Here is a 144179-nt window from a genome sequence, read left to right on the forward strand (position 1 = left end):
TATAATAAAACATAATTAAACAGACCAGACCTATATATCAAGATCTATAGCAAAACAGTACTTATCATCCCATACCTGGAACAGGCAGAGTACTTATCATCCTATCCCTGGAACAGGCAGAGTACTTATCATCCCATACCTGGAACAGGCAGAGTACTTATCATCCTATCCCTGGAACAGGCAGAGTACTTATCATCCCATACCTGGAACAGACACAGTACTTTATCCGAGGCTCACCAAAATAACCCCCAAAGAGCCTCATTTTATACTGTTGTCGTTCACTGAAAATGACTGTGTTTGGATGAGTGACACCGACGTGAGACGACGTATAAATTAAGCTTTATACTCTGGTCCTTTTTATAGATTCTAATTTGGTTCCGCAGCGCTGGTGATTTATGTCCAGCATTTGAGAGGATATGGGGCGGGGGGAGGGGAGGGGGGGGGGTATGCGTCACATCATGCAGTCTCTCTTTACAGAGATGACAAGTCTCAGGAAAAGGCATTTCTTGAACACATAAGGGGGACAAAAGCAGAACTGTAAATATTAAATATTTAAACAGAAAAAAAAGGAAGGTGTTTGTTTGAGCATGCATAAGTTGGAGATGATGCAGACAAAACCCCCCTGTGTCACTATATTCGCCCGTCTAGTTGAGGGCATACGGCAGAGATGTCACTCAGTACATGGACACACATGCTGCTGCTGGCCCGGCTGGTACTTTCAACCATAATGGAGGGGCCGAGGAGGGAGACCTTACCTACACCAGCCTATAGCCAAGAACGATAAGCCTCAGTAATGGCATTGCAGTGAAAATATATACCAATCTGGCTATATATGCATGTTTCAAATATGTAGAGCTTATTATTAATTATGTTCAAGAATCTAAGTCAGTGACACCGGCCGGGGGGCTAGCTGTGTTGTTCACTATTAAGTCTCACGTAAAGCAAAGGTACTATGTTTACCCTGCAGGGTAACTGGACTAAGCTCAAGAACTTGTTTACAGCCAGGCCCTGCTCAGAGAACATTTCATGGTAGGGGTTAATTGCCTTGCTCAAGGGCACTTCAGCGGTGGTCATTTAAACGTGCCGGTCCGGGGATACGAACTATAGCGACCTTCCGATAACAAGACCGTGCTCCGCAAACCGTTCGGCCACCGCTGCCTCGCACGTCTTTGAGAATGACTGGAGGCTAGCCATTGATTGAACTATAGGTAAATTTAGTGAGGAGACATCAGGCTCCATTTTCGTCACCGCTAAACCCCTTATGCCTAAAATTCTTTGCCTTTTTTTATTTTTGTTGCTATTTTGCTAAACATTATTGAACAGTTAAAACGGCCAGTCTACAAGCTCACAACGTGTCAATGTAGATTGGCTAGTTTAACTATTCAAAAATGTTTTTCAAAATAGTAATAAAAAAGAAAAAGGCAAAGAAGTTTAGGGATAAGGGTTTTAGCGGTGACGAAAATGGAGCCCATCATCTGACTTCACCCTGTAGTGAAGTCAGAAATGAGAAACGGTGAGAAATGAGTGTTTAGCCCATTTTGGTGTCAGCATTATGTTATGCTTTAGCTATTTAAAAATAGCAGATCTACAAGCTCATAGCGCGCCACCGAGTGGCGCGCTACGAGCTTGTAGGTCTGCTATTTTTGAAAAATCGAAGAACGACTGACAGAAACATACCTTTTTCAGAAAACGGTCAGGATGTAGTAGAACATTTTTAGAATCTGATCTCAGGTCAGAATGGAAAACTGTCAGGATGTAGAAGACATTTTTAGAATCTGATCTCAGGTTAGAGTGTTTCTATGCCCATCATGTACGTTATACAGACTATATTTCTTTAAACATAAGCTTACAGTACAGTACAGTATAGGTGCACTTGCCAGCAGCTGCCTGGATGATGAATGACGTTGTATAGAGTGTAGTTGGTGGGTTTGCAGCTTTTTCCAAATGCATTCAGCCTTCTTTTTTTGGGAGTGGGTGTTAATTAAATGGCACTTTCGCTGCGATGCGTTGAGAGCTTGTAGATCAGCTATTTTCAGGGCGTAACCCAGGACTCTATAGCTAGTGGAGATGCGGCGTACGACATGGGTTTCTTTCACCTTTATTTTATATTTTTTTATGGAGGGACAGACAGTATAAGTAGGCTGACAAGAAATGGGGGTAGAAGACATGCAGTAAAGGCCGTCGGGAGTCGAACCCGCGGCACACTGCCAGGCGGGATTACCAGCCAAGGTGCCTGGACCACCGAGCCTCTAAACAGATTTGTTCAAAGCAAAATACTGCGTTCAAGTTCAGAAGACTTCGGGGGGGAAAAAGCAATTCTCCTGAATGCTGCCTTTCGGTATAATGGCATTGGAAAGCAGTGGCATTTTGCATTTCTTTCACCATATTATAGTACTGTACATGCTGCATTTGTGGTGTGGAAAGGGCAGTTGTTGTTTTTTTTATATTTTGTATAGAGGGACAGACAGTAGGCTGACAGGGAATGGGGGAGAGGGATAGGGGGGGGGGGGTGACATGCAGTAAAGGCCGTCGGGAGTCGAACCCGCGGCACACTGCCAGACTGGATTACCAGCCACGGTGCCTGGACCGCTGAGCCACGGCCCAGGCCAAGGGCAGTTGTTTTACAGACGGGTAAAAAGGGCAGGGGGGACTGAAGCCCCTCTTTGACGTCTATATGTGTGTGCACGTCCCTGTCGGGCGGTGTGCCGCGGGTTCGAATCCCGATCCCGACGGTCTTTACTGTCACCCCCCATTTCCTGTCAGACTACTGTCTGTAGCTCTATAACGATACATTTAACATTTAACAATACAATCCTGTGTTAATGTATCCATTTGTTTTAGTAATTATATATATATTACTTTTATTATTGCACTGACTTGTGCTCTGAACTGACCTGGACACTTGAACTCTCTGCACTTTATATTTATTTATACACTATTCATTGCATGTTGTTTTTGCACTTGTCTTGTCCTGTTTTGCACTTTGTCCTAATGTTGTAACTGCACTGCATTGACTGTGAGCCATGTTATGGTCAGTATCCTCCTTCCATGGGGAAATACCCAGACACATACATCCAGACACGATGCTTACTCATCATCTATCAGACGTTATAGACCAGTTTTATTTTTACTACCACCTCATTTATTTTTTCTTTCCTTCCCTTTTTCTTCAATCAAAATAAATTCAGACACGTCGTCAATCACGTCAATGTACTGTATGTCTAGTATACTTTTGTAACGATGCATGATTTCAGGCAGGACATTTGAAGCTGCAAATGTTTTTGCTGTTTCCAACATGCAATCAGAACATATTATTTGACCTATACAAGACTGACATGAGCATTTTATGGACTTTATCATGCCATGAGCTACTGGGCCTTTCACGTGCATGAGCACACACACACAACTCACACACACGTACACGCGCACACAGTCACACACACACACACACACACACACACACACACACACACACACACACACACACACACACACGTCTACAGTCAATGGAATCAGTTCAATCACTCACTGTTCCAATGAAATGCCGTCCAATGTTATCCGCCTTAACATAAAAAACATAACTCATGTGGTATAATATGTCCACGGTGTGTCCAGATGAATACATTGCTTTTACAAGAGCACTGTAGAGCCTTTATGTAAATCTCCATTTTGACCGGAGATCAGATTCTAAAAAATGTCTTCTACATCCTGACAGTTTTCTGAAAAAGTGGACGACACCATAAAGCATTGCACTTGTTTACAAGAGGGGTCCACCATGTTCAATTCATCATTATGATGTATGGTCGGTAGTCGGTACCATACATACGTACATGAGAACAGCAGTGACTACACAGAAATGTGTCGTCTGGGGATGAAATAATTGGCATGACGATTCAATTGGGGAGAAAAAGGGGGTAAGAAATATTTAGCTAAATCTCAAATTAGAAAGAAAGTAATGTATTTAGTGTAGAGCAAAAAAGAAGGGGGGGGGGGTCGCCAGAGCCCTGGGGGGGGGGGAGGGGGCGCAGTTCAACTGTAGGGTTTAAGTGGTTAGATTTTGAAAACAGCACATGTGTTGTTGCTCGATTGCTGCTCGGTTTTTCCGCGAGCAAATGATTCTCACTATCGGCACAGAGGTCACTCCTCCTCATATGCATATGATATGATGTCTTAATCCATTTTGGGGTGGGAAGAACCCCTTTTGGTGTTGGCATTATGTTATGCTTTAGCTACGGAAAAATAGCAGATCTACAATCTCATAGCGTGCCACAGAGCTTGTAGATCTGCTATTTCTCAAATCTTTGCTTCCAGGGAGTCCCTGCATGAACAACATATTTTCAGATGGGGGTTGGCGGCCAATTACAGATAATTCCTGGGGGTCCTTGACATGAAAAAGGTTGAGCACCACTGATGACATATATATAGGGTTTTCAGAAAACTGTCATGATTTAGACTTTTAAATTTCAATGTCAGGCCTAAATGGGTTAAGTCAGAAGCAGACAATGTTGTGATTGTGATGATTCCATAGCCAAATCCATTCCTCCACTACACACACACACACACGCACGCACGCACGCACACACACGCAGGCACCAACGCACCTCCTCTATGTTCTGGGAGCTCTGGCGTCATCCCTGTCAGGTGACCCAGTGTTCCCATAAGCTCACATGACTTTGATTTATCCCTGCAAAATATAGCACATCCTCAGGAATATCACCGAGTGGTCACAAGTCACAACACAAGGTACACAATGACGGGGGTGAGATCACACATTTGTGCACATGATAACGATATGCTAACTGTTGGATCATGCTAACACAACAGTGTGAAATGTACTGTATGGTGGCTGCGCTGTGTTGACATTGTAGACTTATGATATTATTATTATCCTGGAGACCTGGAACCAATTTGTTATCACACAGTGAGGCTATAGGCGGCCTATAGGCCATCACTGTGTGTGTGTGTGTGTGTGTGTGTGTGTGTGTGTGTGTGTGTGTGTGTGTGTTACAGTCAGCATTCGATCTGAGAGTGCATAGACGTTCATGTGTGGTCTTGAAAGAATACATTTCATTAAATAGCTTAAACTATAACTCCACAAGTCACGTCATATTATAGAGGGCAGGCCACATGTTTATTCCGTGGTTTGCTGAAAGAAAAACAGAAAAACAATTGTTTCCTGCATAATGCATAATAATAGTTGCTATTTTAGAATTTCCCACATTGCATATACTGTACTTTAGCTCCCTCTATCGTTGACATAACATATCGTGCAGAGCGCCACAGCTCTGTCAACTGGGCTCACCGCTGAGTCTGCACGTCTGCACGTAGCTTTGCTTTGCGACACGAAAATGACGAAATAATGTTACTTTTAGCTACTCTGTGACGTGTGTGTTTAGCTACTACGTGTTTTCTAAACTAAAGCAATAAACTAGCAATAATATAACAGGCTGTTCTTCTCGAGAATACGACAAGGGCAACACAGGCGGGTGGATTTGATTTATCTACTATTTCCATTATCATCATGAAATGAATCCTTGTTTCTTTATTCACAGCCTCGCTGTCCTCACATGAATATGAGATTAGCCTATTTACCGTAAAATTAGATCTGTTTACCGGTACTTGTTTTTGCGCACAACAATAACACTTGTTCGTCTGCTGCTCCATAATCTGCTCTGCCTTTTTTTTCCGGGAAAAAAAAACCTTCCAGCTCGAAACGTGACACCCGCGGCCGTCCGTCTCCATGGAAACAAAAACAACGGCACTTTCCAAATATGGTCACGGAAGTGAAACGACGTCTTGACGTACGGGTTCTGCACGCTTCTTTGTGTTGTGTTGCGGAATCAGGTTCCCTTGACCGTGAGAATATTGGAAAAAAAACGACTATAAATAAATGATTAACTTCGTGTTCCCATTTCGTCCCACTCAATGAAACATGATGAAATCCTTTATCTTTATAGGTTAGCCTATAATGCTGCCTGTATACAGACATTAATGACATGTTTAGATGCCTCAGTGCAGTCGTTGCCAAACCTTTTCATGTCAAGGACCCCCAAATTGACACTGATGGGCCCGCGGACCCCCATTTGAAAACAATAATATGCCTGCAGGGACCCCCCATAAGAGAAGATTATTTTACGGCTCTAGCATGTGATTCTCAACCGGTTTAATTTCAAGGACCCCCAGTTTTACATGCATTATAGGCTACGGACCCCCCATTTAATGACATCTCTATCTCTGAGACCCCCAATTTATATTGTAAAATCCTTGTTATAATTTAACTCACCAAATGGAACCAAATGGACGCATCAGGGTCCATTATATTCCATTTGTACACTTTCAGAGTTGCAGACCCATGGTCCATTTGGTTCCAAACTATCATTTAGCTGGGGACCCCCTGGAACCTGTGTTGTTTTCGTCGACTAAAACTAAGACGAAAAATGTTCGTCGACTACCTTTTTCCACTGACAAAAACTAAATGGAAACTAAATAAAAACTATCTATGTTGAGTGATGACTAAAACTAAGACTAAATATACTGACAATTTCGTCAACAAATAAAAACTAGACTAAACTGTTAGGAAGGGACTAGTGGACAAGAGATCCAATATAAGTCATTTTACACTTGGTTGCATGCTGAAAATAGCAGATCTACAAGCTCACAACGCGTCGCAGTGCGACGCTTTGTTAGCTTGTAGATCGGCTATTTTCAGCAAGTGTAGAAACAGTCATTACGATGGCATCAAGCCATCAAGGCCCGCCAAAATACATTTTAGTCGACTAAATCACCTGTAGATTTAGTTGACTAAAATCTTATGATATTTAGTCGACTAAAACTAGACTAACCATAAAATATTCCGGGTGACTAAAATGTGACTAAAACTAAATGAAAACTATTCAAAAGACTAAAACTAAAATAGAAATTTGATGCCAAAAACAACACTGCCTGGAAGTCCCTCAAGGACCCCTGGGAACACCAGTTTGGGAACCACTGCCTTAATAACAAATCCACTTCCAATAATAACAACATCACAAGGTTATAACAGTTTTCTTTTCTTTTTTTTATTATATTATTATTTCTAGTGTTATACTTTTTTTTCTCCATTTCATCAATGAACCATAATTTTATAAGTATAAAAAAATAAACTATGTCATAAAATACCTCTTGATAAAATACATGAGATGATTGTAAATAAACGTGAAGTCATATAGTGGTCACCGTACAGTGAGATATGGTACAGTATAGTATTGTTAGCTACACATCAGCAAACCTGTTATTTTCACTTGTTACAACACAACTTATTAACAGTTCACATATTAAAGCACAGCTTAGTTTCACATTACATCTAGGGTCGAAGAATACTAAGATTACAGCCTCTTTGATCAATATAAGGGTTCATAATTGCATGCATTTTTATACCAGCACAAAATCTCATTCATTCCAGAGAATGAACCAGCTGCTGCTTTTGCACCACACACACTGTAAAAACCCCTTTATAGTGTTATAGTTTTACCAATTAAAGCCCTATTTTTATACCTTCATAACATTTTCAAAGATATAGTCTATGTATACAATCTCACGTTATGTTGCATGGCGGTGTGGTTGTGAGCTTGTATAGGTCGGTCGGGCTGTGTTTTTCTATTCTGAAAATGTAGTGAAAGAACTATAAAAAGCACTCAAGGTTTTTGCAGTGTGTAGGTGTGGAAGAATTCAACTCTTGCAACGGTCGGTCGCCGTCAGAAAACATGTCATAACCCTTGATGTTAAACTTTTACACAACATCAAAACACTACAAAACATTATTGGGGGAGAGAGAGAGAGAGACCATATATAGCTTGTTGGCTGGTTCACTTTTGTCCAATTCAATCAAATTGCATAACCGCTTCACATGGCACCTTTCACAAGGCCAGAAGTGTCGGAGAATTAAGACTATCTTTCATGATGTCTGGAGGACTGAGGCCCGGCCCCTTGAGGAGGCCCTCGCAGCAGCCCTCCTCGGCCATGGAGTCATCATCCACCTCGGAGTGGTTGAAGGAGAACACGGTGCGGTAGCCGCTGCACGCGGGGCTGGAAGACATCATGACCGGCGACGGCGAGCTCAGGGACTCCAGGTCGTTGGCCACCGACTTGTACAGCGTCTCCCAGTCCGACAGGCAGAAGGGCCCGCCCAGGAGGTCGATGTCGGGGACCGCCGCCGCCGCGTCGGGGCTCACCGCCATCTCCAGGCTGGGGACCAGGTCGTCCAGGTCGTCTCCCCTCAGGTCCGCCAGGGTCTCCTCTTCTGCGCCGCTGCTCGAGCACAGGAGGATGTTGGAGTTCCCCAGAATGGCTGCCGGGGGGATGATGCACGGTGGAACGACAGTGTCCACGTCTGCGGGGGCCATTATTATCGTGGCAGCGTTGCTGCTCTCGGGTGATCTGCTGCTCTCCAACATGGAGAGGAGCTGTGGGGAGGCGGGGGGGTCCTGTAGCATTGCACTAACATCGTCTTCTTCCTCGTCGCCTTCCTCTTGGTTAGCTAATTTGCAGGCCGGCGTGTGGGCAGCGAGGATCTGCTCAAGTCTCTCTTTCTCCTTCAGGAGCTCGTCTATCTCACTCTGCAAGGCTTCTCTTTCCTCTTCCAGCTCGTCTGTTTCCTGCAAGTGACAAAACGAGAGGAGACATGATGATGAGGAGATGGAATGCTGCTTCATGTGGATGTCAATGGCATCGTGTTGAGGGTTTGAATCCCGATCCTGACGACCTTTGCTGCTGCCATGTCACTCCCCATCTCTCTCTCCTCATTGCCTGCTGTCGGTCTACAATAATATATACTATACATAAACACACACTTGCATTATGATACTGTCTGCATGTCAGACATATAGAACACACTCCTTTCACACACACGAACCCACTGGCTATTACTCTGTCCCCATGGCTGCTCCATAGCCCTCCAATCATCTTTAAATAATCTTGACAGCCATGTTGCTCTTGTAAATAATGCGGAGGATGTTGTTCAACGACTTTATGTTTTCCATAAAACATATATTGTACTTACAGCTTGTAAGGTGTCTGTGAGCTCCCTGCGTCTGTTACGACACTTTGCTGCAGCAATTTTGTTTCTCTCCCTTCGGATCCTCCTCTTTTCGTCATCCACCTTGCAGGGAGGCTGAAAAACAATGACCGAAAAAATAATATAACAAACCTATTTTTTTTGGGAATGCGCATTCTCCTGCATCTGCATTGGACTCTATATAGAAGACAAATTCACAAACATGCGAGAGAATAATAATCGACCCTCATTCTGTTGATCGCCGCAGCATCATGCTGAAAATCCCAAATAAAATAAATAATTAAAATCTTATCATCTAATCATCGCCCCAAATCGTTCAGTGCAGTATGTGTGCAAGAAATGCTGCACTGTCTGGCACCGCCACAGTCTATACCTCGCCTGCAGTTAAATTAACGTGCTTTTTCTTTTGGTATATATTCGCCCTCCATTAAAAAGATAAAATATGCTATAGCATTTAACAAACGGCCATGCACCCTCTCCCATCCCATCTCTGCAGCCAGAGCCATTATTATTATTACCTGCTCTTTCTGTGCTTTCCGGCTGGCGGACTGTGCCTTGTTATTTGCTGCTGCTGCCGGGGATGTTTTCACTGTGCTGTGTGCTTTAGGCTCTGCGTGGCCGAAGAGGAGGAGGGAGGAGCAGGAGGAGGAGGAGGAGGAGGAGGAGGGGGAGACAGATGTTAGGAGGACTGTCGGTTGCACCAGCCACTTCAGATCCGGGGAGGTGGAAATTGCAGTCACAGTGGGAACAAAGGAGTCTGGCGGTGGTGGGGTGCTCGTCTCGGGATCCTGCGAAACGGAACCACACAACGTTCACGCGTGGAGTCAGGAGGACATTATATAGGATCTATATATATATATATATATATATATATATATACACGTCCCTGATCAACGGGTTCTGCCTCCAGACAGAGTCCAGACTCCATGCAGTAACCATTAGTGTTTTGTACGAAAAATCAATCGGAGGGAAAAAAAGATGAGAAGAAGAAAATGAAGGGGGGGGGGGGGGGGGCATACTTTGAATGAAAATAGCTTTTCTAACATTCATCATCTTCGTCGTCGTCATCATCACCATCACCACCAACATCATCATCACCGCCACCACACATTAGCCTATCATAATCGGCGTCCTAAAAGGTCATTGTGTCACCATGCATCTAAAAACATGTTTTAAACATGATTGCTAATATTAGAGTGACAATCAAGCCCATATCGCATATGGATGGTGGTATATATATATATATATATATATATATATAGCCTGCCTATATACAATTATTTATATAATTATACGTCCAATTGGGCAAATATATCTATAGCCTGCAGGCAGGCATATTAAAATAGGCAGGGGATTATTATAGACGTGTTAATATTGAAATTAAGATTCGTTGTTATAAATAAATTGAGCATGTCGTTTTTCTTTCATATATAAAGAAAAAAAATAGGAGCTTTTTTCTTTTACCTTGGTGGTGGTGCTGGTGCTGGTGCTGTCCATTGATGATGCGCTACAAAGCGACTCTGGAGGAGAGAGCTGGCTGCTCGCAGGGGTGTCCCCGTCACCGTCAGGCGATGCCGGGCTACAGCTGGATGACGAGTCATAATCGGGGCTGGAGTCCGGATGCATGTTTTTTTCTTTAAAAAGAAAAAATCCGCAGCAAGCTATATATGCTATAAAAACGTGTGTATGTGCTATATATAGATTCGTTTTTTGTTGCAATGAAACAACGCGGCAATACCTACTTTATTTCGCCCACTGCCAGCTATGGCTCATAAATGGAAACTGGACAGATAGTGGAAGAGGCCCGCCTTTTATAGTGAGATGGACTTTTATGAATGAAATCTGTGTGGTTGAGACCGAACCATTTGAGGAAAAATGACAGGGTGGGCGAGGGGCTGACAGAACAACAAGCCACATGCATGTTTTCCACTTTTAGCGAGAAACACGGCTGAACAATAAGGATTTTTATCGACTTTTATTACATTTAGAAAAGATATGCTTCGTTTTAATGTGATTAAATGTAGGCCTAATAAAGAATTGACCGAACCACCATGTAAAAAAATAAAAATAAGATAGACCCACCTGCATGAATGAACAGAACAACGTCACATATACAGCAGTGTACCTCATTGTGTAGGCTAGATTACGTCCCCTTTCTGTCAACATTGTTAAATTATATAATGATAATTTATAGGATATAAATACTTTACGCTTAATGAACAAGAATTTCCTTTAGTTGTAACAAGGAAATTCTAGATCTTATAATATTAATATATAACCTAATTCCTTATTTCCTTTAGGCATAAAAATAAACAAGGGGGGCTAACAATAGTTAGCTATAGCTTATGTCCTGCAGCATGGACTCCTTTATACCCGGGGCCACTCCTAATCAACGTAAATTAATTCCAGGTTATTATTTGTCTGCGCTACCCTTAGACAAGTATTACATGAAGGCGCTAAACCCAACCACAGCTCAAGAAACAGTTTGGTGATATAATAAAAGCATAATATTATGGTTTATTTATTGTCTATGTATCTCATAGACAGAGTCATATTATATATAGCCTAGGCTACTTATTTATAGGCTACTATTACAATGCCAGCATCCACCGCATCCACCTGTCTGTGCATATGAAGGGAGCTCCATCCAAGTAACAGGACTTGTCACTGTAGTAAAGGAGCCAATCACAAAGTAGTCTATAGCCGGACCATATATGGCATTTCCGGTTAACACGGTTGGGCACAATCTGCAGCGCACAGTTCAGAGTCAGACAGAGGCGGCACATCATAGGCGGGCTAGTGCACATGATGCGGCCCACCGCTCAACCCCAAGTTAACTTATGTAGGCACGTGTGCTACAAATGCATGCTTTCGTGCTTGATTTGATGGACACATATAGCCTTTTAGGATTGATTGATTGATTGATTGAATACTTAATTGGCAGAAATGTAATCAGTATAGCGGTCCTGTTTTCAGGTCCTGGGTATTCAATTGAACAAAAAAAATCATCATAAAAAAAAAGATAACAAAAATATGTACAGGTTGGGGAACACTGCACTGCATGCAGCTATATGGCTATACAGTAAAATCCACAGTGTTAACAATATATCAATTTATCAACCACCTGATATATCACACGTGTTATACATTCTGTATTGCACTTTACACATGAATGATATAATGTTAGTTTAAACTGGACACCAGTTGCTGCCCCAATATTCTACCAGGGGTCAAGTCAAGTGGTTAAAGTTAATTCCCACCATGTCACCTTCTCTAATTGGCAATTTACGGCAAATTAGTTAGGCTATATTTAGCGCCCATGCATGCATAGATGATGACCTCACAAATCCTCTCAAGTGAATGTGATGGAACGTGACTGAAGGGGGCTCTCTGTCTCTGTCTCTAGTGTCTCTCTCTCTCTCTCTCTCTCTCGACAGAGGGGCAGCGCTTATAGTTGCCACTGCTTCCCGGCAGTCACACCCCCCCCCCCCCCCCTACAGCCCCTGAATGCACTTACTGGAACATCATTAGGGTGGTCGTTTATTCAGACGCGCTGCACGCTCAAAGGAAAGGGAGTTCAAGGGTGACTGGGGGAGTCATAATTACAGGGGGGACCCCCACCCCCTCTCTTCTTCAGCGGCCTGCCCTGGCCCCTCAATGAGTGTTTTCACTGCAACAAGTCGAGCGTGAATCTGGGAAAACCTTTGGTGTTTTATTTTTAGACTCTGTGACATCATTGTTTAAACTAAAGCCTGTATAGGTTTTTATGGCATGCAGGGTCAGGTCAAAAGTTAAACACATCTCAGCCTGCCATTCAGCAGTGGTGTTAAATAAAGTTATAGTATAGCCTACATTTAATCAAGTATATAGGCTAATCTTGCTGTAGGTCCACTCTATAGGCCTATTAATAAAACGTTGATGTATTTGTAACCTATACTTTACTGGAGTATTTCTACATTACAGTTGCATTTGCTTTTAGGCCTACTACATCTCAGAGGCAAATATTGCACTATACAATTATTTGAAAACTTTAGTAACAAGTTACTCATATAGTGGATTTAGATTATTATTACAAAACATATAGGCCTATACATTACCCACTTCAACCCTATACAATGTGAAACTATATTTTCAAAAGGTAGCCTATACATTTGAAAAATTGTCTTGTGAAATGGGACATTCTGCATGTCCCACTTGTGGTGTTTTTTTGAATAGGCTAGCTGGCTGCTACTTTCGACTTTTTGGTATAGGCCTATAAGTATATACTATACATTTTGATTACCAATAAATAGCCAATACTTCTTTCTACTCAAGCTATTTCTACATTGCAGTAGGCATACACGTTTACATAAGTAAAATATATAGCCTACTTTTTCCACTATTGCTATTCGGCATCATCAAAGCACACATTTTTGCAGAACAATTAACTCAAAAGTCAAAACATTTTCAATTTGCATTAAGTCTAAATGTTAGCTATAGCATTTCTCCTGCTTCTGCCTGCCCTGCAGTGAATGAACAGAACAGAACAGAACAGAACACGGTGAACACCGCAGCCTGGCTCTGGCTGGCTGTTGTATGGAGTCACCGCAGAGTCTTGGCGTCGTTCCATCTCTCCGCAGAAAACACACAGCGTGCTGTGAGAGAGAGAGAGAGGCAGCGTCACTGACGCGAAGGGGTGGGGCGTTGCCTTGACAACGAGGAATGTTCAACAAAACATTGAACGTGGTGCATGGTTAGGAAAAGGAATCCCCTCCCGTCTCCATGTTCTCTTTCAGATCGCTGAGGTGGCACATTTATTGCAGAACTCCCTCTATATATATTATTATTATTGTTTATTGTTGTGATTATGATTATTATTATTAACTTTAAGCCTTCACAAAACGTTTTAGCAACACATGTATATGGAACTGAAGCCTCACAGAAAACAAACAGCCAGTTTCAAGTTTCCTTTCACTCTTTCAGAGTGATCTATTCAATTCAATTTGACTGATTTGACTTAATTGATTTATACATATCCAATTAATCCATTAGGCTTAGCATATAACTGTTAATAACATTAACAAATTCAATAATGAATATTGACTATATGATTTTAAATGAATTCTTTAATTAGCTGTCAAAAATAAACTGTGATCCAGTATTCCAAATCTTTAGCATTGCTTTTATTGCATGTCCTTTTCCTGTTTTAGTTGCTCCTTTGTTTTTACTATTACTTAGTTAGTAGTATAGTTAGTTAGTTGCGAACGCAGTGAGCACTGATTAGACCTAGCAGATCATGTCTGTCTGTGTGTGTCTGTCTGTCTGTGTGTGTGTGTGTGTGTGTGTGTGTGTGTGTGTCTGTCCCGCTATACGTCCAAATATGGAGTGTGTTGCATCAGCAATCACTCAGCTCCATATATGGGCACAAAAGGGGTCAGGTCCACATATACAGTAACAGCGGGACAGACACACAGACAGACAGACAGACAGACAGACAGACATGATCTGCATGGTCTCAGCTGCGTTCGCTTCCCGTGTTTGCGCGTCTTACTGGTAGTTAACTAACTAACTAACTAACTAAGTAGTTAACTAACTAACTATTACTAATACTATTACTGTGTATAGTTGATGCTTTCTTGTTTCTTTCTGAGAAGCACTTTGAACTACACTTGTTGTCTGAATTGTGCTAAATAATGATAATGATTGATTGATTGATTGATTGATTGATAGATAGATATTCATCTTTAATGAATAAAAGCCGTAGAAGGACCTATACAACTATAGGCTATGTATTTATATCTGCAGTGCACAGTGGTTGGAGGTGGTCTGGTCTCCCTCTGGGGAGTTCTGGGTCCATGCAGGGACTGAGAAGTACATGTGTCCTCGGCTCTCACATGGGAATAACCCCAGTTCTATATCGGGCAGAACATACATAAATACAGATTACAGCTTTATAACTCAATTGCCTCTCAATGATTAGGCCTATATATAGCCTGTAGTTTCCATAGTAAAGTCAAGTCTAATATAAACATAGTCTTGGGGAAGACCTGCATAAGCCTATATAGGTCTACCTCTAGAGCTGCAAGCAAACAATTATGGAAAGCTACACTCGACTAACCAGTTTGCTGAAGCCTACATTTTTACGACACACCTCTAGAATGCACACAAGAGTACAGACGCTGCCCGAGGACAAAGTACACACCGCACGTCGACGAGACACGGATCCTGTTGCGACATGCAGGCTCTCCTCCTCCGGAGTCCTGTGTGTGATTGTGTACAATCTATCTATGCAGCATAAACATTCACATGCAAATAAACTGCTGCCATGGGGTATTATGCACGTATAGACTATACGCCAAATCAAACAACAACGTATACGTAACGTTTCATGTCCGTTTCAGGGAGGAAATACATTCTAGTATATGAAACAGTCTTATAGAAGTGTATATTCGTACATTTCTAAATGTTTTGATGAGTTGAAAATGGTGGGCCCTAGATTGTAAACAAGTGTAAATGTGTAATGCTTTTATGGTGTCCTCCACTCACAGTTAACAGTTTTTGTATTGAGTTGTACTTGGAATGTACTGTAATTCTGCAAACTGTTAATAAATACTTCAATCAATCAATCAAAGTCAAAACTATTATATTTAAATAGTGACAGCCAGTACTAGGACAAAATAGGACAGGGACTTTGGATTCTTGAAGTAATGTTATAAACTCGCTGACTAAACAGTTAATTTAGCCTTTGATTGATTGATTTATTAACAGTTTGCAGAATTACAGTACATTTCAAGTACAACTCAATACAAAAACTGTTAACAGTGATAAAGCATATCACAGCAATAAGCATCATAAAGTATTACACATGTTTACAATAGGGCCCACCGTTTTCAATTCATCAAAACATTTAGAGACGTATACGAATATACACAACTATATAGTCAAAAGCAAATCATCGTAGGAGGTAAAAAGGGAAAAGAAACATACAGTTATACAGCCTTTAGACCTATGTGTGTTGCCATTATCATTTCATATATATTCTCAGCACACTGCAGAGCCTATAGACCTAAGGTTTTTTTTTTTTCTTCATTTCTTCAACTCAGACACCAAAATAAGGCAAGTCTGCACAGACAAAATGACCCTTTGTTCTTATTTACTGTATGCCGTGTCCCTTAAGTTGTTTATTTATTATTCCCAACAAAGTACTCACAACAGCTTCTATGTTTGTTGTCTTACATCATGTCGCTATAGCCTGCCGGCCAATCCTCGGACGGTGCATACATTTCCCGTCAACGCCACCCCTTCTTACAGGATGCACCATATATGGTAAATGACGGAGAGGATTCCCCTCTGTTTCTGGAAGGTTCCCCCTGCTGTGGGCGGGTCTCCGCACAGACTTCCAAATGTCACTTTCGAAATACAAACAGTGGTAAATTCCAAATATAATAAAATAACGATAATACATCTCAATGACATAAAATAAACGAGACAATTCTTGATTTGGTGCATTTATTTCTATTTTTAAATGTTTTTCGCCGTGTGATTTCTCGACTGCACCAGCGCAAGGCCACGCCCCCTTTTGTCTACGTCACTATCCGGCCCCATTCGACAGACTATAAAGGCTGGCGGAGCTGTCAGACTCAACATTGAAACTTTCACCAACTCTAGAGAGGATAACAACAATAAGGACTTTCATAACGAGCTCAGCACTCGGGAATCAACTCACAAAACAGGGATTTCCCCCGACAGCTGATATAGCTTAAACCATCTTCGGTTTGTTTTGGGATTTACTTTTTTTTTGTTGTTGTTACGATCGAGTTTGATCGCTTCCGCAAACATGATGTTCACCGCTTTCAACACCACGGACTGCGACTCGTCCCGCTGTAGCACCGCTTCCCCGGCCGGTGAAACCCTGGGATACTATCCGTCTCCGGCTGGATCTTACTCCGACCTCGGGTCTCCCCAGTCTCAGGTAAGCTTTCAATACTCCAAATGTAAATGCTTGACACTTTCGTCAGAATAGAACATTCTGAATCAGAATGGGCTTATATAGGGCCATAGTTGTCAGTCTTACATATTATTGCTTAAACGCTTAACTACCGGTAGTATAAACTCTATGCAACTATCAAAAACATCTATTGAATATGCAGCTGCAGCTTTTATAGTTGCTCTGCACCTGAGCAGGGAAATCTTCATTTACGTCATGGCTTGCATCAGCAGGGATATTTATAAATGATGATATTCTTTTTATAGACTGCTATATATGTCTCATTAACATAGTATCATAGGCATAGCATGTCATAGCAGTGCTATAAGCCTTTTAAAGCCTATACCTATATGTGTAGGTTAGGTTATGTGCTCAGTGTACTGATGATTCTCCCTTTCATTCCTTGCAGGATTTCACTGACCTCACATCATCCAGTGCCTCCTTCGTTCCCACGGTCTCAACCATCTCCACCAGTGCAGATCTCCAGTGGATGGTTCAGCCTTTCTCCTCGGTCACCCCTTCCAACAGAGTTCACCCATACAGTACCTCCAGCAGCCCCCAGCCCCCAGCTTACTCCAGCACAGCAATGAAGTCCACCGCATCCCGGGCTTACAACAAGAAGGGCAGATCTGACCAGGTAATTATCATTATTAATTAATGACTTACATTTCACTGTAAAATCCTCAGTGTTCATTACATTCTGAGTCAGTGCACCACATTTGTACACAGTTACAAATTATACAGGATTTTACTTGGCATTGATTTTTTGCATAACAAGTAGAGTCCTCTGCATGGTTAATATGCATTAGTTATTACATAAATGCATACATTAAAGACAGCTGGAACCTGGAGACTTAATTTCCTCCTTTTTCGTGCACAGGTTTCAACTGAGGAGGAAGAGAAGAGAAAAGTCCGCAGAGAGAGAAACAAGCAAGCTGCCGCAAAATGCCGCAACAGGAGGAGAGAGCTTACAGACACACTGCAAGCTGTAAGTATTTTACACATTTATTAGGCTATGTAACTAAAATAACACATCATTCATCCATCGTAAGACTTCACGTGTCCAAACAGCAAAATTAATGTCCTCTTTTTCTCTCTGTCTTGGCAGGAAACCGATGATCTGGAGGATGAGAAGGCCAACATTCAGAGCGACATCGCTAACCTCCTGAAGGAGAAAGAGCGACTGGAGTTCATCCTGGCGGCCCACAGGCCCATCTGCAAGATCCCCTCGGACTTGGACGTCTGCACTTTCCCGACCATGTCGATGTCGGTCTCCCCTGCCCACTCCCACAGCTCCCACAGCTCCACCGAGGAGGAGGTCTCCATGCAGACCCAGACCTCCCCCGTCTCAATGGAGTCGTGCACAGCAGCAGCCAGCACGGCCCACCACCGCCACCACCAGTCGGTCTTCACCTCCACCTCCAACTCCATCTTCTCCAGCATCCCCATCCTCTCCTCCGCCACCACCAGGTCGCTCAGGTTGAGCGACCTGGACACCGCCGTCCTCGAGGAGTCCCTGGAGCTGCTGAGCAAGGTGGAGATGGAGGACGCGGCGCGCTCGGTGCCGGATGTGGACCTCTCCAGCAGCCTGTACGCCAGCCAGGACTGGGAGCCCCTCTACACCTCGCCCGCCACCACCACCGCCTGCACCACCAGCGACTTTGAGTCCCTGTGCACGCCCGTGGTGACCTGCACGCCGAGTGGCACCACGTCCTACACGTCGTCCTTCGCCTTCACCTACCCCGAGGCCGACGCGTTGTTCCTGCCCACCTGCGGCCTCATGGCCCACAGGACGGGAAGCGGCGGCAATGACCAGTCCTCCTCCTCCGACTCCCTCAGCTCGCCGACCCTGCTGGCCCTCTGAAGAAGGACTCTTATATCCACAAGACCACAAACCAATATAGTTCTTCAGAATATTTTAAAAAAAAAAGCACGTTCACACTTCAAGTATGAGAGGTTGAAGAAGTGCAGATCATTAGGGCTTATATGGATTGGTACTTTGTATACTACCAGCCAAGGAAGCAAAATGTTTATTTAATTGAATATTCTTCATGCCTATTTTCAACTATGTAGCAAGTCAGTGCATGTTTAACTAATACCACCTAATAGTTTTTTATGTTCACAAATAGATTTATTTAATATTTGATTTCATGGTGCTAGATGACAAAGCTGTTGTATTGTTGAGCAATATTTACACTACTAGCCTATATATATTTCTTTCTGGTTGATGGTATGTGATGAGAGTATTGTATACAATGTGATTTAAACGTGATGTGCTACTATATCTATCCATGGTCTGAGTGGTCTCTGTTATGGTATATGAAGTTTTCTGTGAAAACTGTATTTATTTTTGTTAAATTTATTTTTTTACATAAAGAATAACGAGGAAAACATTGAATGTTGTTTCCAAAAACCTGTAAATAAAAACATAGTAATGTTTAAATTCAATTATTTGCCTTTCACAATCTCTTTCTTCCCTCCCTCACTACTCCACACATTCTTACACACTTGTCTGCCTGCCTCCTCTCCTCTCCGTGCTCAGTCTCGCATGCACAGATTGATATCACAACTAAGCAGGCAGAATTAGCAGTTGGAACGCATTCAATAGAGTAATTAAAATAATGCCTAAAATTATACTCTCCCTCTTGGTCTACATTTTCCTCGCACCTCCATTGGCTATATTTATTGTTCCGTCTGTTGCCAAGGTTATTTACGTCAGTGCAGGCGTCGTACGTCAATGCGTTCTTTTCCATTTGCAGAGTGTAGAGAAGGAAGGAGTACTTTGCAACGTTAGCGCGATTACGTTTGACTTCCGTGCCCAAATTTAGATTGTCGCTACCTACATCTCGTTTGTTTCTGCTACTACCGGGTTGCTGGCTGCTCTCTCTCTCTGGTATTTTACATTACTGCTTTTCTGTTCATGATCTGGGGCAACTGCATGGCGTCTTTCACGGGCAAACATAAATCTATGCACGGTTGGAGCTTTCAATTTATTTTTAATCTCGTAAAACTACATTCAACAGTAAAGCTCGCTCTGAATGTTAAAACAATGCGCTCGGTTTACAATAAACACACACCTGCAAAACAATATGGTTTAAATTAGGCTACTGATGATGATCGATTTCGGGTAGGCCTACTGAGTAGTGACAGACGTACAGTCCACTATACATTTGAAAATGTAGTCCTAGATATACTCCTATATAGGCTACTGTAAATTATATGTAGGCTTATTTAAATAGTAGAGTAGTCTATACAATAATGCTACTTACAATATGGCACTTGAACGTCAATAAGTCAATTGAGGGCCTATACTGGCATTTTACAATGTAGGTCTACTGTATATTATTGGATACTAACTGATATACAAATAGCCTATGCGATATTACACACACACACACACACACACACACACACACACAACTAATCAATCAATCTGTTACTGATGCTGTCGCCATAGACATGTCATAAGATTAATATTGTATCCTTTGGGCATGAAAGTAACAGCATGGATTTTCTGACAATTACCTTGCTTTGTGAATCTACCTGTTTTGTTAATAAAATCCCTTCCCTATAACTCCCTATAACCTCTCAATAACTCTTCACAGGAAATACGCGTGAAGTATTAGGGCAGGACTGCAGGACGGATATCTGTCATCGCAATGTCCTCATTCTGGTTTCAACACCCATTTACACAACACTTCAAAACAATCAATCACGTTCACATTGTTGCAGCAATCAAATGGGTGTATAATCGTCCACACAGTCCATCCTAAAAATATATTAATGATTAATAATATATAGCCTTGTAAACTGGATCTCTTTTTTTTCTTCCTGGATTAGATCTCTAAACATTTGAACTCTGATACTCTCCTCCTAATCCAATCAACATGTGTTAGACAGAAAACAAACATATATATATATATATCTGCTATAGTTTTTTATAACCAATCATAGTTGCTGGATTTTGAGTACTTGACGACGTTGACGAAAGCCTCTGTGTTTTCCCTTTCCCCCCCCCCCCCTTCAACAACACTTCTATGTGCAATCATGCAGCGTCTAATATACTCTATTAATACCTCTTATAGCCAGCCCCTGGGAAATGGGGAGTGGGGGGGGGGGGGTGGGCTAGCAGAAATAGCAGGTGCCCATTGCTTCTTTTAACATCAGCATCAACAGCAGTAAAATTAGAACACTGTGACGCCAACCTGCGTGCGTCGGTGCTGCAACCCAGGGGAAGCAGGCAGGCAGGCAGGCAGCGTATGCTGGAGAAAAGGAGAGGAGGAGGAGGAAAACAGGAGCGGAGAGAGAGGGGAGGGAGGGGGAGAAAGGCAAGGGAAGGGGTATATGCAACTATGCAAGGAATAGAGGGGCACAGCGATGTTATAGGGAAGGGAAGGGGTATTATTATGCAAGCAATAGAGGGGCACAGCGATGTTATAGGGTGGGAGTTTGCAAGATAAAGAGAAGCCGCCCTGAACACGTCTCATTTATGAGAACCCAGAGACTGGATCTATTTTGAATGCAGTGGTGACGAAAGCCTGCCGTGTTATTACGACAGCAAGCGCTCAGTTTGGATCGGCTTCGTATTCATATAAAAAAACCCATCTTCTGACACCACTTAGCTCGCAAGAGAGAGAGAGAGAGAGAGAGAGAATGTGAATGCTTTAGAAATCCATAAATATCTCCCTGTCTCGCCATTGTGCACGTGTCTGTCAAAGTGATACTATACAGTACTGTAAGTCAGTTTCTGTACGAAAACAGCAAGTATATAATATGCATTTACTGACATGCATATAACAAATTATATTGATTCATGTTTGCAGATTTTTTACACCCAAATATTAATTTAAATTAATTAATTCTAATTCTTGTCTATTCACATAGCCTACTCAAGAAACATGGCATACGGTATATTCATATACCACCTCAGGTGTTGTGCCATCAGAATATTTCATATATAAATAAGGCAGATCCAGTCCAATCACTTCCAATTTAGACGGTGGACAGGGTCCTGAAATTCACTCTGACAAAAATGTGCTTGTCAGTCTCTGCTCTCCTCAGTCAGGAAGTGTTTAATACATTCAGTAATCTTTGACACACCTATTGACGTAAGCATTTAAAAGTGCGTAGAGAGGTTGTAAACCTTTATCACCGTTGAGGTTGCTGCCTGTCCAAGGTGATATAGTGCACGCCGTTCCATTGGGATTGGCCTGCCAATTGTCTCACCACCCCTATGAAATATAACGGTCATAATAGTGCCTTGAAGGAGGGGGGCGTTAGTCTGCATCCCGTTAGACCGAGCAGTAGGCGATGACGTGTCACCTGTGGCTTCCGCGTGCGATTAGGGGCTCTATGTGTTAGGGACGGGTTAGAGTTTGGGGATAGGGTTAGTATGGGGGTCTAGGATTAGGGTTAGGGTTATGGTTAGGGAATAGGGTTAGTATGGGAGTCTATGGTTATAGGGTTAGGGTTAGTATGGGGGTCTAGGATTAGGGTTAGGGGGATAGGGTAAGCACGGGGCTCTATGGTTGGAATATTGGGTTAGCCAGATTTATGAGTGTCAGGTTATTGCAGGGACGTGCACACATAGACATCAAAGGGGGGCTTCATTCAGCCTCTGCCCTTTTACCCGGGCTGTAAAACAACTGCCCTTTCCAGACCACGAATGAATGCAGCATTTATACGATGGTGGAAGAAATGCAAATGCCACTCCTTTCCATGCCATGCCGGATAAGGCAGCGTTCAGGAGAAAGAACTTGGAGCGCAGCATCTTGAGTTGAACAAATGTTGGACTAATGCTAAATGCATAAATAAATAAAAGTTGCCAGCACAGTATCAGTTGGAGGAGTGTATAAGGAAGGGGAAGAATATTTCTTTGATTTGAAAACAGAGACCATTTCATGAACATTAAATATGGCATGATCTTGAAAGAAAAGAACAACATCAACAATGCATTAGTGTGGGTGTCGGGTGACATACTATTCTTAGAGGTGATTTGAAGCAATGAGAAACAATACAATACGAGAGGGATTTCTCTGTGTGGTTTAATGGCCACTTGGCAGCAGCAGGCAGGCATCCTCTTCTTGTCTCCTGGGATCTGAGCAATGTTTCCCTGAAAACCGCCTGGACAGCAGAGCACTGTCACATGTTGGTGGGTAAATCCCTTCACTGCTGACAGGAAAATATATAGCTTTGGGCTTTAAAATATGCACTGTATATCCTCACTAACAGACATTGTAACGCAAAACATTGTAATCTAGATTTACACCACACATTGTTGTGTAATTTAATATTGCATTGGGTTCTGCATTTATGGGATTGGGATTATAATACTGTAACTGAGTCAAATTCTAGTGTTTGGGAATGGCAAAAAATATTTAGCTCATAATAAATATGTACATATATTATACTGCATATTGATGCTTATCAGCCCAAGCCATATATAGGCAAGGGTTGATGTAAGTGCAATGATAACTTTCCTGAACCCATCTCAAAATGTACGGTGTCAATGTACGTCCCCGTAATGAACAAACTCTAGTATATAGAATCAGAATCATTGTACTGTATATGAAAATGAGAAGGAAAAAAAACATTGAGATATGGTACACAAACTCTCCTAAAGGGTTTTTTCCATCAATCATCACAGCTGCATGTTGTACTGAAACAAAGTAGCCTACTGTAGAAATGACCTGGCCGCAACTTCCCGCAAGTACTTTGTATACGAATTCCGATATTATTAAGTTAACCCAGAAAAAAGATCATGAGTTTGGCCTTGTTTGTCTAGGAGTAGGAGTAGGAGTAGGAGTAGGACCTGCTCATTTGTTGTGTCTGTAGCAAGAGAGCATGAGAAAGCTCAAGGTGGCGTATAATGTTAGTATGAGGCTGCTGCTAGGAGCTCCAGGAAGCTCCAGTGCGAGCCATAGCCTATGTTTGTAAGTGTCGGGGTTCCAACTTGCCCTGAAGTTTTAATAAAGTTGATGTATACATTTATGTGCAGAGTCAGATAATGACATAATTACTGCTGTGACTAACCCTGTATACAGATTCTCTTCCAAATTGTGGAAGCACAGAGCAATCTTCGTTCCTATACTCTCACCTATGTATGGTCATGAAGTGTGTGAGTTTTCTTCGACAGGTGGCTGGCATCTCCCTTAGAGATAGGGTGAGAGCGTATTAAAGGATTTTAAAGAAGCTACACTTTTTGATGTCTGTTGGAAGGGCATCGTTATTTTACATGGCCAAAAAAAAACACATCAAACACAACTTTCCAAGCTTTTTGTGAGCTCAGGCTGTACTATTTGTACCTTTCCAAATTCCAAATAAAGTGCACTGAAACAGCACTGCGTGTGATAATGAATGATAATGAATTTATTTATATAGCACATTTCTAGACAAAGTCACAAAGTGCTTTACATCGCAGAGCAAAAGAAAACAACAAAAGATCAATCCATGCAATTAGAAGGCATAAAAATACAAAGCATACATGATTAATAATCCACAAATGACAATTTAAGAAAGGCTTTGACATAAAGGTGGGTTTACAGCAGTGGTTCCCAAAGTGGGGTACGTCTGGGGACCCCCAGGGGTACCTGAGGGAGTTCCAGGGGGTCCCCAGCTAAATGATAGTTTGGAACCAAATGGACCCTTATGGGTCTGTAACTCTGAGAGTGTACACATTTGTACACTCTGAGAGTTAGATTAGCATTGATTTTACAATATAATGTGGGGTCCCAGAGATAGAAATGTCATTAAATGGGGATCCGTAGCCTAATGCATGTCAAACTGGGGGTCCTTGAAATTAAACGGGTTGAGAATCACAGCTGCTAGAGACTTAACATCTTCTCTCATGGGGGTCCTTGGCATATATGTTTTTCAAATTGGGGTCTGCGGGCTATTTCGTGTCAATGTAGGGGTCCTTGACATGAAAACGTTTGGGAACCACTGGTTTACAGGAGAGATTTAAACGTGGATGCTGATTTTGCACATCTTGTGTAATGCATCCTCCGTGCCAGCGTTGGTGCTAGACTAAAGTGACCACACACACAGCAGTCTCCCTCCGGAGGTAGGACTGTTGCTTTGCTGGCTAGCCCGGGTTGGCTGCTTCCTTGCTCGGTTGGTTGGTTGGTTGGGGAAGGCAGCAGCTAGCAGCAGCAGCAGCCATGGCTCGACTCGCCGCACTACTGCTGTTACCGGTTCTCATCGAATCGGTGTTCTCCATCTCCTTCTTTCTGCCGGTCAACTCGAGGAAGTGCTTACGGGAAGAGATCCACAAGGACGTGCTGGTCACGGGGGAGTACGAGATCAGCGAGCAGTCCAACACCAAGACCAACCTGAAGGTGAGCAACCACAGGAAAAAAAAGCCAAAGCTCAGGTAGCCTCTCTCTCTCTCTATGCCCCGCCGTACGACCGGGCGGCGCGCGCCGGGAAATAGCAGATCTACAAGCTCACAACGCGTCGAGACCGAGGCGCGTTGTGAGCTTGTAGATCTGCTATTTCCCGGCCGCCGTACGAGGAAGCACAAACCCGGGGCTGCTTTACTGAGAGAGAGAGAGAGAAGGCCCCGCAGCTAGGGGGAAATGATAGCTCCAGGTCTCAATGTGGTGTCTCTCTGTTTACAAAGTATTGGTTTTTTTGGGGGAGGTAACGGTGGAAAGTCAAACAACGCATTGATTTCAAGGATTTGTGACTTAATTCGGCCTTAAATCTCGAGCCCCGCCGGGCATAAAACAATGAAGCACTTGACAGCTGTTGTTGTCCTGTTAGCCTGCATGCTAAGCTAACTAGGAAACTGAACCGGTGGGCCCATGATGATGAATGGCATCTTCCCTGCCGGCTAGTGTAGCATCTGCTGCTACGCGGAGGTTGATTTCTCAGATATTTTAGATTATTTTATATATATATATATATATACACACACATTAGTAACATTGACACACGTGCTTTATCTGTGCGTGTGTGATGTTTCCAACACAGACCATCCTATTCAAGGCACTATAGTCCATGCTGATCCCTCCTAGATGTTGTTACACGTCAGTCTTAACAAGTGCAGTCAGAAGTTAGCACAATTAGCACATTAGCATGAGCCACCACTGATGAATCGATGCCTGGTGCTCGTGCCCATCACCCTATAATAAAGATATTAAGTCCACGTTGCATTAATTTTGTGCGTTACTTTTTGATGAATTGAACAAGGTGGACCCTATTGTACACAAGTGTAGTAAATGCTTTTATGGAGTCGTCCACTCACTGTTAACAGTTTTTTTTGTATTGAGTAAGTTGTGCTTGAAATCTACTGTTAATGTTAATACATACTTCAATCAAGCAAGCATTTGAATAGTGCAATGCACGTCAGTACTTGTGTATCATTCTGTTTCACTTTTTATTTTATTTATTTATTTTTTACTACTTTATTAACGGCTAGGCTACAGTTCAATTAATCCAAGGTCTGCTAAGAGGATTTAGAAACGTAAGAAAGTCTATGGCTTGATTACATTGGGGGTCCTTCATGTTCAATTCATAGGAGAAGGCATGGTCAGTAGCAGATGTTTCTAGAGCTGATGATACACACAGGGTGGTTGTTCTCATTTATGTGTCTGGAAATCAGCTCACTGTAGCCTACATGCTTGATTCAACAAATAAATTAACCTGAACCTGAAACTGATTTAATCCATTTCGACCTGAGGACGATTCTACAAATGTCTTCTAAATCCTGACAGTTTTCTGAAAAACCCTCTGTTTCTATGTCAGTGGTTCTCAAATTATTTCATGTCAAGGACCCCAGAAACGTTATGATATTGGCTGCCGACCCCCCCCCCCCATCTGAAAATGCTGTTCCAGGGACTCCCCAGAAGCAAAGTTTTGAATTTAAAAGTTTGCTCTGAAAGAATATATATTCAAAGATTTGCACCGGTTAAAACACCAAAAGGGGTTCCCGCTCAGAAAGGGGTTCCCGCCCAGCCTAATGATGTTTAGAATACACGTTTTAATATGATGCCCCTTGACATTATCGTCGATGTCCTCTACGTTACAGATCACAGATTCCTCGAGCCACACGCTTTACTCAAAGGAAGATGCAACAAAAGGGAAGTTTGCGTTCACCACAGAGGACTACGACATGTTCGAGGTGTGCTTTGAGAGCAAATCGCCTATGGGTAAGTAGTTTAACCCATTCTGACCTGAGATCAGATTCTAAAAATGTCTTCTACATCCTGACAGTTTTCTGAAAAAGCTATGTTTCTAGCTAAGCTGTCAGTGGTTCTTTGATTTTTCAAAAATAGCAGACCTACAAGCTCGTAGATCTGCTATTTTTCAATAGCTAAAGCATAACATAATGTTAACGCCAAAAGGGGTTCCCGCCCAAAATGTGGTAAGTAGTACACTGCCTGAATCAGGAAGCTCGTGTCAAGAAAACTGTCAATTCTTTGTTTTGAGTCACTATTTAAAAACGTATCCTCATCATGCACCATTATGCGCCTATCTGTGAGTATCAAAAGGTGAGCAGGCTTGTTGTCACATGCTGTCCACAGTGTCCAGACACAATCCAGACAGTTTTAACTCCATTTAAAAAAGATGGTTGCAAAATGCACTGACGCATTTTGCAACTTTTTTTCTCCTCTTTATCTTCTCATCTTATCTTATCGTGAAGTGATGATAATTTAAGTGGGACGAATTTGAGGTGTACATAATATTATGTTCTATAAATCTCGGTTTCTGTTACATTGCCTCTCATAACGGTGAGTGAATGTGTTTATTGTCGACCAGGAACCGGGAGGGTCCCCGACCAGCTGGTCAACCTGGACATGAAGCATGGTGTGGAGGCCAAAAACTATGAAGAAGTGAGTAGAAGGGAGACCATTTACGACTTTCCCATTACCTCTGTTGAGTGTTTGCTTTAATTTGTGCATTATTAGGTGTCTGAGAGAGTAGGCGGAACAAGGTAATACCAGGGAGGGAGGTAGAGGGCACGATCAGGCACCCCACCCGAACCCTCCCATCTACCCCCCCCTCCCCAAAACTTCCCCGAAGCCCCTGCAAGCCGCTTTTCCGGTTACGTCATCCCAAAGGCGTCGTCCTCGTCGCTCTGTCCGAGGGAAACAAACCTCTTATGTCTTAAAAGTGATTAAAAAAAACCCATTGATTTAAACATGTAAAACAAAAGGCGCGTTTAGCGGGTTTAGCAGGGAAAGACAATTGGGGAAAGAAAGACGGGTTTGGCGTGTTCCACAAATTCAGCACCATGTAGGCTACAGTGGACCCACTTCAACTAATGAACAGTCATAGGGCCATTCATACTCCTATTTTAGAGACGAATTAAAGTCGGTTCGGCTCTGTAGAGCCTACAATGTGACGTCATTTGAGGTTCGGGTGGGGGGTGGGCGGGGGCGGGGTTGTGGGTACCATCCTAAAGTCGGCTCTTCGGTGCTACTGAAAATTTCTTGAGGAGGCTAAATCATTTCGGCACTACAGCGGCCGAAACAGCGGTAAACTAGGAGTATGAATCGGCCCTTAGCAGGCAGTGATAGTACTCTACTGTAACCTACCTGTTTTTGTTGGGCCAGCTGTTGTGTTGATGATGATTTTAACAGTGTGAGACTTACACAATTAACTACTACTCACCTAATTAATGCAGCCACCACAGAGGTTCTGTGTCTTAACGTTCTTCCAGTGTGTAATAGTTGAGGTCAAAGATTCATGGTTTTCATATTGTAAATATATGAATTTTGGTGTTTAATCCACCACCACTTCTTGTTTACTAATCTTTAGACTACAGCCGGCGGTTGGCTACAACTGAAACGGACTTGTCAGCACTATTTCTTAACTTACAGGATGTAGAATCAGGGGTGCCCACACTTTTTTGACTTTAGAGCTACTTTCACAATGACTAGCTCAACATGATCTACTCACCCAAAAAAGTATTATCCCATTTCTGAAAGCAGCACTGGCTGCTTATACATACTATAAGACAAACACACTTGGAATGGGAAATAGAGAGAGGAAAATGGAATTCGTAGTTATTTGTATATGTCTTTGTATTTGTATTGCATTTGTATTGTGTGTTTGAGCTGAAAGGCTCTTTTAATCAATCAGTCACCTTAATTCAAGTAGTTTTTTTAATGATCTATATTTTGGGGCATGTCTACCTGCAAAGCCTTTGTGATCTACTGGTAGATCGTGATCTACCTTCTGGGCATGCACCCCTGATGTAGATAGACATTTGTAGAACCCTGTAGATCTGCTAGTGTCTCGTACGACGGGGCATAATGAATGCGTCGTAGAGGCTACCACCTGAGCTTGCCTTGCAAAGTGCGACCAAGTAAAGGTCTGTGTCGTGACTGTGCAACGCTGTGTGATCGTGATCATCTGACAGGCTCCTGGACCCCTGGAGTCACTGGCTGGGGAGCAGCCAGAGGAACTGCCCAGCACGTTTAACAACATAGAGAGATGTGCATCTGTGTAACGTTACTGTTTATTTACTGACATCAAACTTAAAAGGAGAGAGAGAACACACTTTCCCCCCTCTCTCTCTCTCTCTCTCTCTCTCGGGGTCCAAATGGCTACTTCCACATGTCCTCTAATCAAGTTCTTGTAAACATTTGACGACTACTTTGACATGAGGGCAAGGTGGGGCCTTTGTGTTATTTGTCCTCTGAATACTTGGAAAAAAGGAAAAGGCCGCACAGCTTGTAGTCGCGATGCTAGAAACTTGCTTCTTGCATCGTGACTACGAGCTGTGCAGCCTCTTTTCCCTTTTTTTTTAAAGTTTTTATCTCCTGCGGTCAGCACCTCCCCACTACTGGTCTTAGCTTCTACCTCTTTGTTTGTTCTCCTCTGAATACTAACATGGTTATCGTAGGAGTCGGATCACCTGGCTCACTGTGGTCCTCTGAATACTAACATGGTTCTCAAACATTTTCATGTCAAAGACCCCCATGTAGATATGTAATCGGCCGATCGGAAAATATGTTGTTCCAGGGACCTTCCAGAAGCAAAGATCTGAGTTAAAAATGTTCGTTCTGAAAGAATATACCGTATTCAAAGGTTTGCGCCACATTTTCACGATTTTTCAAAAATAGCAGACCTACAAGCTCGTAGCGTGGCACTTGGTGCCGCGCTATGAGCTTGTAGATCTGCTATTTGTCAATAGCTAAAGTACAGCATAATGCTTAAAACACAAAATGGGGTTCCCGCCCAGAATGGGGTAAATTAATAATTGCCTAAAATAAAAACATATTGTATTGTATGTGTATTTGAGGTGACTGAGCACCTTTCTAGATTTGCAGGAGTGCAGCAGGCAGGTACCAAGAAGGTAGCTTGCATCCGTTTTCATAAAGTATAATTTAATTATTAGAATGTTGTAGAGAAAAATCGCAACCGTCTGAATTACCCCTCGCTGTGTTACCCTTGGTGGCCTTGACATGGTTCTTGTTCACCGTGTTTACAGCAAAATACTTTACATTTACTTTACAACACATAGTCATAGTCATAGTAGATCACATGGGCATGCCAGGCGCTTGCCCACATCGTGGAATTTGTAGGAACAAAAAGGACAGGGGTCGGCAAACCCAAGATATTGAAAGAGCCATTTTCGACCAAAAATAAATTCAAAATCAAGCTTTATTGTCTCCCGGGTTGCAACGAAACGATAGCAGCAGTGGTGGAGATCCACTTTTTAAAAGGTTGTTTGCTCTCTTCTACTTTCTTCAGCAGTTCTGCAACGGCACTCTCTCATTCCCAGCCGGGTGGTCAGTTTGCAAACTTAGCATGCTTTCCCTGGAAATGTCTTTCAATGTCACTTTATTCGTTGTTTGATATAGCTTCTCACTGCAGATTAAACATACAGGCAGTCAATCTGCATTGGCTGTGAAGATAAAAGCCTCTGTCCACAAACTGTTAAATCCTCTGTAGATCGGCTATTTTCAGCATGCAACCAAGCGTAAAATTACTTATAGAGTGGATCTGTTGTCCAATAGTCCCTTCCTAACATTTTAGTCTAGTTTTTATTTGTCGACGGAATTGTCAGTATATTTAGTCTTAGTTTTAGTCATCGTAGCTTAGTTTTAATTTAGTTTCCATTTGTTTTTGTCAGTGAAAATAGGTGGTCGACGAACATTTTTCGTCTTAGTTTTAGTCGACGAAAACAACACTGTCTCACACCCACCGGTTTGTTTATAATAGACACCTGGCTGGCACGGCGCCAAGTGTGTCGCATCATGCTATGACGCAAATTTTAGTTGACATTATGTGTTGAAACTAAATTCTTAACACATTTCTACAAAATTGGAAGACTTAAGAGTGTTTGTCACGTTTGGCCTCCTACAGAAACCATAAATGTGACCCCTGAACTAGGAGAACAGCCTAAACGCACAGAGGGGAAGTTTCTATACGTCTTATTGAGCGATTCGATTTATCCATAGAGATGGATGCATTTTGAGAAATAATTTAAATAAAGCAGAGTAGGCAACCTTTAGGTCTGTATATGGTAGATGTGGTGATACTGCATTTCTTATTGAGTCCTCCTGACGTTTATAGATAGACACAGCATTTAGGCCTGACGTCGAAATAAAATAAAAAAGTCTCCTGAAGAAATATATATTCAAGGATTTGTGCCGCATTTTCACGATTAAAAAAAAAATAGCAGTTCTAGCAGATGCGTGCTCGCATCCGCCTCGCTGACGGCAGACTGCTGGGCGAGCGCTGGCGCTTTTGGCATGGTGGGGGTCAGATCAACATGGAATGAATTCTGTACTGGCCATATATGGAGCATGTCTTGAGTGTACAGGGTTTGATGATGAGGTCAGATCAACATATGGATGTCAGAACAGGTCAGCTCCATGATACAGTATATGGAGATCTAAGGGTGGTAGCGGCCAGTGGGGACATTCTCTTGAGTGTACAGGGTACAGGGCCGGGCCTGTTTGAGAACTCTAGGTTCTGACATACAGTGTATCCATATATGGATATCTAAGGGTCAGATGTAGAGTTGCTGGCCAATATAGATGACATCAGCCTACAGATGACACACTGAGCATATTCATATACTTTACCGTTGTTTGAATAGAGGAGACATTGGTCGTATTTTGGCAACCCATGAATTATATTCCCAAATACTAGAGATTATGCTTTTCTTGGACACAGTTGGTCCAACTTGGTGTGGCACTGATTTCACTGAGCAGTATCAGTATTGGTAGTAGCAGTTTCTCGGTAGTAGCAGTAGTAGAGTTTACTTCATTTATCTATGCATTGTGATATGAAATTGAATATGTAGTTTTTTGTACACCTGTAACTCAAATAATGGTTTGATAAGACTATTATTAACCCATTCTGAACGGCATCATGCTTTAGCTATTGAAAAATAGCAGATCTACAAGCTCATAGCGCGCCACCGAGTGGCGCGCTACGAGCTTGTAGGTCTGCTATTTTTTGAAAAATCGAAGAACGACTGACATTTTTAGAATCTGATCTCAGGTCAGAATGGGTTAATCAGACCAGTGTGTCCCCAGTGGAAACCTCGTATGAATCTGATCTCAGGTCAGAATGGGTTAAAGTCTCTCAATAACAGGTCTGCTCATAATGTGCTTATATCAAAATAGAAGCTAGTTTAGTTTTTCCATCTACCCAGTATTTACAAGTTGTGCTGAAAGCACAAGGATATCATTAAGTAACCAGTATTATATCCAGTATTTAAGTTATTTACTTTTCTCATAACCTTTTCTCTTGTCCTGTACTGTACCAGTAATGAAACCGTTGCAGATCTGTTATGTTATGGTATTCTAAATTTGAATTGGAGAAAATAATGACTAGATCACTCAAATCCCAACAAAAATGAAAGCCTGTAAAGATATTCAAGTGTGTTTCTGCATTATGTGATTTTTAAACGGTTTCCTACCGTCTGTCAATGTTATTTACAGTATTACAGTTGTAATACTGAAAGCATAGATGCTAGTATTGTTATCGATACATATTCAGTGCTCAAGGTTACAGAGTTCATTTCGAGAACATACTTCTTATGACTACTTGAAACGTTAAATGAGTCTACTGAGAGAATACATTTATACACATAAATGTATACAGTAAAATGTGTTGAGTGTTAATTAATCCATTTATAACTCCGAGCATGTACAAATGTAGCCATTCCGTACGTACACTCTTGAGTCAAATGATCACTGGGGGATTTTACTGTGTAGAAAAAAAAGGAAAAAAAGCTATCAGCTGAGAATCCCCCTCCACCCACCCACGCACCTGCACGCACGTATTGCACGCACACTGCAGTGCACAAAGAATGCTCCGCCGTGCTGCTGTGTATCTGTCTGTGTGGGCAGAGAGACTTCGGCGGACAATTGAGCGGTGGGCATGACTCGCCTGTCTATTGGTGGCAAATAAATACGTCTGTGAATGAGCGTCTTCGTACGTCGTGTCGGCATATACGCAATCGTGCTGTACGACGTAGCAGGATATGAGAGAAAACCACTTCCAGCCACCCGGAGGTGTCTGTCCTATTTTGAGCCTGCGTAGATAGATGGCCAATCTACAGTCAGCCTGTAGATGGCCAATCTATCCATCTGTATATTAGCCAATGCTATACAGGTGCTCTGCATAATAGGTGGGTCATTGTTACTATTTGAACAGAACTATTAATTTTACCAAGACAAACACAAACTACTGTTTATTGATTCTGGCCGTGTTTGTTGGGCCTCATGCAAGGAGGATGTGATATTATTATGTGTGATATAATGAAGGTGAATTATCTGGTGTAGATCAGTTAAAAAAAAAAGTTGATATAGCATCAAGCTTGTTCATGTGTAATGCTGCTGCCCAGTGCAAGAGAGACACCTACTGGACAAAGAGAGTCATGGCAGCCAACAAGGGAGTTTCCTTGTTGCGATGTTTCCTTGCAATGTTCCCTCAAATGACATTCTATAGAACAGGGAGGAGGATACATTAGAAGTGATACAAATAGCTAAAAGGAGGTACATTAAAAGTGTGACAAACACTTATACATTATAATTACCACACAATTACCGGTATGTGCTTTTATAGGGATGCACAAACTTGACTTGAATTTTCAACGGCTCTTTATTAGATTTATTATCTTTAGCAGCCGACACTGCTACAAATTAGGAATTAAGATTCATGGAGTTGTTTTTGTTTGTTTTGTGTCTGTACAGATTGTTTTGTATGTTTGTGTCTGTACAGATTGTTTTGTATGTTTGTGTCTGTACAGATTGTTTTGTATGTTTGTGTCTGTACAGATTGTTTTGTATGTTTGTGTCTGTACAGATTGTTTTGTATGTTTGTGTCTGTACAGATTGTTTTGTATGTTTGTGTCTGTACAGATTGTTTTGTATGTTTGTGTCTGTACAGATTGCTAAGGTGTTTGTTTTGTGTCCGTACAGATTGTTTTGTATGTTTGTGTCTGTACAGATTGTTTTGTATGTTTGTGTCTGTACAGATTGCCAAGGTGTGTGTTTTGTGTCTGTACAGATTGCCAAGGTGGAAAAGCTGAAGCCTCTGGAGGTGGAGCTGAGGCGGTTGGAGGACCTATCGGAGTCCATCGTCAATGACTTTGCTTACATGAAGAAGAGGGAAGAAGAGATGCGAGATACCAATGGTATGAAAACAATACAATACAATACAATACAATACAATGAGCGAACGTTTTTAACTCAAATCTTTGCTTCTGAGGGGTTCCTGGAACAACATATTTTCAGATGGGGGGTTGGCGGCCAAATACATGGGTTCCTTTGACATGAAAAACTTTGAAAACCACTGAGATAGATTTTCAGAAAACTTTTCAGAAGATGTTTTTCCTCAGGTCTAAATAGGGTTAATCTGCTGCCTGTAATAAGGCTCTAATAAGGTTTAACCCATTTTTGGGTGGGAACCCCTTTTGGTGTTAGCATTATGCTATGCTATTAGCTATTGAAAAATCGACATGCATGTAGAAACACGGCTTTTTCAGAAAACTGTCAGGATGTAGAAGACCTTTTTAGAATCTGATCTCAGGTCAGAATGGGTTAATAACTTTCTATTCTACTCCCCATCCCAGAGTCCACCAACACGCGTGTGCTGTACTTCAGCATCTTCTCCATGTGTTGTCTCATCGGCCTGGCCACCTGGCAGGTCTTCTATCTGCGGCGCTTCTTCAAGGCGAAGAAGCTGATCGAGTAAAGCGGGGCCACAGGCCTCCTACCTCAGGGGCAAAGAATGCTGCCTGCCAAGTCAGTCAAAACACATCCCCAAACATCCACCCTCCTTGGACTAGCTTCAGCAGAAAACAACAGCAAAAAAGCAGGGCTTTGAGGGACTCAGACTCTAGTTTTCAGGGCTGTGCGAGAGAGAGAGAGAGAGAGAGAGAGAGAAAAGAAAAAAAAGAGTATGAAGGTTGTCTTCTGGAACATGATAACACCTGCTTATTTAGTAGACTGAAACATGAAAAGCGCTGTAGAAAGAAATACGAATACATGAGGAACTGTTGAGGCATGGGGGGGGGGGGGGGGGGGACACTAACCTGATGCTGCCAGATCCCAGAAGCTTGCTACACAAATTTGTTTCACAGCTTATTGGGATCTGGGATCGCGGAAGCAAATTCGATGACGGGGCTGTTCCTTTTTTTTCAAGATACTTGGTAGATGATTGGATGGGACCGTCTGTCTATCACCGTGTGGGCGTGCAAACACAACCAATCATATTGACGTGTCTATATAGCTTCACATCCGGTTTCGCACATAATCCCGCCCTTAGCTCACGCTGATTGGTTCGGTACGGAACGGATTGGTGTTAGTTGAACTCCCTGAGAGATCCCAGATCCCAATAAGCTGTGAAACAAATTTGTGTAGCAAGCTTCTTGGATCTGGCAGCGTCGGGTTAGGAAAACACATCTTAGCTGCAGAAGTGTGATGTGTCTGTTTGTTTTTTACCCCCATGTTACCTCAAGTTTCTGTCTGCACTGTTTTGACCTGTTGCGTCTTACTGAATAAGAACCTGTTGCTTCCATCAATTGAACGGTTACGTGCGTTTGATTTTTTTGAGCTCGGTTTGAATGGACGTGCCATGAGAGAATGTATATTGCCCTTCTATTGTTGTACAAAATCTTCGCCAGGCCAAGCAAACTAGATCCGTGGTGCCCTTTTTATCAAGTGAAGGCTTATTTTGAATAGCGAGGTGGATTGTTACGTTGAAGAGGATATTGGCTCCCACTGACTTTTTGTTATTGTCACCTAATTTGCATTCTGTTCGCTAAATTTGACAGTGTCCTTAGTTTTGTTTTCATATTGTAAATGCTACGTATTTGCTTTTCACAGGTATTGGCGGGTTTGTAAGTTATCAGAGATATCCTCTTAGTTTAAAAAAAAAAAAAGTAGGTCAATTCTATTGCAACTAACTATTGCACGGTCAGATTTTATTTTCAAAGATGAAAATAAATAAGTGTCTGAAACACATTTTTGCAACACCAATATTAACAAAAAACCTCAAATATTTGGCTAAAAAAAATAAAATGCTCCCTATTTTAGGGAGGGAAAAATAACTCGCTGCACCATCTGTAGCTAGCGGTTATTTCCAAATATACAGTTCAGTTTTATAAGACTTCGTTCAGGCTGTTAAATTAATATAATTTTTCCCTTGCCAGGTTGGAATAATCTGTGGCTTTTAAGGGATGTGTAAAGTATGCTAATGTTTGGTACAATGTGCTCTGTTAAGTAGAGCACTTTACTGCATACATTGATTGACGGGTGATGCTTTATCACTTGGTCCTGGTTATCAATTCTAAATTACCGTATTTGCCGATCCATCCAGTGTTGGTTTGTTTCTTTTTTTTTTATTTTTATTAATTATAAGGCTTGGGTATTGGCGAGCATAATGGGTGGTTGCACATATTGCAGATTGTTTTTCACAGGGTTTAATTAAGTCATCATCTGTCATGGGTACATTTTTAACAGTGGACATGCGCGTCGTGCGCAAATCAATGATTTTTATGTTGATTGATACATTTTGTAAAGGTTTATGTTGGGGCTTTTATTCAATAAAATATTGGATGGATTTACATTGGCGATGTTGTCAAATATTTTCCTCTGTCCCGAACTTGGAGCCACTACTAATGCTGAAAGTTCTGGTATTGTGTAAGACATTTTTTTTTTTTTTTTTTAACTTGTTCAATAAATGGTATGTTTTCACTGCATTGGGATGGCTGTATCGTATAGGCTTGAAATGGCTAGTGATTGTGACGTCATCGGGTTTATTTGAGGAAGGTAAGAACAATTTGGAAAGAAAGATTGCTGTGTCTGAACTCTGAAAATTGATTTGTCACCTTGAAATTGAAGTAAGTTTTTAAGTTGCTTTGAATTGCACCCGTTTTGATTTGAAAAGTGCACAGCACATTGCAGTGCACTGTAGTACTCCAACCAGACCAGTGGCCTTGTGGTCGTTAGAGTGTCCTCCCTGAAACTGGGAGGTCGGGGGTTCGAGTCATACCAAAGACTGTAAAAATGGGACCCAATGCCTCCCTGCTTGGCACTCAGCATCAATGGGTTCACATAAAAAGGTGGCTATAAAGTTTTCAACTTCTCAAACAGTGCTGTGTGCACTGTAGTATATCAGGAATTTAAATTAACTTTACTTGGTAGAACTGGTTCTCCCATTTAATTAAACCCAGAACGCGGCCAGGGGGCAACAGCCCCGGTTTCCGGCGATCCACCCGCGCACGAAACGGTCAAGAAATTACAGTTACCGCATGGGGTTAACTGTACCTCTACTGTACCACACAGCCAGAGACACACATAGCTGTCTATAGGAGTGGTTTGCACCACTCAAAAAGAAAATGTAGGAGCACCAATATGTAAGCAATGTTATTTTATTAAAACAATATAACGCCAGGCAGGTCCTGCCTGTCTTCCATTCACCTCTTCCCTGAGACATCTCCAGAAGACATACACTGATTCCAATCACATATTCAGCTGTGTTTCTTTTCTTGTTCTATTTGGATATTAGTTTATTTTCTAAGTTCTAAAATAATTGCAATGTAAATAGAACAATGGTGTGCATATTTTCAACACATACTAGAGATGATTATTTGAGGACTGCATTAACATTTACATTACAAGTTTATTCTAAACATGAAACACAATTCATGTACTGTAGTCAGATAGTTGCACACTGAAAAAAATAAAGTCCAATTTGTCCACATCATGTCTTTTCAGAACTTCTATAGAGCGTCGCAGTCCCTCCCCCTTTCAGAACGAGTAGCCCAGGAAATGAATCGCAATGCATTTTCGCCCATAGGCTTTTCTTAAAGTATTTATTTAAAGACGGTTACGCCGCGGACAAAGCCAACTCGGATCGTGTAAGTATAAAGAGCACACTAATGTTGATCACCATTTTGGTCACCAGACATATCCACCCAACCCCAACTAAAAGGTTTAAAGCAAGTTGCATTACAAGAAGCATCTCATTGCTTGCTTGCTTTTTTTAAATCATAATTTATTTTGAGGGTTTTCTCTTTTCTGACCTAGACACAAGGACAAACACAACAGACTTACATACAAGAACAGTGTACATATAAAATACCAACAACAATGTATATAAAAACAATGAAAACAAAGAAAATAATAATAATTTTCATTGCTTTTCTCATCTCATTGCCTCGCTTGGACGTCGTGGTGAATAAGGAAGGCCTGGAGAGACGGCCGTGTAAGCTGGGAGAAGAGGGCAACAGAAAGTGCAAAATCTTTGTTGAATTGTATGAGAATGAGCGACCGAGTCGACGCATCTCAATAGAGGGCCGAACATCACATCATCAGTGTCTGGTGAGGTGAGAACATCGTCAGTGTCTTGGGCTGGGGAGGTGAGGTGAGAACATCATCAGTGTCTTGGGCTGGGGAGGTGAGGTGAGAACATCGTCAGTGTCTTGGGCTGGGGAGGTGAGGTGAGAACATCGTCAGTGTCTTGGGCTGGTGAGGTGAGAACATCGTCAGTGTCTTGGGCTGAGCGAGGGCGAGGGCTTCTCCGATCCCATCAAAAGACTCGTATGACGTCTCTATGGTCCAGTAACTCCAGTTCATTTTCTCATCTCCTTGTCCAAAAGGTCTTTGGCCTCGTTGATCTTGGCCGCAAGGTACGGAGATCCACCTGCGTACACAAATAAAAAGGGTGAGAGACAGCGACTGTTTATGTTGAGATACTTTCAAGCAGTTTATAGTTCTCAAGGACTGTTTTTGAGGGAGGTAGATTCACTGGCAAAGTGAATGTAACTATTCCATGGAAAACAAGAGTGAAAAATGAAATGACAGATATTCAACTTAATCATAATCTGATAGTATTCATTTGCTAGAGTGTTTGTTCAGTAACGGGGGCGTCCTCGTCTCTCCAGCTCTTTAGTAACAGAAAACGTTTTTTTTTCAGGTGGGTTGCCAATTTCAGCCAATCAGGATAGAGTACCCATTTATCAGCTTCACTTTTATCGTTTATCCTGTGCGAATCTCCTCTCCCGATTGGATAAAATTGGTATCTCAACCTGAAAATAAATTGTCTATTTAAAGAGCTGGGGAGACAATCATATGACTTATAGGTGGTTTAGGACCATTAGTTTACCTTTATCTGGGTGGTTCAGGACCATGATCCTTCGATGAGCATCTCGTACCTTGGCCTTAGTACTGACTGGACTGGACACAAAACAACACAACACAAAACAGAATCAATTACAGCCAATTACAGCCAATGAGAAAATAAAGAAGAAAATACAGACAGGTTTGTAAGTGAACCTGAGCTGGCAATCATGCATAAACGGTTCCAAGTTGAAAGTGAACCTGAGCTGGTAATAATTCATAAACAAAAATAATCTTTAGACGGAGATGCAGATCAGAAGTTCAGAGCATTCAGCAGCTGCATTTTACAATCTGGAACAAGGCTATGCACAGTTGCAGTGAAGGACCACAGGAGCCATCTAGTGGATCCAACACAATACTACACCTGGCCTGACTTTGGCCAAATATATTATGTATCCTTTTACACAAACATATAATTAACATTCATTGAACCTTACCTGATGCCAAGGACCAGGCTGGCTTCTCTTTTGGTCATCTTTTGTTCAAAGCCACCTTTGTAATATGACGAGAAAGCCTAGGTAGAGAACAGCATTTATTTTAATATATACTAAAAAGGTATACATTCAAGTAACAGTTTTATTTTATTAGGAAGTCAATTAAACAGCTAATTGACATTTTAGCAAGACCTCTGACCTCCATGGTTTTTCAGTCTTGCCTGATGAAACCAAGAGAATTCAGGGGGGCAGGTTTCACTAAAGGCCATCGTGTTATCAGAAGTAAGTAAGGACTCGGTGATGAGAAATGGTTATTTGCTAGAATAAAATCTTGACATAATATGACTTTTGCCTGGTTTAGATCTGGTTGTGCACTGGTGTCACGTACCAAAATCATTCTCATCTCATCTCATCTCATTTTGTGTGTCCGTGGGAAAAAATAAATAAAAAATGTCCACCACAAGCCAACATGGCGATGAAACCCTGTCCAATACTCACTGATGAGGGCATCTTCCTGACGGTCTCAGAGAACACCTGTCCAAGCGGCTTCCACAGCTGGAATGCATAGCGGCCTAAACATCACACGACAACAGACACCGTTACTACAATGATACATAATCCTACTATAAATGCGCCACGTCTCTGTGTGTGTGTGTGTGTGTGTAATGCACGTAACTCGAGAAGCGTTTGACCGAAGAAGAAAAAAACTAGAAGACAATATAAAACTGATCATGACAAACGCACACTGCACAGCTGCTTCCATTAATGGACGGTCATCAAGCTCCTTGGAGGTTGTGGCTATGTGTAGCATCATATACCCTTATCTGTGTTGCCTAATTATATTGTAATTGTTTTGTGATTTATTTGATGCCTTGAAATACATTCGGAGTCTGTTAAGGAAATGTGTAATTGTATAGTTAGTCTATCTCATGGGTTGTGGGTTTTACCTTGTTTGAGTAGATGGTCCAATTACTAATCATTGTGGGTGGGTCTCACCTGGTATATAAGGGAGGCTGGACAGAGTTTTGCTCAGTTGGCTTGAGAAAGCAACGACACAACACCAAGGGAGAGCTTCAGGGAAGGCATATAGCCTGTTTTCAGTGTCTTTAGTTCTTGGTTTGTCTTGTCTTTGTTAGTTATCAAGTGTTTATTTCTTACTTTTGGTTTTTGAAAGTGCATTGTGGCCAGTATCATTTTTGCAGTACCGGTATTTTGGTTTTGCCTCAGACCCGGGCTGTGACAATCCGTTCATCAGTTTTGGAGGTAAATAAATACAACAAAAGATGTACATTCTTGGACTGCGTATATTCTTGGAGCCTTGGCCGCTCGGCAACTCTTACAGTGGGTTCTTATTAAACAAACACTACAACAGATACAAACTAAAGAGGATAATCCAAGCTTTCCGTACAGCTTCAGTGCTGGTGAGTTTAACATTGTTTTAATACGATCAGACTTTTCTGTTTGGATGATTGGGCTGTCAATGGTTGGACTATTGCAACTCTAGATGCCAGATAGCAAAAATAGCATCTAAAGCCCAAACCACACCAAAGAGTCGGGTTTTAATTAAGGTAAACCACACCAATTGTGGCTATGGAATTATGGAACAAGAATCTTCAGATTAAACAGGGTTTTTTTATGAGTTATTTATTTCTAATGTAACCTTTAAGAAAGTACAACTATTCTATACTATTAGTCATGTCTGCAACTAAACCATACGTCAGGTCAGGTTAGGTAACAGTAGCTCTAGAATGTCTCTGATGTTACATACATTGCCAAGTATTTCACATACAGAGCCATAGATCGATTGCCTCCGCTCCTGGTTTGCAATGAAACAGCGCTCCGTTTGTACTCCATTAAATAGTTCCAAAGACTTGGGAGTCAGATATGGTCCTCTACTTTCATATCCACGTGAATGTTCTGGCACAAAACGTGTATTTAGTCAAATATCTCCACTTTTTCCCCCCCGGAATGACAGCTGGGACTTCATTCATCAAAACTTCTTCTGAATCATCGCAACAAACGTCATCAGGGAAACACAAAAGTTTGGGGCACACAATTGGCAGGTGGTGTGATTAGTTACCCAGCACCTATCGCAACGCACCTGCCGATTGTGTGACCCACACAATTGCGTTACCCTGGTCAATAAGGTGAAGTTTTGATAAAGTCCAGCTGTCAGCCCCTTTGCCCGGAGAGAAAGCCGTCCGGGTGCAGTTCGTGGAAAAAGGGGAGATATTTGACCTAACAAACATTTTATGCCAGAACGTTCACATGGATATGAAAGCAGAGGACCATAATCTGACTCCCAAGTCTTTGGAATTATTTATTGAGCAAGTACACACGGAGCGCCGACCATATTTATGCCACCGCTAACGGCTGGAAGTCTATGGATTGCGATCTATGGCTGTGTATTCAGTATGATCACAGACATTCTGGGCTAAGGCAACGGCAACATTTTCTGTCTTTTCGTGAATCTTACCTGCAAAGCCTGCAGCTGCTACTCCCAGTCCCACTGCTATTAGGGTTTGACCCTGCACCACAAACACAAAAAACACCACATAGTTATTAGTTAACCCATTCTGACCTGAGATCAGATTCATACGAGGTTTCCACTGGACACACACTGGTCTGATTAACCCATTCTGACCTGAGATCAGATTCTAAAAAATGTCTTCTACGTCCTGACAGTTTTCCATTCTGACCTGAGATCAGATTCTAAAAATGTTTTCTATGTCAGTCGATTATATTGGGCAGTGTAATGCCCGATATAATCTACAGTGATTGTTTTTGGATACATGAGGATTAGCATATAATTGAACCCTTTTCCTTTATAAAGTATTCAAATTACTTCAGATTTGCGACCGATTGTTTGAATACTTTATTAACAGTTTTTTTTTTTTTTAATAATACAGTAAAGGATTTAACACAAATAGCCCTAAAGGGCTTGTTTCCATTGTGGTCCTATGTATTAAATTACCGGTAATCAAGACATCTAAGACATACAATAATATTATACAATACATCATCAACACTAGTAGCAATACATGTTTTACAGTAAGTGTAACTGGTCATTTCTGGTGACCAGTTACAACCATAGTTATAATAAGGTTATATATACACTGAATGGGCTGACATTAAGACAACCATGTCTGAATGAGTTACATTTATGATTGATTTCCCCCTTGATTGATGAATTGAAAATGGAGGACCCTGCTGATCACACGTGTCTTAGTGTATTGACCTGTACTTTCTTTGAAATATAATAATACCCACTGTTAATAAAATGTTCAATCAATCAATCAATCAAACCCTTTGCTCTTGTAGCCTATAATTTATACATGTCTAGTGATTCTGAAACCAATCAATTTGTTTGTAACCTTACCCAACTCTAAATGACCTTCCCTAGTAATGAATAAGGTTTGTTGTCGATAGTACCATCATGCTATTGTCAACAGCATGGCTAAAGGGGGAGGATTGTCTGGTGGTCTTCTTCTAGCCTATAGGCCTAAATTGTATTTAAAAAAGATTGGATGTATGTATGGACTCACCAGTCTTCTATCTATATCTGTGTCACTCCTGACGTTAGTCTTGGACGTGTTGTACTCTGCGTAGCGTAACGATTCTCCTCCATCCATGCTGGAACTGTTCGCCATGCTACTAGTACCTTCCTTCACCCTTCACCGCTGTCACGCTCACTCCTCAAGTATAGAAGTACGTCCCCCCCCGGAACCATTTTACATTCCATCGTCCGGGGGGACGGGGACGTGGATGATTGGTCAATGGTTGTTACGGACCGGTTGCCTGACAACCAAACTGGCCAATTACAGCACCACCAATAAGAGTATCTAATAATTACAGGTGCAATGTGGTTTTGAACCAGCAGAGGTCAGTCCAGTCACTCAGTAAGAATCAACAAAACAAACGCCACAATGATTATTATATATTAAATATAGCTCAAAGCTCTGCTCTGGTTACTTATAACAGTGGTGTTCAACTAGAACTTAATCCAGGATGCTTCGACTTCTGCCTTGAGCAGACCTCTATTGTATATTATCCGTTTATGCTTGCTTTGTCAGGATGACTGAGCCAATAAGATCTATCCATATATATGGGTTCTACCACATTGAAATATTTTGATTGAAATATTTATTAACAGTTTGTAGAATTACAGTACATTTCAAGCAGAAACTCAATACAAAGACTGTTAGCTGTGAGTGGACGACCCAATTAAGCATTACACTTGTTTACAACAGGGTCCACATTGTTCAATTCATCAAAACATTTAGAGACATACAAATAGACACTTCTATGTAGTTAAAAAACAGAACAGGAATTCATCATATAGGAAGCAAAAAGGGAAAAGATACATATACAGTGAGGGGAAAGGGGGGGGGGGGGCGGTGGGGAGGGATTCAGATTTTACAGAGGCCAGTTTCGAATTGCAGCCATCCGTATAGTGCCCTTTGAGAGCGGTTTTGAAGGAGTCAAGGGATTCACATGTCTTAATGACTGTTGGTAGGGCGTTCCACAATTTGGTGGCATAGGAGCGAAAATAATTTAGTCTCTTGTTTGTGCCGAATCTGGGTTGTACATGGTTTGTTGCACTCCCTCTGGTGTTGTGGGTGTGGACTTCGTTTACATTAAGGAAGTATTTAGACAGGTACATGGGTATCTTGGTGGTGTATCGAATCTTGTGGACCAGACCCATTGCAAGATGCTGTACTCTGTCGTCGACCCTAAGCCATCCCAGCCTGTCAAAGTGGGCAGGGGTGAGGGGGGTGAGGCCAAGAAGGAGCCTGACCAGTTTGTTTTGGGAGGTCTGGAGCCTTGTTTTAAGGGCCTTTGAGGTGCTGTGGTACCAAGAGGTGGATGCATGCATAGTCAAAGAAACCTTGTACGAGGGCTCCTGTTAAGGTCTTCAAGGTGTTTTTGTTGAACAGTGAGGAGATCCTGTAAAGGAATCTTGTTCTTTGATTGACTTTTTTGATTACGTTGGTGGCCATTTTATCACCGGAAAGATCTGATATCAGCACTGTCAGGATTGTCTAGCTCTGTTCCATAGCTCTAATGCAATGCAACGCATTAGAGCTATGGGTCAGAGCTATAGGGATTGTCTAGCCCAAGATTTAGACTCTCGTAGAGTTTTTTTCGATTCTGACTGGGATTGTCTAGCTCTGGTCAGTGGTCAGTAAGGCTATGGACCAGAGGCAGAGCTAGGGATTGTCATACTGTCATATCATTGTCATATAACCCAACGTGCTAGTCTGATATGTCATATACGCAGCCCGACGTCCTAGTCAAATATCCCCATATATGGAGAGTTTTGGAGACTAAGGGCTGGATTTTGAAGGTGCGTTTTACCATGTGGTAATACATAAATTGGCCTCGCTCTGCGCACAATCGTATTATGAAAGCCTTATCGTCCCGTGTTGAACGCACACACATATGGAATACGACGTTGCTGAATATTTTAGCATTGTGGGAGTGTCCATATGTTAATTATTTTCGCTTTGCGCAATTTGCTATTAAGCCCCTTGACCTGCGCATAACGATTAGACGTGGGTCTAGGCACCTCATAAACGCAAAAAGAAAATATAAAGCACTGTTTGATTTTACACTTGAGCGGCTCTGGGACGCTGCTGTAGTGTTGCCAAGTCTGTTTATTATAAGCGGCTTCTTTTTCTGTAAAGTTGCTTGTAAATATTGGTAGTTGTGGTTGCTTTTCTTGTTTCTAAAGGTTTCTCCTAATGTTGTTTAAACCAGTGATCCTCACACAGCACATTCCCATGTCAAGGATCCCCAGATGAATGCATTTGCCCAACTAAGGACGGCTAATACAAAAATGTAATTAAAATTTTACTTTTGAAAATAGCAGATCTACCAGCTCACAATGAATCACATTCATTCATTAAAACTATGAACTCTGACTGCAGGCGGATATATAATGATCATTATAACAATGTGCAAGAAAATATTTAAAAAGATGGAATATTTGTGGACAATCAAAATATGTTTTTTATTTTAATGTGGTGTCATTAAAATTAATCTGGATATAGCAGACTCACTATCTAGAAAATAAAAACATGGCACTTCATTTAAAATAGGTTACAGACCCCTGTTATATGCGCTTATTTTGGGATTATTTTTATAGACCTATTTACTTGTTTCTCTGAGACATGGCAACAACGTCTTTTCATTGCGTCTTTTTATTAAAATGTTGAGATTAGAAACGGCCATAATTCTTTCATTTCTCAACCTTAAAAAAAACAAAAACATATCCATAATCCTTGGGAAGTTTGCTTTCATACGCTGTATCACACTCGAGTCAAGTCTTCTTCAATAAAATGCTACGAGCGAAGACCATACCATCACGGGACCATACCGCATCACGGGCATACGCACCAGGCATTCAACTCATTACTCATTTCAAATATAATATAATTATAATTTAAATTAAAATATAATTTTACTGGTGTTTCTCAATAGAAACAACTTATTTTGAGGCATAAAGGTGACAGCATGCAGTGCAATAGGAATAATTAACCCAAATGTGACAAAGTCATATGTCATGTCTTCTATGGTGCCAGCCTGAAGAAATGTAATAATAACGGTCCCCAAAGTGCGCATTCCGTATGTGACATCAGCTGACTGGTAAAGAAAATAGTACGGACATGTTGATTGGGTAACTCTCAAACACGCCTTAAACACTCCCATGACTAATTCAAGGCCGTTTTGCGCACTCCACGGGGTGTCGAAAGCGCTTCTTAACATGCTTAAAATTGCAATATGACATACCTCACGCCCCCAGCTCATATTACTGTAATAGGTAAAACGCACCTTCAAAATCTAGCCCTAAATATCCAATGACCAACTCTCCCAGATCCTGATATGAATAGAAGTCTTCGTTACAATGATGACGAAACATACTACTCAGGGCAACTGGGTGTAGTAATATTACAGTAGTAGTAGAGGGGGGGGGGACTGGTCCCCTGTGGGTGGGCCGCGAACCGTTTGTTGGCAACTTAATTGGGCCGCCGGCCAAACCACGGGGAAAAGCAAAGGAATAAAAAAGCCTCAAATGGCGCAGGCACTTGGACCATGCGGCCGATCAGCGGCCGCCGCTGACTCGCTGACGCTGTCAGTGTTGTGCGTGTGAGCGGCGAGCACCACGCCACAGTAAATCAATGACGAGAAGAGAGAGAGAGAGAGTCAGAGACGAGTAATCAAATGCCGAATCCGAAACGTAAGGGTTAGGGGGGTGCTGAAAATCAGAGGGCGAAGAAGGCAAAGAAATTAATGCAGGACGCCAACTCCTGTTTGAAAATAAATGACATGTTTAAGTTTAATGCTGCTGCTGGAAGCAGGGCTGCTTCTCCTCCAACTCCTGTTGTCCAACTTGTCCCGAAAAATGTACCCCCTCCCCCGGTGTCGGTGTGTGCAATAAACACAGACAAAGTCGTCGACAACAACAACAACAACAACATACAGTACTGACGACCATTGTTGTGCAGTAGTTGAACAGGTAAGCAACTATAAGCATAAAGGCATCATGCAGTTCACAGTCAGTGGTGGAAAGTAACTAAGTTCCTGTAACAAAATGGCATTTAAAAAAAATATATACTTTTACTTAATCTGAGAGAGCCTCGATCTAGTTCCATTGCAGATTTTGATTAGTAATCTTAATGTAGGCCTATGTAACTATGTACTGGTATTAAAAATGTACATTTCACATTATGTGCCACTTTCACATGTACTTTTACTTTATAAGTACTCTATATTTTGATGGCAACACTTTTTTGTACTTTGACTCTAGTTATAGAATTTCTGCACTGTGGTATTGCTACTTTTAGTAAAAGGCAAGCAAATAAAAACATTAAACATGGCAGCCAGCCCAGGGAGGTTGCATGTTATTTTGTCAGCATTGTGTTTTTGCTATAAGCTCACATTGGTCAGTTTGTCTGTCTGCTAGTGGACCTGGGACTACAATGGAAACATTGTAGTTTTAGTCAACCTAAGTTTACTTTGTGCTGTGTACATTTCTGCCTTATAAAGTAATCAAAGTGTGGAGATTTCAGTGTATTTCTATGGGGGAACTTGGATAGGATTCAGGAAGTTGTTTATGTTATGCCAGTGTTGGTTAAAGCCGTGTAATGTCTCGGCTCGGGCAGGCTCATCAATGGGGTGATCAGCCATTCACTAGACAATGTTTGGGCGGCAGTGGGTCAGCGGTAGAGTGACCGGATGTTCCCGGTTCGATCCCTGTGGGCTCCAGCAGAGTTAGTGTCAAAGTGTCCGTGAGCAAGACTCTGAACCTTCAATTGCCCCTGGTGTGTGTGTGTGTGTGTGTGTGTGTGTGTAAAGCATGTTTTTGTTCACACAAACCCGGAAAGCTGGGCAGCAGATAATAACCTCCTCTCCGTACTGGTGTTGCTGGACCTTAGTGCTGCATTCGACACTATTGACCACCACATTCTGCTACAGAGACTGGAACATCTGGTTGGCATCAGGGGTGCCGCACTGAAATGGTTCGAGTCCTATCTGTCTGATCGTTTTCAGTTTGTAGAGGTCAATAATGGCTCCTCTACACGTGAAAAGGTCAAATACGGAGTCCCACAAGGCTCTGTGCTTGGACCAATACTCTTCTCTTTATATATGCTCCCTCTGGGCAACATCATCAGGGAACACTCCATAGATTTTCATTGTTACGCAGACGACACTCAACTATATCTATCGATGAAACCGAACGAAACGGACCAACTAGTCAAACTTCAAGCATGTCTTAAAGACATAAAGAGTTGGATGGCAGGTAATTACCTACTCCTCAACTCTAACAAAACGGAAGTTATCGTGATCGGCCCTAAGCCCCTGAGAGACAAGTTGGTCGATGGGAACTTTTCTCTAGATGGCATTACTTTGGCCTCCAAGGCCACTGTGAGGAATCTGGGGGTTACCTTTGATCAAGACTTGTCTTTCAAATCTCATATCAAACAAATCTCAAAGAATGCTTTCTTTCACCTGCGAAATATTGCAAAGGTCAGGCACATCCTGTCCAAAAATGACGCAGAAAAACTTGTCCACGCCTTCGTCACCTCAAGGCTGGACTACTGCAATTCGCTATTATCAGGCTGCCCAGGCAAGTCTCTGAAAAGCCTACAGTTAGTTCAAAATGCTGCGGCGCGTGTGTTGACAGGTACCAGAAGAAGAGACCATATCACTCCTTCACTGGCCTCCCTACACTGGCTCCCGGTCAAATACAGAATAGAGTTCAAAGTTCTTCTTCTCACTTACAAAGCCCTCAATGGTCAGGCACCACAATATCTCAAGGATCTCATTGATCCCTACAAACCAAATAGAACAGCAGTGCGTTTGCAATATGCAAACATGCTTACTGTTCCAAAAATATCAAAAGTTACAATAGGAGGCAGGGCGTTTAGGTCCCAGGCACCGCAGCTGTGGAACCTTCTCCCGGCTTCGGTCCGTGGGGCTGACACGCTCTGCACATTCAAGACAAGGTTGAAAACCTTTCTCTACGACAAAGCCTATGGCCAGACTTGTCTCCGGGTCTAGCTGGATACCATGGTCGTACATTGTTGTGTGGGTTTGTCTCCCAGCAGTACTTGTAATATACACTATATAGGCTCCAGTAAGGCCTGCCACTAATCCAGCATCCGGGGAATCTCTCCCCGGAGTCTCTTTTCGTCCTCCCCGTCGCAGTTCTGTGGACCTCTAATATTAACCCCCAACTGACTGCCGAGTGTGACCGTGGATCAGGCCTCTTCATGGAGCCCACCAGAAGTGTGACCTGGACCCGGCCTCACAGAGCTCGACCTGGACCAGATGTGGACCAGACCCCTCCACGGAGCCCACCTGCCTATTCTCTGTCTTTTCTCTCTGTCTATCTCTCTCTCTCTCCCTCTACCCCCCCCCCCCCCCCGACACGGTCGAGGCAGATGGCCGCCCACCCTAGAGTCGGGTTCTGCCTGACGTTTCTTCCTAAAGGGGAGTTTTTCGTTACCATTGTCGCAATGTTGCTTGCTCTGGGTGGATCTTTGTTGGTTGTAAAGTGTCTTGAGACAACTTGTTGTGATTTGTCACTATAATAAAATTGAATTGAATTGAAAATTGAATAGGAGGCGCTAACGCCCCTCAAAAAGCTGATCTTCAAGCTCGCAGCGTGTCGCATTGCGATGCACTCTGATCTTGTAGATCTGCTATTTCCAAATAGAGCTCTCTCTCTCTCTCTCTTGCTCCCTCCTCCTTAACCCCCCCACTCACCTCCCCTCCCTCTCTTTCTCTCTCTCTCTCTCGCTCTCGCTCTCTCTCTCTCTCTCTCTCTCTCTCTCTCTCTCTCTCTCTCTCTCATATGAATGTCCACCCCTGGCTTACATGTGTTCTGGTTACAAAGCAAAGGGGGAGTGGTGAAGGGTCTCCTTCACCATCCCCCCACACCCCGCCCCTCTCCTTCATACGTTTAACAGTAGGCAGTAAGTCTGATCCAGACCAGGACTTCACACTCTGATCCAGACCAGGACTTCACACTCTGATCCAGACCAGGACTTCACACTCTGATCCAGACCAGGACTTCACACTCTGATCCAGACCAGGACTTCACACTCTGATCCAGACCAGGACACTGAGGACAGGACATGGACGTTCTCCTCAATCTGCTGCTGCTGCTGTGCCTCTGTTGTTCTGCTCTCGCTGACGCCGAGGAGGTAAAGAATCAACAGACACCAACTGGACCACTGCGGGTCCATTTGGTTCCATGGTCAGAGTCATTTGGAGGAGAGAGAGAGAGAGAGATTGAGATATTTACTTTCAACAATGAGACAGAAGACTTTCTGTCTGCCTGGGGGGAGGGGGTGCACCGTGTGTGTGTGTGTGTGTGTGTGTGTGTGTGTGTGTGTGTGTGTGTGGGGTCTGCACTTTGCTCCAGATGGCTCGATCATGTGTGCGTGCGTTTGTTTCACAAATGCAGAATGTTGGGTTAAATTATTGTAGACAGGATTGTTCTTATTTTCGAGAGGCGCTAGCCCCTCCTATGCCCAGCTTTGTGTGGCTGACGCACACACACACGCGCGCGCACGCACGCGCGCACACACACGTGACGCACACGCGGAGTGCATCCAGCCGTCGGCCTGGTGGAGACAACGAGCTGTCTATCAACTGTGAAGTGGCTGCAACGTTCTACAATCTACAGGTTACTGTAATAGATTAGACTAGAGTGTTGTTTGGGTGCCACCTTGTGGCTTTAACAAGCAATTCAATTCAATTCAAAGGGCTTTATTGGCATGAGAAAACATATACTTTTACATTGCCAAAGCAGAAAGAACAATACAACAATACAGCAATACAATCAAAACAAAAATTATGTACTTTGAAGGTCAGAATCTTCAATAGATCAACTTCTGTGTACCAAGATCACTGGATGCAGGTATAGTGCAGGAATATACACAATGATTAGTCTTTAGGGTGGTTGTGTTCCATTTGATATCCTTCTCCTATCACAGCAACTCACAAATCTTGCTGCTGTGTTTGCACATTGTTGTACTTCGCCCAGCAGATATGGGAGTTTTTTGTCATTGGTCATGTTTTCAAAATCTCTGTGTGTGGTTGTAGCCTACAGTGAAACAGCTTGGAAATATTCACAGAGGTACAGACAGAGAACGCTCTATTATTGTTTTAATGTTGAAGGGATAGTTTTTTCTAACTTAAGGTGTATGAAATACTTGCCATTAATATAGTGGTTGCAACTGTATTAATTGTAGCCCAAACATTATAGACTCTCGTTTTTTTCCGATTCTGACAAATCTCTGGCGAATTTCTGGGACGATCTACGAGAGTCTAAGAGATTTACCCCCAAATATGGTCGTGCGAGCAACGTTTGTGCCTCAAAATCACTCTTACCTTGTACAAATGCAAAATCTAAGATGCTTTTTCGTTTGCCCCATTTGTCCGGTGTGTGTGTGCGTCAAACAATTACACACCGTAGGACCGTTCACTGTGTGTGAACGTACGGTGGGGATTTTGTAGGAATAAAGTTCAGTACTTTATACAACACTATTTCATTTGATAATGTGATGGCATAGTTTTTCACAGTTTGTATTATTTGTGTTCCAGAAGCCCAACTGCGACGCCCTGACCCAGGAGTATGCCCAGCTGTTGAATGAGTTTACGCAACTAAAAGATGAGAAGCGCAACCTGATGCAGGAGAACACCAACCTGATGCAGGAGAACACCAACCTGACGCAGGAGAACACCAACCTGACGCAGGAGAACACCCGACTGACGGCCCATATTGACATCCTGATGAGGGAGAGGACGCCGACACCACCACCAGGTGAGACATTTAGAATAAATATTCAATATTGTGTATTATTACTATTTCTATTTTAACATGTGCTGTAGAAAACACCATTGATGTAATAAAGTCATAATTGTACCCTCCACTACATCTCTGAATACTATTATTATTACAACTATGTGTTAGAATTGATTATCAGTACAGTGATCAGTAAATCCATCAGTAAATCTCCTGTTTGATGTTTTTAGTCAAGTCGTGTCCCGGTGGATGGAAGACGTTTGGAGACGGATGTTACTACAGATCTACTGAAACGAGATCATGGCAGGAAGGTAGAGATTACTGTCAGAGTCAAGGAGCTGATCTGGTGGTCATCAACAGTCCAGCAGAACAGGTTTGTGTGTGTGTGTGTGTGTGTGTGTGTGTGTGTGTGTGTGTGTGTGTGTGTGTGTGTGTGTGTGTGTGTGTGTGTGTGTGTGTGTGTGTGTGTGTGTGTGTGTGTGTGTGTGTGTGTGTGTGTGTGTGTGTGTGTGTGTGTGTGTGTGTGTGTGTGTGTGTGTGTGTGTGTGTGTGTGTGTGTCCACATAGTTGCATGTGATCTACTTCCATGATTAAACTGAAGAAGTGAATGTATTGGATCAAATTAATGATGATTCAATCATGTACAAATGATCAGGAATTCATCGGACGTGGTGGAACTGGGGGTTCTTGGTGGTACTCATGGATTGGTCTGAAAAGGAGCGGAAGCAGATCGTCCTGGACGTGGACGTGGGTGGATGGAACACCACTGACAACAACGTGAGACATTTTACATGTTTTTATATTGTAATTATATCAAAGTCACTGTAAGTAGTTCAATACAGTGTGTTTATTGTGCAGGTACCGGTACTGTATGTGAGTGACTGAGTGGATGTGGGTCAATACAGTGTGTTTATTGTGCAGGTACCGGTACTGTATGTGAGTGACTGAGTGGATGTGGGTCAATACATTGTGTTTATTGTGCAGGTACCGGTACTGTATGTGAGTGACTGAGTGGATGTGGGTCAATACAGTGTGTTTATTGTGCAGGTACCGGTACTGTATGTGAGTGACTGAGTGGATGTGGGTCAATACATTGTGTTTATTGTGCAGGTGGTACTGGTACAGCAATGGATATCCTCATAACGATGAAGACAGGAACTGTGCATTCTACCGTCACCCTGCTGACTCTGGAGCATGGCGTAATGACCCATGTTCACATCGACGGTTCGCACTCTGTGAAAAATGAGCGTGTTTTCAGTCCATTGATGAAACTGCAGCTCAGCGTTCCGCTGCCAGCGGTGGAAGAAGTACTCACATTTTATACTCAGTAAGTAAAAGAATACCACATTGTAAGAAAATATACTCCAAAAGGTAAAGTCCTGGATTCATTCATTGTAGTCAGTGGTGGAAAGTAACAAAGTACATTTACTTGAGTGTCTCCAATTTGCAGTACTCGTACTTCTACTCCACATCTCGGAGCCAAAATGTGTACTTTTACTCAACTACAAGCAGTGGTGGAAAGTAAGTACATGTACTCAAATACTGTACTTAAGTACACAGTTGAGGAATGTTTGCTTTACTGGAGTATTTACCTTCGTCAGTACTTTTACTTCTACTCCACTACATCTCAGAGGCAGATATTGTACTTTTACTCCACTATGATTATTGTAAAACTGTAGTTACATTTTATTGTACAGAAGTAGAAACTGTTCCATAACCACTTTAACACAAAGCACCAACTATGATGCTTTATAGCATGTTATTCATTTAGATTAGCACCAACTATGATGCTTTATAGCATGTTATTCATTTAGATTTCACAACCCTGTAGTGACCCTATATTCTGGGGACCAACATTCTGCCAAACATAGTAGATCTACAAGCTCACAGCGCGTCCACGACACCATGCACTGTGAGCTTGTAGATCAGCTATTTTCACAGTGAAGAGGGACGTGCGCTAGTGCAGAGGTTCTCAAAGTGGGGTCCGGGGACCCCTAGGGCTCATTGAGGGGGTTCCCGTGGGTCGCCAGAAATGACTGCATTGTAATGATTAATTGATAACTTACTGTAAGCAATCTTTTTAATCACCTTGTACTGTATACTGAGCAGTGGAAGCATTTAATAAAACGTTAATTGGCAACAGTATCGTTCCAGTCTATCAATTAACAATTCTGCTGACCTGTGGGAAAATAATGTATGTGTACCAGATGATAACCTGATCATATTCTGATAATACTGATATTAGGCAGTAAGGATTAAAACATGTTTAAATGCAGACTAAAGCCTGTCCTCTAAAGTCTGGATTTTCGGTGGTGAGGTTTCCTGTTTCCTGTTTGCTGCACCCAAGGGATGCTCTGTTGCTGCTGCTGCTGCAAAGTTTTAAAGATATTTCTCCTGTTTTTAAAGATTTTTAGTCAATATATATTTGGGGCAGCTGAAAAGGTTGCTGATAAACCTGTGCCAAAGAAACAACTCCGATCCCATCAACCTGGGTCGGAGAGTGTGAGTGAGTCGGTTGGTGTCATGGAGGTGGATGCATCAGTGTTTGAATCAATCAATGCCAGACTGAGCAAGTTGGATATGCTGGACGCATTACAACATGACCTCCGTGAGCTGAGAACCAGCTTGGAGTTCAGTCAAAAGCAGATTGAGGACCTGAGAAAGGCAAATACCTTCCTTAAAGGTGTGGTAGAAAAGGTACAACAATCTGTAACCTCTAACACCGTGGATAACAAGAGAATGAAAGAGACATTATTGGATATGCAGTGCAGATCGATGAGAGATAATCTGATATTCGCCGGCATCGCAGAGGATAATGCCGCTGCCAACCCTGAAGAATCTGTAAGACCTGTGGATGGAAAAGCACGTCCAATAATAGCTTGTTTTGAGCATTACAAACAGAAAGAATTGGTGAAGAGCCGAGGTAATAAACTGAAAGGGAGCTCTCTTTGGCTAAATGAACACTTTCCAGCAGAGATCAATAACAGAAGGAAAATACTGCGACCAATAATGAGAGAATACTGGGCCCTGGATCATAAAGTGGCATTGTCAGTCGATAGGCTGTATATAAATGGACTCTACAGGGACTCAACGGTGACCCCCTGGCTCTTTTAGGAGAGGCCTATGGGTGCCACTGGTCTTAGACAGGGCCAATATAGCCATGTATTCTGACGACACTACTTTGTATATGTCTGCCACTAATGTGGAAGATCTGTCTGTAGCTCTCAACAAGGAACTACAGAACATATCAGAGTGGGTGGTGAACAATAGGATGGTCCTGAACATCTCAAAGACTAAAAAAACCAAAATGCTTATATAAGAATATTCATTATACCAGTGATAGACATATACAGTATAATACCAGACATGTTGCAATGGGTCGATTTACAGTGCCTAAGCCAAGAACTGATGCAATGAAGAATACAGTCATGTACAGGGCAATGACTTTATGGAACTCTCTACCAGTATGCATCACAGCAATTAAGGGTAAAAGGCATTTAAGAAAAGACTGAAGGACTTTTTATATATATGGTCTATTTTAATTCTGTTTATGTCAATATACCAGTTAATGTAGTCTAGAGTGAATGCACTAACCGTGGTTGTTATGCTTTAATGTATTTATTTTGTGATATCTGTAATGTTGTTTTTATTTCAATTTTTGTATGTATATTTTATTCTGTGAGGACCCCAGGAAGAATAGCTGTTGCCAGGTGTAACAGCTAATGGGGATCCTAAATAAACTAAACTAAACAGTAGTAGGTGGTGGGGGGGGGTTATGATCCTTAGGGTCATCCAAATAGCATATTCAAAATAGAGTATTATATACATTGTGTATCATGGTAAATTCAAAAGTTGGGGGACCATTAAAAACGAAAAAAAAAAAAAAAAAAAAATGCTTTAAGTAACTTCACCAGTAGATGGTGCTGTTAACACATGAATCAAGAACAACTGTGTCGTGTTTACAATTGTCAATACAACCCTACAAGCCAACGTCATTGCCTGGGTTGCCAAGTCCGCTTGTTTCCCACCAATGCTGGCTTGTTTGTTTCCCCCCCAGAGTTGCGTTTTTTTTTCCCCGAGCCGCGGGTTGCGGTTTTTTGGGATTGTTTAAAAAAAAAAATCGGTGGCTTGTTTTGAATATCAAACAAGGCAACATTTCATTGATAACCATATATAGGTTTTGGGGGAGTGTGAATCACATTGAGTGACAGCATCTCCCTGGTGTCTCTACTATGTGTGTAATAGTATAATAAATGATCAAAACATTCATAATTATAGACATACCTCGTATTCATAATGATAAATGCATGAAATTTGTATTTATTAGTATTATATGGCCATATATTGTGCTTGTTTTTTTTGGCCTAATTGTTTTTCGAAGGAAGGTTTGGCACTTTGGCTTATTTCTCTCACACAAGAGTTGGCAACACTGGTCATTGCTGGTTGTGTTCACCACCAGAGTAATCTAGTAAGAGAATGGCGACGTAGTTCCAACCATTTGGAACTATCCCATTGAGATAGAATGAGCACTTCCGCATTCCATTGTTACAATGGGAGTCAACGCTAGTGTCGCAACTCTCTTAACTATTCCTCTCGGCACCCCGCCCGCCCACACACACACACACACACACACAGCTGGTTTCACTGTGGTGGCAACCAACGCAGCGAACGCACTTTCTTTTCAGTAAGCCAAGCTGAGAAATAAAGATGGCCACCGCGACCATGGCGGCGGGGTTCGACCATCACCACCACCAGCACCATGGCCACAGCAGCAGCAGCAGGATGGAGGAGAAGAAGTTCGAGTACTTCGCCTCCATCAACCCGATGGCGAAGAAGATCATGCAGGAGCGGGAGAAGATCAGGCAGAAGCACGGGCCGGCCTGGGAGCAGATGAGCTCCGTGGAGCAGGACACGGCCATAGACAACTGCCTGATGGACCCGCACATCCGATCCCGCTACGCCATGCACAGGGTGGAGCGCGAGGAGGTGGTCTGCTACCCGAAGCTGCTGCTCCAGACCGGACAGAAGATAGTCCACTTCGGAGACGAGGTAATAATAATAATGGCTGTTTTTTTTTGTTTTTTTTTTTACGTTTGTGTGGTTTAGATCATCAGGGTGATGAATTGAAAATGGTGGGCCCTATTGTAAACAAGTGTAATGCTTTATGATGTGACGTCGTCTACTCACAGTTAAAGTTAAACAGTTACAGTTAAACAGTTTTTGTATCGAGCTGTACTTCAAATGTACTGTAATTCTGTACTGTAAAACAGCCAATAGATACTTCAATCAGTCAAACAGAGCCACGTACGTAACGTAGCCCACAAAACAATGAGACGACACGTCACAACAGGCCCAAAACAAAGAAAGAGACCGTCAAATCATTGTATGTCATTCTGCGAGTGTAAAATAAAATGCTTCAGTTACAATTACAGATGTTTGAATTAACACTGAGGACAGTGGAAAGACGGCAATATACATAATGTTTGATTAAGAAATGATGATGATGATGATGGAGTGTACAGTACACTGCATAGCCTTCATTGTTCACTTCACTTTCTGACCCTGTTGTAAACAAGTGTAATGCTTTGTCGTACACACTGACACTGACAGCCTTTGTATTGAGTTGTGCTTTCATGTGAAATGTACCCAATCCTGCAAACTGTTAATAAATACTTCAAACATTCCTTGTTTGTCTTCTAGGATATCACTTGGCAAGATGAGCATTCTGCCCCGTTCTCATGGGAAACCAAGGTAAGCCCTGTGTTAAGTAAAGTCTAAAATATCTTTATCTAAAAATCTTAAATCATTCCTTGGTGACCCAGAGTCCCTGACTGCAATGACCATATACAGTACATGAGTTATCTTATTAATTAAACCTTGATTTATCGAATAGCCTCTTCGGATAATGTTTTACTAGTGGGATTAGATAAATGTGTCAAACTGTCAAGATAGAATTGGACATTTTGTTAGATGGCAGACTCTTGTGACATTTCACTGACATGTTTTGTTGTCCCTCGTCAACAAGCTATGATGATGTCATGCTTCCAGTATGTGCACTAAATTCTTGTATAATTAGTTTACAGACAGTATACTCTCTTGTCTCTTCTCATATGGTTTAGTTTAGTGGATACAATTTCATTTAGCTGGTTTGTTGTGCCCGAGGACCGTTGTGAGTGTGAAGGATGGACCAGCATCCACACACACACACACACACACACACACACACACACACACACACACACACACACACACACACACAGGCCTTTATTTTCTTATAAATGAGAATACAGCAATTGATTCAGACATCACAGACACTGACCCTCCCATTAAAACAGACCCAACCGGTTCGCTGTCTTCCAATACTCTTTAGACCTTGTGAAGTTGTGACATGCTGTCTGTTCTGTTGCCACTCAGGGAGTGTCTCTGGGATTACTAGGGCCATTAACTAGAGTTGTCTCAATACCATTTTTTGCCCCAGACCCGAGTACAAGTACTTAATTTTTAGTACTCGCCATAACGAGTACCGATATGAGTACTTTTTTTGTTTGTTGAGTAACTACTTATTTTACCCCCTTTTTCTCATGGATGGAGATTGATCTCTGATCTACACTCATTTATGCTTGTAGACCCAACAACACTGCAGCGATTTGCTGCAGTGTTGTGGTCAGACTTAGTCCCGTTGCGTTCGTTCAGCCTATAGTGTCAATTGGATGTTTTGGTACTCGGGGGTCAAAGTATCCGAGTACAGAGTACTTGAGGGTGGTATCAGCCCGAGTAACCGATCCGATACCAGTATCGGTATCGTAACAACTCTACCATTAACTGACCCAGTTGGCGTCCCCCTTTATTTGGAACGATATTAATCAGATATACCCTCTTGATTTGAAGTATATTTGAAACATAACATTTTGTTAGTGAAGAAGATAAGCTGTTAACATTCCCTTACTCATGAATTGAACACATGGGACCACAATGGAATCAAGCCATCTGGGCTTATTGTGTAATGGATACCGGAGAACTCACCGGTTTACCGACTCGCAGAGAGAGAGAGAGAGAGACTTTTATCATCATCTAGCTGACCATTTAATTGCACAAAATAATTTGATCACTTTGGAATTGAACTCTAACATCTGTGGGTTTGACATAAACTACACTGATGAAGACAGACATCATGTTAGCATAACGATGAAGACATTGATTAAGAATCTTCGCTGTGAAGACTTGGTAAACTGGCGAGTTCTCCGGATACCATTGTGTCACCCTTTAGCATCGCTTGCGTAATTGTACTTGCCGCACTGTTTTGCAATTTTGTTAATAAAGTAATCAATCAATCAAACTAATATTGCAGCAGTTGTTGAAAAGAAAGCAGAAGAAAGAAAGCAGAAAGAAAGCAGATCTACAAGCTCATAGCGCGCCACCGAGTGGCGCGCTATGAGCTTGTAGGTCTGCTATTTTTGAAAAAAAACGACTTGACATGGAAAGATAGCTTTTTTCAGAAAACTGTCAGGATGTAGAAGACATTTTTAGAATCTGATCTCAGGTCAGAATGGGTTATGTTGATCGATCTGATGAGAGAGAGGGGGATGCGCACTGTCCTCAGACGCCATACCAAAAAGGACATTTAAGTAGGGTCCATGTGGTCACTGCCTGATTCTTCCCCTGTGGCCAAGTTGTCCTAAAATAGTCAAGGACATTCTGACTAGGCCAATGTTGGCAAGCGTTTTTAACCCATTTTCAACCTGGTGTCCCTATTTTAGGCATTCAACATTTTGAAAGTAAAAATAAATATATATTGTCTTTTTAAGTTTGAATATAGCTAACACTGCGCTGAGTTGTGTTGGGAGCTTGTAGACCGACTGAGTATAAATCAGTCTTAAGTGGTTAGGATAAATCTAGATAAACGATAGCAATTGGTTTAAATGTTATATTTACATATGATAAAAAAAAGAGTCCTGATGAAGACCGGTTTAGGTCGAAACATGTTGGATTAATAAAGTATATTCCAAGCCCCCCAGTAAGGCTATATCCAACATTGAAGCTGCCACTAAACCTACTGGCAAAAAGTGGCGTTCATGACGTCTATGTGGCTTATCTTCCGCTCACTCGAGCCATTGAGTTATAATTGTACTTCCGGCAGTCTTCCGGGTGCTTCGAAACGCCACTGAGCAACTTCTATTGAAATGAATAGCGGTGGGTCGTGGCTAACGCTTCAGTTCGGTCTCTATCCTTTTGTATTACTCTATGGTATATTCTCCTTTTTAAATGCCCGGATCTCCTGCTTTTTATTTAAAAATCTTATCCCAGCTGATCCAGGAGCACTTTTATTTATTTATTACTATTTTAACATTTATTTCTTTTTAACCGGTTGTTTCTTTGCCTCTGCTATGTTTACATATTATGATGATGAACTTTGTTTCGTTGCCGTCTTTCTTTCAGAGCCAACTGGACTTCAGTTTGTCGTTGGGCGCAGCAGAGCAGGGGGTCTCCTCCTCCCAGACCACCGATGCCAAGACCACCAAGTCTGCTCCCAACTCTCAGCTCGGCAAAAACACCCCTAGTGCCAACAAGGTAATGCAAAAACACCCCTAGTGCCAACAAGGTAATGCAAAAACACCCCTAGTGCCAACAAGGTAATGCAGACCAGTGGTTCTTTTCGTCGACTAATACTATGACGAAAAATGTCCGACTACCTTTTTTTCACTGACAAAAACGACATGAAAACCAAATAAATGTATTTCATTTATAAGCTAGTTTCACAAACTGTTGGCACAGCTGTTGGGTTTCTCTTATCTTACCTTTTTAATGTTCTATTACTTTAAAGGAGAATTCCATAGTAAAAGGCTTTCTTACCTTTCTTTGTAGTTGTTACGTCCCCACCAAAAAGGTCCAGGTGTTATTTTGTGCAAAAGCTCCTTATTGGCTATTTCCCCTACCATAAGCCCTAAATGAATTTCATTGAATTGAATGGGAATTGAATGGGGCTATGGGGTGTTGTGCTAATTCGCTTATTTCCATCGCTCAAAATTATAATTTCTTTGTATATATATCCTCTCTTCATAATGTAAATAATATCCCAAGAGGCACACTTTACTACTTCTTTCGATGGAAATAAGCGAATAAGCATAACACCCCATAGCCCCATTCAATTCCCATTCAATGCAATTCAATTCATTGAGGGCTTATGGTAGGGAAAATAGCCAATAAGGAGTTTTTGCATAAAATAACACCTGGACCTCTTTGGTGGGGACGTAACAACTACAAAGAAAGGTAAGAAAGCATTCTAGCATGGAATTCTCCTTTAAACACACACAGAGTGAAAGCGTTTGGTTTCAGTGAATATTTTGGTCTCCAGGGAAATGTCACATTTGCCATCGGTAGACAATCTGCAGCTCATTAATGTTCGTTGGAGATTGACACAACAATCCTTTTTTACACACTTAGGGCCGATTCATACTCCTATTTTACCGCTGTTTCGGCGCTGTAGTGCCGAAATGATTTCGGCTCGTCAGAAAATTTCAGTTGCACCGAAGAGCCGACTTTAGGACGGTACCCCCCCCCCCCCCGAACCTCAAATGACGTCACATTGTAGGCTCTACAGCGCCGAACCGACTTCTATTCGGCTCAAAAATAGGAGTATGAATCGGCCCTTACTTTCTCCCTTTCCCCCCCCCCCTTCTTTTTTTAGATGAGAGAGATGTTATGTTTTAAATAAATATCCCACTTGTCGCTACTGAATAATGAACCCATTCAGAACGGGAACCCCCTTTAGGTGTTTTAAGCATTATGTTATACTTTAGCTATTGAAAAATAGCAGATCTACAAGCTCGTAGAACGGCACCGAGTGCCGCGCTACGAGCTTCTACGAGATCTGCTATCTTTGAAAAATAGTGAAAATGTGGCATAAATCTTTGAATATATATATATATATATATTATTTTCAGAGCGAATGTTTTTAACTCAATCGTTTGCTTCTGGAGGGGTCTCTGGAACAACATATTTTCAGATGGGGGGGGGGGGTCTTTGGTGGTCCTTGACATGAAATAGTTTGAGAACGACTGACATAGAAACGTAGCGTTTTTCTGATAACTGCCATGATTTAAACCCATTTTGGGGCGGCAACCCCTTTCTGTGTTAGCATCATGTTATGCTTTAGCTATTGAATAATAGCAGATCTACAAGCTCATAGCGCGCCACCGAGTGGCGCGCTATGAGCTTGTATAGGTCTGCTATTTTTGAAAAATCGAAGAACGACTGACAGAAACATAGCTTTTTCAGAAAACTGTCAGGATGTAGAAGACTTTAAAAAAAAATCTGATCTCAGGTCAGAATAGGTTAAGAAGACATTTAGTAGAATCAGGTCTCAGTCTGTTAATGTTCTTGGCTGTCACTGTTCCAGGTGTCCGTCAGCGAGGGCCCGGGCCTGGGCCGGCGCCCAGAGGAGGAGTCCTCCTTCTGGAAGATCAGCGCTGAGCGCTCCAGGATGGAGGGAGAGCTGGCCGACTACACCTCGCTGACCCCCAGCCAGATCAAATCTATGGAGAAGGGGGAGAAACCCCTCCCCTCCTACCTCCGACAGGTACTGTACACATACGGTTACATGTTACATCGTTTCCGACCGATTACGAACACTCTCAAAACACTATCGAGTATCGACCACTATCAACATTATTTGTTCTTTACTTGTACATACAATTGTATGGTACAGAAGTCCCTAAACCAGAAACCTAATCTCAGTCTTAGCCGGCCACGTAGGTCACTAACCCTAACCTCAGTCTAAAGGCTCATACATAGTCTGGATTTTCGGTGGTGAGGTGACACCGAACTACAACATGACGTCACTGAGCCGCGGTGAAGAGCAAACCACCGCCACCGCTCCAGCCCTTCTCTATGAATAGGCCTTTAACCGGCCATGTAGGTTGTACTAATGGGATGTCAGACTGATGGGCAGTCTCCAAGCATACGCTGTTGTGAGCTTTGCAAGATCTGCTGGGTTTTTTTTGTGAAGAGATTTGACGTAGACAGAAAAAGCAGTGGTCCCAAGATAGCCAACTCTGGTCCTATTTTGTACCCCTTGAGGTTTGAAGTGTAGTGGTCTTGACTTTAACGCTGAACAAGTTTACAAATGGAAAAAAAATGTCATATAACAGAGCAGGACGGGAACCCCTTTTGGTGTTTTAAACATTATGTTATACTTTAGCTATTAATAATTCTGGGGTTCCTTGACATGAAAATGGTTGAGCAGCACTGACACAGAAACATAGGGTTTTCCTCACTAATGTTGAACAACGTCTTCACCAGGAGACCTCCGTCATGGCCCCTCCTGCCCCAAAAGAGCCGGAGGCGGCGCCCGTGCCTGCGCCCGCGCCGCTAGCCCCCGCCAAGTCCGCCAAGCAGCGAGCCCCCAGGCCGCCCGCGCCCCCTCCCCCTGTGCCCGTGGCCGCGGTCGCCCCCGCCCCCCTGCTGGCACCGCCGCCGCCGGCTGTCATCTCCATGGCGCCGGGCCCCGCCCCCGTCCGCGTGTCGTCGGCGGCGGCGGTGGCGGGCTGGGAGCGCTCCCAGAGCACGCTGCCGTCCGTCAGCAACACGCCGGACGACGTGTTCTCCGGAAGCATGATGTCCTCCGGCGGCGGGGGCGGAGCCAAGGCCAGCAGAGAGAGGAGGGACCGGGAGGAGCAGCTGGCCACCAGCCCCACCTTCTCCCAGGTGAGTGACCACCAGGGGGGTGAGGGGGGTGGCTGTGTGTCGTTAATGATGATCATTAATATTTGATACAGCCAGTTTCTGGAGAAAATGGAATTAATGTGGCCGCAAAAGCCTTGAAACTACATATGAAGGCAATGTCGCTGCTAATATACGTCACGCCCAGCTGTCAACACATTGCGTTCCTGAGATTCCTCGTTGACGGAAGCTCAGCTGGTGGTGACTCAACTCGTACCAACCACGAAACATTAAATATCAATAAAATAAACGTAATTAACATTCAGTTTATGTTGTGCGACGGGCAGCTGCAGCCACCCCGCCTAACCGGAAATGTAGTCTCTGGGTTGTTTGACTCGTTTCTAACGCTTGTTTTGTTACTCTTTGGGTATATTTGTACATTTCCACCTTCAGTCGATGCTTCATATCCATATGAGTGAAAAGGCCGGGGTGATCGGTTTATTTTTCAAACGCAGTTCTTATATGAAGAGATCTAAAATCCCCCTATGGGGATTATAATGCAAATAAGAAATACATGAACCTGGGGGGGGGGTGGGGGGTAGTGGGTACCGTCCTAAAGTCGGCTCTTCGGTGCTACTGAATATGTCTGACGAGCCGAAATCATATGTAGTATGAATGGGCCCTAACTATCCTATTTTTCTCTGTCAATCTCTCTCTCCATTAGTTCAACACAAGCAACAACCTCCTGAAGACTGGATTTGACTTCCTGGACAACTGGTAACCAAACAGCGAAGGCCAATCTAATCACTCACCGCAGTTACACATGAAACAAAGGACCAGGATGACGCTATAGAGTTTAGGATGCCATATTATTATTACCACATTGTATTTAATGCCAACCGTTGAGCGGAACACGTTGTTACATTCTTCTTATTTGTCTCCAGTGGCTTGTTAAGGCATATCTCTCACTACATATGAAGCTTGTGTTTCCCCACCTAAACACTTCCCCGTTAAAAAAAAATATATATATACTTTTAGATTTCTGCGTACCTTCCTCTACTCAATCGATATACTGGAAGGAGGATAGATTATTGGGGTGTGAGCCCAATGCCGTTACCGGTCTTGTTTCTTTCTTTTTTTTTATCGATTCAAACTTTTGACTACCATGGGAAGTTTTTAATTATTTCACTTTGAAATATTGCCACCTTTGCAAGAACCTTTTTAAGGGGACACCTTCATGCTCTTGGAAGTGCATTCCAGTTAATTGGTGATAGTTATCACACTATTTATAAATGTAACCCATTGACAGAAAATTCCCCATCCTGTCTGTTTTTGGCCTTTCTCTGTGTTCCTACAATTCCCATAATGCATTTCACAGGCACAGGCACCCATTATGGTCCATTTGGCTGTCGTTAAAACCTCTGCCAACTTCATTCATATTTCAGGGGGTTCGAGTGAAAATCTCTCGATAATTCCCACCAGGTTACTTCTCAAGCTGATCTTATCGGTCCACTGCACATGCTGGGAGCCGACTGAGAACGACAAGCCTCCTCATACCCTAACCTAAACATTACATAACATAACCGCAAGCACGTGGTAGCAGCGCGGTCCCAAACCTTAACGCATCTTCGCCAACCTTAATCCGGTCGTTTTGGTCTACTGCCTATAATACCTACTGAGACACGACAAGCCTCCTCGTACCGGCACCTAAACATAACCGCAAGCACGTGGTAGCAGCGCGGTCCCAAACCTTAACGCATGTTCGACCAACCTTAATCTGGTCGTTTTGGTCTACTGCCTATAATACCTACTGAGACACGACAAGCCTCCTCGTACCGGCACCTAAACATAACCGCAAGCACGACGTAGCAGCGCGGTCCCAAACCTTAACGCATGTTCGACCAACCTTAATCTAGTCGTTTTGGTCTACTGCCTATAATACCTACTGAGACACGACAAGCCTCCTCGTACCATCACCCTAAACATAACCGCAGGCACGTGGTAGCGGAGCAGTCCCAACCGGGGACCGTCGTTTTCGTTTTATAGCTGCCAATCGCAGCCAGTAGACTCCCCAGACCACATGCCGTATAGGTAGGTCGATAAGATCGGCTTGATAAGTTTAACCAACTGGGAATTAACGGTTGATACGGTAGTTGAACCGGGTGCATATTCTCTGACGGTATGATCGCTATTTTTCTGTAAACAACGAACGAGGACAATGTCATGATGTCACCACTAAGGGTAGCAGCAAACAAGAAACCAGTAGAAAGTACACAGTAAAGGTTCCTACACACAGAGCGCGTTTTTCGGGGCGGGAACCCCTTTTGATGTTAGCATTATGTTATGCTTTAGCTATTGAAAAATAGATCTACAAGCTCATAGCGCGCCACCACCGAGTGGCACGCTACGAGCTTGTAGGTCTGCTATTTTTGAAAAATCGAAGAACCACTGACATAGAAACGTAGCTTTTTCAGAAAACTGTCAGGATGTATAGAAGACATTTTTAGAATCTGATCTCAGGTCTAAATGGGTTAAAGGTTGTAGTTTTCACATTCATGGAGCCAGTGACCTGAACGGGTAAACCTTTCAGCACAACCCCGGCAGCGTTTCAGATGGAGACGGAACCCTACGGCAAATATATAGAGCTAGATGTTGAAAATTGGGATGTTTTAATTCCCTTTTTGATTGATTGAAAATGTAAAACGGCACGAGGTACAGTCAGACATTTCAGCTAAAAAGGATAACACAAAAACAAGTCCCGGGGACTTGTTTTTCCATTGTGGTGCTTTTATTTAATGTAGTCCAGAGTCCCAACTTTGTCCATGAAGTCTTAAGGAAATTCGCAATCTCAAATAGTTTGATCCTTCGAGCCTGCAGGAATATGCTTAATTAGCCAAGACTTTTTTATTTATTATTATTCGATGCAATTGTGAACAATAGCCAAGTACGATAATATATATATATATCCATTGGTCATTCATATGGTTCACTGCAGCTCAACGGTCCGAGTGAGGAGCGGTCAGGAGATGTCTATGAAACCCAAAGAAATGGGGGTCGTGGTATTATAATCGGGGACTAGACGATTTGACATTCAATGTTTTTTTTTCCCCACAAATGAGCCTTGAAAAAGGGCCGTCTTATATTATTATATATATTATTATTAATAGCAGTGTGGAGAAAGGTTATGTCCAAATGACATGGCCAGACTAATGATAACAACAACCGTGTAGATGATATTATATTAGTCTGGAAATGTGGCATGGAAGATTTAATTTCCAAGGACTTGTGTAGAATAGATCAGCTCTTTTCGGAGCGTGGCAGTATAAATCGGGTTATATACTAGGCAAGTGTTTAGCTTTTAGGCGGAGATTGCAGTGCAGTACAGTACAGTACAGTAGATTCTGCAGTGCAGTGCAGTACTGTAGAAGGCTCTTCCGATGTGCCGTGAGGTGAAGGTATATCAGAAATCTAAAGAGAACTTTAGGCCCATGTCTGACCCGTGTGTCCTTGTATCGTGCTCGCTCCTCCCACGCCCCGTACCTTTGACCTTTGTGTCTCTGACCTCATGCTAGTGCTGAAGCTAGTAGTACACATTTATAACGGAGACGATGACAGGTGTTAATAGTCCAGCCGAAACGAGCATGTAGTGATTTGTACCACTCGCATTGTAGAAAAGGCACGTTTTACACGAACTAGAGAGTACTATTTTAACTGAATTTTTGTATGTAAAGTAAACCTATATCCATCGATTGTATGTATCATGCTATATTATATTGCACTCATGCATTTTGAAGTCCCCGGATCCCTGGGAAGTACATCAATAAATTGAATTGAGACCCGGTGTTTGTGCCATTGATTTGATTTGTTGAGAACTATACAGTAACCCCCAACCCATTTCCTACTAAAGGTTTCATGTTCCATTTCAACTTGCAATGCATCTGAATCTGAATGGAATTATTGTCCAAGGATGTTCACGCATACAGGGACAGATTACCCCCACAAGGGCCCGTGGGCCGGTAAAGATTTTGGGGTCCCTATAGCGCTCGTGCTCACGGAATTTACGTTTTCTTGTGTTCTTATCACATTTTTACCAAAATGTAACAATCAATCAATGGCCACTTCAGGGACGTGCAGAGAGTGTTGGAGAGGCAGGGGCTGAAATCCCGTAAGAGGGAACTTTTAGTAAAATCATCAAAAATGATGAAAAACGGCGCGCTATAGTATGCCGTACGATATGGGCTACTAGTGTCTTTGTAGATTTGAATTATTACAAAACACAATCTACATTTAGCTTCAATTTGCAATTCTAGATTTAAAAAAAAATGGGATGAATCTATCTTGCAATACCGTCTGTCACGGGGCAACCCGTGCCCTATAGACACTAGAAGACTCCACAATATAAAACTGGTCATGACAAACACACACTGCACAGATGCTTCCATTAATTGACTGTCATCAAGCTCCTTGGAGAGGTGGCCATGTGTAGCATCATATACCCTTATCTGTGTTGCCTAATTCTATTGTAATTGTTTTGTGTGATGTGATGCCTTGGAAAACATTCAGACTCTAAATGTGTAATTGTATAGTTGGTCTAACTCATGGGTCATGGTTTACCTGGTTTGAGTAGATTGGTCCAATTACTAATCATTGTGGGTGGGGTCTCACCTGGTACATAAGGGAGGCTTGTGGAAATGTTTGGGAGGGAATCAGTTTAGCTTGAGACTAACAAAGGAGACAACTCCAGGGGAGAGCTGGCAGGGCCAGGAAGGCATAGCCTGTTTTCAGTTTCTTAAGTTCTTGTTTTGTTGTTTTTCCTTAGTTGAGTTGTCAAGTGTTTTCTTACTTTATGTTATTTGAAAGTGTATTGTAAGTCTTTATTCGTGAAGTACTATTTTTGCCTGCACAGTCACATCCAGCCTGGGTCGGTCACTCTGTGTTTTGAGGTAAATAAAATACCAAAAAACATCTACATTCTTGGCCTGTCGATTCTTGGAGCCTTGGCCGTTCGGGCAACTTCACACTGTCCATTAACCTCCCATTGAGCCAAATTGCTTTTGCAATCTGCTTGTATTAAATTACATTGCAGCTCTAGGCCAAGCTTGAATTGTCCTCCTTTCTATATGCAAAGCGTTTGTTTCAGAAACATCCACAGTAGACATTTTATGAGCTACTTTCTGTCAAGAAGTTCCATGCTCTGATATTTTGTGTTGGAGTTTTGAAGCACTTTTTAACAGGTGCCTCCTGCATAATGTGAACATTTGAAACGGGTTGTAACGCAGTGACTTCGACAAGCGCTTCCAAACTCCAACACTCAAATCACCTGCACAGAATTTCCTGACAGAAAGTAGACCATTATGTAACCAAATTGTGACCGTTTTTCTCCTCTGGGGAAAAGCTGGAAGGCAGACTCCCAGTCAAACATCATGTCTACATTTATGAAACTAATGCTTTGCAGATAGAGGATAATCAAAGCTTTCCCTACAGCTGCAATGTTAGTGAGTTTAATGTTTTTTTTAATACAAGCAGTTTGGAAATGCAATTTGGTTCAATGGAGGGTATTGCAACTCTAGATTCATCCCCTTATTAAAGAAAATCTAGTGTTGCAAATTGCGGCTAACCTACATTGTCATACAGCCATATTTTGGCCATTTGAAACAAGTGGCTGATCTACAAGCTCGCAATGCGTCACATTGTGATCTTCTAGATCTGCTATTTTCAAATGTTTTTTTTTCCAACATTTCAAATGGGAATATTTTTGGTCATTTTGATGCCAGTTATATTAAGTTATATTTAATTTAGATTTTTGAAGATTTTTTTTTATCCTTCTCTTTTAACATCCTAATATTATATGAATTCTACAATGTGTAAAATCTGGATAAAGAGTGTAATGTTGGTGTATGTATGTGTCTTCCAGGTGAATCATGTGACCTTGGTGTCATGCGGTGACCTTGGATGCCGTCATCAGGAGATGGCTGGTATAATAGAGTGTCTACTCAGGAAAAGGAGGCATGGAGATGGAACCTGGACGGAGTCGATGCAGCAAGCCCCCGAAACGAATAACGGTGTCAACGAACGCTCTCCCTGAGATTACGAGGCGAACGGTGCTCGAGACATATGTGCTATACAACCTTCGCGGCTCTATAGGTGTATGTATGTATAGGACTAGTAGCGTGCCGAAGTTTGTGCTATTGCCATTGGCAAAATATATGCATTGGGCGTTTAAGTTAAAATGCTCAAAAACTACAAATCATTTCAAAGTAAAAGGTGACAATTTATTCAAATAATTATGAATGAATAAATAAAAGAAAAATGCATTAAACATAAAATTGCTATAAAGAACAATCACATGTATCATTAATTTGCTGTATGTCCAAACCATTCTAGATCTGTCTGTCTGTCTGTCTGTCCGTCCGTCCGTCCGTCTGTCTGTCTGTCTGTCTGTCTGTCTATTTATCTATTCATGTATACTTCCTATACTTGTTTTACTTCCTATACTTTACAACAGAGTAGGCTATGTTTATATATCTCTTCTTTCAGGGTTCTTTAATCAATAAACCGTTTATAATTTATATTCATTGTCGTGTATTGGTTACTGAAGTCACATGACCAGGAAGCAAGCAGGTAACGACAGGTAACATAAATGTATAGGGACACCAAAGGTGATGTAACAGGATGTTATGATTGAGACCGGCAAGTCGACAGGAGCGGTCATGATAATAAAGAAACCAGAAAGACAATCTTATGTATATGATTCAATTCAGTAAGGATATAAGAACACAACATTCATGATGTTAATTTAATTTAATATAACACGTTTGTGAGTGCATGCAGGCTGCCTACTTCCACTCGCCGGTGCGTGTGTGTGTGTGTGTGTGTGTGTGTGCGTGCTGCTTGTAAATCCACACACAGCTGCAGCGGATGAGATGAGTCCATTCACTCTGACGGAACCAACCAACCAATGACCGATGGACTTTCCAATGACGTGTTTCAACAGATCCGGATACTCTAGGTTTAAAATGGACGCGGTGCAGTGGCAGTGTGTTTGGGGCGTAGCTGCAGCAAGGTAAGGTTTTTATCCACCATTAACTCTATTGTGTAAACATTAGAGTTGTTAGAAGGACTGTTGGTTGTTTATTGTGACACTAAATGGACAACATTATGAGGAATTAGTTGGTCCTTTTTGAGAAGCAAACAAGCTAAACTAAACCAGTGGGAAGTTAATCACTACATTTTATTGAAGTTGGGCTACTGTGGAAAATATGTTGTAGGCTACTTTTATACTACACTACAATTATTTGGAAACTTTTAATTGCTAGTTACTTTGTCGATTTGGATTATTAAAATAAACAGCCTAGCTACATTGCAGTTATTTACCACTATGGCTACAACCACATTTTGAAATTTGAAAGTAGCTTATCTACAAGCTCACAATGCATTGTGATGCAATGCATTGTGAGATTGTAGATCTGCTATTTTCAGATTTGTTTTCTTTCAAACATTTGAAATGGGACATATCTGCATAATGAGCTACATTTTGCATTTTGTTAGTGCATTTTGATGCCATACCCTTTTACTTTAGTACATCATGGTAACACAAGTTGTAACTGTGGCTCAGACACATTCATAAGATTAAACTAAATGTCTCTGCTGGATGGAAAACTCAAATGTACAAACGTACACATGCATACAAAAGTAGCAGATCTACATGCCAATTTCTACCATACAGAGCAACTTTAAAGGGCCACTTCACCCCTTTTGCAGCCAGATCTTATTTGAATGATTTTTGAGACAAACACTTTCCTGGGGTTTTTATGTGTTTTTAGTTATTTTAGTATTTCAAAGTGTCTATGGACTCCATGATGTCATGGACACCTGGCTCACTTCCTTCCTGAACTACAATTCCCACAATGCTTTGGTCCAAATACTAAAATATCTAAACGCATAAAAACCCCAGGAAAATGTTTTTTGTCTCCCAAACATCATTAAAATAAGATCTGGTTGCAAAAGAAAAATGCAAGAATTTCCTAAAGACGTATTTTCTACAATGTATAAAATCTGGATAAAGAGTAATGTTGGTGTATGTTTGTGTCTTACAGGTTGATCATGTGACCTTGGTGTCATGCGGTGACCTTGGCTGCAGTCATCAGGAGATGGCTGGTATTGGTAATAGAGTGTCTACTCGGCTGGGCTGAAACGAATAACGGTGTCAACGAACGCTCCCTGAGATTACGAGGCGTACGGTGCTCGGGACGTATTGTGCCATACAACCTACGCGGCTCTATTAATACCGGCCATCTTCAACCGAGCGACGGAAGGCCCCACATGGTATGTACCTGGATTACATGTGGCTGTAGTAGAAACTAGGGCTGTCTTCATAAAATAAATGGTTGAACAAGGCAGATTATAGCTCTAGACTGTGTGTAATAAAGGTGACACAGCCCTGTCAGTGACTTTTATGACTTCCAAAATGTCATCCTGTAGGCCGACAACTAATTTTCTTTCCCCCTGCCATTTCAGAAAGTGAAGCTGACTGGAGGTGTGAACTCTATGCTGTTGCCACTGCTGGGTGAACTCTATGCTGTTGCCACTGCTGGCTTCTGTTAGCAGTGAAGGTTAGTTAACCGTCTGATTCCTGCTGCTTGTTTAAGTGGGCTACATGCTACCATACCGTAGGTTGTCTTTCGCGCCATGTATAGTTTCACTTAATTTGTGTGTATAATGCCAGTCCACATCACCGTTATGTGATGTTTGTTGAGGCATGTGATTTATTTATCGTTTAACATAATTTACGGGTAAAGTCTGTCCACATCCACATCTGTTCTCTTGTGTCTCCTTTCTCTTCTCTATTCTTTGGATTTAATAAAGTTATTTATTTTTTGTTGTCATAGTTTTTAATCGCATTTTGCTTTATTTAGGTTATTTCTTTCTTCTTGCCTATCTATTGCCCTAGTTCTTCACTAGTGTTTTATGTGTGTACAAATGTGATGTGGAGGTATGTTATTTATGTCTTGCGTCATTATGGTAGCATGTAGCCCCTTAACACTGTGTTTACAGCTTACTATGCTGTAGGTCTGTGCAAACTAACAAGAGGAAGCAAATGATGGCCGCTGTGTCATTTGTTTCCTTGGTTGGTGTGTGTGTTTTGTTTAGTGCTGATATTGAAGGTAAGTGAGCGTAGTTTATTATCCTTGACTGTTGGGCAGAAACCTTGTATCGCCATAGTTCAATCTTTAGTAAATAAATTTCCTTACTTGGTCATGCTACAGTGTCACACACAAGTAGCAAATGGCCAATCTCACGAGGCAAATGCATTATTGAATATTTAACATTATGTAGTATTCTGTTTTTCTAATATATTGAACCAGTGAAGTATCAGCAAGAGCTTGTGACTAAATAATAACATTGGAACACAGATTATTATATTAATAATATTGGATCACAGTAGTTTTTTAGTCCAGAAAAGTAACTGTTTTGGATGTACAAGGTTTCTACCCAACCTTCATCTTTTCTCTCTTCTATTCTTTGCTTTAATAAAGTTATTTTTTTGTGGTCAGAGTTTTTAATCGCATTTTGCTTTATTGTATTGTAATTTCTAATTTCTTTCTTTCCTATCTATGACACTAGTTCTTCACTAGTGTATGTGTGACTCGGGTCATGTCTCGTGTACAGTTTCTCACTTGAAGCTGTTTCATGTAATTTACCAGTAAAGCGTCAACACGTCAGTTCACATCAGATATGAACACAGGCCGATATGTGATGTGCATTCATGTGTTTTTTAAAGGTGATATTTCACAGCAATTGCGGATAGCTTGTTATTCACGTCTGTTGGCATTGCGCCATACGAATTGTGTTTATTGCTGTTGTATGTTGTGTACTAATGTTCGTAGTATTGCTGACAAATACTGGGGCGCAAAGAATGCTGCTACCTCGTATCATTTATGTCAATCGTCCACAAATGGCATAAATTGTACATTTTGCCCCATGTTTCCTACATGGGACAACTAGATAGACAAACTTGTGCCACGGAAACTTAAGGCCAACTGCTTGGGCAGAGACCAAGAAAATCTATTTTGTTCATGTTCATAAAGTGCTCAAAGTTCTTAAAGTGAAAAGTGCAGCAGCAAACATCTAGGTCATAAGACCATTGTTGGTGCTATATTATCAGATCTAATTTGTGAGTAAAGCTTCATTATGTAAGCCCACATCACCTATGAACACAGTACCGGTATGTGATGTGTGTTTATGTCTTGTCTCATTTCACATTTGTGAGTAAGGCTTCATCATGTCCTCCTACATCACATAATGTACATAGGGTAGGGTTAGGGCTAGGTATGTGATGTTGGTTGATGTGATGTATGTCTTTTATAATGTGCGAGTGAAGCTTCATCGCGTCAGTTAACATCACATTATGTGGTGTGTATTGATGTGATTTATTTATGCTTCCATTTGCACAGCTAAAACTTCATCATCCATGCCGGTCAGTAGGCGAGGCATCGACGATGGGCCTATGACCCAAACGTTTTCTGCTGCACTTTTCACTTGTAGCACTTTGCAGCACTTTATGAGCATGACAAAATAAATGTCTTAGTTTATGTCTGAGGAGTTTTCCTTCATGTATTTGTGGTGTGAGTCTTCTTTCAATTGTATAAAGACATAATCATGGCTATCATTCAAATTGAGTGTTTAGGCTATCTTTTTATTATCTTGCCGCAGGAGGTCGGCAAGTGTAAGTTAAACATATTTAGCAAAATTTAAACTAATGACTGATTTTGGACCTGTAAATTATAAAACAAAAAACTATGGCACTGGTGTGGTACTCCTGGTTTACCAGAATGGGGTTCAACTCCCTGCGGTGCCCTCAATTTGTTGTATTTACATGGTTCATTTTCTGCTCATTGTGCGCGCTATAGTATGCCGTACGATATGGGCTATAGCCCACGGTCCAAAATGATGAGAAACGAGGCTAACTTTTTTTTTTTCTAAATTTCAAAAAACATGGGCTATAACCCATCGTTTTTGTCGAATTGCGGAAATTGTAATTGTGGAAATTGCGGATTTTTTTCAAATCCTCAAATGATGAAAAACGGTGTGCTATAGTATGCCGTACGATATTGGCTATAGCCCATGGTCCAAAATGATGAGAAACGAGGCTAACTTTTTTTTCAAAAAACATGGGCTATAACCCATCGTTTTTGTCATTTCGTCATTTTTTTCAAATCTTCAAAAAGGATGAAAAACGGCGCGCTATAGTATGCCGTACGATATGGGCTATAGCCCACGGTCCAAAATGATGAGAAACGAGGCTAACTTTTTTTTCAAAAAACATGGGCTATAACCCATCGTTTTTGTCATTTCGTCATTTTTTTCAAAAATGATGAAAAACGGCGCGCTATAGTATGCCGTACGATATGGGCTATAGCCCATGGTCCAAAATGATGAGAAACGAGGCTAACTTTTTTTTTCAAAATTTCAAAAAACATGGGCTATAACCCATCGTTTTTGTCGAATTGCGGAAATTGTAATTGTGGAAATTGCGGATTTTTTCCCCCATTTTTTTCAAATCCTCAAAAATGATGAAAAACGGCGCGCTATAGTATGCCGTACGATATGGGCTATAGCCCATGGTCCAAAATGATGAGAAACGAGGCTAACTTTTTTTTTCAAAATAAAAAAAAACATGGGCTATAACCCATCGTTTTTGTCATTTCGTCATTTTTTTCAAAAATGATGAAAAACGGCGCCCTATAGTATGCCGTACGATATGGGCTATAGCCCATGGTCCAAAATGATGAAACGAGGCTAACCTTTTTTTTTCAAAAAACATGGGCTATAACCCATCGTTTTTGTCATTTTTTTCAAATCTTCAAAAATGATGAAAAACGGCGCGCTATAGTATGCCGTACGATATGGGCTATAGCCCATGGTCCAAAATGATGAGAAACGAGGCTAACTTTTTTTTTCAAAATAAAAAAAAACATGGGCTATAACCTTTCGTTTTTGTCATTTCGTCATTTTTTTCAAATCTTCAAAAATGATGAAAAACGGCGCGCTATAGTATGCCGTACGATATGGGCTATAGCCCATGGTCCAAAATGATGAGAAACGAGGCTAACTTTTTTTTTCAAAATTTCAAAAAACATGGGCTATAACCTTTCGTTTTTGTCATTTCGTAATTGTTTTCAAATCTTTAAAAATGATGAAAAACGGCGCGCTATAGAATGCCGTACGATATGGGCTATAGCCCATGGTCCAAAATGATGAGAAACGAGGCTAACTTTTTTTTCAAAATTTCAAAAAACATGGGCTATAACCTTTCGTTTTTGTCATTTTGTCATTTTTTTCAAATCTTCAAAAATGATGAAAAACGGCGCGCTATAGTATGCCGTACGATATGGGCTATAGCCCATGGTCCAAAATGATGAGAAACGAGGCTAACTTTTTTTTTTCAAAATTTCAAAAAACATGGGCTATAACCTTTCGTTTTTGTCATTTCGTCATTTTTTTCAAATCTTAAAAAATGATGAAAAACGGCGCGCTATAGTATGCCGTACCATATGGGCTATAGCCCATGGTCCAAAATGATGAGAAACGAGGCTAACTTTTTTTTTTCAAAATTTCAAAAAACATGGGCTATAACCTTTCGTTTTTGTCATTTTTTTCAAATCTTCAAAAATGATGAAAAACGGCGCGCTATAGTATGCCGTACGATATGGGCTATAGCCCATGGTCCAAAATGATGAGAAACGAGGCTAACTTTTTTTTTCAAAATTTCAAAAAACATGGGCTATAACCTTTCGTTTTTGTCATTTCGTCATTTTTTTCAAATCTTCAAAAATGATGAAAAACGGCGCGCTATAGTATGCCGTACGATATGGGCTATAGCCCATGGTCCAAAATGATGAGAAACGAGGCTAACTTTTTTTTTCAAAATTTCAAAAAACATGGGCTATAACCTTTCGTTTTTGTCATTTCGTCATTTTTTTCAAATCTTCAAAAATGATGAAAAACGGCGCGCTATAGTATGCCGTACGATATGGGCTATAGCCCATGGTCCAAAATGATGAGAAACGAGGCTAACTTTTTTTTTCAAAATTTCAAAAAACATGGGCTATAACCTTTCGTTTTTGTCATTTCGTCATTTTTTTCAAATCTTCAAAAATGATGAAAAACGGCGCGCTATAGAATGCCGTACGATATGGGCTATAGCCCATGGTCCAAAATGATGAGAAACGAGGCTAACTTTTTTTTTCAAAATTTCAAAAAACATGGGCTATAACCTTTCGTTTTTGTCATTTCGTAATTTTTTTCAAATCTTTAAAAATGATGAAAAACGGCGCGCTATAGAATGCCGTACGATATGGGCTATAGCCCATGGTCCAAAATGATGAGAAACGAGGCTAACTTTTTTTTTTCAAAATTTCAAAAAACATGGGCTATAACCTTTCGTTTTGTCATTTTGTCATTTTTTTCAAATCTTCAAAAATGATGAAAAACGGCGCGCTATAGTATGCCGTACGATATGGGCTATAGCCCATGGTCCAAAATGATGAGAAACGAGGCTAACTTTTTTTTTCAAAATTTCAAAAAACATGGGCTATAACCTTTCGTTTTTGTCATTTCGTCATTTTTTTCAAATCTTCAAAAATGATGAAAAACGGCGCGCTATAGTATGCCGTACGATATGGGCTATAGCCCATGGTCCAAAATGATGAGAAACGAGGCTAACTTTTTTTTTCAAAATTTCAAAAAACATGGGCTATAACCTTTCGTTTTTGTCATTTCGTCATTTTTTTCAAATCTTCAAAAATGATGAAAAACGGCGCGCTATAGAATGCCGTACGATATGGGCTATAGCCCATGGTCCAAAATGATGAGAAACGAGGCTAACTTTTTTTTTCAAAATTTCAAAAAACATGGGCTATAACCTTTCGTTTTTGTCATTTCGTAATTTTTTTCAAATCTTTAAAAATGATGAAAAACGGCGCGCTATAGAATGCCGTACGATATGGGCTATAGCCCATGGTCCAAAATGATGAGAAACGAGGCTAACTTTTTTTTTTCAAAATTTCAAAAAACATGGGCTATAACCTTTCGTTTTGTCATTTTGTCATTTTTTTCAAATCTTCAAAAATGATGAAAAACGGCGCGCTATAGAATGCCGTACGATATGGGCTATAGCCCATGGTCCAAAATGATGAGAAACGAGGCTAACTTTTTTTTCAAAATTTCAAAAAACATGGGCTATAACCTTTCGTTTTTGTCATTTCGTCATTTTTTTCAAATCTTCAAAAATGATGAAAAACGGCGCGCTATAGTATGCCGTACGATATGGGCTATAGCCCATGGTCCAAAATGATGAGAAACGAGGCTAACTTTTTTTTTCAAAATTTCAAAAAACATGGGCTATAACCTTTCGTTTTTGTCATTTCGTAATTGTTTTCAAATCTTTAAAAATGATGAAAAACGGCGCGCTATAGAATGCCGTACGATATGGGCTATAGCCCATGGTCCAAAATGATGAGAAACGAGGCTAACTTTTTTTTCAAAATTTCAAAAAACATGGGCTATAACCTTTCGTTTTTGTCATTTTGTCATTTTTTTCAAATCTTCAAAAATGATGAAAAACGGCGCGCTATAGTATGCCGTACGATATGGGCTATAGCCCATGGTCCAAAATGATGAGAAACGAGGCTAACTTTTTTTTTTCAAAATTTCAAAAAACATGGGCTATAACCTTTCGTTTTTGTCATTTCGTCATTTTTTTCAAATCTTAAAAAATGATGAAAAACGGCGCGCTATAGTATGCCGTACCATATGGGCTATAGCCCATGGTCCAAAATGATGAGAAACGAGGCTAACTTTTTTTTTTCAAAATTTCAAAAAACATGGGCTATAACCTTTCGTTTTTGTCATTTTGTCATTTTTTTCAAATCTTCAAAAATGATGAAAAACGGCGCGCTATAGTATGCCGTACGATATGGGCTATAGCCCATGGTCCAAAATGATGAGAAACGAGGCTAACTTTTTTTTTCAAAATTTCAAAAAACATGGGCTATAACCTTTCGTTTTTGTCATTTCGTCATTTTTTTCAAATCTTCAAAAATGATGAAAAACGGCGCGCTATAGTATGCCGTACGATATGGGCTATAGCCCATGGTCCAAAATGATGAGAAACGAGGCTAACTTTTTTTTTCAAAATTTCAAAAAACATGGGCTATAACCTTTCGTTTTTGTCATTTCGTCATTTTTTTCAAATCTTCAAAAATGATGAAAAACGGCGCGCTATAGTATGCCGTACGATATGGGCTATAGCCCATGGTCCAAAATGATGAGAAACGAGGCTAACTTTTTTTTTCAAAATTTCAAAAAACATGGGCTATAACCTTTCGTTTTTGTCATTTCGTCATTTTTTTCAAATCTTCAAAAATGATGAAAAACGGCGCGCTATAGAATGCCGTACGATATGGGCTATAGCCCATGGTCCAAAATGATGAGAAACGAGGCTAACTTTTTTTTTCAAAATTTCAAAAAACATGGGCTATAACCTTTCGTTTTTGTCATTTCGTAATTTTTTTCAAATCTTTAAAAATGATGAAAAACGGCGCGCTATAGAATGCCGTACGATATGGGCTATAGCCCATGGTCCAAAATGATGAGAAACGAGGCTAACTTTTTTTTTTCAAAATTTCAAAAAACATGGGCTATAACCTTTCGTTTTGTCATTTTGTCATTTTTTTCAAATCTTCAAAAATGATGAAAAACGGCGCGCTATAGTATGCCGTACGATATGGGCTATAGCCCATGGTCCAAAATGATGAGAAACGAGGCTAACTTTTTTTTCAAAATTTCAAAAAACATGGGCTATAACCTTTCGTTTTTGTCATTTCGTCATTTTTTTCAAATCTTCAAAAATGATGAAAAACGGCGCGCTATAGTATGCCGTACGATATGGGCTATAGCCCATGGTCCAAAATGATGAGAAACGAGGCTAACTTTTTTTTTCAAAATTTCAAAAAACATGGGCTATAACCTTTCGTTTTTGTCATTTCGTCATTTTTTTCAAATCTTCAAAAATGATGAAAAACGGCGCGCTATAGAATGCCGTACGATATGGGCTATAGCCCATGGTCCAAAATGATGAGAAACGAGGCTAACTTTTTTTTTCAAAATTTCAAAAAACATGGGCTATAACCTTTCGTTTTTGTCATTTCGTAATTTTTTTCAAATCTTTAAAAATGATGAAAAACGGCGCGCTATAGAATGCCGTACGATATGGGCTATAGCCCATGGTCCAAAATGATGAGAAACGAGGCTAACTTTTTTTTTTCAAAATTTCAAAAAACATGGGCTATAACCTTTCGTTTTGTCATTTTGTCATTTTTTTCAAATCTTCAAAAATGATGAAAAACGGCGCGCTATAGAATGCCGTACGATATGGGCTATAGCCCATGGTCCAAAATGATGAGAAACGAGGCTAACTTTTTTTTCAAAATTTCAAAAAACATGGGCTATAACCTTTCGTTTTTGTCATTTTGTCATTTTTTTCAAATCTTCAAAAATGATGAAAAACGGCGCGCTATAGTATGCCGTACGATATGGGCTATAGCCCATGGTCCAAAATGATGAGAAACGAGGCTAACTTTTTTTTTTTCAAAATTTCAAAAAACATGGGCTATAACCTTTCGTTTTTGTCATTTCGTCATTTTTTTCAAATCTTAAAAAATGATGAAAAACGGCGCGCTATAGTATGCCGTACCATATGGGCTATAGCCCATGGTCCAAAATGATGAGAAACGAGGCTAACTTTTTTTTTTCAAAATTTCAAAAAACATGGGCTATAACCTTTCGTTTTTGTCATTTTGTCATTTTTTTCAAATCTTCAAAAATGATGAAAAACGGCGCGCTATAGTATGCCGTACGATATGGGCTATAGCCCATGGTCCAAAATGATGAGAAACGAGGCTAACTTTGTTTTTCAAAATTTCAAAAAACATGGGCTATAACCTTTCGTTTTTGTCATTTCGTCATTTTTTTCAAATCTTCAAAAATGATGAAAAACGGCGCGCTATAGTATGCCGTACGATATGGGCTATAGCCCATGGTCCAAAATGATGAGAAACGAGGCTAACTTTTTTTTTCAAAATTTCAAAAAACATGGGCTATAACCTTTCGTTTTTGTCATTTCGTCATTTTTTTCAAATCTTCAAAAATGATGAAAAACGGCGCGCTATAGTATGCCGTACGATATGGGCTATAGCCCATGGTCCAAAATGATGAGAAACGAGGCTAACTTTTTTTTTCAAAATTTCAAAAAACATGGGCTATAACCTTTCGTTTTTGTCATTTCGTAATTTTTTTCAAATCTTAAAAAATGATGAAAAACGGCGCGCTATAGTATGCCGTACGATATGGGCTATAGCCCATGGTCCAAAATGATGAGAAACGAGGCTAACTTTTTTTTTCAAAATTTCAAAAAACATGGGCTATAACCTTTCGTTTTTGTCATTTTTTTTAAATCTTCAAAAATGATGAAAAACGGCGCGCTATAGTATGCCATACGATATGGGCTATAGCCCATGGTCCAAAATGATGAGAAACGAGGCTAACTTTTTTTTTCAAAATTTCAAAAAACATGGGCTATAACCTTTCGTTTTTGTCATTTCGTCATTTTTTTCAAATCTTCAAAAATGATGAAAAACGGCGCGCTATAGTATGCCGTACGATATGGGCTATAGCCCATGGTCCAAAATGATGAGAAACGAGGCTAACTTTTTTTTTCAAAATTTCAAAAAACATGGGCTATAACCTTTCGTTTTTGTCATTTCGTAATTTTTTTCAAATCTTTAAAAATGATGAAAAACGGCGCGCTATAGAATGCCGTACGATATGGGCTATAGCCCATGGTCCAAAATGATGAGAAACGAGGCTAACTTTTTTTTTTCAAAATTTCAAAAAACATGGGCTATAACCTTTCGTTTTGTCATTTTGTCATTTTTTTCAAATCTTCAAAAATGATGAAAAACGGCGCGCTATAGAATGCCGTACGATATGGGCTATAGCCCATGGTCCAAAATGATGAGAAACGAGGCTAACTTTTTTTTCAAAATTTCAAAAAACATGGGCTATAACCTTTCGTTTTTGTCATTTTGTCATTTTTTTCAAATCTTCAAAAATGATGAAAAACGGCGCGCTATAGTATGCCGTACGATATGGGCTATAGCCCATGGTCCAAAATGATGAGAAACGAGGCTAACTTCTTTTTTCAAAATTTTAAAAAACATGGGCTATAACCTTTCGTTTTTGTCATTTTGTCATTTTTTTTCAAATCTTCAAAAATGATGAAAAACGGCGCGCTATAGTATGCCGTACGATATGGGCTATAGCCCATGGTCCAAAATGATGAGAAACGAGGCTAACTTTTTTTTTCAAAATTTCGAAAAACATGGGCTATAACCTTTCGTTTTTGTCATTTCGTCATTTTTTTCAAATCTTCAAAAATGATGAAAAACAGCGCGCTATAGTATGCCGTACGATATGGGCTATAGCCCATGGTCCAAAATGATGAGAAACGAGGCTAACTTATTTTTTCAAAATTTCAAAAAACATGGGCTATAACCTTTCGTTTTTGTCATTTCGTATTTTTTTCAAATCTTTAAAAATGATGAAAAACGGCGCGCTATAGAATGCCGTACGATATGGGCTATAGCCCATGGTCCAAAATGATGAGAAACGAGGCTAACTTTTTTTTTCAAAATTTCAAAAAACATGGGCTATAACCTTTCGTTTTTGTCATTTCGTAATTTTTTTCAAATCTTTAAAAATGATGAAAAACGGCGCGCTATAGAATGCCGTACGATATGGGCTATAGCCCATGGTCCAAAATGATGAGAAACGAGGCTAACTTTTTTTTTCAAAATTTCAAAAAACATGGGCTATAACCTTTCGTTTTTGTCATTTCGTCATTTTTTTTAAATCTTCAAAAATGATGAAAAACGGCGCGCTATAGTATGCCGTACCATATGGGCTATAGCCCATGGTCCAAAATGATGAGAAACGAGGCTAACTTTTTTTTTCAAAATTTCAAAAAACATGGGCTATAACCTTTCGTTTTTGTCATTTCGTAATTTTTTTCAAATCTTTAAAAATGATGAAAAACGGCGCGCTATAGAATGCCGTACGATATGGGCTATAGCCCATGGTCCAAAATGATGAGAAACGAGGCTAACTTTTTTTTTCAAAATTTCAAAAAACATGGGCTATAACCTTTCGTTTTTGTCATTTTGTCATTTTTTTCAAATCTTCAAAAATGATGAAAAACGGCGCGCTATAGTATGCCGTACGATATGGGCTATAGCCCATGGTCCAAAATGATGAGAAACGAGGCTAACTTTTTTTTTCAAAATTTCAAAAAACATGGGCTATAACCTTTCGTTTTTGTAATTTTGTCATTTTTTTCAAATCTTCAAAAATGATGAAAAACGGCGCGCTATAGTATGCCGTACGATATGGGCTATAGCCCATGGTCCAAAATGATGAGAAACGAGGCTAACTTTCTTTTTCAAAATTTCAAAAAACATGGGCTATAACCTTTCGTTTTTGTCATTTCGTAATTTTTTTCAAATCTTTAAAAATGATGAAAAAAGGCGCGCTATAGAATGCCGTACGATATGGGCTATAGCCCATGGTCCAAAATGATGAGAAACGAGGCTAACTTTTTTTTTCAAAATTTCAAAAAACATGGGCTATAACCTTTCGTTTTTGTCATTTTGTCATTTTTTTCAAATCTTCAAAAATGATGAAAAACGGCGCGCTATAGTATGCCGTACGATATGGGCTATAGCCCATGGTCCAAAATGATGAGAAACGAGGCTAACTTTTTTTTTCAAAATTTCAAAAAACATGGGCTATAACCTTTCGTTTTTGTAATTTTGTCATTTTTTTCAAATCTTCAAAAATGATGAAAAACGGCGCGCTATAGTATGCCGTACGATATGGGCTATAGCCCATGGTCCAAAATGATGAGAAACGAGGCTAACTTTCTTTTTCAAAATTTCAAAAAACATGGGCTATAACCTTTCGTTTTTGTCATTTCGTCATTTTTTTCAAATCTTCAAAAATGATGAAAAACGGCGCGCTATAGTATGCCGTACGATATGGGCTATAGCCCATGGTCCAAAATGATGAGAAACGAGGCTAACTTTTTTTTTCAAAATTTCAAAAAACATGGGCTATAACCTTTCGTTTTTTTCATTTCGTAAATTTTTTCAAATCTTTAAAAATGATGAAAAACGGCGCGCTATAGAATGCCGTACGATATGGGCTATAGCCCATGGTCCAAAATGATGAGAAACGAGGCTAACTTTTTTTTTCAAAATTTCAAAAAACATGGGCTATAACCTTTCGTTTTTGTCATTTTGTCATTTTTTTCAAATCTTCAAAAATGATGAAAAACGGCGCGCTATAGTATGCCGTACGATATGGGCTATAGCCCATGGTCCAAAATGATGAGAAACGAGGCTAACTTTTTTTTTCAAAATTTCAAAAAACATGGGCTATAACCTTTCGTTTTTGTCATTTCGTCATTTTTTTCAAATCTTCAAAAATGATGAAAAACGGCGCGCTATAGTATGCCGTACGATATGGGCTATAGCCCATGGTCCAAAATGATGAGAAACGAGGCTAACTTTTTTTTTCAAAATTTCAAAAAACATGGGCTATAACCTTTCGTTTTTGTCATTTCGTCATTTTTTTCAAATCTTCAAAAATGATGAAAAACGGCGCGCTATAGTATGCCGTACGATATGGGCTATAGCCCATGGTCCAAAATGATGAGAAACGAGGCTAACTTTCTTTTTCAAAATTTCAAAAAACATGGGCTATAACCTTTCGTTTTTGTCATTTCGTCATTTTTTTCAAATCTTCAAAAATGATGAAAAACGGCGCGCTATAGTATGCCGTACGATATGGGCTATAGCCCATGGTCCAAAATGATGAGAAACGAGGCTAACTTTTTTTTTCAAAATTTCAAAAAACATGGGCTATAACCTTTCGTTTTTGTCATTTCGTCATTTTTTTCAAATCTTCAAAAATGATGAAAAACGGCGCGCTATAGTATGCCGTACGATATGGGCTATAGCCCATGGTCCAAAATGATGAGAAACGAGGCTAACTTTTTTTTTCAAAATTTCAAAAAACATGGGCTATAACCTTTCGTTTTTGTCATTTCGTAATTTTTTTCAAATCTTTAAAAATGATGAAAAACGGCGCGCTATAGAATGCCGTACGATATGGGCTATAGCCCATGGTCCAAAATGATGAGAAACGAGGCTAACTTTTTTTTTCAAAATTTCAAAAAACATGGGCTATAACCTTTCGTTTTGTCATTTTGTCATTTTTTTCAAATCTTCAAAAATGATGAAAAACGGCGCGCTATAGAATGCCGTACGATATGGGCTATAGCCCATGGTCCAAAATGATGAGAAACGAGGCTAACTTTTTTTTCAAAATTTCAAAAAACATGGGCTATAACCTTTCGTTTTTGTCATTTTGTCATTTTTTTCAAATCTTCAAAAATGATGAAAAACGGCGCGCTATAGTATGCCGTACGATATGGGCTATAGCCCATGGTCCAAAATGATGAGAAACGAGGCTAACTTTTTTTTTCAAAATTTCAAAAAACATGGGCTATAACCTTTCGTTTTTGTCATTTTGTCATTTTTTTCAAATCTTCAAAAATGATGAAAAACGGCGCGCTATAGTATGCCGTACGATATGGGCTATAGCCCATGGTCCAAAATGATGAGAAACGAGGCTAACTTTTTTTTTCAAAATTTCGAAAAACATGGGCTATAACCTTTCGTTTTTGTCATTTCGTCATTTTTTTCAAATCTTCAAAAATGATGAAAAACGGCGCGCTATAGTATGCCGTACGATATGGGCTATAGCCCATGGTCCAAAATGATGAGAAACGAGGCTAACTTTTTTTTTCAAAATTTCAAAAAACATGGGCTATAACCTTTCGTTTTTGTCATTTCGTATTTTTTTCAAATCTTTAAAAATGATGAAAAACGGCGCGCTATAGAATGCCGTACGATATGGGCTATAGCCCATGGTCCAAAATGATGAGAAACGAGGCTAACTTTTTTTTTCAAAATTTCAAAAAACATGGGCTATAACCTTTTGTTTTTGTCATTTCGTCATTTTTTTCAAATCTTCAAAAATGATGAAAACGGCGCGCTATAGTATGCCGTACGATATGGGCTATAGCCCATGGTCAAAAATGATGAGAAACGAGGCTAACTTTTTTTTTCAAAATTTCAAAAAACATGGGCTATAACCTTTCGTTTTTGTCATTTCGTAATTTTTTTCAAATCTTTAAAAATGATGAAAAACGGCGCGCTATAGAATGCCGTACGATATGGGCTATAGCCCATGGTCCAAAATGATGAGAAACGAGGCTAACTTTTTTTTTCAAAATTTCAAAAAACATGGGCTATAACCTTTCGTTTTTGTCATTTCGTAATTTTTTTCAAATCTTTAAAAATGATGAAAAACGGCGCGCTATAGAATGCCGTACGATATGGGCTATAGCCCATGGTCCAAAATGATGAGAAACGAGGCTAACTTTTTTTTTCAAAATTTCAAAAAACATGGGCTATAACCTTTCGTTTTTGTCATTTTGTCATTTTTTTCAAATCTTCAAAAATGATGAAAAACGGCGCGCTATAGTATGCCGTACGATATGGGCTATAGCCCATGGTCCAAAATGATGAGAAACGAGGCTAACTTTTTTTTTCAAAATTTCAAAAAACATGGGCTATAACCTTTCGTTTTTGTCATTTCGTCATTTTTTTTAAATCTTCAAAAATGATGAAAAACGGCGCGCTATAGTATGCCGTACCATATGGGCTATAGCCCATGGTCCAAAATGATGAGAAACGAGGCTAACTTTTTTTTTCAAAATTTCAAAAAACATGGGCTATAACCTTTCGTTTTTGTCATTTCGTAATTTTTTTCAAATCTTTAAAAATGATGAAAAACGGCGCGCTATAGAATGCCGTACGATATGGGCTATAGCCCATGGTCCAAAATGATGAGAAACGAGGCTAACTTTTTTTTTCAAAATTTCAAAAAACATGGGCTATAACCTTTCGTTTTTGTCATTTTGTCATTTTTTTCAAATCTTCAAAAATGATGAAAAACGGCGCGCTATAGTATGCCGTACGATATGGGCTATAGCCCATGGTCCAAAATGATGAGAAACGAGGCTAACTTTTTTTTTCAAAATTTCAAAAAACATGGGCTATAACCTTTCGTTTTTGTAATTTTGTCATTTTTTTCAAATCTTCAAAAATGATGAAAAACGGCGCGCTATAGTATGCCGTACGATATGGGCTATAGCCCATGGTCCAAAATGATGAGAAACGAGGCTAACTTTCTTTTTCAAAATTTCAAAAAACATGGGCTATAACCTTTCGTTTTTGTCATTTCGTCATTTTTTTCAAATCTTCAAAAATGATGAAAAACGGCGCGCTATAGTATGCCGTACGATATGGGCTATAGCCCATGGTCCAAAATGATGAGAAACGAGGCTAACTTTTTTTTTCAAAATTTCAAAAAACATGGGCTATAACCTTTCGTTTTTGTCATTTCGTAAATTTTTTCAAATCTTTAAAAATGATGAAAAACGGCGCGCTATAGAATGCCGTACGATATGGGCTATAGCCCATGGTCCAAAATGATGAGAAACGAGGCTAACTTTTTTTTTCAAAATTTCAAAAAACATGGGCTATAACCTTTCGTTTTTGTCATTTTGTCATTTTTTTCAAATCTTCAAAAATGATGAAAAACGGCGCGCTATAGTATGCCGTACGATATGGGCTATAGCCCATGGTCCAAAATGATGAGAAACGAGGCTAACTTTTTTTTTCAAAATTTCAAAAAACATGGGCTATAACCTTTCGTTTTTGTCATTTCGTCATTTTTTTCAAATCTTCAAAAATGATGAAAAACGGCGCGCTATAGTATGCCGTACGATATGGGCTATAGCCCATGGTCCAAAATGATGAGAAACGAGGCTAACTTTTTTTTTCAAAATTTCAAAAAACATGGGCTATAACCCATCGTTTTTGTCGAATTGCGGAAATTGTAATTGTGGAAATTGCGGATTTTTTTCAAATCCTCAAATGATGAAAAACGGTGTGCTATAGTATGCCGTACGATATTGGCTATAGCCCATGGTCCAAAATGATGAGAAACGAGGCTAACTTTTTTTTCAAAAAACATGGGCTATAACCCATCGTTTTTGTCATTTCGTCATTTTTTTCAAATCTTCAAAAAGGATGAAAAACGGCGCGCTATAGTATGCCGTACGATATGGGCTATAGCCCACGGTCCAAAATGATGAGAAACGAGGCTAACTTTTTTTTCAAAAAACATGGGCTATAACCCATCGTTTTTGTCATTTCGTCATTTTTTTCAAAAATGATGAAAAACGGCGCGCTATAGTATGCCGTACGATATGGGCTATAGCCCATGGTCCAAAATGATGAGAAACGAGGCTAACTTTTTTTTTCAAAATTTCAAAAAACATGGGCTATAACCCATCGTTTTTGTCGAATTGCGGAAATTGTAATTGTGGAAATTGCGGATTTTTTCCCCCATTTTTTTCAAATCCTCAAAAATGATGAAAAACGGCGCGCTATAGTATGCCGTACGATATGGGCTATAGCCCATGGTCCAAAATGATGAGAAACGAGGCTAACTTTTTTTTTCAAAATAAAAAAAAACATGGGCTATAACCCATCGTTTTTGTCATTTCGTCATTTTTTTCAAAAATGATGAAAAACGGCGCCCTATAGTATGCCGTACGATATGGGCTATAGCCCATGGTCCAAAATGATGAGAAACGAGGCTAACCTTTTTTTTTCAAAAAACATGGGCTATAACCCATCGTTTTTGTCATTTTTGACAAATCTTCAAAAATGATGAAAAACGGCGCGCTATAGTATGCCGTACGATATGGGCTATAGCCCATGGTCCAAAATGATGAGAAACGAGGCTAACTTTTTTTTTCAAAATAAAAAAAAACATGGGCTATAACCTTTCGTTTTTGTCATTTCGTCATTTTTTTCAAATCTTCAAAAATGATGAAAAACGGCGCGCTATAGTATGCCGTACGATATGGGCTATAGCCCATGGTCCAAAATGATGAGAAACGAGGCTAACTTTTTTTTTCAAAATTTCAAAAAACATGGGCTATAACCTTTCGTTTTTGTCATTTCGTAATTGTTTTCAAATCTTTAAAAATGATGAAAAACGGCGCGCTATAGAATGCCGTACGATATGGGCTATAGCCCATGGTCCAAAATGATGAGAAACGAGGCTAACTTTTTTTTCAAAATTTCAAAAAACATGGGCTATAACCTTTCGTTTTTGTCATTTTGTCATTTTTTTCAAATCTTCAAAAATGATGAAAAACGGCGCGCTATAGTATGCCGTACGATATGGGCTATAGCCCATGGTCCAAAATGATGAGAAACGAGGCTAACTTTTTTTTTTCAAAATTTCAAAAAACATGGGCTATAACCTTTCGTTTTTGTCATTTCGTCATTTTTTTCAAATCTTAAAAAATGATGAAAAACGGCGCGCTATAGTATGCCGTACCATATGGGCTATAGCCCATGGTCCAAAATGATGAGAAACGAGGCTAACTTTTTTTTTTCAAAATTTCAAAAAACATGGGCTATAACCTTTCGTTTTTGTCATTTTGTCATTTTTTTCAAATCTTCAAAAATGATGAAAAACGGCGCGCTATAGTATGCCGTACGATATGGGCTATAGCCCATGGTCCAAAATGATGAGAAACGAGGCTAACTTTTTTTTTCAAAATTTCAAAAAACATGGGCTATAACCTTTCGTTTTTGTCATTTCGTCATTTTTTTCAAATCTTCAAAAATGATGAAAAACGGCGCGCTATAGTATGCCGTACGATATGGGCTATAGCCCATGGTCCAAAATGATGAGAAACGAGGCTAACTTTTTTTTTCAAAATTTCAAAAAACATGGGCTATAACCTTTCGTTTTTGTCATTTCGTCATTTTTTTCAAATCTTCAAAAATGATGAAAAACGGCGCGCTATAGTATGCCGTACGATATGGGCTATAGCCCATGGTCCAAAATGATGAGAAACGAGGCTAACTTTTTTTTTCAAAATTTCAAAAAACATGGGCTATAACCTTTCGTTTTTGTCATTTCGTAATTTTTTTCAAATCTTAAAAAATGATGAAAAACGGCGCGCTATAGTATGCCGTACGATATGGGCTATAGCCCATGGTCCAAAATGATGAGAAACGAGGCTAACTTTTTTTTTCAAAATTTCAAAAAACATGGGCTATAACCTTTCGTTTTTGTCATTTTTTTTAAATCTTCAAAAATGATGAAAAACGGCGCGCTATAGTATGCCATACGATATGGGCTATAGCCCATGGTCCAAAATGATGAGAAACGAGGCTAACTTTTTTTTTCAAAATTTCAAAAAACATGGGCTATAACCTTTCGTTTTTGTCATTTCGTCATTTTTTTCAAATCTTCAAAAATGATGAAAAACGGCGCGCTATAGTATGCCGTACGATATGGGCTATAGCCCATGGTCCAAAATGATGAGAAACGAGGCTAACTTTTTTTTTCAAAATTTCAAAAAACATGGGCTATAACCTTTCGTTTTTGTCATTTCGTAATTTTTTTCAAATCTTTAAAAATGATGAAAAACGGCGCGCTATAGAATGCCGTACGATATGGGCTATAGCCCATGGTCCAAAATGATGAGAAACGAGGCTAACTTTTTTTTTTCAAAATTTCAAAAAACATGGGCTATAACCTTTCGTTTTGTCATTTTGTCATTTTTTTCAAATCTTCAAAAATGATGAAAAACGGCGCGCTATAGAATGCCGTACGATATGGGCTATAGCCCATGGTCCAAAATGATGAGAAACGAGGCTAACTTTTTTTTCAAAATTTCAAAAAACATGGGCTATAACCTTTCGTTTTTGTCATTTTGTCATTTTTTTCAAATCTTCAAAAATGATGAAAAACGGCGCGCTATAGTATGCCGTACGATATGGGCTATAGCCCATGGTCCAAAATGATGAGAAACGAGGCTAACTTCTTTTTTCAAAATTTTAAAAAACATGGGCTATAACCTTTCGTTTTTGTCATTTTGTCATTTTTTTTCAAATCTTCAAAAATGATGAAAAACGGCGCGCTATAGTATGCCGTACGATATGGGCTATAGCCCATGGTCCAAAATGATGAGAAACGAGGCTAACTTTTTTTTTCAAAATTTCGAAAAACATGGGCTATAACCTTTCGTTTTTGTCATTTCGTCATTTTTTTCAAATCTTCAAAAATGATGAAAAACAGCGCGCTATAGTATGCCGTACGATATGGGCTATAGCCCATGGTCCAAAATGATGAGAAACGAGGCTAACTTATTTTTTCAAAATTTCAAAAAACATGGGCTATAACCTTTCGTTTTTGTCATTTCGTATTTTTTTCAAATCTTTAAAAATGATGAAAAACGGCGCGCTATAGAATGCCGTACGATATGGGCTATAGCCCATGGTCCAAAATGATGAGAAACGAGGCTAACTTTTTTTTTCAAAATTTCAAAAAACATGGGCTATAACCTTTCGTTTTTGTCATTTCGTAATTTTTTTCAAATCTTTAAAAATGATGAAAAACGGCGCGCTATAGAATGCCGTACGATATGGGCTATAGCCCATGGTCCAAAATGATGAGAAACGAGGCTAACTTTTTTTTTCAAAATTTCAAAAAACATGGGCTATAACCTTTCGTTTTTGTAATTTTGTCATTTTTTTCAAATCTTCAAAAATGATGAAAAACGGCGCGCTATAGTATGCCGTACGATATGGGCTATAGCCCATGGTCCAAAATGATGAGAAACGAGGCTAACTTTTTTTTTTCAAAATTTCAAAAAACATGGGCTATAACCTTTCGTTTTTGTCATTTCGTCATTTTTTTCAAATCTTCAAAAATGATGAAAAACGGCGCGCTATAGTATGCCGTACGATATGGGCTATAGCCCATGGTCCAAAATGATGAGAAACGAGGCTAACTTTTTTTTTCAAAATTTCAAAAAACATGGGCTATAACCTTTCGTTTTTGTCATTTCGTAAATTTTTTCAAATCTTTAAAAATGATGAAAAACGGCGCGCTATAGAATGCCGTACGATATGGGCTATAGCGCATGGTCCAAAATGATGAGAAACGAGGCTAACTTTTTTTTTCAAAATTTCAAAAAACATGGGCTATAACCTTTCGTTTTTGTCATTTTGTCATTTTTTTCAAATCTTCAAAAATGATGAAAAACGGCGCGCTATAGTATGCCGTACGATATGGGCTATAGCCCATGGTCCAAAATGATGAGAAACGAGGCTAACTTTTTTTTTCAAAATTTCAAAAAACATGGGCTATAACCTTTCGTTTTTGTCATTTCGTCATTTTTTTCAAATCTTCAAAAATGATGAAAAACGGCGCGCTATAGTATGCCGTACGATATGGGCTATAGCCCATGGTCCAAAATGATGAGAAACGAGGCTAACTTTTTTTTTCAAAATTTCAAAAAACATGGGCTATAACCTTTCGTTTTTGTCATTTCGTCTTTTTTTTCAAATCTTCAAAAATGATGAAAAACGGCGCGCTATAGTATGCCGTACGATATGGGCTATAGCCCATGGTCCAAAATGATGAGAAACGAGGCTAACTTTCTTTTTCAAAATTTCAAAAAACATGGGCTATAACCTTTCGTTTTTGTCATTTCGTCATTTTTTTCAAATCTTCAAAAATGATGAAAAACGGCGCGCTATAGTATGCCGTACGATATGGGCTATAGCCCATGGTCCAAAATGATGAGAAACGAGGCTAACTTTTTTTTTCAAAATTTCAAAAAACATGGGCTATAACCTTTCGTTTTTGTCATTTCGTAATTTTTTTCAAATCTTTAAAAATGATGAAAAACGGCGCGCTATAGAATGCCGTACGATATGGGCTATAGCCCATGGTCCAAAATGATGAGAAACGAGGCTAACTTTTTTTTTCAAAATTTCAAAAAACATGGGCTATAACCTTTCGTTTTTGTCATTTTGTCATTTTTTTCAAATCTTCAAAAATGATGAAAAACGGCGCGCTATAGTATGCCGTACGATATGGGCTATAGCCCATGGTCCAAAATGATGAGAAACGAGGCTAACTTTTTTTTTCAAAATTTCAAAAAACATGGGCTATAACCTTTCGTTTTTGTCATTTCGTCATTTTTTTCAAATCTTCAAAAATGATGAAAAACGGCGCGCTATAGTATGCCGTACGATATGGGCTATAGCCCATGGTCCAAAATGATGAGAAACGAGGCTAACTTTTTTTTTCAAAATTTCAAAAAACATGGGCTATAACCTTTCGTTTTTGTCATTTCGTCTTTTTTTTCAAATCTTCAAAAATGATGAAAAACGGCGCGCTATAGTATGCCGTACGATATGGGCTATAGCCCATGGTCCAAAATGATGAGAAACGAGGCTAACTTTCTTTTTAAAAATTTCAAAAAACATGGGCTATAACCTTTCGTTTTTGTCATTTCGTCATTTTTTTCAAATCTTCAAAAATGATGAAAAACGGCGCGCTATAGTATGCCGTACGATATGGGCTATAGCCCATGGTCCAAAATGATGAGAAACGAGGCTAACTTTTTTTTTCAAAATTTCAAAAAACATGGGCTATAACCTTTCGTTTTTGTCATTTCGTCATTTTTTTCAAATCTTCAAAAATGATGAAAAACGGCGCGCTATAGTATGCCGTACGATATGGGCTATAGCCCATGGTCCAAAATGATGAGAAACGAGGCTAACTTTTTTTTTCAAAATTTCAAAAAACATGGGCTATAACCTTTCGTTTTTGTCATTTCGTAATTTTTTTCAAATCTTTAAAAATGATGAAAAACGGCGCGCTATAGAATGCCGTACGATATGGGCTATAGCCCATGGTCCAAAATGATGAGAAACGAGGCTAACTTTTTTTTTCAAAATTTCAAAAAACATGGGCTATAACCTTTCGTTTTGTCATTTTGTCATTTTTTTCAAATCTTCAAAAATGATGAAAAACGGCGCGCTATAGAATGCCGTACGATATGGGCTATAGCCCATGGTCCAAAATGATGAGAAACGAGGCTAACTTTTTTTTCAAAATTTCAAAAAACATGGGCTATAACCTTTCGTTTTTGTCATTTTGTCATTTTTTTCAAATCTTCAAAAATGATGAAAAACGGCGCGCTATAGTATGCCGTACGATATGGGCTATAGCCCATGGTCCAAAATGATGAGAAACGAGGCTAACTTTTTTTTTCAAAATTTCAAAAAACATGGGCTATAACCTTTCGTTTTTGTCATTTTGTCATTTTTTTCAAATCTTCAAAAATGATGAAAAACGGCGCGCTATAGTATGCCGTACGATATGGGCTATAGCCCATGGTCCAAAATGATGAGAAACGAGGCTAACTTTTTTTTTCAAAATTTCGAAAAACATGGGCTATAACCTTTCGTTTTTGTCATTTCGTCATTTTTTTCAAATCTTCAAAAATGATGAAAAACAGCGCGCTATAGTATGCCGTACGATATGGGCTATAGCCCATGGTCCAAAATGATGAGAAACGAGGCTAACTTTTTTTTTCAAAATTTCAAAAAACATGGGCTATAACCTTTCGTTTTTGTCATTTCGTAATTTTTTTCAAATCTTTAAAAATGATGAAAAACGGCGCGCTATAGAATGCCGTACGATATGGGCTATAGCCCATGGTCCAAAATGATGAGAAACGAGGCTAACTTTTTTTTTCAAAATTTCAAAAAACATGGGCTATAACCTTTCGTTTTTGTCATTTTGTCATTTTTTTCAAATCTTCAAAAATGATGAAAAACGGCGCGCTATAGTATGCCGTACGATATGGGCTATAGCCCATGGTCCAAAATGATGAGAAACGAGGCTAACTTTTTTTTTCAAAATTTCAAAAAACATGGGCTATAACCTTTCGTTTTTGTCATTTTGTCATTTTTTTCAAATCTTCAAAAATGATGAAAAACGGCGCGCTATAGTATGCCGTACGATATGGGCTATAGCCCATGGTCCAAAATGATGAGAAACGAGGCTAACTTTTTTTTTCAAAATTTCAAAAAACATGGGCTATAACCTTTCGTTTTTGTCATTTTGTCATTTTTTTCAAATCTTCAAAAATGATGAAAAACGGCGCGCTATAGAATGCCGTACGATATGGGCTATAGCCCATGGTCCAAAATGATGAGAAACGAGGCTAACTTTTTTTTTCAAAATTTCAAAAAACATGGGCTATAACCTTTCGTTTTTGTCATTTTGTCATTTTTTTCAAATCTTCAAAAATGATGAAAAACGGCGCGCTATAGTATGCCGTACGATATGGGCTATAGCCCATGGTCCAAAATGATGAGAAACGAGGCTAACTTTTTTTTTCAAAATTTCAAAAAACATGGGCTATAACCTTTCGTTTTTGTCATTTTGTCATTTTTTTCAAATCTTCAAAAATGATGAAAAACGGCGCGCTATAGAATGCCGTACGATATGGGCTATAGCCCATGGTCCAAAATGATGAGAAACGAGGCTAACTTTTTTTTTCAAAATTTCAAAAAACATGGGCTATAACCTTTCGTTTTGTCATTTTGTCATTTTTTTCAAATCTTCAAAAATGATGAAAAACGGCGCGCTATAGAATGCCGTACGATATGGGCTATAGCCCATGGTCCAAAATGATGAGAAACGAGGCTAACTTTTTTTTCAAAATTTCAAAAAACATGGGCTATAACCTTTCGTTTTTGTCATTTTGTCATTTTTTTCAAATCTTCAAAAATGATGAAAAACGGCGCGCTATAGTATGCCGTACGATATGGGCTATAGCCCATGGTCCAAAATGATGAGAAACGAGGCTAACTTTTTTTTTCAAAATTTCAAAAAACATGGGCTATAACCTTTCGTTTTTGTCATTTTGTCATTTTTTTCAAATCTTCAAAAATGATGAAAAACGGCGCGCTATAGTATGCCGTACGATATGGGCTATAGCCCATGGTCCAAAATGATGAGAAACGAGGCTAACTTTTTTTTTCAAAATTTCGAAAAACATGGGCTATAACCTTTCGTTTTTGTCATTTCGTCATTTTTTTCAAATCTTCAAAAATGATGAAAAACAGCGCGCTATAGTATGCCGTACGATATGGGCTATAGCCCATGGTCCAAAATGATGAGAAACGAGGCTAACTTTTTTTTTCAAAATTTCAAAAAACATGGGCTATAACCTTTCGTTTTTGTCATTTCGTAATTTTTTTCAAATCTTTAAAAATGATGAAAAACGGCGCGCTATAGAATGCCGTACGATATGGGCTATAGCCCATGGTCCAAAATGATGAGAAACGAGGCTAACTTTTTTTTTCAAAATTTCAAAAAACATGGGCTATAACCTTTCGTTTTTGTCATTTTGTCATTTTTTTCAAATCTTCAAAAATGATGAAAAACGGCGCGCTATAGTATGCCGTACGATATGGGCTATAGCCCATGGTCCAAAATGATGAGAAACGAGGCTAACTTTTTTTTTCAAAATTTCAAAAAACATGGGCTATAACCTTTCGTTTTTGTCATTTTGTCATTTTTTTCAAATCTTCAAAAATGATGAAAAACGGCGCGCTATAGTATGCCGTACGATATGGGCTATAGCCCATGGTCCAAAATGATGAGAAACGAGGCTAACTTTCTTTTTCAAAATTTCAAAAAACATGGGCTATAACCTTTCGTTTTTGTCATTTTGTCATTTTTTTCAAATCTTCAAAAATGATGAAAAACGGCGCGCTATAGTATGCCGTACGATATGGGCTATAGCCCATGGTCCAAAATGATGAGAAACGAGGCTAACTTTTTTTTTCAAAATTTCAAAAAACATGGGCTATAACCTTTCGTTTTTGTCATTTCGTAAATTTTTTCAAATCTTTAAAAATGATGAAAAACGGCGCGCTATAGAATGCCGTACGATATGGGCTATAGCCCATGGTCCAAAATGATGAGAAACGAGGCTAACTTTTTTTTTCAAAATTTCAAAAAACATGGGCTATAACCTTTCGTTTTTGTCATTTTGTCATTTTTTTCAAATCTTCAAAAATGATGAAAAACGGCGCGCTATAGTATGCCGTACGATATGGGCTATAGCCCATGGTCCAAAATGATGAGAAACGAGGCTAACTTTTTTTTTCAAAATTTCAAAAAACATGGGCTATAACCTTTCGTTTTTGTCATTTCGTCATTTTTTCAAATCTTCAAAAATGATGAAAAACGGCGCGCTATAGTATGCCGTACGATATGGGCTATAGCCCATGGTCCAAAATGATGAGAAACGAGGCTAACTTTTTTTTTCAAAATTTCAAAAAACATGGGCTATAACCTTTCGTTTTTGTCATTTCGTCTTTTTTTTCAAATCTTCAAAAATGATGAAAAACGGCGCGCTATAGTATGCCGTACGATATGGGCTATAGCCCATGGTCCAAAATGATGAGAAACGAGGCTAACTTTTTATTTCAAAATTTCAAAAAACATGGGCTATAACCTTTCGTTTTTGTCATTTCGTCATTTTTTTCAAATCTTCAAAAATGATGAAAACGGCGCGCTATAGTATGCCGTACGATATGGGCTATAGCCCATGGTCCAAAATGATGAGAAACGAGGCTAACTTTTTTTTTCAAAATTTCAAAAAACATGGGCTATAACCTTTCGTTTTTGTCATTTCGTAATTTTTTTCAAATCTTTAAAAATTATGAAAAACGGCGCGCTATAGAATGCCGTACGATATGGGCTATAGCCCATGGTCCAAAATGATGAGAAACGAGGCTAACTTTTTTTTTCAAAATTTCAAAAAACATGGGCTATAACCTTTCGTTTTTGTCATTTTGTCATTTTTTTCAAATCTTCAAAAATGATGAAAAACGGCGCGCTATAGTATGCCGTACGATATGGGCTATAGCCCATGGTCCAAAATGATGAGAAACGAGGCTAACTTTTTTTTTCAAAATTTCAAAAAACATGGGCTATAACCTTTCGTTTTTGTCATTTTGTCATTTTTTTCAAATCTTCAAAAATGATGAAAAACGGCGCGCTATAGTATGCCGTACGATATGGGCTATAGCCCATGGTCCAAAATGATGAGAAACGAGGCTAACTTTTTTTTTCAAAATTTCAAAAAACATGGGCTATAACCTTTCGTTTTTGTCATTTCGTCATTTTTTTCAAATCTTCAAAAATGATGAAAAACGGCGCGCTATAGTATGCCGTACGATATGGGCTATAGCCCATGGTCCAAAATGATGAGAAACGAGGCTAACTTTTTTTTTCAAAATTTCAAAAAACATGGGCTATAACCTTTCGTTTTTGTCATTTCGTAATTTTTTTCAAATCTTTAAAAATGATGAAAAACGGCGCGCTATAGAATGCCGTACGATATGGGCTATAGCCCATGGTCCAAAATGATGAGAAACGAGGCTAACTTTTTTTTTTCAAAATTTCAAAAAACATGGGCTATAACCTTTCGTTTTGTCATTTTGTCATTTTTTTCAAATCTTCAAAAATGATGAAAAACGGCGCGCTATAGAATGCCGTACGATATGGGCTATAGCCCATGGTCCAAAATGATGAGAAACGAGGCTAACTTTTTTTTCAAAATTTCAAAAAACATGGGCTATAACCTTTCGTTTTTGTCATTTTGTCATTTTTTTCAAATCTTCAAAAATGATGAAAAACGGCGCGCTATAGTATGCCGTACGATATGGGCTATAGCCCATGGTCCAAAATGATGAGAAACGAGGCTAACTTTTTTTTTTCAAAATTTCAAAAAACATGGGCTATAACCTTTCGTTTTTGTCATTTCGTCATTTTTTTCAAATCTTAAAAAATGATGAAAAACGGCGCGCTATAGTATGCCGTACCATATGGGCTATAGCCCATGGTCCAAAATGATGAGAAACGAGGCTAACTTTTTTTTTTCAAAATTTCAAAAAACATGGGCTATAACCTTTCGTTTTTGTCATTTTGTCATTTTTTTCAAATCTTCAAAAATGATGAAAAACGGCGCGCTATAGTATGCCGTACGATATGGGCTATAGCCCATGGTCCAAAATGATGAGAAACGAGGCTAACTTTGTTTTTCAAAATTTCAAAAAACATGGGCTATAACCTTTCGTTTTTGTCATTTCGTCATTTTTTTCAAATCTTCAAAAATGATGAAAAACGGCGCGCTATAGTATGCCGTACGATATGGGCTATAGCCCATGGTCCAAAATGATGAGAAACGAGGCTAACTTTTTTTTTCAAAATTTCAAAAAACATGGGCTATAACCTTTCGTTTTTGTCATTTCGTCATTTTTTTCAAATCTTCAAAAATGATGAAAAACGGCGCGCTATAGTATGCCGTACGATATGGGCTATAGCCCATGGTCCAAAATGATGAGAAACGAGGCTAACTTTTTTTTTCAAAATTTCAAAAAACATGGGCTATAACCTTTCGTTTTTGTCATTTCGTAATTTTTTTCAAATCTTAAAAAATGATGAAAAACGGCGCGCTATAGTATGCCGTACGATATGGGCTATAGCCCATGGTCCAAAATGATGAGAAACGAGGCTAACTTTTTTTTTCAAAATTTCAAAAAACATGGGCTATAACCTTTCGTTTTTGTCATTTTTTTTAAATCTTCAAAAATGATGAAAAACGGCGCGCTATAGTATGCCATACGATATGGGCTATAGCCCATGGTCCAAAATGATGAGAAACGAGGCTAACTTTTTTTTTCAAAATTTCAAAAAACATGGGCTATAACCTTTCGTTTTTGTCATTTCGTCATTTTTTTCAAATCTTCAAAAATGATGAAAAACGGCGCGCTATAGTATGCCGTACGATATGGGCTATAGCCCATGGTCCAAAATGATGAGAAACGAGGCTAACTTTTTTTTTCAAAATTTCAAAAAACATGGGCTATAACCTTTCGTTTTTGTCATTTCGTCATTTTTTTCAAATCTTCAAAAATGATGAAAAACGGCGCGCTATAGTATGCCGTACGATATGGGCTATAGCCCATGGTCCAAAATGATGAGAAACGAGGCTAACTTTTTTTTTCAAAATTTCAAAAAACATGGGCTATAACCTTTCGTTTTTGTCATTTCGTCATTTTTTTCAAATCTTCAAAAATGATGAAAAACGGCGCGCTATAGTATGCCGTACGATATGGGCTATAGCCCATGGTCCAAAATGATGAGAAACGAGGCTAACTTTTTTTTTCAAAATTTCAAAAAACATGGGCTATAACCTTTCGTTTTTGTCATTTCGTCATTTTTTTCAAATCTTCAAAAATGATGAAAAACGGCGCGCTATAGTATGCCGTACGATATGGGCTATAGCCCATGGTCCAAAATGATGAGAAACGAGGCTAACTTTTTTTTTCAAAATTTCAAAAAACATGGGCTATAACCTTTCGTTTTTGTCATTTCGTCATTTTTTCAAATCTTCAAAAATGATGAAAAACGGCGCGCTATAGTATGCCGTACGATATGGGCTATAGCCCATGGTCCAAAATGATGAGAAACGAGGCTAACTTTTTTTTTCAAAATTTCAAAAAACATGGGCTATAACCTTTCGTTTTTGTCATTTCGTCTTTTTTTTCAAATCTTCAAAAATGATGAAAAACGGCGCGCTATAGTATGCCGTACGATATGGGCTATAGCCCATGGTCCAAAATGATGAGAAACGAGGCTAACTTTTTATTTCAAAATTTCAAAAAACATGGGCTATAACCTTTCGTTTTTGTCATTTCGTCATTTTTTTCAAATCTTCAAAAATGATGAAAACGGCGCGCTATAGTATGCCGTACGATATGGGCTATAGCCCATGGTCCAAAATGATGAGAAACGAGGCTAACTTTTTTTTTCAAAATTTCAAAAAACATGGGCTATAACCTTTCGTTTTTGTCATTTCGTAATTTTTTTCAAATCTTTAAAAATTATGAAAAACGGCGCGCTATAGAATGCCGTACGATATGGGCTATAGCCCATGGTCCAAAATGATGAGAAACGAGGCTAACTTTTTTTTTCAAAATTTCAAAAAACATGGGCTATAACCTTTCGTTTTTGTCATTTTGTCATTTTTTTCAAATCTTCAAAAATGATGAAAAACGGCGCGCTATAGTATGCCGTACGATATGGGCTATAGCCCATGGTCCAAAATGATGAGAAACGAGGCTAACTTTTTTTTTCAAAATTTCAAAAAACATGGGCTATAACCTTTCGTTTTTGTCATTTTGTCATTTTTTTCAAATCTTCAAAAATGATGAAAAACGGCGCGCTATAGTATGCCGTACGATATGGGCTATAGCCCATGGTCCAAAATGATGAGAAACGAGGCTAACTTTTTTTTTCAAAATTTCAAAAAACATGGGCTATAACCTTTCGTTTTTGTCATTTCGTCATTTTTTTCAAATCTTCAAAAATGATGAAAAACGGCGCGCTATAGTATGCCGTACGATATGGGCTATAGCCCATGGTCCAAAATGATGAGAAACGAGGCTAACTTTTTTTTTCAAAATTTCAAAAAACATGGGCTATAACCTTTCGTTTTTGTCATTTCGTAATTTTTTTCAAATCTTTAAAAATGATGAAAAACGGCGCGCTATAGAATGCCGTACGATATGGGCTATAGCCCATGGTCCAAAATGATGAGAAACGAGGCTAACTTTTTTTTTTCAAAATTTCAAAAAACATGGGCTATAACCTTTCGTTTTGTCATTTTGTCATTTTTTTCAAATCTTCAAAAATGATGAAAAACGGCGCGCTATAGAATGCCGTACGATATGGGCTATAGCCCATGGTCCAAAATGATGAGAAACGAGGCTAACTTTTTTTTCAAAATTTCAAAAAACATGGGCTATAACCTTTCGTTTTTGTCATTTTGTCATTTTTTTCAAATCTTCAAAAATGATGAAAAACGGCGCGCTATAGTATGCCGTACGATATGGGCTATAGCCCATGGTCCAAAATGATGAGAAACGAGGCTAACTTTTTTTTTTCAAAATTTCAAAAAACATGGGCTATAACCTTTCGTTTTTGTCATTTCGTCATTTTTTTCAAATCTTAAAAAATGATGAAAAACGGCGCGCTATAGTATGCCGTACCATATGGGCTATAGCCCATGGTCCAAAATGATGAGAAACGAGGCTAACTTTTTTTTTTCAAAATTTCAAAAAACATGGGCTATAACCTTTCGTTTTTGTCATTTTGTCATTTTTTTCAAATCTTCAAAAATGATGAAAAACGGCGCGCTATAGTATGCCGTACGATATGGGCTATAGCCCATGGTCCAAAATGATGAGAAACGAGGCTAACTTTGTTTTTCAAAATTTCAAAAAACATGGGCTATAACCTTTCGTTTTTGTCATTTCGTCATTTTTTTCAAATCTTCAAAAATGATGAAAAACGGCGCGCTATAGTATGCCGTACGATATGGGCTATAGCCCATGGTCCAAAATGATGAGAAACGAGGCTAACTTTTTTTTTCAAAATTTCAAAAAACATGGGCTATAACCTTTCGTTTTTGTCATTTCGTCATTTTTTTCAAATCTTCAAAAATGATGAAAAACGGCGCGCTATAGTATGCCGTACGATATGGGCTATAGCCCATGGTCCAAAATGATGAGAAACGAGGCTAACTTTTTTTTTCAAAATTTCAAAAAACATGGGCTATAACCTTTCGTTTTTGTCATTTCGTAATTTTTTTCAAATCTTAAAAAATGATGAAAAACGGCGCGCTATAGTATGCCGTACGATATGGGCTATAGCCCATGGTCCAAAATGATGAGAAACGAGGCTAACTTTTTTTTTCAAAATTTCAAAAAACATGGGCTATAACCTTTCGTTTTTGTCATTTTTTTTAAATCTTCAAAAATGATGAAAAACGGCGCGCTATAGTATGCCATACGATATGGGCTATAGCCCATGGTCCAAAATGATGAGAAACGAGGCTAACTTTTTTTTTCAAAATTTCAAAAAACATGGGCTATAACCTTTCGTTTTTGTCATTTCGTCATTTTTTTCAAATCTTCAAAAATGATGAAAAACGGCGCGCTATAGTATGCCGTACGATATGGGCTATAGCCCATGGTCCAAAATGATGAGAAACGAGGCTAACTTTTTTTTTCAAAATTTCAAAAAACATGGGCTATAACCTTTCGTTTTTGTCATTTCGTCATTTTTTTCAAATCTTCAAAAATGATGAAAAACGGCGCGCTATAGTATGCCGTACGATATGGGCTATAGCCCATGGTCCAAAATGATGAGAAACGAGGCTAACTTTTTTTTTCAAAATTTCAAAAAACATGGGCTATAACCTTTCGTTTTTGTCATTTCGTCATTTTTTTCAAATCTTCAAAAATGATGAAAAACGGCGCGCTATAGTATGCCGTACGATATGGGCTATAGCCCATGGTCCAAAATGATGAGAAACGAGGCTAACTTTTTTTTTCAAAATTTCAAAAAACATGGGCTATAACCTTTCGTTTTTGTCATTTCGTCATTTTTTTCAAATCTTCAAAAATGATGAAAAACGGCGCGCTATAGTATGCCGTACGATATGGGCTATAGCCCATGGTCCAAAATGATGAGAAACGAGGCTAACTTTTTTTTTCAAAATTTCAAAAAACATGGGCTATAACCTTTCGTTTTTGTCATTTCGTAATTTTTTTCAAATCTTAAAAAATGATGAAAAACGGCGCGCTATAGTATGCCGTACGATATGGGCTATAGCCCATGGTCCAAAATGATGAGAAACGAGGCTAACTTTTTTTTTCAAAATTTCAAAAAACATGGGCTATAACCTTTCGTTTTTGTCATTTTTTTTAAATCTTCAAAAATGATGAAAAACGGCGCGCTATAGTATGCCATACGATATGGGCTATAGCCCATGGTCCAAAATGATGAGAAACGAGGCTAACTTTTTTTTTCAAAATTTCAAAAAACATGGGCTATAACCTTTCGTTTTTGTCATTTCGTCATTTTTTTCAAATCTTCAAAAATGATGAAAAACGGCGCGCTATAGTATGCCGTACGATATGGGCTATAGCCCATGGTCCAAAATGATGAGAAACGAGGCTAACTTTTTTTTTCAAAATTTCAAAAAACATGGGCTATAACCTTTCGTTTTTGTCATTTCGTAATTTTTTTCAAATCTTTAAAAATGATGAAAAACGGCGCGCTATAGAATGCCGTACGATATGGGCTATAGCCCATGGTCCAAAATGATGAGAAACGAGGCTAACTTTTTTTTTTCAAAATTTCAAAAAACATGGGCTATAACCTTTCGTTTTGTCATTTTGTCATTTTTTTCAAATCTTCAAAAATGATGAAAAACGGCGCGCTATAGAATGCCGTACGATATGGGCTATAGCCCATGGTCCAAAATGATGAGAAACGAGGCTAACTTTTTTTTCAAAATTTCAAAAAACATGGGCTATAACCTTTCGTTTTTGTCATTTTGTCATTTTTTTCAAATCTTCAAAAATGATGAAAAACGGCGCGCTATAGTATGCCGTACGATATGGGCTATAGCCCATGGTCCAAAATGATGAGAAACGAGGCTAACTTCTTTTTTCAAAATTTTAAAAAACATGGGCTATAACCTTTCGTTTTTGTCATTTTGTCATTTTTTTTCAAATCTTCAAAAATGATGAAAAACGGCGCGCTATAGTATGCCGTACGATATGGGCTATAGCCCATGGTCCAAAATGATGAGAAACGAGGCTAACTTTTTTTTTCAAAATTTCGAAAAACATGGGCTATAACCTTTCGTTTTTGTCATTTCGTCATTTTTTTCAAATCTTCAAAAATGATGAAAAACAGCGCGCTATAGTATGCCGTACGATATGGGCTATAGCCCATGGTCCAAAATGATGAGAAACGAGGCTAACTTATTTTTTCAAAATTTCAAAAAACATGGGCTATAACCTTTCGTTTTTGTCATTTCGTATTTTTTTCAAATCTTTAAAAATGATGAAAAACGGCGCGCTATAGAATGCCGTACGATATGGGCTATAGCCCATGGTCCAAAATGATGAGAAACGAGGCTAACTTTTTTTTTCAAAATTTCAAAAAACATGGGCTATAACCTTTCGTTTTTGTCATTTCGTAATTTTTTTCAAATCTTTAAAAATGATGAAAAACGGCGCGCTATAGAATGCCGTACGATATGGGCTATAGCCCATGGTCCAAAATGATGAGAAACGAGGCTAACTTTTTTTTTCAAAATTTCAAAAAACATGGGCTATAACCTTTCGTTTTTGTCATTTCGTCATTTTTTTTAAATCTTCAAAAATGATGAAAAACGGCGCGCTATAGTATGCCGTACCATATGGGCTATAGCCCATGGTCCAAAATGATGAGAAACGAGGCTAACTTTTTTTTTCAAAATTTCAAAAAACATGGGCTATAACCTTTCGTTTTTGTCATTTCGTAATTTTTTTCAAATCTTTAAAAATGATGAAAAACGGCGCGCTATAGAATGCCGTACGATATGGGCTATAGCCCATGGTCCAAAATGATGAGAAACGAGGCTAACTTTTTTTTTCAAAATTTCAAAAAACATGGGCTATAACCTTTCGTTTTTGTCATTTTGTCATTTTTTTCAAATCTTCAAAAATGATGAAAAACGGCGCGCTATAGTATGCCGTACGATATGGGCTATAGCCCATGGTCCAAAATGATGAGAAACGAGGCTAACTTTTTTTTTCAAAATTTCAAAAAACATGGGCTATAACCTTTCGTTTTTGTAATTTTGTCATTTTTTTCAAATCTTCAAAAATGATGAAAAACGGCGCGCTATAGTATGCCGTACGATATGGGCTATAGCCCATGGTCCAAAATGATGAGAAACGAGGCTAACTTTCTTTTTCAAAATTTCAAAAAACATGGGCTATAACCTTTCGTTTTTGTCATTTCGTAATTTTTTTCAAATCTTTAAAAATGATGAAAAAAGGCGCGCTATAGAATGCCGTACGATATGGGCTATAGCCCATGGTCCAAAATGATGAGAAACGAGGCTAACTTTTTTTTTCAAAATTTCAAAAAACATGGGCTATAACCTTTCGTTTTTGTCATTTTGTCATTTTTTTCAAATCTTCAAAAATGATGAAAAACGGCGCGCTATAGTATGCCGTACGATATGGGCTATAGCCCATGGTCCAAAATGATGAGAAACGAGGCTAACTTTTTTTTTCAAAATTTCAAAAAACATGGGCTATAACCTTTCGTTTTTGTAATTTTGTCATTTTTTTCAAATCTTCAAAAATGATGAAAAACGGCGCGCTATAGTATGCCGTACGATATGGGCTATAGCCCATGGTCCAAAATGATGAGAAACGAGGCTAACTTTCTTTTTCAAAATTTCAAAAAACATGGGCTATAACCTTTCGTTTTTGTCATTTCGTCATTTTTTTCAAATCTTCAAAAATGATGAAAAACGGCGCGCTATAGTATGCCGTACGATATGGGCTATAGCCCATGGTCCAAAATGATGAGAAACGAGGCTAACTTTTTTTTTCAAAATTTCAAAAAACATGGGCTATAACCTTTCGTTTTTTTCATTTCGTAAATTTTTTCAAATCTTTAAAAATGATGAAAAACGGCGCGCTATAGAATGCCGTACGATATGGGCTATAGCCCATGGTCCAAAATGATGAGAAACGAGGCTAACTTTTTTTTTCAAAATTTCAAAAAACATGGGCTATAACCTTTCGTTTTTGTCATTTTGTCATTTTTTTCAAATCTTCAAAAATGATGAAAAACGGCGCGCTATAGTATGCCGTACGATATGGGCTATAGCCCATGGTCCAAAATGATGAGAAACGAGGCTAACTTTTTTTTTCAAAATTTCAAAAAACATGGGCTATAACCTTTCGTTTTTGTCATTTCGTCATTTTTTTCAAATCTTCAAAAATGATGAAAAACGGCGCGCTATAGTATGCCGTACGATATGGGCTATAGCCCATGGTCCAAAATGATGAGAAACGAGGCTAACTTTTTTTTTCAAAATTTCAAAAAACATGGGCTATAACCTTTCGTTTTTGTCATTTCGTCATTTTTTTCAAATCTTCAAAAATGATGAAAAACGGCGCGCTATAGTATGCCGTACGATATGGGCTATAGCCCATGGTCCAAAATGATGAGAAACGAGGCTAACTTTCTTTTTCAAAATTTCAAAAAACATGGGCTATAACCTTTCGTTTTTGTCATTTCGTCATTTTTTTCAAATCTTCAAAAATGATGAAAAACGGCGCGCTATAGTATGCCGTACGATATGGGCTATAGCCCATGGTCCAAAATGATGAGAAACGAGGCTAACTTTTTTTTTCAAAATTTCAAAAAACATGGGCTATAACCTTTCGTTTTTGTCATTTCGTCATTTTTTTCAAATCTTCAAAAATGATGAAAAACGGCGCGCTATAGTATGCCGTACGATATGGGCTATAGCCCATGGTCCAAAATGATGAGAAACGAGGCTAACTTTTTTTTTCAAAATTTCAAAAAACATGGGCTATAACCTTTCGTTTTTGTCATTTCGTAATTTTTTTCAAATCTTTAAAAATGATGAAAAACGGCGCGCTATAGAATGCCGTACGATATGGGCTATAGCCCATGGTCCAAAATGATGAGAAACGAGGCTAACTTTTTTTTTCAAAATTTCAAAAAACATGGGCTATAACCTTTCGTTTTGTCATTTTGTCATTTTTTTCAAATCTTCAAAAATGATGAAAAACGGCGCGCTATAGAATGCCGTACGATATGGGCTATAGCCCATGGTCCAAAATGATGAGAAACGAGGCTAACTTTTTTTTCAAAATTTCAAAAAACATGGGCTATAACCTTTCGTTTTTGTCATTTTGTCATTTTTTTCAAATCTTCAAAAATGATGAAAAACGGCGCGCTATAGTATGCCGTACGATATGGGCTATAGCCCATGGTCCAAAATGATGAGAAACGAGGCTAACTTTTTTTTTCAAAATTTCAAAAAACATGGGCTATAACCTTTCGTTTTTGTCATTTTGTCATTTTTTTCAAATCTTCAAAAATGATGAAAAACGGCGCGCTATAGTATGCCGTACGATATGGGCTATAGCCCATGGTCCAAAATGATGAGAAACGAGGCTAACTTTTTTTTTCAAAATTTCGAAAAACATGGGCTATAACCTTTCGTTTTTGTCATTTCGTCATTTTTTTCAAATCTTCAAAAATGATGAAAAACGGCGCGCTATAGTATGCCGTACGATATGGGCTATAGCCCATGGTCCAAAATGATGAGAAACGAGGCTAACTTTTTTTTTCAAAATTTCAAAAAACATGGGCTATAACCTTTCGTTTTTGTCATTTCGTATTTTTTTCAAATCTTTAAAAATGATGAAAAACGGCGCGCTATAGAATGCCGTACGATATGGGCTATAGCCCATGGTCCAAAATGATGAGAAACGAGGCTAACTTTTTTTTTCAAAATTTCAAAAAACATGGGCTATAACCTTTTGTTTTTGTCATTTCGTCATTTTTTTCAAATCTTCAAAAATGATGAAAACGGCGCGCTATAGTATGCCGTACGATATGGGCTATAGCCCATGGTCAAAAATGATGAGAAACGAGGCTAACTTTTTTTTTCAAAATTTCAAAAAACATGGGCTATAACCTTTCGTTTTTGTCATTTCGTAATTTTTTTCAAATCTTTAAAAATGATGAAAAACGGCGCGCTATAGAATGCCGTACGATATGGGCTATAGCCCATGGTCCAAAATGATGAGAAACGAGGCTAACTTTTTTTTTCAAAATTTCAAAAAACATGGGCTATAACCTTTCGTTTTTGTCATTTCGTAATTTTTTTCAAATCTTTAAAAATGATGAAAAACGGCGCGCTATAGAATGCCGTACGATATGGGCTATAGCCCATGGTCCAAAATGATGAGAAACGAGGCTAACTTTTTTTTTCAAAATTTCAAAAAACATGGGCTATAACCTTTCGTTTTTGTCATTTTGTCATTTTTTTCAAATCTTCAAAAATGATGAAAAACGGCGCGCTATAGTATGCCGTACGATATGGGCTATAGCCCATGGTCCAAAATGATGAGAAACGAGGCTAACTTTTTTTTTCAAAATTTCAAAAAACATGGGCTATAACCTTTCGTTTTTGTCATTTCGTCATTTTTTTTAAATCTTCAAAAATGATGAAAAACGGCGCGCTATAGTATGCCGTACCATATGGGCTATAGCCCATGGTCCAAAATGATGAGAAACGAGGCTAACTTTTTTTTTCAAAATTTCAAAAAACATGGGCTATAACCTTTCGTTTTTGTCATTTCGTAATTTTTTTCAAATCTTTAAAAATGATGAAAAACGGCGCGCTATAGAATGCCGTACGATATGGGCTATAGCCCATGGTCCAAAATGATGAGAAACGAGGCTAACTTTTTTTTTCAAAATTTCAAAAAACATGGGCTATAACCTTTCGTTTTTGTCATTTTGTCATTTTTTTCAAATCTTCAAAAATGATGAAAAACGGCGCGCTATAGTATGCCGTACGATATGGGCTATAGCCCATGGTCCAAAATGATGAGAAACGAGGCTAACTTTTTTTTTCAAAATTTCAAAAAACATGGGCTATAACCTTTCGTTTTTGTAATTTTGTCATTTTTTTCAAATCTTCAAAAATGATGAAAAACGGCGCGCTATAGTATGCCGTACGATATGGGCTATAGCCCATGGTCCAAAATGATGAGAAACGAGGCTAACTTTCTTTTTCAAAATTTCAAAAAACATGGGCTATAACCTTTCGTTTTTGTCATTTCGTCATTTTTTTCAAATCTTCAAAAATGATGAAAAACGGCGCGCTATAGTATGCCGTACGATATGGGCTATAGCCCATGGTCCAAAATGATGAGAAACGAGGCTAACTTTTTTTTTCAAAATTTCAAAAAACATGGGCTATAACCTTTCGTTTTTGTCATTTCGTAAATTTTTTCAAATCTTTAAAAATGATGAAAAACGGCGCGCTATAGAATGCCGTACGATATGGGCTATAGCCCATGGTCCAAAATGATGAGAAACGAGGCTAACTTTTTTTTTCAAAATTTCAAAAAACATGGGCTATAACCTTTCGTTTTTGTCATTTTGTCATTTTTTTCAAATCTTCAAAAATGATGAAAAACGGCGCGCTATAGTATGCCGTACGATATGGGCTATAGCCCATGGTCCAAAATGATGAGAAACGAGGCTAACTTTTTTTTTCAAAATTTCAAAAAACATGGGCTATAACCTTTCGTTTTTGTCATTTCGTCATTTTTTTCAAATCTTCAAAAATGATGAAAAACGGCGCGCTATAGTATGCCGTACGATATGGGCTATAGCCCATGGTCCAAAATGATGAGAAACGAGGCTAACTTTTTTTTTCAAAATTTCAAAAAACATGGGCTATAACCCATCGTTTTTGTCGAATTGCGGAAATTGTAATTGTGGAAATTGCGGATTTTTTTCAAATCCTCAAATGATGAAAAACGGTGTGCTATAGTATGCCGTACGATATTGGCTATAGCCCATGGTCCAAAATGATGAGAAACGAGGCTAACTTTTTTTTCAAAAAACATGGGCTATAACCCATCGTTTTTGTCATTTCGTCATTTTTTTCAAATCTTCAAAAAGGATGAAAAACGGCGCGCTATAGTATGCCGTACGATATGGGCTATAGCCCACGGTCCAAAATGATGAGAAACGAGGCTAACTTTTTTTTCAAAAAACATGGGCTATAACCCATCGTTTTTGTCATTTCGTCATTTTTTTCAAAAATGATGAAAAACGGCGCGCTATAGTATGCCGTACGATATGGGCTATAGCCCATGGTCCAAAATGATGAGAAACGAGGCTAACTTTTTTTTTCAAAATTTCAAAAAACATGGGCTATAACCCATCGTTTTTGTCGAATTGCGGAAATTGTAATTGTGGAAATTGCGGATTTTTTCCCCCATTTTTTTCAAATCCTCAAAAATGATGAAAAACGGCGCGCTATAGTATGCCGTACGATATGGGCTATAGCCCATGGTCCAAAATGATGAGAAACGAGGCTAACTTTTTTTTTCAAAATAAAAAAAAACATGGGCTATAACCCATCGTTTTTGTCATTTCGTCATTTTTTTCAAAAATGATGAAAAACGGCGCCCTATAGTATGCCGTACGATATGGGCTATAGCCCATGGTCCAAAATGATGAGAAACGAGGCTAACCTTTTTTTTTCAAAAAACATGGGCTATAACCCATCGTTTTTGTCATTTTTGACAAATCTTCAAAAATGATGAAAAACGGCGCGCTATAGTATGCCGTACGATATGGGCTATAGCCCATGGTCCAAAATGATGAGAAACGAGGCTAACTTTTTTTTTCAAAATAAAAAAAAACATGGGCTATAACCTTTCGTTTTTGTCATTTCGTCATTTTTTTCAAATCTTCAAAAATGATGAAAAACGGCGCGCTATAGTATGCCGTACGATATGGGCTATAGCCCATGGTCCAAAATGATGAGAAACGAGGCTAACTTTTTTTTTCAAAATTTCAAAAAACATGGGCTATAACCTTTCGTTTTTGTCATTTCGTAATTGTTTTCAAATCTTTAAAAATGATGAAAAACGGCGCGCTATAGAATGCCGTACGATATGGGCTATAGCCCATGGTCCAAAATGATGAGAAACGAGGCTAACTTTTTTTTCAAAATTTCAAAAAACATGGGCTATAACCTTTCGTTTTTGTCATTTTGTCATTTTTTTCAAATCTTCAAAAATGATGAAAAACGGCGCGCTATAGTATGCCGTACGATATGGGCTATAGCCCATGGTCCAAAATGATGAGAAACGAGGCTAACTTTTTTTTTTCAAAATTTCAAAAAACATGGGCTATAACCTTTCGTTTTTGTCATTTCGTCATTTTTTTCAAATCTTAAAAAATGATGAAAAACGGCGCGCTATAGTATGCCGTACCATATGGGCTATAGCCCATGGTCCAAAATGATGAGAAACGAGGCTAACTTTTTTTTTTCAAAATTTCAAAAAACATGGGCTATAACCTTTCGTTTTTGTCATTTTGTCATTTTTTTCAAATCTTCAAAAATGATGAAAAACGGCGCGCTATAGTATGCCGTACGATATGGGCTATAGCCCATGGTCCAAAATGATGAGAAACGAGGCTAACTTTTTTTTTCAAAATTTCAAAAAACATGGGCTATAACCTTTCGTTTTTGTCATTTCGTCATTTTTTTCAAATCTTCAAAAATGATGAAAAACGGCGCGCTATAGTATGCCGTACGATATGGGCTATAGCCCATGGTCCAAAATGATGAGAAACGAGGCTAACTTTTTTTTTCAAAATTTCAAAAAACATGGGCTATAACCTTTCGTTTTTGTCATTTCGTCATTTTTTTCAAATCTTCAAAAATGATGAAAAACGGCGCGCTATAGTATGCCGTACGATATGGGCTATAGCCCATGGTCCAAAATGATGAGAAACGAGGCTAACTTTTTTTTTCAAAATTTCAAAAAACATGGGCTATAACCTTTCGTTTTTGTCATTTCGTAATTTTTTTCAAATCTTAAAAAATGATGAAAAACGGCGCGCTATAGTATGCCGTACGATATGGGCTATAGCCCATGGTCCAAAATGATGAGAAACGAGGCTAACTTTTTTTTTCAAAATTTCAAAAAACATGGGCTATAACCTTTCGTTTTTGTCATTTTTTTTAAATCTTCAAAAATGATGAAAAACGGCGCGCTATAGTATGCCATACGATATGGGCTATAGCCCATGGTCCAAAATGATGAGAAACGAGGCTAACTTTTTTTTTCAAAATTTCAAAAAACATGGGCTATAACCTTTCGTTTTTGTCATTTCGTCATTTTTTTCAAATCTTCAAAAATGATGAAAAACGGCGCGCTATAGTATGCCGTACGATATGGGCTATAGCCCATGGTCCAAAATGATGAGAAACGAGGCTAACTTTTTTTTTCAAAATTTCAAAAAACATGGGCTATAACCTTTCGTTTTTGTCATTTCGTAATTTTTTTCAAATCTTTAAAAATGATGAAAAACGGCGCGCTATAGAATGCCGTACGATATGGGCTATAGCCCATGGTCCAAAATGATGAGAAACGAGGCTAACTTTTTTTTTTCAAAATTTCAAAAAACATGGGCTATAACCTTTCGTTTTGTCATTTTGTCATTTTTTTCAAATCTTCAAAAATGATGAAAAACGGCGCGCTATAGAATGCCGTACGATATGGGCTATAGCCCATGGTCCAAAATGATGAGAAACGAGGCTAACTTTTTTTTCAAAATTTCAAAAAACATGGGCTATAACCTTTCGTTTTTGTCATTTTGTCATTTTTTTCAAATCTTCAAAAATGATGAAAAACGGCGCGCTATAGTATGCCGTACGATATGGGCTATAGCCCATGGTCCAAAATGATGAGAAACGAGGCTAACTTCTTTTTTCAAAATTTTAAAAAACATGGGCTATAACCTTTCGTTTTTGTCATTTTGTCATTTTTTTTCAAATCTTCAAAAATGATGAAAAACGGCGCGCTATAGTATGCCGTACGATATGGGCTATAGCCCATGGTCCAAAATGATGAGAAACGAGGCTAACTTTTTTTTTCAAAATTTCGAAAAACATGGGCTATAACCTTTCGTTTTTGTCATTTCGTCATTTTTTTCAAATCTTCAAAAATGATGAAAAACAGCGCGCTATAGTATGCCGTACGATATGGGCTATAGCCCATGGTCCAAAATGATGAGAAACGAGGCTAACTTATTTTTTCAAAATTTCAAAAAACATGGGCTATAACCTTTCGTTTTTGTCATTTCGTATTTTTTTCAAATCTTTAAAAATGATGAAAAACGGCGCGCTATAGAATGCCGTACGATATGGGCTATAGCCCATGGTCCAAAATGATGAGAAACGAGGCTAACTTTTTTTTTCAAAATTTCAAAAAACATGGGCTATAACCTTTCGTTTTTGTCATTTCGTAATTTTTTTCAAATCTTTAAAAATGATGAAAAACGGCGCGCTATAGAATGCCGTACGATATGGGCTATAGCCCATGGTCCAAAATGATGAGAAACGAGGCTAACTTTTTTTTTCAAAATTTCAAAAAACATGGGCTATAACCTTTCGTTTTTGTAATTTTGTCATTTTTTTCAAATCTTCAAAAATGATGAAAAACGGCGCGCTATAGTATGCCGTACGATATGGGCTATAGCCCATGGTCCAAAATGATGAGAAACGAGGCTAACTTTTTTTTTTCAAAATTTCAAAAAACATGGGCTATAACCTTTCGTTTTTGTCATTTCGTCATTTTTTTCAAATCTTCAAAAATGATGAAAAACGGCGCGCTATAGTATGCCGTACGATATGGGCTATAGCCCATGGTCCAAAATGATGAGAAACGAGGCTAACTTTTTTTTTCAAAATTTCAAAAAACATGGGCTATAACCTTTCGTTTTTGTCATTTCGTAAATTTTTTCAAATCTTTAAAAATGATGAAAAACGGCGCGCTATAGAATGCCGTACGATATGGGCTATAGCGCATGGTCCAAAATGATGAGAAACGAGGCTAACTTTTTTTTTCAAAATTTCAAAAAACATGGGCTATAACCTTTCGTTTTTGTCATTTTGTCATTTTTTTCAAATCTTCAAAAATGATGAAAAACGGCGCGCTATAGTATGCCGTACGATATGGGCTATAGCCCATGGTCCAAAATGATGAGAAACGAGGCTAACTTTTTTTTTCAAAATTTCAAAAAACATGGGCTATAACCTTTCGTTTTTGTCATTTCGTCATTTTTTTCAAATCTTCAAAAATGATGAAAAACGGCGCGCTATAGTATGCCGTACGATATGGGCTATAGCCCATGGTCCAAAATGATGAGAAACGAGGCTAACTTTTTTTTTCAAAATTTCAAAAAACATGGGCTATAACCTTTCGTTTTTGTCATTTCGTCTTTTTTTTCAAATCTTCAAAAATGATGAAAAACGGCGCGCTATAGTATGCCGTACGATATGGGCTATAGCCCATGGTCCAAAATGATGAGAAACGAGGCTAACTTTCTTTTTCAAAATTTCAAAAAACATGGGCTATAACCTTTCGTTTTTGTCATTTCGTCATTTTTTTCAAATCTTCAAAAATGATGAAAAACGGCGCGCTATAGTATGCCGTACGATATGGGCTATAGCCCATGGTCCAAAATGATGAGAAACGAGGCTAACTTTTTTTTTCAAAATTTCAAAAAACATGGGCTATAACCTTTCGTTTTTGTCATTTCGTAATTTTTTTCAAATCTTTAAAAATGATGAAAAACGGCGCGCTATAGAATGCCGTACGATATGGGCTATAGCCCATGGTCCAAAATGATGAGAAACGAGGCTAACTTTTTTTTTCAAAATTTCAAAAAACATGGGCTATAACCTTTCGTTTTTGTCATTTTGTCATTTTTTTCAAATCTTCAAAAATGATGAAAAACGGCGCGCTATAGTATGCCGTACGATATGGGCTATAGCCCATGGTCCAAAATGATGAGAAACGAGGCTAACTTTTTTTTTCAAAATTTCAAAAAACATGGGCTATAACCTTTCGTTTTTGTCATTTCGTCATTTTTTTCAAATCTTCAAAAATGATGAAAAACGGCGCGCTATAGTATGCCGTACGATATGGGCTATAGCCCATGGTCCAAAATGATGAGAAACGAGGCTAACTTTTTTTTTCAAAATTTCAAAAAACATGGGCTATAACCTTTCGTTTTTGTCATTTCGTCTTTTTTTTCAAATCTTCAAAAATGATGAAAAACGGCGCGCTATAGTATGCCGTACGATATGGGCTATAGCCCATGGTCCAAAATGATGAGAAACGAGGCTAACTTTCTTTTTAAAAATTTCAAAAAACATGGGCTATAACCTTTCGTTTTTGTCATTTCGTCATTTTTTTCAAATCTTCAAAAATGATGAAAAACGGCGCGCTATAGTATGCCGTACGATATGGGCTATAGCCCATGGTCCAAAATGATGAGAAACGAGGCTAACTTTTTTTTTCAAAATTTCAAAAAACATGGGCTATAACCTTTCGTTTTTGTCATTTCGTCATTTTTTTCAAATCTTCAAAAATGATGAAAAACGGCGCGCTATAGTATGCCGTACGATATGGGCTATAGCCCATGGTCCAAAATGATGAGAAACGAGGCTAACTTTTTTTTTCAAAATTTCAAAAAACATGGGCTATAACCTTTCGTTTTTGTCATTTCGTAATTTTTTTCAAATCTTTAAAAATGATGAAAAACGGCGCGCTATAGAATGCCGTACGATATGGGCTATAGCCCATGGTCCAAAATGATGAGAAACGAGGCTAACTTTTTTTTTCAAAATTTCAAAAAACATGGGCTATAACCTTTCGTTTTGTCATTTTGTCATTTTTTTCAAATCTTCAAAAATGATGAAAAACGGCGCGCTATAGAATGCCGTACGATATGGGCTATAGCCCATGGTCCAAAATGATGAGAAACGAGGCTAACTTTTTTTTCAAAATTTCAAAAAACATGGGCTATAACCTTTCGTTTTTGTCATTTTGTCATTTTTTTCAAATCTTCAAAAATGATGAAAAACGGCGCGCTATAGTATGCCGTACGATATGGGCTATAGCCCATGGTCCAAAATGATGAGAAACGAGGCTAACTTTTTTTTTCAAAATTTCAAAAAACATGGGCTATAACCTTTCGTTTTTGTCATTTTGTCATTTTTTTCAAATCTTCAAAAATGATGAAAAACGGCGCGCTATAGTATGCCGTACGATATGGGCTATAGCCCATGGTCCAAAATGATGAGAAACGAGGCTAACTTTTTTTTTCAAAATTTCGAAAAACATGGGCTATAACCTTTCGTTTTTGTCATTTCGTCATTTTTTTCAAATCTTCAAAAATGATGAAAAACAGCGCGCTATAGTATGCCGTACGATATGGGCTATAGCCCATGGTCCAAAATGATGAGAAACGAGGCTAACTTTTTTTTTCAAAATTTCAAAAAACATGGGCTATAACCTTTCGTTTTTGTCATTTCGTAATTTTTTTCAAATCTTTAAAAATGATGAAAAACGGCGCGCTATAGAATGCCGTACGATATGGGCTATAGCCCATGGTCCAAAATGATGAGAAACGAGGCTAACTTTTTTTTTCAAAATTTCAAAAAACATGGGCTATAACCTTTCGTTTTTGTCATTTTGTCATTTTTTTCAAATCTTCAAAAATGATGAAAAACGGCGCGCTATAGTATGCCGTACGATATGGGCTATAGCCCATGGTCCAAAATGATGAGAAACGAGGCTAACTTTTTTTTTCAAAATTTCAAAAAACATGGGCTATAACCTTTCGTTTTTGTCATTTTGTCATTTTTTTCAAATCTTCAAAAATGATGAAAAACGGCGCGCTATAGTATGCCGTACGATATGGGCTATAGCCCATGGTCCAAAATGATGAGAAACGAGGCTAACTTTTTTTTTCAAAATTTCAAAAAACATGGGCTATAACCTTTCGTTTTTGTCATTTTGTCATTTTTTTCAAATCTTCAAAAATGATGAAAAACGGCGCGCTATAGAATGCCGTACGATATGGGCTATAGCCCATGGTCCAAAATGATGAGAAACGAGGCTAACTTTTTTTTTCAAAATTTCAAAAAACATGGGCTATAACCTTTCGTTTTTGTCATTTTGTCATTTTTTTCAAATCTTCAAAAATGATGAAAAACGGCGCGCTATAGTATGCCGTACGATATGGGCTATAGCCCATGGTCCAAAATGATGAGAAACGAGGCTAACTTTTTTTTTCAAAATTTCAAAAAACATGGGCTATAACCTTTCGTTTTTGTCATTTTGTCATTTTTTTCAAATCTTCAAAAATGATGAAAAACGGCGCGCTATAGAATGCCGTACGATATGGGCTATAGCCCATGGTCCAAAATGATGAGAAACGAGGCTAACTTTTTTTTTCAAAATTTCAAAAAACATGGGCTATAACCTTTCGTTTTGTCATTTTGTCATTTTTTTCAAATCTTCAAAAATGATGAAAAACGGCGCGCTATAGAATGCCGTACGATATGGGCTATAGCCCATGGTCCAAAATGATGAGAAACGAGGCTAACTTTTTTTTCAAAATTTCAAAAAACATGGGCTATAACCTTTCGTTTTTGTCATTTTGTCATTTTTTTCAAATCTTCAAAAATGATGAAAAACGGCGCGCTATAGTATGCCGTACGATATGGGCTATAGCCCATGGTCCAAAATGATGAGAAACGAGGCTAACTTTTTTTTTCAAAATTTCAAAAAACATGGGCTATAACCTTTCGTTTTTGTCATTTTGTCATTTTTTTCAAATCTTCAAAAATGATGAAAAACGGCGCGCTATAGTATGCCGTACGATATGGGCTATAGCCCATGGTCCAAAATGATGAGAAACGAGGCTAACTTTTTTTTTCAAAATTTCGAAAAACATGGGCTATAACCTTTCGTTTTTGTCATTTCGTCATTTTTTTCAAATCTTCAAAAATGATGAAAAACAGCGCGCTATAGTATGCCGTACGATATGGGCTATAGCCCATGGTCCAAAATGATGAGAAACGAGGCTAACTTTTTTTTTCAAAATTTCAAAAAACATGGGCTATAACCTTTCGTTTTTGTCATTTCGTAATTTTTTTCAAATCTTTAAAAATGATGAAAAACGGCGCGCTATAGAATGCCGTACGATATGGGCTATAGCCCATGGTCCAAAATGATGAGAAACGAGGCTAACTTTTTTTTTCAAAATTTCAAAAAACATGGGCTATAACCTTTCGTTTTTGTCATTTTGTCATTTTTTTCAAATCTTCAAAAATGATGAAAAACGGCGCGCTATAGTATGCCGTACGATATGGGCTATAGCCCATGGTCCAAAATGATGAGAAACGAGGCTAACTTTTTTTTTCAAAATTTCAAAAAACATGGGCTATAACCTTTCGTTTTTGTCATTTTGTCATTTTTTTCAAATCTTCAAAAATGATGAAAAACGGCGCGCTATAGTATGCCGTACGATATGGGCTATAGCCCATGGTCCAAAATGATGAGAAACGAGGCTAACTTTCTTTTTCAAAATTTCAAAAAACATGGGCTATAACCTTTCGTTTTTGTCATTTTGTCATTTTTTTCAAATCTTCAAAAATGATGAAAAACGGCGCGCTATAGTATGCCGTACGATATGGGCTATAGCCCATGGTCCAAAATGATGAGAAACGAGGCTAACTTTTTTTTTCAAAATTTCAAAAAACATGGGCTATAACCTTTCGTTTTTGTCATTTCGTAAATTTTTTCAAATCTTTAAAAATGATGAAAAACGGCGCGCTATAGAATGCCGTACGATATGGGCTATAGCCCATGGTCCAAAATGATGAGAAACGAGGCTAACTTTTTTTTTCAAAATTTCAAAAAACATGGGCTATAACCTTTCGTTTTTGTCATTTTGTCATTTTTTTCAAATCTTCAAAAATGATGAAAAACGGCGCGCTATAGTATGCCGTACGATATGGGCTATAGCCCATGGTCCAAAATGATGAGAAACGAGGCTAACTTTTTTTTTCAAAATTTCAAAAAACATGGGCTATAACCTTTCGTTTTTGTCATTTCGTCATTTTTTCAAATCTTCAAAAATGATGAAAAACGGCGCGCTATAGTATGCCGTACGATATGGGCTATAGCCCATGGTCCAAAATGATGAGAAACGAGGCTAACTTTTTTTTTCAAAATTTCAAAAAACATGGGCTATAACCTTTCGTTTTTGTCATTTCGTCTTTTTTTTCAAATCTTCAAAAATGATGAAAAACGGCGCGCTATAGTATGCCGTACGATATGGGCTATAGCCCATGGTCCAAAATGATGAGAAACGAGGCTAACTTTTTATTTCAAAATTTCAAAAAACATGGGCTATAACCTTTCGTTTTTGTCATTTCGTCATTTTTTTCAAATCTTCAAAAATGATGAAAACGGCGCGCTATAGTATGCCGTACGATATGGGCTATAGCCCATGGTCCAAAATGATGAGAAACGAGGCTAACTTTTTTTTTCAAAATTTCAAAAAACATGGGCTATAACCTTTCGTTTTTGTCATTTCGTAATTTTTTTCAAATCTTTAAAAATTATGAAAAACGGCGCGCTATAGAATGCCGTACGATATGGGCTATAGCCCATGGTCCAAAATGATGAGAAACGAGGCTAACTTTTTTTTTCAAAATTTCAAAAAACATGGGCTATAACCTTTCGTTTTTGTCATTTTGTCATTTTTTTCAAATCTTCAAAAATGATGAAAAACGGCGCGCTATAGTATGCCGTACGATATGGGCTATAGCCCATGGTCCAAAATGATGAGAAACGAGGCTAACTTTTTTTTTCAAAATTTCAAAAAACATGGGCTATAACCTTTCGTTTTTGTCATTTTGTCATTTTTTTCAAATCTTCAAAAATGATGAAAAACGGCGCGCTATAGTATGCCGTACGATATGGGCTATAGCCCATGGTCCAAAATGATGAGAAACGAGGCTAACTTTTTTTTTCAAAATTTCAAAAAACATGGGCTATAACCTTTCGTTTTTGTCATTTTGTCATTTTTTTCAAATCTTCAAAAATGATGAAAAACGGCGCGCTATAGTATGCCGTACGATATGGGCTATAGCCCATGGTCCAAAATGATGAGAAACGAGGCTAACTTTTTTTTTCAAAATTTCAAAAAACATGGGCTATAACCTTTCGTTTTTGTCATTTCGTAATTTTTTTCAAATCTTTAAAAATTATGAAAAACGGCGCGCTATAGAATGCCGTACGATATGGGCTATAGCCCATGGTCCAAAATGATGAGAAACGAGGCTAACTTTTTTTTTCAAAATTTCAAAAAACATGGGCTATAACCTTTCGTTTTTGTCATTTTGTCATTTTTTTCAAATCTTCAAAAATGATGAAAAACGGCGCGCTATAGAATGCCGTACGATATGGGCTATAGCCCATGGTCCAAAATGATGAGAAACGAGGCTAACTTTTTTTTCAAAATTTCAAAAAACATGGGCTATAACCTTTCGTTTTTGTCATTTTGTCATTTTTTTCAAATCTTCAAAAATGATGAAAAACGGCGCGCTATAGTATGCCGTACGATATGGGCTATAGCCCATGGTCCAAAATGATGAGAAACGAGGCTAACTTTTTTTTTCAAAATTTCAAAAAACATGGGCTATAACCTTTCGTTTTTGTCATTTTGTCATTTTTTTCAAATCTTCAAAAATGATGAAAAACGGCGCGCTATAGTATGCCGTACGATATGGGCTATAGCCCATGGTCCAAAATGATGAGAAACGAGGCTAACTTTTTTTTTCAAAATTTCAAAAAACATGGGCTATAACCTTTCGTTTTTGTCATTTCGTCATTTTTTTCAAATCTTCAAAAATGATGAAAAACGGCGCGCTATAGTATGCCGTACGATATGGGCTATAGCCCATGGTCCAAAATGATGAGAAACGAGGCTAACGTTTTTTTTCAAAATTTCAAAAAACATGGGCTATAACCTTTCGTTTTTGTCATTTCGTAATTTTTTTCAAATCTTTAAAAATGATGAAAAACGGCGCGCTATAGAATGCCGTACTATATGGGCTATAGCCCATGGTCCAAAATGATGAGAAACGAGGCTAACTTTTTTTTTCAAAATTTCAAAAAACATGGGCTATAACCTTTCGTTTTTGTCATTTTGTCATTTTTTTCAAATCTTCAAAAATGATGAAAAACGGCGCGCTATAGTATGCCGTACGATATGGGCTATAGCCCATGGTCCAAAATGATGAGAAACGAGGCTAACTTTTTTTTTCAAAATTTCAAAAAACATGGGCTATAACCTTTCGTTTTTGTCATTTCGTCATTTTTTTCAAATCTTCAAAAATGATGAAAAACGGCGCGCTATAGTATGCCGTACGATATGGGCTATAGCCCATGGTCCAAAATGATGAGAAACGAGGCTAACTTTTTTTTTCAAAATTTCAAAAAACATGGGCTATAACCTTTCGTTTTTGTCATTTCGTAATTTTTTTCAAATCTTTAAAAATGATGAAAAACGGCGCGCTATAGAATGCCGTACGATATGGGCTATAGCCCATGGTCCAAAATGATGAGAAACGAGGCTAACTTTTTTTTTCAAAATTTCAAAAAACATGGGCTATAACCTTTCGTTTTTGTCATTTTGTCATTTTTTTCAAATCTTCAAAAATGATGAAAAACGGCGCGCTATAGTATGCCGTACGATATGGGCTATAGCCCATGGTCCAAAATGATGAGAAACGAGGCTAACTTTTTTTTTCAAAATTTCAAAAAACATGGGCTATAACCTTTCGTTTTTGTCATTTCGTCATTTTTTTTAAATCTTCAAAAATGATGAAAAACGGTGCGCTATAGTATGCCGTACCATATGGGCTATAGCCCATGGTCCAAAATGATGAGAAACGAGGCTAACTTTTTTTTTCAAAATTTCAAAAAACATGGGCTATAACCTTTCGTTTTTGTCATTTCGTAATTTTTTTCAAATCTTTAAAAATGATGAAAAACAGCGCGCTATAGAATGCCGTACGATATGGGCTATAGCCCATGGTCCAAAATGATGAGAAACGAGGCTAACTTTTTTTTTCAAAATTTCAAAAAACATGGGCTATAACCTTTCGTTTTTGTCATTTCGTAATTTTTTTCAAATCTTCAAAAATGATGAAAAACGGCGCGCTATAGTATGCCGTACGATATGGGCTATAGCCCATGGTCCAAAATGATGAGAAACGAGGCTAACTTTCTTTTTCAAAATTTCAAAAAACATGGGCTATAACCTTTCGTTTTTGTCATTTCGTAATTTTTTTCAAATCTTTAAAAATGATGAAAAACGGCGCGCTATAGAATGCCGTACGATATGGGCTATAGCCCATGGTCCAAAATGATGAGAAACGAGGCTAACTTTTTTTTTCAAAATTTCAAAAAACATGGGCTATAACCTTTCGTTTTTGTCATTTTGTCATTTTTTTCAAATCTTCAAAAATGATGAAAAACGGCGCGCTATAGTATGCCGTACGATATGGGCTATAGCCCATGGTCCAAAATGATGAGAAACGAGGCTAACTTTTTTTTTCAAAATTTCAAAAAACATGGGCTATAACCTTTCGTTTTTGTAATTTTGTCATTTTTTTCAAATCTTCAAAAATGATGAAAAACGGCGCGCTATAGTATGCCGTACGATATGGGCTATAGCCCATGGTCCAAAATGATGAGAAACGAGGCTAACTTTCTTTTTCAAAATTTCTAAAAACATGGGCTATAACCTTTCGTTTTTGTCATTTCGTCATTTTTTTCAAATCTTCAAAAATGATGAAAAACGGCGCGCTATAGTATGCCGTACGATATGGGCTATAGCCCATGGTCCAAAATGATGAGAAACGAGGCTAACTTTTTTTTTCAAAATTTCAAAAAACATGGGCTATAACCTTTCGTTTTTGTCATTTCGTACATTTTTTCAAATCTTTAAAAATGATGAAAAACGGCGCGCTATAGAATGCCGTACGATATGGGCTATAGCCCATGGTCCAAAATGATGAGAAACGAGGCTAACTTTTTTTTTCAAAATTTCAAAAAACATGGGCTATAACCTTTCGTTTTTGTCATTTTGTCATTTTTTTCAAATCTTCAAAAATGATGAAAAACGGCGCGCTATAGTATGCCGTACGATATGGGCTATAGCCCATGGTCCAAAATGATGAGAAACGAGGCTAACTTTTTTTTTCAAAATTTCAAAAAACATGGGCTATAACCTTTCGTTTTTGTCATTTCGTCATTTTTTTCAAATCTTCAAAAATGATGAAAAACGGCGCGCTATAGTATGCCGTACGATATGGGCTATAGCCCATGGTCCAAAATGATGAGAAACGAGGCTAACTTTTTTTTTCAAAATTTCAAAAAACATGGGCTATAACCTTTCGTTTTTGTCATTTCGTCTTTTTTTTCAAATCTTCAAAAATGATGAAAAACGGCGCGCTATAGTATGCCGTACGATATGGGCTATAGCCCATGGTCCAAAATGATGAGAAACGAGGCTAACTTTCTTTTTCAAAATTTCAAAAAACATGGGCTATAACCTTTCGTTTTTGTCATTTCGTCATTTTTTTCAAATCTTCAAAAATGATGAAAAACGGTGCGCTATAGTATGCCGTACGATATGGGCTATAGCCCATGGTCCAAAATGATGAGAAACGAGGCTAACTTTTTTTTTCAAAATTTCAAAAAACATGGGCTATAACCTTTCGTTTTTGTCATTTCGTCATTTTTTTCAAATCTTCAAAAATGATGAAAAACGGCGCGCTATAGTATGCCGTACGATATGGGCTATAGCCCATGGTCCAAAATGATGAGAAACGAGGCTAACTTTTTTTTTCAAAATTTCAAAAAACATGGGCTATAACCTTTCGTTTTTGTCATTTCGTAATTTTTTTCAAATCTTTAAAAATGATGAAAAACGGCGCGCTATAGAATGCCGTACGATATGGGCTATAGCCCATGGTCCAAAATGATGAGAAACGAGGCTAACTTTTTTTTTCAAAATTTAAAAAAACATGGGCTATAACCTTTCGTTTTGTCATTTTGTCATTTTTTTCAAATCTTCAAAAATGATGAAAAACGGCGCGCTATAGAATGCCGTACGATATGGGCTATAGCCCATGGTCCAAAATGATGAGAAACGAGGCTAACTTTTTTTTCAAAATTTCAAAAAACATGGGCTATAACCTTTCGTTTTTGTCATTTTGTCATTTTTTTCAAATCTTCAAAAATGATGAAAAACGGCGCGCTATAGTATGCCGTACGATATGGGCTATAGCCCATGGTCCAAAATGATGAGAAACGAGGCTAACTTTTTTTTTCAAAATTTCAAAAAACATGGGCTATAACCTTTCGTTTTTGTCATTTTGTCATTTTTTTCAAATCTTCAAAAATGATGAAAAACGGCGCGCTATAGTATGCCGTACGATATGGGCTATAGCCCATGGTCCAAAATGATGAGAAACGAGGCTAACTTTTTTTTTCAAAATTTCGAAAAACATGGGCTATAACCTTTCGTTTTTGTCATTTCGTCATTTTTTTCAAATCTTCAAAAATGATGAAAAACAGCGCGCTATAGTATGCCGTACGATATGGGCTATAGCCCATGGTCCAAAATGATGAGAAACGAGGCTAACTTTTTTTTTCAAAATTTCAAAAAACATGGGCTATAACCTTTCGTTTTTGTCATTTCGTATTTTTTTCAAATCTTTAAAAATGATGAAAAACGGCGCGCTATAGAATGCCGTACGATATGGGCTATAGCCCATGGTCCAAAATGATGAGAAACGAGGCTAACTTTTTTTTTCAAAATTTAAAAAAACATGGGCTATAACCTTTCGTTTTTGTCATTTCGTCATTTTTTTCAAATCTTCAAAAATGATGAAAACGGCGCGCTATAGTATGCCGTACGATATGGGCTATAGCCCATGGTCCAAAATGATGAGAAACGAGGCTAACTTTTTTTTTCAAAATTTCAAAAAACATGGGCTATAACCTTTCGTTTTTGTCATTTCGTAATTTTTTTCAAATCTTTAAAAATGATGAAAAACGGCGCGCTATAGAATGCCGTACGATATGGGCTATAGCCCATGGTCCAAAATGATGAGAAACGAGGCTAACTTTTTTTTTCAAAATTTCAAAAAACATGGGCTATAACCTTTCGTTTTTGTCATTTCGTAATTTTTTTCAAATCTTTAAAAATGATGAAAAACGGCGCGCTATAGAATGCCGTACGATATGGGCTATAGCCCATGGTCCAAAATGATGAGAAACGAGGCTAACTTTTTTTTTCAAAATTTCAAAAAACATGGGCTATAACCTTTCGTTTTTGTCATTTTGTCATTTTTTTCAAATCTTCAAAAATGATGAAAAACGGCGCGCTATGGTATGCCGTACGATATGGGCTATAGCCCATGGTCCAAAATGATGAGAAACGAGGCTAACTTTTTTTTTCAAAATTTCAAAAAACATGGGCTATAACCTTTCGTTTTTGTAATTTTGTCATTTTTTTCAAATCTTCAAAAATGATGAAAAACGGCGCGCTATAGTATGCCGTACGATATGGGCTATAGCCCATGGTCCAAAATGATGAGAAACGAGGCTAACTTTCTTTTTCAAAATTTCAAAAAACATGGGCTATAACCTTTCGTTTTTGTCATTTCGTCATTTTTTTCAAATCTTCAAAAATGATGAAAAACGGCGCGCTATAGTATGCCGTACGATATGGGCTATAGCCCATGGTCCAAAATGATGAGAAACGAGGCTAACTTTTATTTTCAAAATTTCAAAAAACATGGGCTATAACCTTTCGTTTTTGTCATTTCGTAAATTTTTTCAAATCTTTAAAAATGATGAAAAACGGCGCGCTATAGAATGCCGTACGATATGGGCTATAGCCCATGGTCCAAAATGATGAGAAACGAGGCTAACTTTTTTTTTCAAAATTTCAAAAAACATGGGCTATAACCTTTCGTTTTTGTCATTTTGTCATTTTTTTCAAATCTTCAAAAATGATGAAAAACGGCGCGCTATAGTATGCCGTACGATATGGGCTATAGCCCATGGTCCAAAATGATGAGAAACGAGGCTAACTTTTTTTTTCAAAATTTCAAAAAACATGGGCTATAACCTTTCGTTTTTGTCATTTCGTCATTTTTTTCAAATCTTCAAAAATTATGAAAAACGGCGCGCTATAGTATGCCGTACGATATGGGCTATAGCCCATGGTCCAAAATGATGAGAAACGAGGCTAACTTTCTTTTTCAAAATTTCAAAAAACATGGGCTATAACCTTTCGTTTTTGTCATTTCGTCATTTTTTTCAAATCTTCAAAAATGATGAAAAACGGCGCGCTATAGTATGCCGTACGATATGGGCTATAGCCCATGGTCCAAAATGATGAGAAACGAGGCTAACTTTTTTTTTCAAAATTTCAAAAAACATGGGCTATAACCTTTCGTTTTTGTCATTTCGTCATTTTTTTCAAATCTTCAAAAATGATGAAAAACGGCGCGCTATAGTATGCCGTACGATATGGGCTATAGCCCATGGTCCAAAATGATGAGAAACGAGGCTAACTTTTTTTTTCAAAATTTCAAAAAACATGGGCTATAACCTTTCGTTTTTGTCATTTCGTAATTTTTTTCAAATCTTTAAAAATGATGAAAAACGGCGCGCTATAGTATGCCGTACGATATGGGCTATAGCCCATGGTCCAAAATGATGAGAAACGAGGCTAACTTTTTTTTTCAAAATTTCAAAAAACATGGGCTATAACCTTTCGTTTTTGTCATTTCGTCATTTTTTTCAAATCTTCAAAAATGATGAAAAACGGCGCGCTATAGTATGCCGTACGATATGGGCTATAGCCCATGGTCCAAAATGATGAGAAACGAGGCTAACTTTTTTTTTCAAAATTTCAAAAAACATGGGCTATAACCTTTCGTTTTTGTCATTTCGTAATTTTTTTCAAATCTTTAAAAATGATGAAAAACGGCGCGCTATAGAATGCCGTACGATATGGGCTATAGCCCATGGTCCAAAATGATGAGAAACGAGGCTAACTTTTTTTTTCAAAATTTCAAAAAACATGGGCTATAACCTTTCGTTTTGTCATTTTGTCATTTTTTTCAAATCTTCAAAAATGATGAAAAACGGCGCGCTATAGAATGCCGTACGATATGGGCTATAGCCCATGGTCCAAAATGATGAGAAACGAGGCTAACTTTTTTTTCAAAATTTCAAAAAACATGGGCTATAACCTTTCGTTTTTGTCATTTTGTCATTTTTTTCAAATCTTCAAAAATGATGAAAAACGGCGCGCTATAGTATGCCGTACGATATGGGCTATAGCCCATGGTCCAAAATGATGAGAAACGAGGCTAACTTTTTTTTTCAAAATTTCAAAAAACATGGGCTATAACCTTTCGTTTTTGTCATTTTGTCATTTTTTTCAAATCTTCAAAAATGATGAAAAACGGCGCGCTATAGTATGCCGTACGATATGGGCTATAGCCCATGGTCCAAAATGATGAGAAACGAGGCTAACTTTTTTTTTCAAAATTTCGAAAAACATGGGCTATAACCTTTCGTTTTTGTCATTTCGTCATTTTTTTCAAATCTTCAAAAATGATGAAAAACAGCGCGCTATAGTATGCCGTACGATATGGGCTATAGCCCATGGTCCAAAATGATGAGAAACGAGGCTAACTTTTTTTTTCAAAATTTCAAAAAACATGGGCTATAACCTTTCGTTTTTGTCATTTCGTATTTTTTTCAAATCTTTAAAAATGATGAAAAACGGCGCGCTATAGAATGCCGTACGATATGGGCTATAGCCCATGGTCCAAAATGATGAGAAACGAGGCTAACTTTTTTTTTCAAAATTTCAAAAAACATGGGCTATAACCTTTCGTTTTTGTCATTTCGTCATTTTTTTCAAATCTTCAAAAATGATGAAAACGGCGCGCTATAGTATGCCGTACGATATGGGCTATAGCCCATGGTCCAAAATGATGAGAAACGAGGCTAACTTTTTTTTTCAAAATTTCAAAAAACATGGGCTATAACCTTTCGTTTTTGTCATTTCGTAATTTTTTTCAAATCTTTAAAAATGATGAAAAACGGCGCGCTATAGAATGCCGTACGATATGGGCTATAGCCCATGGTCCAAAATGATGAGAAACGAGGCTAACTTTTTTTTTCAAAATTTCAAAAAACATGGGCTATAACCTTTCGTTTTTGTCATTTCGTAATTTTTTTCAAATCTTTAAAAATGATGAAAAACGGCGCGCTATAGAATGCCGTACGATATGGGCTATAGCCCATGGTCCAAAATGATGAGAAACGAGGCTAACTTTTTTTTTCAAAATTTCAAAAAACATGGGCTATAACCTTTCGTTTTTGTCATTTTGTCATTTTTTTCAAATCTTCAAAAATGATGAAAAACGGCGCGCTATAGTATGCCGTACGATATGGGCTATAGCCCATGGTCCAAAATGATGAGAAACGAGGCTAACTTTTTTTTTCAAAATTTCAAAAAACATGGGCTATAACCTTTCGTTTTTGTCATTTCGTCATTTTTTTTAAATCTTCAAAAATGATGAAAAACGGCGCGCTATAGTATGCCGTACCATATGGGCTATAGCCCATGGTCCAAAATGATGAGAAACGAGGCTAACTTTTTTTTTCAAAATTTCAAAAAACATGGGCTATAACCTTTCGTTTTTGTCATTTCGTAATTTTTTTCAAATCTTTAAAAATGATGAAAAACGGCGCGCTATAGAATGCCGTACGATATGGGCTATAGCCCATGGTCCAAAATGATGAGAAACGAGGCTAACTTTTTTTTTCAAAATTTCAAAAAACATGGGCTATAACCTTTCGTTTTTGTCATTTTGTCATTTTTTTCAAATCTTCAAAAATGATGAAAAACGGCGCGCTATAGTATGCCGTACGATATGGGCTATAGCCCATGGTCCAAAATGATGAGAAACGAGGCTAACTTTTTTTTTCAAAATTTCAAAAAACATGGGCTATAACCTTTCGTTTTTGTCATTTTGTCATTTTTTTCAAATCTTCAAAAATGATGAAAAACGGCGCGCTATAGTATGCCGTACGATATGGGCTATAGCCCATGGTCCAAAATGATGAGAAACGAGGCTAACTTTCTTTTTCAAAATTTCAAAAAACATGGGCTATAACCTTTCGTTTTTGTCATTTCGTCATTTTTTTCAAATCTTCAAAAATGATGAAAAACGGCGCGCTATAGTATGCCGTACGATATGGGCTATAGCCCATGGTCCAAAATGATGAGAAACGAGGCTAACTTTTTTTTTCAAAATTTCAAAAAACATGGGCTATAACCTTTCGTTTTTGTCATTTCGTAAATTTTTTCAAATCTTTAAAAATGATGAAAAACGGCGCGCTATAGAATGCCGTACGATATGGGCTATAGCCCATGGTCCAAAATGATGAGAAACGAGGCTAACTTTTTTTTTCAAAATTTCAAAAAACATGGGCTATAACCTTTCGTTTTTGTCATTTTGTCATTTTTTTCAAATCTTCAAAAATGATGAAAAACGGCGCGCTATAGTATGCCGTACGATATGGGCTATAGCCCATGGTCCAAAATGATGAGAAACGAGGCTAACTTTTTTTTTCAAAATTTCAAAAAACATGGGCTATAACCTTTCGTTTTTGTCATTTCGTCATTTTTTTCAAATCTTCAAAAATGATGAAAAACGGCGCGCTATAGTATGCCGTACGATATGGGCTATAGCCCATGGTCCAAAATGATGAGAAACGAGGCTAACTTTTATTTTCAAAATTTCAAAAAACATGGGCTATAACCTTTCGTTTTTGTCATTTCGTAAATTTTTTCAAATCTTTAAAAATGATGAAAAACGGCGCGCTATAGAATGCCGTACGATATGGGCTATAGCCCATGGTCCAAAATGATGAGAAACGAGGCTAACTTTTTTTTTCAAAATTTCAAAAAACATGGGCTATAACCTTTCGTTTTTGTCATTTTGTCATTTTTTTCAAATCTTCAAAAATGATGAAAAACGGCGCGCTATAGTATGCCGTACGATATGGGCTATAGCCCATGGTCCAAAATGATGAGAAACGAGGCTAACTTTTTTTTTCAAAATTTCAAAAAACATGGGCTATAACCTTTCGTTTTTGTCATTTCGTCATTTTTTTCAAATCTTCAAAAATTATGAAAAACGGCGCGCTATAGTATGCCGTACGATATGGGCTATAGCCCATGGTCCAAAATGATGAGAAACGAGGCTAACTTTTTTTTTCAAAATTTCAAAAAACATGGGCTATAACCTTTCGTTTTTGTCATTTCGTCTTTTTTTTCAAATCTTCAAAAATGATGAAAAACGGCGCGCTATAGTATGCCGTACGATATGGGCTATAGCCCATGGTCCAAAATGATGAGAAACGAGGCTAACTTTCTTTTTCAAAATTTAAAAAAACATGGGCTATAACCTTTCGTTTTTGTCATTTCGTCATTTTTTTCAAATCTTCAAAAATGATGAAAAACGGCGCGCTATAGTATGCCGTACGATATGGGCTATAGCCCATGGTCCAAAATGATGAGAAACGAGGCTAACTTTTTTTTTCAAAATTTCAAAAAACATGGGCTATAACCTTTCGTTTTTGTCATTTCGTCATTTTTTTCAAATCTTCAAAAATGATGAAAAACGGCGCGCTATAGTATGCCGTACGATATGGGCTATAGCCCATGGTCCAAAATGATGAGAAACGAGGCTAACTTTTTTTTTCAAAATTTCAAAAAACATGGGCTATAACCTTTCGTTTTTGTCATTTCGTAATTTTTTTCAAATCTTTAAAAATGATGAAAAACGGCGCGCTATAGAATGCCGTACGATATGGGCTATAGCCCATGGTCCAAAATGATGAGAAACGAGGCTAACTTTTTTTTTCAAAATTTCAAAAAACATGGGCTATAACCTTTCGTTTTGTCATTTTGTCATTTTTTTCAAATCTTCAAAAATGATGAAAAACGGCGCGCTATAGAATGCCGTACGATATGGGCTATAGCCCATGGTCCAAAATGATGAGAAACGAGGCTAACTTTTTTTTCAAAATTTCAAAAAACATGGGCTATAACCTTTCGTTTTTGTCATTTTGTCATTTTTTTCAAATCTTCAAAAATGATGAAAAACGGCGCGCTATAGTATGCCGTACGATATGGGCTATAGCCCATGGTCCAAAATGATGAGAAACGAGGCTAACTTTTTTTTTCAAAATTTCAAAAAACATGGGCTATAACCTTTCGTTTTTGTCATTTTGTCATTTTTTTCAAATCTTCAAAAATGATGAAAAACGGCGCGCTATAGTATGCCGTACGATATGGGCTATAGCCCATGGTCCAAAATGATGAGAAACGAGGCTAACTTTTTTTTTCAAAATTTCGAAAAACATGGGCTATAACCTTTCGTTTTTGTCATTTCGTCATTTTTTTCAAATCTTCAAAAATGATGAAAAACAGCGCGCTATAGTATGCCGTACGATATGGGCTATAGCCCATGGTCCAAAATGATGAGAAACGAGGCTAACTTTTTTTTTCAAAATTTCAAAAAACATGGGCTATAACCTTTCGTTTTTGTCATTTCGTATTTTTTTCAAATCTTTAAAAATGATGAAAAACGGCGCGCTATAGAATGCCGTACGATATGGGCTATAGCCCATGGTCCAAAATGATGAGAAACGAGGCTAACTTTTTTTTTCAAAATTTCAAAAAACATGGGCTATAACCTTTCGTTTTTGTCATTTCGTCATTTTTTTCAAATCTTCAAAAATGATGAAAACGGCGCGCTATAGTATGCCGTACGATATGGGCTATAGCCCATGGTCCAAAATGATGAGAAACGAGGCTAACTTTTTTTTTCAAAATTTCAAAAAACATGGGCTATAACCTTTCGTTTTTGTCATTTCGTAATTTTTTTCAAATCTTTAAAAATGATGAAAAACGGCGCGCTATAGAATGCCGTACGATATGGGCTATAGCCCATGGTCCAAAATGATGAGAAACGAGGCTAACTTTTTTTTTCAAAATTTCAAAAAACATGGGCTATAACCTTTCGTTTTTGTCATTTCGTAATTTTTTTCAAATCTTTAAAAATGATGAAAAACGGCGCGCTATAGAATGCCGTACGATATGGGCTATAGCCCATGGTCCAAAATGATGAGAAACGAGGCTAACTTTTTTTTTCAAAATTTCAAAAAACATGGGCTATAACCTTTCGTTTTTGTCATTTTGTCATTTTTTTCAAATCTTCAAAAATGATGAAAAACGGCGCGCTATAGTATGCCGTACGATATGGGCTATAGCCCATGGTCCAAAATGATGAGAAACGAGGCTAACTTTTTTTTCAAAATTTCAAAAAACATGGGCTATAACCTTTCGTTTTTGTCATTTCGTCATTTTTTTTAAATCTTCAAAAATGATGAAAAACGGCGCGCTATAGTATGCCGTACCATATGGGCTATAGCCCATGGTCCAAAATGATGAGAAACGAGGCTAACTTTTTTTTTCAAAATTTCAAAAAACATGGGCTATAACCTTTCGTTTTTGTCATTTCGTAATTTTTTTCAAATCTTTAAAAATGATGAAAAACGGCGCGCTATAGAATGCCGTACGATATGGGCTATAGCCCATGGTCCAAAATGATGAGAAACGAGGCTAACTTTTTTTTTCAAAATTTCAAAAAACATGGGCTATAACCTTTCGTTTTTGTCATTTTGTCATTTTTTTCAAATCTTCAAAAATGATGAAAAACGGCGCGCTATAGTATGCCGTACGATATGGGCTATAGCCCATGGTCCAAAATGATGAGAAACGAGGCTAACTTTTTTTTTCAAAATTTCAAAAAACATGGGCTATAACCTTTCGTTTTTGTCATTTTGTCATTTTTTTCAAATCTTCAAAAATGATGAAAAACGGCGCGCTATAGTATGCCGTACGATATGGGCTATAGCCCATGGTCCAAAATGATGAGAAACGAGGCTAACTTTCTTTTTCAAAATTTCAAAAAACATGGGCTATAACCTTTCGTTTTTGTCATTTCGTCATTTTTTTCAAATCTTCAAAAATGATGAAAAACGGCGCGCTATAGTATGCCGTACGATATGGGCTATAGCCCATGGTCCAAAATGATGAGAAACGAGGCTAACTTTTTTTTTCAAAATTTCAAAAAACATGGGCTATAACCTTTCGTTTTTGTCATTTCGTAAATTTTTTCAAATCTTTAAAAATGATGAAAAACGGCGCGCTATAGAATGCCGTACGATATGGGCTATAGCCCATGGTCCAAAATGATGAGAAACGAGGCTAACTTTTTTTTTCAAAATTTCAAAAAACATGGGCTATAACCTTTCGTTTTTGTCATTTTGTCATTTTTTTCAAATCTTCAAAAATGATGAAAAACGGCGCGCTATAGTATGCCGTACGATATGGGCTATAGCCCATGGTCCAAAATGATGAGAAACGAGGCTAACTTTTTTTTTCAAAATTTCAAAAAACATGGGCTATAACCTTTCGTTTTTGTCATTTCGTCATTTTTTTCAAATCTTCAAAAATGATGAAAAACGGCGCGCTATAGTATGCCGTACGATATGGGCTATAGCCCATGGTCCAAAATGATGAGAAACGAGGCTAACTTTTTTTTTCAAAATTTCAAAAAACATGGGCTATAACCTTTCGTTTTTGTCATTTCGTCTTTTTTTTCAAATCTTCAAAAATGATGAAAAACGGCGCGCTATAGTATGCCGTACGATATGGGCTATAGCCCATGGTCCAAAATGATGAGAAACGAGGCTAACTTTTTATTTCAAAATTTCAAAAAACATGGGCTATAACCTTTCGTTTTTGTCATTTCGTCATTTTTTTCAAATCTTCAAAAATGATGAAAACGGCGCGCTATAGTATGCCGTACGATATGGGCTATAGCCCATGGTCCAAAATGATGAGAAACGAGGCTAACTTTTTTTTTCAAAATTTCAAAAAACATGGGCTATAACCTTTCGTTTTTGTCATTTCGTAATTTTTTTCAAATCTTTAAAAATTATGAAAAACGGCGCGCTATAGAATGCCGTACGATATGGGCTATAGCCCATGGTCCAAAATGATGAGAAACGAGGCTAACTTTTTTTTTCAAAATTTCAAAAAACATGGGCTATAACCTTTCGTTTTTGTCATTTTGTCATTTTTTTCAAATCTTCAAAAATGATGAAAAACGGCGCGCTATAGAATGCCGTACGATATGGGCTATAGCCCATGGTCCAAAATGATGAGAAACGAGGCTAACTTTTTTTTCAAAATTTCAAAAAACATGGGCTATAACCTTTCGTTTTTGTCATTTTGTCATTTTTTTCAAATCTTCAAAAATGATGAAAAACGGCGCGCTATAGTATGCCGTACGATATGGGCTATAGCCCATGGTCCAAAATGATGAGAAACGAGGCTAACTTTTTTTTTCAAAATTTCAAAAAACATGGGCTATAACCTTTCGTTTTTGTCATTTTGTCATTTTTTTCAAATCTTCAAAAATGATGAAAAACGGCGCGCTATAGTATGCCGTACGATATGGGCTATAGCCCATGGTCCAAAATGATGAGAAACGAGGCTAACTTTTTTTTTCAAAATTTCAAAAAACATGGGCTATAACCTTTCGTTTTTGTCATTTCGTCATTTTTTTCAAATCTTCAAAAATGATGAAAAACGGCGCGCTATAGTATGCCGTACGATATGGGCTATAGCCCATGGTCCAAAATGATGAGAAACGAGGCTAACTTTTTTTTTCAAAATTTCAAAAAACATGGGCTATAACCTTTCGTTTTTGTCATTTTGTCATTTTTTTCAAATCTTCAAAAATGATGAAAAACGGCGCGCTATAGTATGCCGTACGATATGGGCTATAGCCCATGGTCCAAAATGATGAGAAACGAGGCTAACTTTTTTTTTCAAAATTTCAAAAAACATGGGCTATAACCTTTCGTTTTTGTCATTTCGTCATTTTTTTTAAATCTTCAAAAATGATGAAAAACGGCGCGCTATAGTATGCCGTACCATATGGGCTATAGCCCATGGTCCAAAATGATGAGAAACGAAGCTAACTTTTTTTTTCAAAATTTCAAAAAACATGGGCTATAACCTTTCGTTTTTGTCATTTCGTAATTTTTTTCAAATCTTTAAAAATGATGAAAAACGGCGCGCTATAGAATGCCGTACGATATGGGCTATAGCCCATGGTCCAAAATGATGAGAAACGAGGCTAACTTTTTTTTTCAAAATTTCAAAAAACATGGGCTATAACCTTTCGTTTTTGTCATTTTGTCATTTTTTTCAAATCTTCAAAAATGATGAAAAACGGCGCGCTATAGTATGCCGTACGATATGGGCTATAGCCCATGGTCCAAAATGATGAGAAACGAGGCTAACTTTTTTTTTCAAAATTTCAAAAAACATGGGCTATAACCTTTCGTTTTTGTCATTTTGTCATTTTTTTCAAATCTTCAAAAATGATGAAAAACGGCGCGCTATAGTATGCCGTACGATATGGGCTATAGCCCATGGTCCAAAATGATGAGAAACGAGGCTAACTTTCTTTTTCAAAATTTCAAAAAACATGGGCTATAACCTTTCGTTTTTGTCATTTCGTCATTTTTTTCAAATCTTCAAAAATGATGAAAAACGGCGCGCTATAGTATGCCGTACGATATGGGCTATAGCCCATGGTCCAAAATGATGAGAAACGAGGCTAACTTTTTTTTTCAAAATTTCAAAAAACATGGGATATAACCTTTCGTTTTTGTCATTTCGTAATTTTTTTCAAATCTTTAAAAATGATGAAAAACGGCGCGCTATAGAATGCCGTACGATATGGGCTATAGCCCATGGTCCAAAATGATGAGAAACGAGGCTAACTTTTTTTTTCAAAATTTCAAAAAACATGGGCTATAACCTTTCGTTTTTGTCATTTTGTCATTTTTTTCAAATCTTCAAAAATGATGAAAAACGGCGCGCTATAGTATGCCGTACGATATGGGCTATAGCCCATGGTCCAAAATGATGAGAAACGAGGCTAACTTTTTTTTTCAAAATTTCAAAAAACATGGGCTATAACCTTTCGTTTTTGTCATTTCGTCATTTTTTTCAAATCTTCAAAAATGATGAAAAACGGCGCGCTATAGTATGCCGTACGATATGGGCTATAGCCCATGGTCCAAAATGATGAGAAACGAGGCTAACTTTTTTTTTCAAAATTTCAAAAAACATGGGCTATAACCTTTCGTTTTTGTCATTTCGTCATTTTTTTCAAATCTTCAAAAATGATGAAAAACGGCGCGCTATAGTATGCCGTACGATATGGGCTATAGCCCATGGTCCAAAATGATGAGAAACGAGGCTAACTTTTTTTTTCAAAATTTCAAAAAACATGGGCTATAACCTTTCGTTTTTGTCATTTCGTCATTTTTTTCAAATCTTCAAAAATGATGAAAACGGCGCGCTATAGTATGCCGTACGATATGGGCTATAGCCCATGGTCCAAAATGATGAGAAACGAGGCTAACTTTTTTTTTCAAAATTTCAAAAAACATGGGCTATAACCTTTCGTTTTTGTCATTTCGTAATTTTTTTCAAATCTTTAAAAATTATGAAAAACGGCGCGCTATAGAATGCCGTACGATATGGGCTATAGCCCATGGTCCAAAATGATGAGAAACGAGGCTAACTTTTTTTTTCAAAATTTCAAAAAACATGGGCTATAACCTTTCGTTTTTGTCATTTCGTAATTTTTTTCAAATCTTTAAAAATGATGAAAAACGGCGCGCTATAGAATGCCGTACGATATGGGCTATAGCCCATGGTCCAAAATGATGAGAAACGAGGCTAACTTTTTTTTCAAAATTTCAAAAAACATGGGCTATAACCTTTCGTTTTTGTCATTTCGTCATTTTTTTCAAATCTTCAAAAATGATGAAAAACGGCGCGCTATAGTATGCCGTACGATATGGGCTATAGCCCATGGTCCAAAATGATGAGAAACGAGGCTAACCTTTTTTTTCAAAATTTCAAAAAACATGGGCTATAACCTTTCGTTTTTGTCATTTCGTCATTTTTTTCAAATCTTAAAAAATGATGAAAAACGGCGCGCTATAGTATGCCGTACGATATGGGCTATAGCCCATGGTCCAAAATGATGAGAAACGAGGCTAACTTTTTTTTTCAAATTTTCAAAAAACATGGGCTATAACCTTTCGTTTTTGTCATTTCGTCATTTTTTTAAAATCTTCAAAAATGATGAAAACGGCGCGCTATAGTATGCCGTACGATATGGGCTATAGCCCATGGTCCAAAATGATGAGAAACGAGGCTAACTTTTTTTTCAAAATTTCAAAAAACATGGGCTATAACCTTTCGTTTTTGTCATTTCGTAATTTTTTTTCAAATCTTTAAAAATTATGAAAAACGGCGCGCTATAGTATGCCGTACGATATGGGCTATAGCCCATGGTCCAAAATGATGAGAAACGAGGCTAACTTTTTTTTTCAAAATTTCAAAAAACATGGGCTATAACCTTTCGTTTTTGTCATTTCGTAATTTTTTTCAAATCTTTAAAAATTATGAAAAACGGCGCGCTATAGTATGCCGTACGATATGGGCTATAGCCCATGGTCCAAAATGATGAGAAACGAGGCTAACTTTTTTTTTCAAAATTTCAAAAAACATGGGCTATAACCTTTCGTTTTTGTCATTTCGTAATTTTTTTCAAATCTTTAAAAATTATGAAAAACGGCGCGCTATAGAATGCCGTACGATATGGGCTATAGCCCATGGTCCAAAATGATGAGAAACGAGGCTAACTTTTTTTTTCAAAATTTCAAAAAACATGGGCTATAACCTTTCGTTTTTGTCATTTCGTAATTTTTTTCAAATCTTTAAAAATGATGAAAAACGGCGCGCTATAGAATGCCGTACGATATGGGCTATAGCCCATGGTCCAAAATGATGAGAAACGAGGCTAACTTTTTTTTCAAAATTTCAAAAAACATGGGCTATAACCTTTCGTTTTTGTCATTTCGTCATTTTTTTCAAATCTTCAAAAATGATGAAAAACGGCGCGCTATAGTATGCCGTACGATATGGGCTATAGCCCATGGTCCAAAATGATGAGAAACGAGGCTAACTTCTTTTTTTCAAAATTTCAAAAAACATGGGCTATAACCTTTCGTTTTTGTCATTTCGTCATTTTTTTCAAATCTTTAAAAATTATGAAAAACGGCGCGCTATAGAATGCCGTACGATATGGGCTATAGCCCATGGTCCAAAATGATGAGAAACGAGGCTAACTTTTTTTTTCAAAATTTCAAAAAACATGGGCTATAACCTTTCGTTTTTGTCATTTCGTAATTTTTTTCAAATCTTTAAAAATGATGAAAAACGGCGCGCTATAGAATGCCGTACGATATGGGCTATAGCCCATGGTCCAAAATGATGAGAAACGAGGCTAACTTTTTTTTCAAAATTTCAAAAAACATGGGCTATAACCTTTCGTTTTTGTCATTTTGTCATTTTTTTCAAATCTTCAAAAATGATGAAAAACGGCGCGCTATAGTATGCCGTACGATATGGGCTATAGCCCATGGTCCAAAATGATGAGAAACGAGGCTAACTTTTTTTTTCAAAATTTCAAAAAACATGGGCTATAACCTTTCGTTTTTGTCATTTCGTCATTTTTTTCAAATCTTCAAAAATGATGAAAAACGGCGCGCTATAGTATGCCGTACGATATGGGCTATAGCCCATGGTCCAAAATGATGAGAAACGAGGCTAACTTTTTTTTTCAAAATTTCAAAAAACATGGGCTATAACCTTTCGTTTTTGTCATTTCGTCATTTTTTTCAAATCTTCAAAAATGATGAAAAACGGCGCGCTATAGTATGCCGTACGATATGGGCTATAGCCCATGGTCCAAAATGATGAGAAACGAGGCTAACTTTTTTTTTCAAAATTTCAAAAAACATGGGCTATAACCTTTCGTTTTTGTCATTTCGTCATTTTTTTCAAATCTTCAAAAATGATGAAAAACGGCGCGCTATAGTATGCCGTACGATATGGGCTATAGCCCATGGTCCAAAATGATGAGAAACGAGGCTAACTTTTTTTTTCAAAATTTCAAAAAACATGGGCTATAACCTTTCGTTTTTGTCATTTTGTCATTTTTTTCAAATCTTCAAAAATGATGAAAAACGGCGCGCTATAGTATGCCGTACGATATGGGCTATAGCCCATGGTCCAAAATGATGAGAAACGAGGCTAACTTTTTTTTTCAAAATTTCAAAAAACATGGGCTATAACCTTTCGTTTCTGTCATTTCGTCATTTTTTTCAAATCTTCAAAAATGATGAAAAACGGCGCGCTATAGTATGCCGTACGATATGGGCTATAGCCCATGGTCCAAAATGATGAGAAACGAGGCTAACTTTTTTTTTCAAAATTTCAAAAAACATGGGCTATAACCTTTCGTTTTTGTCATTTCGTAATTTTTTTCAAATCTTTAAAAATGATGAAAAACGGCGCGCTATAGAATGCCGTACGATATGGGCTATAGCCCATGGTCCAAAATGATGAGAAACGAGGCTAACCTTTTTTTTTCAAAATTTCAAAAAACATGGGCTATAACCTTTCGTTTTGTCATTTTGTCATTTTTTTCAAATCTTCAAAAATGATGAAAAACGGCGCGCTATAGTATGCCGTACGATATGGGCTATAGCCCACGGTCCAAAATGATGAGAAACGAGGATAACTTTTTTTTTCAAAATTTCAAAAAACATGGGCTATAACCCATCGTTTTTGTCATTTCGTCATTTTTTTTAAATCCTCAAAAATGATGAAAAACGGCGCGCTATAGTATGCCGTACGATATGGGCTATAGCCCAAGCTTTTGATTGACAAACCTTTGAATGACTTGTTTGGGTACTTAAGTAAAATCACAGGTGTGACCTGATCGCCCCCCGTAACCGCGACACAAGCGGGCTTCTGTCCAACTGTCTTCTAGTGGTGTGTCCAGACTTCATGGGATCGCCCAAGTGGACACGCTCACACACACACACACACACACACACCTTCTCCACCCCAAACATCGTATTCTGCTGTTGATATTGACTATTTGGAGGATTGGATCATTGAAAAAGTCAAAAGTATGTTGCATTAAAAGTTTTATAACTTCAATATATTCAAGGAGTTACTTTTCATGGGTGTGAAAAGTTGCTGCCTAGGCAATAAATGAGATTGAATGGAAAGCAGACAAATAGGCTACACAAAGTACACATACACAATAACACATTTTTATCTATACATTCTGTGTATGTTTATCACAGTAACTGTATTGCCAGTGAGAGGTTGGACCATGGAATCACAACATTCTTTGGTTTTCAATTAACTTTCAGATGACAGTTCGATCTCTGGAGTGCACTATTTCTGCAACAAATTGATGTAGGATGTTATCATTTCTGTGCTGTTATTTTGAAAACATTTAATTCTGCCTCTCCACACACACACACACACACACAGTGTTATCTATTATTAAATAACTACTAAAATAAATATATGTGGCCTATGTATTTTTTTTGTCTGTATATACTGTGTACCTCAATGCATAATACTTCACCAACTTCAACTTCAACGACCAGTCATGTACTCCAGTTTTGTAGTTTTATTGAATTGCATCACTCTACATCATCTAGAATTTCAACAAAGTAGTTTATAGACCAAATATGTTTACTTGCATCTCTGCAATAAGTCTCTAAACTTAAGGAGAGAAAGATGTATTATTGAAACATACATAGGAATTAGAATATTTCATTAAACATTGCCATAAAAGTGAATGTTCATTCTTGTATGCCATTTTCTAGTCTCATATATATATAGTCTTCTTCATATCGTCTTCTTTTTTAATATAATAGGATTTAGTTTATTTTGTCTCCTTTTTATTGGAATACTAGAAAAGAAAGAGGAAAATAAGGTAAGAAATGCACAAAACCCATTGAAGAGTAGCATGGCCTAATACTACGGCAAAGAAGTTACTGGACATTCAGTTGACATGCACTCAGGTGGAGGATAGAAAAACAACAGCCATAGAAGGAGAGAGTTATGTCAGTCGTCAGTTTGGCAAATTCCAATAACTCTTAGTTTAAACCTGTCAACACAAGTTCTGTATACACACAGCAAGCTCTGGAGTGTTATTTTATCGTTATTTCTATTTATCCCATGATTTTGTAACCCTTTCACCCGGTGCCAATTCCCGCTACTCTCCCTCTGGTTGGACGTAGCGCGTGGAAGGAACACGTTATTCCAACCAGTTCCTGTCCAGGGGGTCAGGAGGCTGACCAGGGGGAGGCAGTATAGAGTATTTTTATTTTGTGAGGGTACCTACCCTAGGGGTCACGGGGAGAACATGCAAACTCCACACAGGAAGGCCCTTTCGCCAGCCCCACCTAGGGTATGGGTGCTGATGACGCGGACCAGAGAACACGCCCACAGCGTCCCCGGTGGGGAACGAACCGGGACCTTCTAGCTGTGAGGCGACAGCGATACTGACTGCGCCACCGTGCCCCCTGGAGTGTTATTTTAAATGAAAGTGTAAACATTGAAAGGGACAATTTCCCCCACATGACATTCTATTGTTGAACATTCAAATGTGGACTCTGACCGTATTCTACATTTCAATGACATAACTCTTTCATTGTATGACGAAGCACAGGTTGCACTGAAGAGTAGGAGGATAGAAAAGAACAGGTTGCACAGTCTCAGGAGCGTTAAGGAATGTATCAACGATGTAAAATAACAGTATTGGCATCTTTGACCTGTCCACGTAGTATCCATAGAGTTACAGGTCATATCCAGAACCCACACAAAGCTGGGCACGACAATCAGTGAGAGCCTTTAGATCTCATGGGTTGCATTCAGCTGGGCACAGTATACTTTTAAAACTATGGCTATATGTCATTAACATGTAAACTTCAACCCATGCATTATGGCTTTTTGTGTCGTCGTGATGGGATGGCCCCTGCCTGGGCCCTGGGAAGCAAGCGAGAACCGGACACAGTTTGGGCTGACACGGGAGTCTAAACAGTCTGTTACTAATTGATACATGAGTGGATAACACATCCCGGTGCTTGTTAATAAACATTGCTCAAAGAGATACAGCATAAAAGTTAGTCCATGCTTGTTCTGTAGGCATAGCAACATTTATTTATTCATATATAAATCAGGTCTCTCTTATGTCATAACATTATACACTTCCACATTCCACATTATCATGCCCAGCTCAATGCATCCCAGAAGCTCAAGGGAGTAGAATAGTAGTATCAGTTTAGCTGGATAATATCTCCATTAATAGTTGTTCCCAGAACAGCAATGAACTATCACAGGGTCCATTACAGTACATACAGTAAACTGGAAGGTGACAAAACTAGTTGTCACTCACAGGTAAAATTGGAGATACATTGATCAGTGTTATATGGATGGCAGATGGCAAGGTATATTAGAACTATAAAGCGTGGAGTGAATCATAAACAATCATATCTTCAACAAGAAAAAATATGTTTAAACAGTATATTATATAGTTCAACCATTTCTAAATACTCTCGTCATACTCAATAAGCAATATATATCTTTAAGTCACAATAATCATTATATATTTTTTTTACATTGTGCTTTCGGAGTGAGAGTCCTGATTGTGTTTACGTTCATGGGCTCGCGTGGGGGGCGGTGTTTGGGGGCGGGGGTTGAAATCTGTGTGCTGTAGTTGAAACAGAGGTGGGCTTAATTTCCTGGATAGACACTAGGAACAATAATGAAGGAACGCTCACGGGGCGTGTCACGGAATAGGAACTGTCAACAGGAACTGCGACGATGGAGTGTTCCAGCAGAGGTGCTAGATAGTCGTGGTTTGCTTTCCCCCAAAATATTGTTATTTATTATTATTACAGCCTACTGCTGCACAAAGTGTGAGAGCCCCTCTATATGTCGTCCGTCAGACTGCCATTTCCATCTTGGACCAAACACATACTGTACTAGCAATAGCACCTCTGCTGTAACACTCCATCATCGCAGTTCTTGTTTACACTGTGCATGTGCAAACCTCCCGCAGGAGTGTTCCTTCTCTATTGTTCCTAGGATAGACACAGGGTATGATTATGGGGTTTTCCATAGCAGGATCGAGGCACAGAACTTGGCTCTGCCCAGATTTGGACCTCGTGAGATTTGTGTTCAAAAT

The 144179-nt window shown here is 38.7% G+C and overlaps 6 protein-coding genes across 6 annotated transcripts; 4 read left to right on the plus strand and 2 right to left on the minus strand.

The window, feature by feature from the left end:
* Positions 1–7895: 7895 nt before the first annotated feature.
* On the minus strand, positions 7896–10678 carry LOC308334709 (protein c-Fos-like; the record flags this gene model as incomplete). Its single annotated transcript, XM_080791513.1, has 5 exons — positions 7896–8633; positions 9038–9145; positions 9571–9666; positions 9709–9840; positions 10517–10678. 5 exons carry the CDS (start codon positions 10676–10678, stop codon positions 7896–7898), a joined length of 1236 nt encoding a protein of 411 aa, XP_080647639.1.
* A 6015-nt stretch (positions 10679–16693) lies between these two features.
* Positions 16694–19455, plus strand: fosab (v-fos FBJ murine osteosarcoma viral oncogene homolog Ab). The gene is made up of 4 exons (XM_080790242.1): positions 16694–17003; positions 17428–17655; positions 17899–18006; positions 18127–19455. Exons 1-4 carry the CDS (start codon positions 16869–16871, stop codon positions 18880–18882), a joined length of 1227 nt encoding a protein of 408 aa, XP_080646368.1. The 5' UTR covers positions 16694–16868; the 3' UTR covers positions 18883–19455.
* Positions 19456–25116: 5661 nt separating this feature from the next.
* Positions 25117–37061, plus strand: tmed10 (transmembrane p24 trafficking protein 10). Its single transcript, XM_080790928.1, has 5 exons — positions 25117–25354; positions 27049–27169; positions 27780–27853; positions 34500–34626; positions 35065–37061. The coding sequence occupies exons 1-5, from the start codon at positions 25178–25180 to the stop codon at positions 35184–35186; spliced, it is 621 nt and encodes a 206-aa protein (XP_080647054.1). The 5' UTR covers positions 25117–25177; the 3' UTR covers positions 35187–37061.
* A 955-nt stretch (positions 37062–38016) lies between these two features.
* dnajc15 (DnaJ (Hsp40) homolog, subfamily C, member 15) lies at positions 38017–43736 on the minus strand. Its single transcript, XM_080791103.1, has 6 exons — positions 43596–43736; positions 42527–42578; positions 40549–40622; positions 40054–40130; positions 39603–39673; positions 38017–39140 (listed from the first exon to the last, which is right to left on the minus strand). The coding sequence occupies exons 1-6, from the start codon at positions 43698–43700 to the stop codon at positions 39070–39072; spliced, it is 450 nt and encodes a 149-aa protein (XP_080647229.1). The 5' UTR covers positions 43701–43736; the 3' UTR covers positions 38017–39069.
* Positions 43737–50519: 6783 nt separating this feature from the next.
* On the plus strand, positions 50520–54474 carry LOC308334388 (CD209 antigen-like protein C). Its single transcript, XM_080791112.1, has 5 exons — positions 50520–50762; positions 52168–52387; positions 52600–52742; positions 53025–53146; positions 53480–54474. The coding sequence occupies exons 1-5, from the start codon at positions 50694–50696 to the stop codon at positions 53613–53615; spliced, it is 690 nt and encodes a 229-aa protein (XP_080647238.1). The 5' UTR covers positions 50520–50693; the 3' UTR covers positions 53616–54474.
* A 2529-nt stretch (positions 54475–57003) lies between these two features.
* cUnh1orf198 (chromosome Un C1orf198 homolog) lies at positions 57004–64851 on the plus strand. The gene is made up of 6 exons (XM_080791582.1): positions 57004–57418; positions 58070–58120; positions 60806–60937; positions 62766–62945; positions 63668–64072; positions 64752–64851. Exons 1-6 carry the CDS (start codon positions 57077–57079, stop codon positions 64806–64808), a joined length of 1167 nt encoding a protein of 388 aa, XP_080647708.1. The 5' UTR covers positions 57004–57076; the 3' UTR covers positions 64809–64851.
* Positions 64852–144179: the final 79328 nt, after the last annotated feature.

The sequence above is a fragment of the Protomyctophum bolini genome (genome assembly GCF_963924005.1).
Source record: "Protomyctophum bolini genome assembly, chromosome: 19".
In the NCBI taxonomy this organism is placed as follows: Eukaryota; Metazoa; Chordata; class Actinopteri; order Myctophiformes; family Myctophidae; genus Protomyctophum; species Protomyctophum bolini.

Excerpts from the sequence above, each read along its gene's own strand:
- fosab (XM_080790242.1), top strand. The coding sequence starts at position 16,869 with ATGATGTTCACCGCTTTCAACACCACGGACTGCGACTCGTCCCGCTGT. Across the intron at positions 17,656-17,898 it reads AGAAGGGCAGATCTGACCAG|GTTTCAACTGAGGAGGAAGA; the intron begins GTAATTATCATT and ends TTTCGTGCACAG. Across the intron at positions 18,007-18,126 it reads TTACAGACACACTGCAAGCT|GAAACCGATGATCTGGAGGA; the intron begins GTAAGTATTTTA and ends CTGTCTTGGCAG.
- tmed10 (XM_080790928.1), top strand. The coding sequence starts at position 25,178 with ATGGCTCGACTCGCCGCACTACTGCTGTTACCGGTTCTCATCGAATCG. Across the intron at positions 25,355-27,048 it reads ACACCAAGACCAACCTGAAG|ATCACAGATTCCTCGAGCCA; the intron begins GTGAGCAACCAC and ends TCTACGTTACAG. Across the intron at positions 34,627-35,064 it reads AGAGATGCGAGATACCAATG|AGTCCACCAACACGCGTGTG; the intron begins GTATGAAAACAA and ends TCCCCATCCCAG.
- dnajc15 (XM_080791103.1), bottom strand. The coding sequence starts at position 43,700 with ATGGCGAACAGTTCCAGCATGGATGGAGGAGAATCGTTACGCTACGCA. Across the intron at positions 42,579-43,595 it reads CAGATATAGATAGAAGACTG|GGTCAAACCCTAATAGCAGT; the intron begins GTGAGTCCATAC and ends TTTGTGGTGCAG. Across the intron at positions 39,674-40,053 it reads AGCCTGGTCCTTGGCATCAG|TCCAGTCAGTACTAAGGCCA; the intron begins GTAAGGTTCAAT and ends TTTTGTGTCCAG.
- LOC308334388 (XM_080791112.1), top strand. The coding sequence starts at position 50,694 with ATGGACGTTCTCCTCAATCTGCTGCTGCTGCTGTGCCTCTGTTGTTCT. Across the intron at positions 52,388-52,599 it reads GACGCCGACACCACCACCAG|TCAAGTCGTGTCCCGGTGGA; the intron begins GTGAGACATTTA and ends TGATGTTTTTAG. Across the intron at positions 53,147-53,479 it reads GGAACACCACTGACAACAAC|GTGGTACTGGTACAGCAATG; the intron begins GTGAGACATTTT and ends TTTATTGTGCAG.
- cUnh1orf198 (XM_080791582.1), top strand. The coding sequence starts at position 57,077 with ATGGCCACCGCGACCATGGCGGCGGGGTTCGACCATCACCACCACCAG. Across the intron at positions 57,419-58,069 it reads TAGTCCACTTCGGAGACGAG|GATATCACTTGGCAAGATGA; the intron begins GTAATAATAATA and ends TTTGTCTTCTAG. Across the intron at positions 60,938-62,765 it reads ACACCCCTAGTGCCAACAAG|GTGTCCGTCAGCGAGGGCCC; the intron begins GTAATGCAAAAA and ends TCACTGTTCCAG.